We start from the raw sequence: 128,280 nt of genomic DNA on the forward strand, positions 1-128,280 counted from the left end.
TTGCAGGAAGGGCACTGTTTTCAAAATTTTGCTTACTTGTTTAATTTCCATGTTTACATCCTGTCTTCTTTTTGGATTGCCATGGATTACATCATGCCGACCTTGCCCATCTGACCCAACTGAGCCTTGTCCTACAATAGGTCGATCTGGTATCTACAAGAAATTCAGCTGCCCTCCTCATCACTACAATGATCTTGCTAGTCTTATTTTTAACACAAATGATGATGCTATCCGAAATCTATTTAGCAAGAATACTGATGATGAGTTTGAGCACACATCAATGCTCATCTTTTTCATCACATGCTTTTTTCTAAGTATCTTTAGCTATGGAGTTGTTGCTCCAGCCGGTCTTTTTGTGCCAGTTATTGTGACTGGTGCATCTTATGGACGCTTTGTTGGAATGTTGGTTGGCAAACAGTCCAATCTTAACCATGGCCTTTATGCTGTACTTGGCGCTGCCTCCTTTCTTGGTGGATCCATGAGGACAACAGTTTCTCTCTGTGTAATTATGCTAGAACTTACCAATAACTTGTTATTACTCCCCCTAATCATGATGGTGCTGTTGATATCTAAGACTGTAGCAGATACTTTCAATGCAAATATATATGACCTTATAGTGAAAGCCAAAGGTTTGCCTTATTTAGAAACTCATGCTGAACCATATATGAGGCAGCTAACAGTCAGCGATGTAGTCACTGGCCCACTTCAGATGTTTAATGGCATTGAGAAGGTTCGTAACATAGTGTTTGTTCTCAAAACTACAGGACATAATGGGTTTCCTGTTATTGATGAGCCTCCAATTTCAGAAGCTCCAGTGTTATTTGGCATAATCCTTCGTGACCATCTTCTCACGTTGTTGAAGAAGAAAGCTTTCTTGTCCTCACCTATGGCATTAAGTGATGATGTCTGGCATAAGTTTTCATCAGATGATTTTGCAAAAAAGGGTTCAAGCAATGGTCTAAAGATAGAGGATATACAGTTAACCGAGGAAGAGATGGACATGTTCATAGATCTACATCCATTTACTAATGCTTCGCCTTATACTGTTGTGGAAACAATGTCACTGGGAAAGGCCCTTACACTTTTTCGAGAGCTTGGTTTGAGACACCTGCTTGTGGTACCTAAGATCTCCGGTGTAAGTAATTTTCTCATGCCTTGTTGCAATTTTGCTTGGGATAGTTAAAAGATGTATTGTTGGTTAAATAGGGTGCCAAATTTGGTTGGAGAGTATCTGCATTCTGTTTCTTTTTTTCCTGATAAAAACATCTTAGTTCCAGTTCTGTTCTGTTTGTATTCATTATTATTAAGTCATGAATTAAAGTTGGCTGAAATATGTTTTTAGTCTATGTAAATATAATCCTCTAAAATTTTAAGTTTTAAAAATAGTCTCTGACATTATTTACTGATGATGTGGCATGCATCTAGATATATTATATCATTTGTCACCTCATAATAGTAGCTATTTTATGGTTATATGCATGCTACATCATATCATGAAGTAGTATCAAGTACAGTTTAATAATAAATTTGTGATGACTTAAATCAAATTTAATGTTATTTATTGGGACTAAAAGCATATTTATGCCATTAAAGTTTTATGTGTTTTTGATAAGAGAGGAAATTTTGGTGAGGAAGAAAAAAGATTTTTAATAATTTCCTCTTTTATTTTGCTAAAAAATGAAGTTTGATTATATCTGTTAAATATACCCAACTTGCATTCACAGTTTATCCCTGTCAGGTCTTTTTCACCTCCTGTTGGTCATTAACTGGGTCCATTTTTTTTTTAATCTGTAGTAAAAGTTATTATATGGATTGATGTATCTAATTTGCCCCTTATTTATGCCTTTAATCTTCTATTCTTGCTACTTTTAGTTTATCATCACCAATCTATTATTTTTCTCTGCTGTTACACTCATCTAAGTTCTATGCATACTAACTGCAGAGATCACCTGTGGTGGGTATACTGACACGGCACGATTTCATGCCAGAACATATATTGGGTGTGCATCCTTATCTAGTAATAAACAGGTGGAAAAGATTAATACTTTAGCAACCTTGTTTAGGAAAATTTTTTGGGTGTACAAGCAAAAGCTACCAAGTTTGAAGTTCAACAGCAACGCCTACATATTCTTGTCTTTTAGGCCATGAGAGCAAGGGTACCAAGCTTAATTATTCTAGTGTTGCAGAAGGCATAAATTTTTTCGCCCCCAACTTCATCATGGAATCCAGTGCTGGAGTCACATTTACAAAAATCAATGTATGATATGAGCCCTTTTTGAACTGTTCTTTATTGAATAATCATGTGAATGCGTGCCATAGGATATACACGTAAAAATTTGTTCTTTGGAATTAGAAAAAGGCTGCTTAAAAGCGGGCCTTTGATCAAGTGAGTTACCTTTTTTCTTTAATTGCATTACACTTTTACGTCATAATAATTAATCAGTGGTTGATTGTGGGTTCTTCGTTTCTGCCATAGAAAGAATGGAGTTTAATTTCCATATATTCAGATTTTATGTATCTAATGGCTGCTTGTTTGGATTGGTGCTTCATGAGCAAACCAGCCTGACCGAGCTTAGAGAACATTATACTACAATCGTGTTTTCTAATATTGCTGAAAGTTAAATCATCAAGATTTGGTTAAGAAATCTAAAACTCGAATAGTTAATATTTGGTTAAGAAATCTAAAACTCGAATAGTTAATTGTGTGACCATTAGGATATGGTTGAAAGAAATGAAGATGATGATATCGTTGTTACAATTTGGAACTCAGCCATTTAACAATCAAGTTTTGCAATTTACCAATTTTTGTAGCCATTTTTCACTAGTTAATGACCAACCATCCTAAAGTATGAAAACTAGCACAACCACAGGTAATCAGAAGCTATTGTTTCGTTGGATCAGTCATTCACGTAACCAAGGTGGTTCCTTAACAAAATTATATGTTACAAAATCCGCTGTGAACTCTACAAAGAAAAATATTCCAGTGACAAGTCATGGAAAGTTGCTCAAAGCACTTTTTTTCTTGGGGCTGAGATAAACACACTCGAAATTTGTTATTTTTATTCAGTTGTTCTCTGAGACAGCTTAAACTGGTTGCCACTTGCAAAAGTAACCTTCCACTAATCAAACTTTAGAATGACTTATGATGCAGTTCACTGTTGAATAAATAAAGTCACCTAAATGAAGACCCAAATGATATAACTTCATTTCACAATGGCTGAGACACCTTTAGGTAGGACAAAGAAGAAAGAAAAATCTAAAAGAAAACTACTGACTTCACAATATAATCACCAGCTTTACTTATTCTCTCCTTGCACTCTTGAGGTAATCTGCCCTTATTGCCCATAGTTGCTCACACACTGATTTCATGTCAGGTCTATCTGTTCTAATGGGAGCTGCACATTGAAATGCCAAATCAAACATCTTCATGAGTACATCCGCATTCACAGCTTCTTCCATTAAAGGATCCACCAATTCCACCACACTCCCTTCGTTATACTTCCTGAAGGCCTGTAAGAAGATCAGAAAGCATAATTTGAGTGCTACAAAAATGAAAAAAGACAGCAAAGTCTTTAATCTAGTACTAAAATATTTACTAAGTAGAAAAAAAAAAGGTTGGAATTCACTAGATAATATTGCATTGATAATGCTTTTTGGTAAAGGTGCTATAAAGCCTATAAGTATGTCCAAAAAGGAAAGGCACTACTAGCTTCAAGGGGAGAACGCAGTAGCTTAATCAAACTACAAAATTTTGCACCCAATGGGAGCATAGTAGCATCCTCAGTTTCATCATGATATTAATATAAGACCAAAGTAAGTATAAGGTTTTGAGTACTTCTAAAGCTGAAATCAGATCAACTAAGGAGAAGCCACAAAAGATTCCAGGTTTTTTATGGCGCAGCATAAGCCTATGCAACGCTATAGCAAGTTTTTTTTTTTTTTTTCCCTTTGTATTCACCCATTGATGCAAATCCTGTTGGTTTGAAGTCTGCAACCCATTTCAAACATCCCCATCAAGAATAAATGACACAAGAAGTTTTCTTATCAAGACGTCCCTAACTTATAGGATTAGTGTTGGATGCATGCCTTAAATGCTATATCATCTTTTCTAAACATGCTAAAAATGACAATGAATACTTGTTAAAAACATGAAAAAGAAAAATAAAAAAATCCATCTTAATTAAAACAAATTATGAGCTTACCCATCTAAGTGTAACACGCTCTTCAACAGTTTTCCTTAACTCCACCGGACGGCGGCCTGTGACAATTTCTAAAAGCAAAATTCCAAATGAGTAAACATCACTTTTGGGAGTGAGTTGGTATGTTTTCATATACTCAGGATCCAAATAACCAACTGTGCCCTTCACTTTGGTTGAAATGTGTGTTTGATCAGTGTTCACTGGACCCAGCCTTGCAAATCCAAAATCAGCAACTTTAGCTCGCATGTTTTCTGTCAGAAGAATATTGGATGATTTCACATCTCGATGGATAATTTGCTTTTCTGTTTCAAGAGAAGACAAAGGTTAGGCATCAGTTGGCAGATCCTTAAATATTATTAAGACTATAGGGAAACTATGCTGCATAGATATGCTAAATCAAGTTAAAAACTGAATGCTTAACAATGGACTCATTGTCAAGGTAATAATATATCTATAATCTATCCTTACCAAGAACCAAAAAAATATATCTATCAATTAGGAATATATGGACATATTCAGCTGGCAGAGAAGGTTGATTTTATAGAATTATGCTAAAAAGGTAATAATGCTTACTACTTGAGTATGATGCCTTTTCAATAGACTGTTTCAATAAACAAACAGCATATAACACAGTCTAAATTAGTTATCTTAAAATTCAAGACTTCACAACATTTATTTATATTCTAATTATGCAAGATATAGTGTAGAACAATCTTACAGTTGGCTTGTATGCAGAATAAAATGTAGGTGAACAGTACAAGCAGAATACAGTAATCACTGACCTGCATACAGATGCAGATAGGTCAAGCCATGAGCAACATCAATTGCAATCTCAAGGCGCTGATTAAAGTCTAGGATTTTTCCACGCAGACCTGCCAATTATATGGACATGACATTCCACATTGGATTCCATATTCAGAGACAGATATTGGCAAATAACAGGTCATAGTCTTACCATCCAAATGTTCTCTAAGAGTACCATTTGGCACATACTCTGTAATAAGAAGGCGTTCATTTCCTTTGTCAATATAACCGAGTAGCTTCACCAGGTTTCGATGATCAATTTTGGCCAAAAGTTCTACTTCACTGCTGAATTCTGTTCTCAAATTATCAAAATGTTCCTATACAACGTAGGCGCGTCAGCACAGAGAAAATAAGTACTTCTACTGTTTCTAATGATGTAGAATAGTCAAAGTAGTTCAGAATTGAATATTGATACATATTTTTTTTTTCCCTAACAAAACAGAATCCAGAAATTTAGTACTCTAAACTTAGCTGGAGATTTTAAAATTACATATGAAGAGTTGCTTACCCTTTTTGCACGTTTTACAGCCACAATCAGGCCATCCTCTAACTTAGCCTTGTAGACAGTTCCAAAACCTCCTTCTCCAATTTGTAATGTTTCTGAGAAATTTCGGGTAGCTCTTGCAACCTGACTTAGGTTGAGATGTAATGATTGAAGTCTACTGAGTTTTGGAGACATTGAGAATCTTGACGGACTGGGTGGCACCCTGAGTGGACTGGCCGGAATCCTATCAGGAATCTTATCAGTAACGGAGGCTTCGAAGGAGGAGGCTGAATCCACTACAATAGCAAAATTGTTCATTACTTCTTATCAAGTGTAACCGCAAGCATAATCTTGAAAAAAATGCAAGAAATAAAAAGCATATAACAACAATGGAAACTGAAATTTTAAGGTAATCTAGTAAGTAGTAACAGATTACTTATCAAATTGTGTCCATGCCAGAATATCCCTCTCCCAAATTCAAAATATGAATGCACATGTCTAGCATGGAAGTTAACCAGACAAAGTCCAAAAAAAGGTGGTACAACTTTATATAACCATCAACTCACTTGAATTTGGATCCTTGGCCAGAACAGCGTGAGAAGTTGCTTTCCGTCTCTTCCCATAGAAACAAGGACAAAGAACGGCACAACATACCAACAAAGCTCCACCCGCATAAAGCCCAACTTGATGGGTTGACAAAGGCTCAGAATCTCCTTGTGATGTGGATTTATTGCTTACATCCTTCTGCAGAAGTTTCCTCCCTGCCTTTGAAGGTAAATTCACTGCAAACAATAAAAGCCAATACAAAGGTTAAGTGGAAATCTACGAAAAAAAAAAGTGCATTACTATATTTGCAAACCATACTCAAACTAACATCCAATAGAACCATACCAGAAGTTTCATCCAACACACAGTTGACAGTTCCAAAGTAGTCCTTCACATCACAGCCATTTGCAATATACAATTGGAGTGCCTGACAGAAAGCAACCTTGTCTACTACATTCCCTTTTATGTAATACAGTTCCTGACCATGACTAGAATATGAATATGCAACCCAATCAGTGCCACAATCCGTTGACAGTAAGATAACTGCAGAGCCAAAAATTGTTGACAGTTGCAGTAACAGCACCAAGAATAACCCAGCGATAGACATTCTTAACTAAACAGTGGAGTCCAATAGGAAAGCATTTCCTGTGTATAAAACTACCAAACAAAACCACCACAGTCCTGATCAAGCATCATAGTTTAGCGCAAGACACAAATCTTCATTTACAATAACATTGACAAAACTGAAGTTTTTTTTTTTTCATAAAAAAACTCCAACATATCTCCAGCAATCGATCAAGCCTTTTATCCCAATCCACCAAATTGGGCCACCGTGAATTGAATCTCTGCAACAAAAGGCAAGTTCAATTTCTGACAGTGAGAACAAAAGATCAACGTAAAATAGGAGTCTGCCTTGGACGAGTCACAGTTGTTTCATTAATTTCTCCAAAACCTCGAAAACCCAATCGGACAAAAAGGAGCAAGCTGGCTAGGAATCCAACAACATGGAACACACTTCCAATTACCCAATTCCCCCCAAAAGAAGATGAGACAAAAGAACAAAACTTTCCGAATTCAATCAACGGAAAGGTGGTTTCGTGGAACCTGGGGCGTGCAAAAGAAGCAGCTAGGAACTGAGAGAAGGAGAGAAACACTAGAGGCGGCTATGGAAAAATGAAAAAAAAAATATTAAATAAAAATAATAAACAACAGAGGCAAACCCAGTTTTACACTTCACAAAATGTCCCAAATAGGAGCACTAGCAGATAAGAATCAACATTATTCATTAATATCAAGCATAGTCTGCATAGAGATAGAAGGAGAGAGGAGAGAGAGAGAGACAAGAATAGAAGCAACGGTGGACTCTGACGTAAACCAATTGCCGTCTCTACGTAATATATTCGAACGAATATATATATATATATATATATACCCAAAAATTTGGCTCGTGTTATTATAATTGCCATTTATATAATTATAAAAAATTGGTGGAGAAAATGTGAAGATGCCGTGGTTGACCGTCGGGGCATGGAAGTTGGGTGTGGAAAGCAATTGGAATTGCTAGGAAAGTACGTGGAGGGCATTTCTGTCATTTCGAAAGTTCATCATTGAAGTGATATCAGGTTTAAACTTTTTGAGTCTGAACAGGGTTTTCACGTGTGATAGAAATGGTAATTAGTACAGTAAGTTATATAGATGACAATTTATAAGTCTTGTGTTAAAAGACCAGAAGAATAATTTTCTAAACCAAAAACGTACGTAGCTGAATTGGATATGATGGTTGAACTCCAATTGGAATTGTATAAATGAAGAGCGTCGTTTGCTTAAACAATGCAACAAGTTGATGAGAGAGAAAAACCAGAGTCAACAAGAGAGAATGGGTGCTCAACGTTCATAATGGGCTTAGTTTGATGGCTCAATGTTCAGTTTCCTGCTTAATTGAGCCACACAATTAAAACATATATTTATGAAAATTTAACAATTGTTTAATAAATCTTTTATGAACTTCTAACTTCACCTTTTACAAAAGTTACTAATTTCCATCAAATATTTGTAAATTTTCTTCATCTGAAACCATTAAAATAATCTCTAATTATTTGAATGCAAAAGTTTAATTTTAGATAAAAATAAACCGATAGAAAGACTTTATTATGATAACGTTAAATTTTGCAGAAATAAATTCAAATGCTGTCGAAAATTTGAAATTATGTGTGAATTGTTATAGAGAAACTAAAAGAAAACTTAAACTTTGATTTTATCATCATGTAATTATATTTTAACGTAAGACTTTCGCAATCACGTGTTCTTACGGTACAAGTCATAAAATATTTATTATCATTTATTAAATGATATTAATCACTTAAAAATATTAAATTTTAGTTTTACCATATTGAAGTTTCTCATTTAAAATTTTTATTTAAACTATTTAACTCGTGTCTTGGTGTAAACATATTTTTATACACTTTATAAAAAAAAATTAATTTTAATTTTAATGTATTGTCAATGAAAACGTTTTACATTTTCAATCAATAACATTTTATTTAAATATAAATTTATATAATTGTTATAATAAATAAAATTATTGTTAATATGATAATTTATGATTGAGTAACAGTGTAAAAAAATTATATTATTGACAAATATAAATTAAATTTATATCTTTAATGCTTGAGATCTATTTTAAACTTTAGTAAAAACTAGTTTAAAACAACTCAGTGCATGATAAGATGCATTTATTTTCATTAAGCACCAACCATTATTTCTTTGTTTTGCTGTGCAGAAAAAGTATTATAGCTTCTTATTTTTTCCCTACATATAACACCACTTATATATACACATTTTCATCTTGTAATATTCACCGTTGAATTTTTTGTTCTTTTGTTTACATTTTATCTTAAACAGGTGTGTACTTCGATCAGTCACAAAAATAGAGAATGACTGCCATCGATAATTATTACAAATAATAATACGAAATGAATTTAAATTTAAATACATTATGTGAAGTATATTTTTTAATTTTTTTTATTTAAATAAAAAAAAAAAAATTGTACTATAATAAAAATATATATTTTTTTTCAAATCATAAGTATTTTGTACTAAACACGTTTTTGTTTGAGCTGTGTAAGATTATTATGAGTATAATAAAGGTATCTTTTTAAATATTAAATATTTAAAAGATAAAATGTTTTTTAATTTTATACGTAGAATGACAATGAACTAAAAAAAACACTAACTTATAGTTTTATTTTTCTTAATTTATTTATTTTATTAAAAAATCATAAAATGTTATTTGAACTTTTACAAATCTTATTTGAACTTGTGAAATCAATTTATGAGATTTTAAAGTTATTTATGATTCATTTTACTTTTTTTATGAAGTTGTAAAATATTTTAACTCATTTAAATAATTTTTTGATGAAAATTATTACATAAAGATTCATATTAAAAATGTATAGAAAAAATTTATTTAAAATTTTTATTCAAACACATATTATAAGTTAAATTTTAACCATAGTCAAACATGTTTAAATAATGATTAAAACAACACTTTTCGTGAAGAAACTATTTTTAAAACAACTTAAGTGCTCTCAAATGCACTTTAAATCTCAACAAATTTGAGAGCCTTGGTAATTAAACAAATAGGATATAGTTGGTCGAAGGTTAATGGATAAAGATGAAAAAAAATTTTGGGTGCAATAAATTATGTACTCTTATAAAAAAAATTTGCTAAGAATATTATTATTTCATATTTGAAATATATATTCAGAACGTAAACTCACGCAAGAGGTAAGAGAACCATTATACATGAATATTAAACTGTCAAAATAATTTAAATATGACTTATCTTTTATGTAAAAAGCTCAATGTTTATAAATGTAAACATTTATTTTTCAAGATAGAAATAATACTTAAGTGTAATTGTAGACACATTTGAAAAGAAAAAAACTTTAAACTATTTAAATTTAGCGGTGCTTATACAATAACAACTCACACTGTAAATTGTAGTTTGTAATTTTATGTAATAATAAAAAAATAAATCAAAGCCAAGGACGAGATATAACCTTGTTTTTTTTTTAGAGTTAATCTGTATAAGTCATAAAATGCTACCAATTTATTTTATTTTATACAATTATTTGTTTCTTCTTTAAATTAAACTAAATGTTTTAAAAAAAATTCATGTTTTTAAATCTATAGAAATTATTTAAAAAACATATTTAATATTTATTTATTGTTTTTAACTTGAAATTTTAAAATTTATTATTAATTAGTTAAAAATAATTTTAAGTGAAAATTTTAGCATGTTACTAAAATTTTACATGTCAATAATAATAAAAAAAAGAAGAAGCACTTTTTGGTGGTGGATCGTTGGATTCCCTGCTCATTGGGCTTATCAATAGGTACAGAAAAAAGGCCGTTTTCTTATGAGAACATCAGATCCATTTGAGGGTCAGGAGTCGTTTGGCTTGAAAAGAAAGGTATGTGGTTCTGTCAATTATTAAAATATTTATAAAAAAAGTTATATAGAAACAATAAAAATCAATGTTTGACCTGTTATTTTTAAAGGGTGTGTTGACAAATATTGTTAGAGTGTTGATGATAAAAAGATATTAATATTTATAATAAAATAAAAAAATTACAAAAATAAACATTTTTATATTTTTTATTTAATATCTTAAAGAAACTAGTGAATGTTTTTCTTTTTCAATTACGGTATTTAGGTTAAATGAAATAACAAAAGTTACATATTTTGACATTCTAAAAACTATTTATTGAGTACCAAAGAAACCCACATGAACTAACACTTCCTCTTGTTCTCCAATATGACAGAAATGGATGTCCGTACTGGGGTGATAGCAGCGAAAATCAGTGTTTCTGTTCGTTACACAAACACATTATAGCAATTTTCAGAATCGCATTGTCAAAATTCAATTTTATTTCGAATTTTTTATTTATAAAATGTCTTAACCAATAACTATAAACATTTGTTATATTAAGTCAACATAATACACAGTCTTTCATTGATTTATCTTAATATTTTACTCTTCTTTTGATAAATGAATTTTCATTTTAAAATCATAGAAAGTTTTGAAGGGAGACGAAAAAAATAAAATAAAAACACAACTCTCAATATATGAGCTATTAGCTTAATACTAAGAATATTCGATATTGTCTTACCCAATTCATCTTGGTCTGAGTATTTCAACTGTAATCTATTTTGTATCTCTTAAAATAAACAAACAAATAAATTTTACTAAATGATGATAAGTCTATGTTAATATTGAGGTCACGAGTGAAACTTGGGTAGATACATATCCAAAACATTGTCTGTACCCAACACATTATCTTTGAATACAATTAATAATAAAGTGACACGTCACTTAAAATTTAAAGCTAAAATAAAACAATTTTAAGTAAAATTAAAACGCAATGACTGTGATTATGATTCAACGTTTAGCAATAATCTAAGTAGCTACTATTTAGCGTGTTGCACCTTTCATCGTGACGTCCATAATCAACCAATGCCTTAAATTATTGTATCAATCATGGCAGAAAATTCTCTGAGGTACAACAAGAGCATAAGGAGGGAGAACAGCAAATGATAGCTTTTTTTTTTTTCTTAATTTATAATTTAATTCAATTTTTGTTGTTATCGTTTTAATGAGTTGTCAATACTTTACTAGTTATATCACACGTCACTTTTATACTTTTATTACATGTATAATGTGAGTTAATGTATGTTTAAAAATACAATTAAATTCATGTTAACATGAAAAAAAAAATTTGTTGCATATCTGTAGTAATTACTAATTATAACCTGTAACGAAATGTAATTTTTTTACATTTTTATTTAAACGATAAATTTTTATGACGAAAAAAATTGAGGCATCTTGGTCCTAAAGTTGAGTTATGTCTCATGGCATGTGCCTAGCAAGAGACAAGTACATGAGGTTGGAGCTAATTTGATACCTGTTGACCACATTGCATGTTCTTTTTTTATGCTACAAAATTAATAGATTAGGACTTTCACATGTAATAGTATGACAACCTACACGTGTTGTTTGCATGTTGAACTGACGAGCCAACTCTTTTGTTGGAACGGACAGCTGATTCAACGCCTCTCAAGAACTAAGAAAGATGAATTTTAATATAATAATAGTTTTACATATTTTTAATAAAAAATTATTATTTTAGATGTTTAAAATTAACTATTGAGTTTAATATTAATAAATTTAAATAAATAAACTTTTTATTTTCTTATTTTATAATAAAAAAATTATTTTAAAATTACTGGATAAAGTGAAAAAAAATAAAATTCATTATATTACACATCAGATTTTTTTTTCACTTTTCTTTTTGTTTTATCCATCAAATCATAGACTAAAAGGATTTGCCTATGTCCCGTGCATGGACAGTGACCGGTAGGCACATATTCGAATTCCGTTTTCCTTATCAACTTTATTCTTTTGCGCACTCAAAACAAAGGTGCTTATGGATTTTAGGTTCTCAGTAAAAAATTACAATGATGATTGTATTCCATTGTATGGAATCCATACTTTATACAAAAGAGATAATTCCGTGCTAGCAGTAGCAGGAAAACAGCAACGTATAATGGTTTTTTTTCCCATCTATTATTAACATACCGTTAACAAGGATTCAAAGCTTATTTAAAATAGATTATGTTTAAAATATTTTGAATTTTCATTAATTATTTTCAATCTATTTTTATTCTTTTTTCATATGACTTGTTGTTTTTAATTTATTTCAATTTTTTATTTATTAAGTTATGACATAAATTATCATTTTAAAAATATTAAATAAATACTTAATTTAAAACTGTTTTCACACACATCATTGATCTATAAAGTTAACATTTTAATTTTCTATTTTATTAATTAACTTATATATATATATATATATTAATATTACGTGAACTTTCATTTGTAGTTCACATAATTTTTTAATTGCAAATATATACATGAATTTCATTGTTTTATTTTTACCTTTTTTTTAATCCTGAGTTTCTTAAGATCTAAACTTACAGTTTTTTTTTTCTAGTATTTACTTTAATTTACAATCTCACCTTTTTATTATTTAATCAGTTTTTAATATGATGGATGGGCCTGCCAAGCAATTATAAATACTATTTAGTTTTTCTCCTTTTTTTTCATTTTTTCATTAATTCGTCATCAACAGTAATTCACTTTACAAAGTACTATTCATTTTTTTCCACCTTTAACCATCAAATCAACATGTTAAGTTATATTGTATTGGATAAAGAAACAATGGATGAGGTTTACTCTTATTTCATACGTAATTGTTGGCGACAACTATGGTATGGTTTGTGGTACATATTTAGTAAGCTTTGCAGTGGATTTAGACAATAATAAAGGTGAATGGAAGTCTCATTAAACTGAATGGACATCAGTGACAAAATTGTTAGTTTCAGGCGAGTTGCACTTGCACTCATTTACTCTCACTCTTGTACTTTTCTTTTTAATAATTTAATTTTAAAACCAATAATTATTTAATATTTGATTTACAATCATCAAAATGAATACACTATATATTTTTAAAATGTATAAATTAAAATTTATAGATGTTTAATTTTATCAAAATCAAACATAAATAACTTTTGTAATATATAATTATAATTCAATAATTGAATAAAAAATTATATTAAATTATTACCAAGTAAGAATGAATGTAACTTATATTGGTGTATTATATTAACTTATATTAAAAAATATATTTGTTGTGTTTTTAATAGAAGACAACTTTTTTTTTGTTTTTTAGATAATGCTTTTAGGACATTATTTACATTTTGTCATATTTTTTTAATAATAATTCTAACGTAATCTAAAGATTGTATACAATTATAATCTATGTTTTTACTTGTTAAATTCGTTAATGATGCATATATAGGAGTCGCATGGATAGTTTGAAAAGCAATCCATAAGTATAACGAAGGAAACAAATGTGACACAATATTACAAATTAGTGAAATAACATAAATTTTAAAAGTTATAAAACGAATCAGAAACCAAGCCTTAATTTAGTTTCATTTATTCTCTTCCTTTTTAACTAAAGTTTTTAATAAAATAACAAAAGATTATAAAATATATTCCTCTCCCTTTAATCTCTAGTTTAGACTGTGTGTCTCTTGGTTACCTAACTTTTTTTAAATAAATAAAATTAACAACAAAACTAGTTTTACTTAATTTTATAATTAAATGAACTTAATTGTTTCAAAGCACTTAAAAGATTAAAATCAGGCAGCCTAAACTAAATGAATTAAAATCCAATTAAATCATTCTTTATTTATTTTATTTTTTTTCAGTTGTGATATCTTCTTGTCTTCTAAGCATGCCTAAACAAAAGAATCTGCTACACAAGAGTCAATCTGTTACTGACCTAACATACCGGAAAGAAGAATAGTACAATTACTATAAAATGTTAAGGACATTGGTTGGATACATTGCTCAATTATGATTGCTTAATTTGATTAAGGTGCACTCTAATAATGGAGATCACAAACTAAAAAATTCGGGAAGTGCCAAAAATAATATCTGCCGTTCATCCAGGGGTATTTGAGTATTTTCAAATAATTTGACAATTTTTTTTCAAGATAACGTATGATTTTAGTTGCGAAAAGTGCACGCACCAGCATTATTTTTAAGAAGATACCTGGTTAAAGAATTACATAAGTTTATTCTTTTTAAATAAATTTAACTAAAATATATTCATAATGTAATTCTTTCTATTGTCATTGGTTTATCAGTACACATTATTAATTTTTATAATTATATTTTTAAAAATCATATCAGTTATAAACTTTAATTAATTGACAATGATCACATTTTACGTTGATAATACACTAAATTAAATTAATTAAAAATATTGTTAATTTATATTTTTCATAAATTTTAATTAATGTTTTTAAACTTAAATATTATTGGAATCTTATTAGTATTAATTTTTAAAAATAAAAAAATGTTGTTAAAAATATTTGTTCTAAATTTACATTTTATATAATAAATATTTAAGCATTTTGTTTTTTATTTTTAAAAATAACTTTTTTAAATCAAAATACTTGTTTGTTAACATGAATTTTTAATTTTAAAAAATAAAATAAAAAAACAAATAAGCTCTTACTTTTTCATAAATTCTTATTCTTTTCAATTGTTTAAAATTAAGCTTAAAAGCTGATATGAACATTTTTATTATCAATGCTTGTTGATTAACGTTTAAAAAACATTTGCACTTAGAAGCATGCCATGTGTCTGCCATTCTTCCAGTTTCTGTTTTTTTATTTATATAACAATAATAATAATATATTCACGGCGACTCCTTGGACCAGCGAGGGACTAACGTGATCCTAATGGAAAAAAGAAGAAGAAACAAATAACGTTACAATCAAACTTTATAATTCTTAAATTTGTAACTCCAACAGTATTGCTTTTAATAAAATATATTTAGACAAAAATTATTATTTGTACCTATTTTATTAGAGAAGAGTTTAATTTAAATAATTGAAATTTTTAATAAAAATTTCAAATGTTTATATTAAATTGTAAAACTACTAATATATTACAACGGTAGAGTGCCATGTCATTTTCGTGTTCGAATTTGTGATTCTCACTTATTACCATCTATCTTATTTAGAATTCCTTAACGTATTATTTTTAATTTTATCTTTCAATTTTTGTTAAAATTACTTATAAATTTCACAACTTTATATCAATAACTTATATATATTTATGTATCATAAAAATATTTATTATTAAAAAGCATAAATTTTTGATTTTAATAAAATAATTAAAAAAATGATAAACTCACCTGACACGGAAACTGAAGCTAAATTTAACAAAACAAGTGCTCTAATGTTAACTAATATTTGAATTGTGTGGTTAGCTAATAAAAGAATTTTGGGGATGTAAGATGACATAAATATATAAACTAATATGAAAATGGTAGAAATGAAAAAATAGAAGGGCTGGGAATTAGCATGAAACAATCGCAGTTGACAAATGCGAAGGAAATAGGAATGGTGGGGGGTCCCATCCCATCCAATCCGTGGGATGGCATGACTTGTTAGGACCGAAACAAAAATCCGAAAAAGAAAAGAGAAAAACGCCTTTAACCGCTTAAAGGCCGGGACGCTTCCGCAAACACAGTTCTAAATCACTCTCTCTCACTCAATTCAATTTCCAGAGTTCTCCCTCGGAATATTCGTTTTTTTTTTCTTTTCGTTATAATAATTTGTATGGTTGGTCACATGATATCTTCTTATTCTTGAAGTCTCTTTAAAAGCAGAATTAGCGACGGGAAGAAGAAGTAAGAGTAGGGATAGATGGCAGGAAACGATTGGCTGAACAGCTACCTGGAGGCGATACTGGACGTTGGGCCTGGCCTCGACGATGCTAAGTCCTCTTTGCTTCTCAGAGAAAGGGGGAGGTTCAGTCCCACGCGCTACTTCGTTGAGGAGGTTATTGGCTTCGATGAGACCGATCTCTATCGCTCCTGGGTTCGGGTACTCTCTCCTTCTCTTACTCTCTCTCATTCCTCTCTCTCCCTCCATTCCCACTCGTTTCTGTTTCACATGCTAGGCTTCGTCCACCAGAAGTCCTCAAGAGAGGAACACCAGGTTGGAGAACATGTGCTGGCGGATTTGGAACCTCGCTCGCCAGAAGAAGCAGGTTCTGTTTTATTAGTTAGTTAGTTTCACTGATTGATGATGATGATGATGATGATGATGGTGTGTTGGTTGGATTTGAGTAGCTGGAGAGTGAGACGGCGCAGAGACTGAACAAGCGTCGACTGGAGCGTGAGAGAGGACGCAGGGAAGCTACTGCGGATATGTCTGAGGATTTGTCCGAAGGAGAGAAGGGAGATCCGGTGAGTGATGTTTCGGCTCACGGCGATGCCAACAGAGCAAGGTTGCCGAGAATCAGTTCTGCCGATGCCATGGAGACTTGGGCTAACAGTCAGAAAGGGAAGAAGCTCTACATTGTACTCATAAGGTACAGTTTGGCTGGTTCCTTTTTTATGTGAATTAATCCGTAATTGAATCAAGCTCTGCTGATGATTACTGTTGTAAATTGTGCAGAGTGCACTTTGTGTAATCTCTTTAATATCTCTACTGTGCTTGATTTCATTGATTTTAAAATTGAGTATGCGTGCGCAGTATTCATGGCCTAATAAGAGGTGAGAATATGGAGCTAGGGCGTGATTCTGATACGGGTGGTCAGGTATTGCTTTTGTTTGATCTTGTTTCGTATTAAGATTGTCTTTGCTTTTCCTCTCCTGATTGCACGCTGCTGTGCTGGCTCCACTCATGTGGGAAATAAAATCTTTCTGTTTGTCTGTCTCTGTGTGTCTCTCTGCTGAATAGGTTAAGTATGTTGTGGAACTTGCGAGAGCCTTGGGATCAATGCCAGGAGTTTATCGGGTTGATTTGTTGACTAGACAAGTATCAGCGCCGGACGTAGATTGGAGTTATGGGGAGCCAACAGAAATGTTGACTCCGAGAAATGCTGATGATTTTGGAGATGACACGGGAGAGAGTGGTGGTTCTTATATCATTCGTATTCCCTTTGGTCCAAGAGATAAATATATTCCTAAAGAACTTCTCTGGCCTTACATTCCTGAATTTGTTGATGGAGCTCTTAATCATATTATACAGATGTCCAAAGCCCTTGGGGAACATATTGGCAGTGGGCATGCTGTCTGGCCGGTGGCCATCCATGGGCATTATGCAGATGCCGGTGACTCTGCTGCTCTTCTATCTGGTGCTTTAAATGTTCCAATGCTTTTTACTGGCCATTCGCTTGGTCGAGATAAGTTGGAACAACTTTTAAAGCAAGGTCGACTATCAAGGGATGAAATAAATGCGACTTACAAGATTATGCGCAGGATAGAAGGTGAGGAATTAGCCCTTGATGCTTCTGAAATAATAATAACAAGCACTAGACAGGAAATAGAAGCACAGTGGCGCTTGTATGATGGTTTTGATCCAGTATTGGAGCGTAAACTAAGGGCAAGGATCAGGCGTAATGTGAGCTGCTATGGGAGATTCATGCCTCGCATGGCAGTAAGTACTGGATCGCAATTAAACTTTTATGATTCTACTTCTTAATGACCATTCTTGAGGACCATGATTTTGAGTCGTAGATTTCAGGTGGCTAGAGTTAAAATTTCAAGTTTATATACCTATGCATTGAGATATACTGAGTCCATTTTTCTATCTTAGTGACTGATTTGGGCCCTTTTTTAACCTAAGTCTCGAAGCAAAATGTCTTGGTGCTTGCTTAATTTTGCCCAGATAGGCTCATATACCAGCATATTCTCTGCTTTTCTAGTCATTTGATTTCATATTTTAACTTGGGACGAGACATGGAGTTTTGCTTTTTCATTTTCTTTTGTACTTGTATGGCTTATTAGTTTGTCTGGGAAAGGAATACTTTTATTTTGTCGTCATGCAAATAAACCTGGAGCAAAGTATCTTTCTTTCTCGTGAATACATTGGGTTAGAAAGACAATCAGCATGGCTTCTAGCTTGCACAGTACTTCTTGATAACAGCTGTTATTGCGGAGTTCTGTTCCAGATGCAAGATTTCATTTTAGTAATATTTCATTGCAAGTGGTATATCATGTAAAATTAGATGTTATAATATCATCGCACCTTGCAGATAATTCCACCTGGAATGGAGTTCCATCATATTGTTCCACAAGATGGTGATATAGAAGGGGAACCAGAAGGGAATTTGGACCATCCTGCCCCCCAAGATCCACCTATTTGGTCCGAGGTTATAAACATGCTTTCTTCATTTCATTTTAATGTGTCCTGGATAATTAGCCAGTTCAATGCTTTTATTTTATAATTGGTTAGATTGAATGGGTATTGACTTTCCTAATTCTGTTTGTAATTTAATAATACAAAAAGGGAATTTAATGCCAATTTAAACTTTGTGATTACTAGATAATGCGCTTCTTTATCAACCCTCGCAAGCCTATGATACTTGCCCTGGCAAGACCAGATCCTAAGAAGAACATCACAACCTTGGTGAAAGCATTTGGAGAATGTCGTCCTCTTCGAGAGCTTGCCAACCTTGTATGAAACTATGAAAGATTAGTCTACACTTTTTTATTATCATTTGCTAGACTGATAAATTATGTCCCTTCTTTGGCTTTTCAGACATTAATTATGGGTAACCGTGATGGAATTGATGAAATGTCAAGCACAAGTGCTTCTGTTCTTCTTTCGGTACTTAAGCTGATTGACAAGTATGATTTGTATGGGCAAGTGGCATATCCTAAACACCACAAACAATCCGAAGTTCCTGACATATATCGTCTAGCAGCAAAGACAAAGGTAACTTTATCTATTTGATTGGAATTCATGATGATGTGTCAATTTAGACATAAAATAAAACAAGAAAATTGATGTAACTGTCTACTTCTCTTAAACATAGTTGTTAAATTTTGAAGTGCTTTTGAGACTTATTTGTTCAATTTTTGAAATATGAATTGTGAATCGAAGCATATCACCCAATTAGAAACACATTAATGAGAAACTTCAATATGCACAATTCAACATCTAAAACTTTAAGGAAATACTCGAAAGTCTCGAATACAAAGCCTATGTTTCAGAAAAATTACAATTCAAATATTTCATCAAATCATTGATAAATGGATTCCATATGTCCTGTCCCCCTACCAAATTTTTCTTGTAAAACAAATTTCAGTAATTTGTTGATCCTTATCCTTCCTTGTTACTTGATTTCAGATTGATAATCAATTTTTTATTTCCTAGCTTAGTATGAGATAGAAATATACTCAACGAATCGTAATAAACTAGTGTGAAAGAAATGAAGTCTTAATCTCTTGTCCTTTTCAATAAACCAGTCATTCCCAGACAGGATCTTGTCTTTCTTGTACTTCCTTTCACATTATTTATATTTTTTCTATATAGCTAGATAAAGTGTGTGTATGAGCAAGTGATTATGTGAAACCTATACTTCATAGGAATGGAAACTTCTACATAGAGTAAGTGGATGATTATGTGAGGCCCAAAATAGAGGAATAAAAATGAAGCAATGAAATAATCAAAATGGGTGCTTTCAGCAATGCTCCCAGTTCCTTTGCATTCAGGAATTTAAAATCTTTGACTCTTCAATTTCTTCAATGAGATCGGGTGAAAGAAAAGGTGAAAAAAGATAAAAAAAAAAGAAAGAATCCCTTTATCATATGATTTGTATTAGTAATGTGGAAACGCACCAATTCATGTTCATATTGCATGATTCAAAACCTTTAGTGATTCATCACATAATACATATTGCCAGCTTGTCAAATTGTATCAAATCATGCAATTTGAAATTGTGCAAGTCTAACAACTATGCTCTTAAGCAATATCCTTTGAGGGTAGCTGCCTACATGGATCTGCCCTTCTTTCTTCCATCTTTAAGTCATATGAGACAGTCATAGTATCTTGTGTGAATGCATCCTCTTCTATATATTTCTCATGAGTCATGTCATACTAGTCATGTGTGAATGCATTCTTCTATATTTGTGGTGCCTGAATACACTCCACTTATGTGAGCCAATCTATATACTTTCGTCATATCTTGTTTAATTCTCTTTCCCATGCAAACTCTGTTGTCATTTTACATTTCATTCAGATCCAATATTTATGCAGGGAGTTTTCATTAATCCAGCTTTCATTGAACCATTTGGTCTTACCTTAATTGAGGTGATCTTCTCAATCTTGAATTATTTATTATTGGTTAATTTCATTTTGTAAATGCAAACATAAACTTGCATGCTTTTTGAACAGGCAGCTGCTCATGGTTTGCCAATTGTTGCCACTGAAAATGGAGGTCCTGTTGATATTCATAGGGTATGCTTACTGAATATTGGTTATGTATTGATTCATAAAGGTTCCCTTGGAAACTTCCACAATTGAGTGGTTATTAATGCAGGTACTTGACAATGGTCTGCTTGTAGATCCCCATGATCAGCAGTCTATAGCAGATGCCCTTTTGAAGCTTGTTAGCAACAAGCAACTTTGGGCTAAGTGTAGACAGAATGGGTTGAAGAATATTCATTTATTTTCATGGCCTGAGCATTGTAAGACTTATCTGTCTAAAATAGCCACTTGCAAACCTCGGCATCCACAGTGGCAGAGGAGTGAGGATGGAGGTGAAAGTTCAGAATCAGAATCACCAGGTGATTCCTTGAGAGATATACAGGACTTGTCCCTAAATCTGAAGTTTTCATTGGATGGAGAGAAGAGTGGGAGTAGTGGAAATGACAATTCTTTGGATCCTGATGGAAATGCTGCTGATAGAGGGGCAAAACTAGAGAATGCTGTTTTGTCATGGTCAAAGGGCATCTCTAAGGACATACGCAGGGGTGGGACTACAGAAAAATCAGATCAAAATTCAAATGCTGGTAAATTTCCTCCAGTAAGGAGAAGGAAACATCTATTTGTCATTGCTGTGGATTGTGACACCACTTCGGGTCTTCTTGATACCATTAAAGCCATCTTTGAATCTGCCGAAAAGGAGAGGGCTGAAGGCTCTATAGGGTTCATATTGTCAACATCATTAACAATAACTGAGATACAGTCATTTCTAATATCAGGTGGCTTGAGTCCCAATGATTTTGATGCTTATATTTGCAACAGTGGCAGTGATCTCTATTATCCATCCCTCAATTCTGAAGATCGCCCATTTGTGGTTGACTTGTATTACCACTCTCACATTGAATACCGTTGGGGTGGAGAAGGGTTGAGGAAGACTCTAGTGCGTTGGGCAGCTTCAATAACTGCTAAGAAGAGTGAGAATGATGAGCAAATTGTGAGCCCTGCCGAACAGCTTTCTACTGACTACTGTTATGCTTTCAAAGTCCGAAAGCCAGGAATGGTAATTTTTTCATTCTAGTTGTTTATATCTTTGTATTAAAAACCATTTGTATTTATCAAGATTCTGGATGAAGGTTTTTTTGCTGTTTTTATTTTTATTTTTCCTGATTTATTGTGTTATATTGTATTTTATTTCTGCAGGCTCCCCCTGTGAAGGAGCTTCGTAAGTTATTAAGAATCCAAGCTCTGCGTTGCCATCCTATATATTGTCAAAATGGGACAAGACTGAATGTAATTCCAGTACTGGCATCTCGATCCCAAGCCCTCAGGTATTGTTTAATCATCATCATTCGAGGAATTCTATTATGCCAAAAATTAGTATTGTTATCTATATTTGTGTTGCCTTTTCTCTCTTCTTTGGGATGGAGGGGTGCGGAGGTGGACAGTTACTGTATTTCTTTGCAACATTCTGGTATGAAATTGGGCAACGTCTGTGCAAATGCCCTAGGAAGATGCAAGTTTTGAACCATTCTCTTGTACATCTATAGGAAATATTTCTCTCACGTGATTTGCTCTATTGGGCTGTTATGACTATTGACAATGTTATTGCTTATGTTTATTGTGACATCTGATGATTTGATGTGCTTTTCCTTTAGATACCTATATGTTCGATGGGGTTTTGAGCTGTCAAAGATGGTGGTGTTTGTGGGAGAATGTGGTGACACTGATTACGAAGGACTGCTTGGTGGCCTACACAAAAGTGTGATATTGAAGGGAGTTGGAAGCAGTGCAATCAGTCAACTCCATAATAACAGAAACTACCCTCTTTCAGATGTCATGCCAATGGACAGCCCCAACATCGTTGAGGCAACTGAGGGAAGTAGCGGCGCTGATATCCAGGCTTTGATTGAAAAAGTGGGATATCTCAGGGGATGAAAGTTGTCCTAGTTGAATGCCTTTTCCTGTCTTCTTTCAAACCTACTTCTCCACAAATGTTTATAAAGCTTTCTTCTTCCTCTCTTCTCTGTATCTTCTATAATCATTCTCCCAGTCACAATCTCGCCCCCTGAAACATATTTTCCCCTTGTTGCACTTATCTGCTTGCTTGCTGGTTTTGTGTCTACATATTACGTTTTAAATAAAACGTCACTTCTCATGTGTGTGTGTGCACGCCTTGTTTCTTTTTGTCATATTATCCCTTCCTCTCGTGGTCACAGTATCGCTGGAAGCCAAACATCATCCTCTAGAACACACACCTCTACTCTTTCCCTTTCAGTTATGCTACAGTAAGAGCACACCCGAATCTATATAAAAAAAAGCTTAAAAAGTTGAAAATCAAGAGGATTTCAGAACCAAGAATATAGGAGATTCAGGTCAGTAATAATGATCATTGCGCTAGAGCTTTGTGAATAAAAGACCAGATGGTTTTTTCTCGAACAAGGTATTATGCCTTGAATGCCAAGTACATTCTATTTTGTATTCTCGTGGCACTCTTGATTCTTAATATAAGGGGCCTATAATATTTTGTTTGATGCGAGAAAAATAATTTGATGTACTTTTATCTGTTAGCCCCATTCATTTGTAATTCGCTTTTTTGGTGTTTTTTTTTTACGTTTGATGATGCTATGCAATGCAAACAACTAAAAGCAACTTAAATTAGTTTGCGCTATCAGTTTTCGTACAGCAACTTCTAGGAGTGGCTGTAAGATGATGCGCCATGCCAAAAGTCTTTAATCAGATCCCAAATGCATCTTTTTAGGACATGGGCACAGATGACTCCCTAGTTGCAAGTCTCTTGACTTCTAATTTGAGCTATTAATGAAAGGAAACTTTCAACTATTTTCCCAACTCTGTATTAAAAAAAAACATTAATTTTAAGTTAGTATGTTTCATGTTTTATAGTTTTAAATTGTTATGTTCGTAATTGAACAGGAGGATGTTAATGTTTGGTGAAGTATATTGGATCAGCCCAGTTCGTTAATGCAGTCAGTTTTTGGCTAGAAAGGGTTGTTCGATTTAACAGCACCATATTATTATTATTCTTGTTGTTGTTGAAGAGGACAGTTGTAGTTTATTTAACATCTTCACAATTTGTCTTTTGGCTAAAATGCAGGGCAAATATAATGTATGGTCGCGTGCACAATTTTTAAAAGGTCTGAGAGTCAGAGTTGGTCACCTGTTGCCTAATTGTTCTGTTAACCCGCGCATCACTCAATTAATGAGACGGCAGCTGAGCCTCCGCCAACCAACGTCAATCTACTTTTTATAATAAATTCTACATAAAGGATATCATATTTACAGGGATTCCTTATTCATGAATAGCACTTTCTTAATTAACACACTGCAATTATTATTATAAGGTAGGTTGTTAAGTTCTCTTGAGCCATATCAATATCCTTTTTTTTATATATGTAATACAACACAAGATAAACATTTGATTTTTTATTATATTATTATTAAAAATTACTGAATCTAATGTATCGATATTATTAAATGTTATAAATTTTAATAAGTTTTTTATAATGTGTAATATTAAATAAGTTAAAAAAATTAATAAAAGTTTATATATAATAAAATTTTATTAAAATATATTAATATATATTTATATTACGAAATATTATAATTAAAAAGATATTTATTTATTTTTTATCATTTGCAAGGCTTAAAAAGCTGCAACAATATTTAGTTCCTTGAAGCAACTGAAGTGGTGGAATTTTGGGGCACTGAAAAAGACGAACATGTTTAAATTTTTTTCGGTGCATTTTGTTTTCCTCTGTCATCCGTTTTTACTTTTTCTGTATGTGAATGCAATTTTCTCGGGTGTCTCTAAATCAAGAAGTTTCTGCTTCGTCGCGTTTATAGCTGAGTATGGTTCAGCGATGAATGTAACAAAACCGACAAATTTCTTTCCATGACACACATTACTAAATTTCCCTGTGGCGGAATAATTCATATCTGTCTGTATCTGAACTTGCAGACGTATGTGTTTGTACTTACGATAATGCATGTGTTTTCCATGAGCGGTACGACTACGATGCTTGCTTGCTTAATAATTCAATGCTTGGGAAGTTGGCATTTGGTAATTTGTGTCTTGGTTAAGTTTTTTAACTTTTCTTTCTCAATTGAATAATTTTTTTTATAAAATTAATTTTAAAATATTAAACAAAATTGTGATGGCTTAAAATTAATCTTATTTATCATTTTAATTAAAACATAATTTTTTTGCTAAAAAGTGCAAGAAATGATTTTTTATCTTATGTGTTATTTATTTATATCTTTTTTTTCTTCTCATGTCTCTTTCTTTGTCATGTAAAAATAGTACAAGATTTTTATGCTTATACAATCTCTCTTCTTATGCCCTGGGCAATTACCACAATTGACACTGATAATGACTTGGAGACCGTAATTAGTGGGTGGACCAACCATCTTTCTTCTTCTGCCTCTTCTTATAATTGAGAAAGCATATACGGGTTTATCCTTCCAATGAATTTTAAACGGTGATTAAGTGAACTTATCTAACTTGAAAGGAACTAATAAATAATTCATGATAACTTAAATTGTTACTCTATTGTATTACTTAATGAATAATTCATTTATTATTAACTTAGTTTTTTAAAAATACTTCTTAAATATATTATAAAATCTTTTCTGTTCTAATTTATCTGTGTAACCCACGGATAACACCAATGTTATGTTGAAAGGTTTTGTCAAACGGGTCTGTCAAAAACAAACAGAATAATCTCCCTTTAATGCTACGCAAAAAAAAAAAAGAACCAATAATCCCATTCCCTTTATTTAGATTAGAAAATTTTTAAGAAAAAAGGTTGGTATTCCAATCCTAGGAATGATCGCATGCTGAACAAATTTGTTTTTTTTTTTTTTACTGATAATAACAGTTAAAACAAAACTTTTATTAAATAAACTTTTATTGTGTTTGACGTGTCAACAGAACATAATGAAATAAAGTAGAATAAAATGAAACAGGACATTTTTGTTTCGTCTAACATGTTTTTCAGACTATAGGTATTCTTCATATAAACAAACTCTATTTAAACTGAGAACATTCACAATAAAATATAATTAGCTTATTTAACTGATTTTCTTTATGTATACACAAAACTTAAATCAAATTAAACACATACCACTTGCGCAATTAACCACTGGTTGATAGCATATTTGATAACTTTAAAATTGATTCCCATTAAAGTTAATAGAATAATGTCTTCAATTACATATATATCCCTATTCTGCAGTTTAATGTTTGGTTGAGCATGAAACGACGAGTAAAATATATGATGATCGTCGTATAATAACTTTTTTTAAAAAATATTAATACATTAATAACCTTTTAAATTCATACAAAATTTATTAAACATATAATACAATGAAAAGTTTGGCATGTAGAACTTTAAAAGTTGCAAAAAAAGAACAAAGTGGCGGATAACTAGCTTGATACGATCAAAGCCACCACATTAATATCGTTGTTATTTATTGCGTTGGGTTAAAAGAAAAAGAAGAGAAGCCATCAATGGCTTGTGACAGAGAGACTCCCTCGTGACAGTTGTGCCGTTTACCTTTCCCTCCCTCAATTTCCGTTGCTCCTTTTCCACGAAGCTATTTGGGGGAATATTTTAAAATTTTCATACATTATATCAAATAACACATTAAATCTTCTCCGTTAAAAATATACTGATATAATATTAAATTTTATTAAATAATAATTTTAATACATCTAGATGGTTAGGATAAAAATTTGCACCCCTCTGCAGTTAATTGACAATTGAGAGAATCCAGATCCATATTTGGGTGTGTATACTAATTTGTATTCATCGTTTCCTCAACAATTGAGAAATTACTTGCCTTTGGATTTTGGACAATGCCACGGAGATTGAGGAATACGAAGTTTTTTCCTTCTTTCACTATTCAGTTCTAGCAAATTAGAGAAGACATTTCAAAAAATGTGTTTTTAATGCTACCCTTTCTCACTTCAAACACGACCCACAAGCAACAACAGTAGATGCCAAAGCCCAAAAGCTACAAGCATATGTGCACCAAGTTGGTAAAAAAGTTATTAGTTATTATCACTGAATCACACGACATTGCCTACAAAAGAATAATTGATTTACAAGAATGATTTTCTTACATGTTTGATATATAAACATTTACATTAACAATATACTAAATTTAAGTTCACAAACCATTAACAAGTAAATTTCATAATTTATAAAAAGAAAACTTACAAAAACGATATGTGCACATAACTAATAACTAACTATATAGAACAGGTAACGCAAGAAAAGCTTCTCTCTCTCTCTCTCGCTCTCTCTCTTCCTCTTCTTTTGTAAGTTTTATACTCAAAATTAAAGTAAAGTCTAGAAGAAACGATAACCGAAGTCCACACTCAAAGATAGAAGTAGGTAGATATACAAGTGACCTAAATTTGCAATTTTAGATATTGACTTAAGAAATAAATGAATGAAATAGATAGAGTATATAATAATAAATATAAGAAACCCAACCCGATTATTCCAGCTATAAGTATTCATTAAGTGTGAGGCTTAACAAACCCCACAGAATAGTGCCAAACCTTACGGAGAGGGTCCTTAAATGCTGCAGTTGGTGCAGTTGTGCAGCCTCCATTACTGCATCAACAATTAGCCACGCAACCATAAGAGAAAGTCAGAGAGATAAATGCTCTCTATCTAGCTTTTACATTCAAATAATTACATAACATTTCATTACAAGGCTCTTTCTGGAACCGTATCTGGTCACAACGGGCCATGAATTATATTCAGACAAAAGGCGTTGTGAAGCGGAAATGCAAAGAAACCGATGAAACCTTGTGTTTTACAGTGTCTAATACAAACATGTTGCAACACGCCCGCAGCAGAGGAAAACGCTACAATCTCTTGTCGTTTTGGGAGTTACCGGACTACATGAAAGATAATGAATATATTTTACGTTATTACAGAGCCAATTGGCCTCTCAAAGTAGCTTTCTTCAGCCTCTTTCGTTGGCATAATGAAACGTTAAATGTTTGGACGTAAGCTTAGCTTTCGCCTCTTGTTTTCGTAATCATGTTTTATTTATTTTATGTCTCTAACGTTGTTTCTCCCCCCCTTTTTTGGGTTCTGTTTTTCAGGCATTTAATTGGTTTTTTTCTGTTTCTTGGGTTGACCCTTGCGAATTTGATGAAGCCTCGTGTGGTGGATCTCTTGGAACTCTTTACCAGGTTTTTCTATAACCCTTTTGTTTCTTTGTTCTTCTTCAGTTGTGTCATGTGTGTGTGTCAGAGTGTTTATAAATTAATAGAAACTCTGGGAACTAAAAAAATTGAAAAAAATAAATAATTAACAAGAACTGCGGGATTGGTTTAACCTTTTATGTAATTTGTGGTATAGACAGGTAATTTAACTAGAACAGTGTACGGTACTCGGGAAAATTACTTTGTCCAATTTCCAATTCATGGCTTAGAATTTGCTTATACCTTTTTTTTTTTTTTGTGGTTTTGTGTTAGCCATTGTGGATAGGGATTTATATTAGGTGAACTGTTGAGCTAGTTATTGTGGTAGCTTTTACCAAAACTGTCAAGTAAATTTGCATATAATCTTTTTAGGTCTTTTTCTTCAAGTGCGGAAAAGAATGTTTCTCATAATATCAAAGATTTGTTTCAGGTAAGTGAGTTCATGATCACGTTAAAAACATCCTGCCATCAAATTTATATAAGTACCTAACAATATTATATATTTAGTGTTTTTGAGACTGACATTGTAAGAGCTTGCAGGGAACAACGTTACTATTTGATTTAAAACATCAAGTACCTTTGCCAATCCAACTTGAAGCCACAGCACTGGTTATAGCAAGGTGGCCATTCTTTGTTTTCTTGGCTGGCTCTATGTTCTGCCTCTTCTCTAGCAGCATGTGCCACCTCTTTTGTTGTCACTCTCATGATTTAAACCTGTTTCTGTGGCGATTGGACTATGTTGGGATAGCAGTGATGATCATCACCTCATTTTTCCCTCAGATTTACTATGTTTTCCTATGTGAACCCCACTGGCAAATCATCTACCTTGCTGGGATCACAGCCATGGGACTATTCACCATTGCAACAATGCTATCGCCAACACTTTCAACTGGCAAATACCGTGCATTCCGGGCCATGTTGTTCTGTTCAATGGGGCTTTTTGGCATTGTGCCTGCAGTCCATGCATGCTTTGTGAATTGGTCAAATCCTAAACGCAATGTCACACTGGCATATGAAAGTACTATGGCCTTATCTTACTTGACAGGGACTTTATTCTATGTAACTCGGATACCGGAAAGGTGGAAGCCTGGGTGGTTCGACTTGGCTGGCCATAGCCATCAACTATTTCATGTTCTTGTTGTTGTTGGGGCATTGGCACATTACGCAGCCACTCTTCAAATGCTAGATTGGCGTGACTCTTTTGGGTGTGACACGGTTCCATGAAATCAAGTGTCTTTCACAACTTATTGGGGGGGTTTTCTCCTATAAATATATTCTAATAGCGCAAGCTTTTGTGCAGTGGTAAGGATCATTATTATTACATTGTTGGATTTTAAACAAGTGTGAGATAATTAATTACAAGTCCAAAATGGCTATGATTTTAGAAGTCATTCATCTCAATATTAGTTGATTAATATTGTCTTGATTTTGTTCCCCTTTAAAAATTTGTCATTCAGTTTATTGTATCTAGAATTTTCTTTGGTGAGGTTTTCTCTTTTTTCCCTTTTTCAAACGTTTTCTGTATGGCTATTGAGATGAATATCGCTTTTTTGTTTGAAACTATGATGCCTAACATGTCGATGGCCAGTAGTCAAAAGTAGTCAAAAGTGCTGTAAAGTTTGCCCAATATCTATTTATCTAACTGATAAGGAGCTTGAATATCTTTAACTTCAAGTGAGATTTTAAGTTCAAGTTTAACAAATGAAAATAAACAAGTCCTAACTTATCTCTATTTAATTAAAATTCAAAATGACTTTCGAATTCCTAAAATTTCAAACTAAAAAAGTGTTATAAAATTTATAATTAAAAATCGATATAGGAAGACTAAAATATAAATGATATTTTCAATGGCATGTTGTTTCTCCAATCATCCCTTTTTATAGCTGATTGTATAACCAATTGTGGACTTTATGTGGGCTAAGATGGTTGTGATGGGTGTAGATGGATCAGTCTCAATAATTTCACAAATGGTTTGAGAAATCATTCGTGATCCCAACTTGTTGTGATCCTGTGAAATGATTGGGGAAGCACATGTGTGGTACCCTTCAAGCTTAATTATTTTTTAGTGTTGCTCTTTGGTGCGCAATATAACACGACATCTCTAGGCATAGTCATTGTGAAATCATTCGACGACAAGCCTAGTTGTGTTTGACATTTTCACCTTGTAAGTGCAATGATTGATAATGTGAAATCTATTTATGGCGTCTTGGACTTGTTCTTTTGTTGGGAAGCATTGGCCAACAAATAGTGTTCCAGGCGAATACACTACCATTTCACGATCAAGAACATGGCCAAACTCAGAGTCATGTTCTTGTATTTGACTGGGAATGTTTAGAAAATGTAGAGGTAGGTTGTATAATGGTAATGATTGTGATAGTGGAATATTTGAAAGTGAGAGAGAGTCTTCTTCATCATCCTGCTGTTGAGATAGGATTTCATTTTTGTTCTCGCTAAAATGATCAAATACTTCGATTGGGAGACCCACAACAACATGTTCTTCAAGAGGTTGAGAGAGTAGGGTTTGCTCAAATGGTTAAGAGGGTATTTCATTGAGGTTCATGAATGGACCAGTTAAAAGTTGTGTGTAGGATTGAAGGTCAGAATTCATATCATATGTTGAAAAGGATAAATTTATGGTTTCGTAAGTTTGGTAAGGTGAAGGTGAATGTAAAAGTTGTGGTGGTTGGATTACGTTTATAGCACATATAACATATAATTCTATATTTGATTAAAGTTGATTTGAATCGTGGATGTTGAAGAGTGCCTCCACATCTTCATCATCGTTCAACTCAACACATATGTAGTTGCTAACTCCCAGGCCAAGTCTAATTGGGTAGCGAAAATATATGGTTGTCACCCTTTCATTTGAGTCTCGGTTAAGTTTTGTGTGAATGACTTTATTGAGCCATCTTTTGTTCTACAATTGTTGAATGGCACCAAACAGATAAAGTTAACTTACAGTTTCATCTAATCCAAGAAGTCCATTCTTCATCGAATAATTTGAATGACCTCCACAAAATTGACATGAGAGGAAGACAGGATGAAAATTAGGTTACAAGACGTGCTCAATGTATCGAGATATGAAACAACAAACGTGAACTGATAATAACAGGTCATCTAATTCAAGGTCCATTGTGCCACACACAAGAATACATGGAATGATACATTGCTAATTCTATCTATTTTCTATCTGTGCCACAACTATTACAAGATCCAAGGTCGAGCGACCAACAACAAAGGACTACCAACACATTTGAAATGGGTACGACTTCCACACTGTCGTACCACGAGACTGCATCAATTCCTCTGAACATTACGCCAGAAGCAAACATAATTAATACAAGACATTCGTTTGCAACAACATTAAAGGATTTTTTTACAAACTTATTTGAAATTGATTTTACAACTCTATTTTCAGCACAAACTTACATGCAGTCTCTTTACCAACCAGATTTTGCTAATGAACCTGATAATTCATCAAATACATTCCAACAACTAGACCTTCATGATAATTCAAATCCTCTACAAGTTCATCCTGAAATCTCAGAGCAACAACCACAACGATGAAACCCACCACGTCACAGACGTTGCTCTCGTTGTGGAACTGACCACCATTACAGAGATAGTTAATTATTAATATTGTTATAAATTTGTTATCATCTTTATTAATGTACTTTGTCTTCATCAATGTTACCTTAATAATATAAAAACGTTAATTTTAAAATATTTGTCTCAACTATAAATAATTAAATTATAATTTAATATTTTATTTACTTTTTAAAAATAAATTTTTTATTCTCAAATAAAATTTATTCAAAATTATAATAGTATAATTTTAGAGTCTAGGATATTAAAAATTATAATATTAAATAATGACATTTTTAAACAAATAATTTAATTAAAATAAAATTTTTATTCAAAATATCATTTTATCATATTAATATTTAAAAATATTAAGTCAAAATTACATATTTAAATAAATAAATAAACAAAATAATATTTAATATATTTTTTCAATTTTGAAAAATATTTTTAGCATTCTTTAAGTAGAAATTATTTAAACATTAACATTATTATCTAAAATAATATACTTATTATTTAAATATTTTAAATAGTTTTTAAAAATTAACTAAAATAATTTACTTATTATTTAATTATTTTTTAAAAATTTAGTTATTATTATTTTCTAAAAATATAATTTATTATCTTAAATATGTCAAATAAATTTTAATAAACATTTAAAATTAATATTATTACTATTTTTTATTTTTAAATAATATAAAAATAAAAATAAAATTCAAATAATAAAACTTATTTTATTATATATAACTAATAAAATATTTATAAATATTTATTAGAATAATATATTATAAATATTTATTTTAACAAAATAATAATATATAAATATAATTTAAATAATAATATTTATTTATTATAAAAAAAACTAAAAACTAACTCAGAATTCGGTTCCTAAGAAATCGAATTATGAATAGCAAGAAAAATAAGTCTAGTCGTGTAATAAAATTGACAGAGAATCTATCTCAGAAACTTTATTTTTTTGGATAATTTTACGGTAAAACACTCTTCACGATACCTTAAGAAATTTTAAATTATTTTGTTTGATGTGTAATCACCGGTGAAAAGTCAACTTAATAATTTATATTTTAGTGTTGTATGTGGTGTTCCTACACTTTTTTTTTTTTTTTAATGAAATTTAGATATTTGGATACCTTTTCTCTTCATATCTCATTTTACATTCCTTTAATTATATTATCTCTTTTATTATTAATTCTTTATGTATGACTGTGAGGTAACTAAAAATTAACCACTTTAACATTTGATGTAAAAAGCGATATGAGATGACATTTTTTGTTTTCAATGTCGGGCTAATACTTGCTCGAGGGTTGATAGGACAGCCCTACCTTATTAGTTAATAACTTTCCTAAGGTTTATTGGAAAAATAAATTAAAATTATTGTTTACTTATAATTCCAATTTAAATCGAGAATTTGAATTATTTTAAGATTTTTAGGCAATAGAATGTATTTTGAAACGTTGACATTACAAAAAAAATAAAAAATTCAATTTTGAAACGAAAATGAAATTTTCAATATTTTACCTTTAAAAAATATAATTATTGTCAAACCTATATTGGTTCATTTATTGCTCTATTCTTTAATTTTATTTTATTTTTGCTATATTAAGGGGCTAAAAGCTCTATTCTTTAAAAATATTTTTCAAATAAGCACTTTGCCCATATATAATATATGCCTACCGCAAAATAAATAAATAAATAAAATCGTATTATAGATATTCGTTGTTTTGTTAATATTCTTACAATCTAAACCTTTGATAATGTATTCATTTTACTGTGGAATAGCGATTACTTTTATTTTGCTTTTGGAAGACTAACGGCTACTTTTATTTTGATTATTCTTGCTGACATAAAACAGATCAATACCAACCTAACATAATCCAAAAAACGATACCAAACAGTAATCTTTAAATAATATGAAGGTGAATATGTATTTGACTTTATTTTATTTTTTGAACACCATTGTAAATTTAAATTGAAGAACAAAATTTGACCGAAAATATTAGAGCTATTGATGAATAACATGGCCTCTAGCCAGTGGAATAATAAAAAAATGGCAATCTGAACCACCTCTTTTATGTTTTAATTTGGAAATCAAGGCTTAATAATTTTAATTATTTCCCAGATCATAGAGCATTAGAGCTTGTTTAGGAGGTTGGACTTTCTTCCACACCGCACAGTTTGCATCTCAAATTTACATTCTACAAGCTCCCATACCAAAAAGTTTGTGATCCCATAGAGCTTTGAGCTCAAGTGTTTATCACGCTTTTCTATAGCTTTTCTACATATTCACATAGATGTTCTCCATTCTCCCCAAAACTAACTTAATATTTTTTAAATGTATAAAAAAATTAACAAAATAAATGATTACTTTTCCAAAGTAAATGGAATGAAACACACACTTAATCAATGTCCTCCTTAGTAATTAATTTCTAGTATCTCTCTCTACATCTAAGCATTTTCCTTTATCATGGTTTTTTTTTAAAAAATTATTTTTTACTCCTCATTGGTTAAGTGGTGCATTTATTGGAGTTCATCAAGCAAGGTTACACTGGTTAGAACACCTGATATAAATATATGCCTGCTCAAAATTTTATAGTCTCAAGCAAGTAAAATGCAAATTTCTTTTAAACAACCTTGCACTCAAATAAATGTTATGGTGCTGGATGAGCAAGGTTGTGAATACGATGACCTACTTTTCAGGTTGATGCTACATGCTTTCAACTGCATATACTTATTGCTGTAACTTCGTTAGAAGGTTTTAGAATAACTTAGGTCTGCAACTTCTTAGACATGTTCACATGACAAGATATTACTCATTAAATATAAATTATACAGCTACAGCATTTGATGGAAGACAAATGTTCATTTTGCCATGGTGGCCTTTCAATCCTCCGCGGTCTCTCTATTACTCCCACTGTTTTTCTCTATTCTTCTCTTCATTTTCTTAATTCCTCTCAAAGGAAACCAACTCTCCATTTTTCCTCTCTCTCCTTATAGCTTAAAAGACAAAGACAACATCACAAAACAACTCCAACTCCATGGTCAGTTTCTGGCTAATGCTGCATATAAAAGCCTTGTGCATAAAGCAAACAGTAGCATTAAGGTGAGTAAAAATTAATCACGAAGTTTTGGTGCCAAACTTCCTATATATATATATATATTAATTATTAAAAATATATTTATTATGTTAAAGTTATAAAAATAGAATTTTTTTAAAATACTATTTTTAATACTTAAACTTAATCTTGCGCTATTATATATGATTAGTGACACTATCCATTTTTCTAAAAAAAAAATATTTTTCTAAATTTGTTGCATGCAGAAAATGACCAGCTTGAATATGGTGGAAGAAGGTTTGGCACAAGCTCGAGCATCAATCCGTGAAGCAATTCTATCTAGGAACCACAGTGGAAACTTTGTCCCAAAAGGGTCCATTTACAGAAACCCAGACGCTTTTTACAAGTTAAGCTCGAAAAATTCTTAAGTAGTTTCATCTTCTTTGTTCACAATAACGCCTAAACAAGTATTGTTATGAAAAGTCATTTTTCCTAAAATAAATTTGAAATAGGAGCCACATGGAGATGGTGAAGAGATTCAAGGTGTGGGTCTACGAGGAAGGAGAGCAACCATTAGTGCATGACGGCCCGGTAAACAATATATATGCCATTGAAGGTCAATTTATTGATGAAATGGATAATAGTAAGAGAAGCCCCTTCAGGGCAAAGCACCCTGATGACGCACATGCATTTTTCCTCCCCTTTAGCGTGGCTAATGTTGTTCACTATGTTTACAAGCCCATAATGTCCCAAAATGATTACTACCGTGATCGCTTGCAACGGTTGGTGGAAGATTATATTGATGTGGTGGCAGATAAGTATCCCTATTGGAACAGAAGCAATGGTGCAGACCATTTTCTCCTTTCTTGTCACGATTGGTTACCCTTCTTAGAAATATTTTCCTATCACTTCATTTACAAGAATCTAGAAATTAACTTCAACATGAATAATTTTTCATAAATATGCATGCAACTGTAAGTCTATGAATCCAGATATTGAACAAATTCTATATCTACTTGATGACCCTTGTGTCAGAAAAGAACTATAGTATTGCTCTAATTGAACTAAAGCCTATAGAACAAATGCCTTACTTGGGGATTCATATTTCATATGCTGCTTTACATTATGGAGTTTTTTAATATTTGTTCTTACCCTTTTTTGGGTCCTTTGACAGAAAATAAATATTTTATTATCATAACAATTGGTGCTTTTAGTGAATGCAACCTTAAAACAAAATTCTTTTACTTTACTTGATGATTCAGGCACCAGAAATCTCAGACGTGAATCCAGAGCTCTTCAAGAACTTCATTAGAGTCGTATGCAATGCCAACACTTCAGAAGGATTCCAGCCCAAGAGGGACGTGTCAATCCCTGAAGTGAATTTGCCCGTTGGAAAACTAGGCCCATCGAATCTGGCCCAAGGCCGAATGAACCGAACCATATTAGCCTTCTTTTCTGGTGGGGCCCATGGTGACATTAGGAAGTTTCTACTGAAGCATTGGAAGAACAAGGATAGCCAAGTACAAGTTCATGAGTACCTACCAAAGGGCCAAAACTATACTGAATTAATGGGACTAAGCAAATTCTGCTTGTGCCCCAGTGGCTATGAAGCGTCTAGTCCTAGAGTTGTGGAAGCAATCAATGCTGGCTGTGTCCCTGTGATAATTTCTGAGAACTATTCTTTGCCCTTCAGTGATGTGCTGAATTGGAGTCAATTCTCTATAGAAATTCCAGTGGAGAAAATACCAGAGATTAAAACGGTCTTACAAAATATTTCAGAAAGGATGTACATGAAATTGTATATGAATGTGAGGAGAGTTCGAAAACATTTTGTGATGAATAGGCCAGCTAAACCATTTGATGTTATGCACATGATACTTCACTCAGTTTGGCTCAGAAGGCTGAACTTTAGGGTCATAGCTTCACAATGAAGGGCTTTTCCAGCCTTTTTGTTTTTGTCAAGAAGGGCTTCTACTGTATAAAAAGTTCTTCTTGCATTTCCACTTTTTAGCCCCGTTTGGGTACTAGCCCACAAGAGCTTACATAAACCATTTTCGGTTAAGTAACCTGTGTAACTATGTCCTGTAAACAACGTAGATTCAATTGGAATTAATAGTATATAGGTAGACAAAGTAATGATGATTAGCTTAATAATTGTAAGTTAATCATGGCCCCAAAGTTCAATCCGAATGATGGAGATAAAATTCCACTGTTCTGCTTCACATGTTTGGTACTGCCTAGCCATTACTAATTTGAGTATGGTATTAAAACACTTCTGATTTTAGCTAACGCCTTTTATATTATTAATGTATTTACCAAAATTTAGTAACTTTTTGATTCCGAAAGGGATGTAGGAACACGCGGTCACGTGAGCATCTATGTAGGTGGGCCATAGCTGATGACACCATTTAATCGTTACATTGCTTTTTGTGCTAATAAAAAGAAGAGTAGAGCGTTGCTTTGGGATAGGAGTAGACTGTTTATTTGATGTGATGTGGATTCATCAATTATTAACAATTAAATATACTTTATATATGGTGGCAAGGCTGAGCTACCTTAGGGCCGATTTTCAAGTTCTGAAAAAATTAATGAAACTTCGCAAATCACAGCTATATTCTTTAGTCTTTCTAATATTCTTCCTCAATTTTTTCCTTGTTCTTTTCACTCCCTCCAATGAAGATCGTACAATTCATATCCACTCAGATTCTCCTTCCCAACAAGGGAAAATACCTCATATGCTTTTCTCAACATCTGAATATAAGAGCTACAACAATACAGTTCGAACAAGGATTAAGGTATGCAAGCTTAATTTTTGAAAGGGGTGTTCTCTTCATTATTTGATGGCTTTTGTCCTTTCATCTTTTCATGGCATGAAGAATATGACCAGTTTGGAGAGTATTGAAGAAGGTTTAGCTAGAGCACGAGCATTGATCCTGGAAGCACTTCATTCCCAGAATCACACAACTGTTAAGAACAAGACTTTTGTCCCAAAAGGGTCAATTTACTGGAATCCACATTCCTTTCACCAGTTAAGCTTGAATGATTCTGAATTTCTGATTTTTTAATTTCTTTTGGTTTGGTTTCAGTGTATTGTGCACAATAAGTCTCATAATACTTTTAGATGCCAAAACAAATATTCTTTACAAGGATAATCTTGAGATCAGATTCAAGACCATATATCAAAGTTCACAAGTCACTGTTTTTGTAATGTAGTGCTGTGCATTAGTGCATAATGCATAATCATAGGAAGTGATAACAAATTATTAAAATCATTTATATCAAATGCAAATTTCACAATACACCCCATATAGCAATACACCCATATAGTTTAATTTTGATCTCACTTAGTTTCTGAACTTGTGATCGTCTGTCAATTCTAAATAAACGCCCAATTATGACCAAAGCCTAAACAAGAGCTACAATTGCATGAAATAAAGTAAACTCGTTTATTTGTTAAATATTAATACACTAATTCCCCCCCTAATACAGCTTAGCAAAATTTACTTTTTCTAACAAAGTAGTTACTACTGAAAAAAGAAGATCAAATATACCGGGTCAATTCAACATAAATGATCTTATCTTATACAAAATGGAAATATCAGGAGTCACATGGAGATGATGAAGAGATTCAAGGTTTGGGTATATAAGGAAGGATGGCAGCCACTGATACATGATGGACCCGTAAACAATAAATACGCCATCGAAGGCCAATTCATTGATGAAATGGATGCAAGTAACATGAGCCCATTCAAGGCTAGCAATCCTGAAGATGCCCATCTCTTCTTACTTCCCTTCAGTGTAGCTAAAGTCATTCGCTATGTTTACAAGCCTAGAAGGTCCAGATCCGATTATCATCCTCACCGCTTACAACGTTTGGTGGAGGATTATATTAACATTGTTGCAAATAGATATCCTTATTGGAACAGAAGCAAAGGTGCTGATCATTTTCTTGTTTCATGCCATGATTGGGTAAGTCCACACACCCTTGTCTAGTTGTCTCTGTGTTTTACTATGTTCCTTTTGTTTTTGGATTTACATGTGGGAAAACGTTTTTTGTAACGTTAAAGTGAAACATTTTTTGGTACACCCTTTAATTGTGGTGAGTATTTTTGAAATGTGTGTATATAAAAATGTGAAAAATAAGAGATATAGAGACAATTGTATATGATATCACAATGTTACTTTTTTGTAAATTGAAACCCAGAAGACACGTGCTTTCTTGATGATTCAGGGTCCAAAAATTTCATATGCCAATCCTGAACTCTTCAAGTACTTCATCAGGGTGCTTTGCAATGCCAACACTTCTGAAGGATTTCGGCCCAACATGGATGTGTCCATTCCAGAAGTGTATTTACCTGCTGGAAATCTTGGCCCACCTAATATGGGTCAACACCTCTCTAAACGTACAATATTAGCCTTTTTTGCTGGTGGAGCGCATGGAAACATTCGGAAAAAATTATTGAAGCGATGGAAGAACAAGGATAAAGAAGTTCAAGTTCACGAGTACCTTCCAAAGGGTCGAGACTATACAAAGTTGATGGGTCTAAGCAAGTTCTGCTTGTGCCCCAGCGGATACGAAGTGGCAAGTCCTAGAGTGGTGGAAGCAATTTATGCTGGGTGTGTTCCTGTGATAATTTGTGACAATTACTCTTTGCCTTTTAGTGATGTGCTTGATTGGAGTCGATTTTCCATGGAAATTGCCGTTGATAGAATACCAGAAATTAAGACTATTTTACAAAATGTTTCAAAAATTAGGTATAGAGAGTTGTATACGAATGTAGGAAGGGTTCGGAGGCATTTTGTGATAAATAGGCCATCAAAGCCATTTGATTTGATACATATGATACTTCATTCACTTTGGCTCAGAAGGCTAAATTTTTGGTTAATAGCTTCACAATAAAACGATTATTCATATACTCCTTTTCCATTTCGTATTGGAAGATGCTAAAATCATGCTAGAGTTTTTTGATGTTCGGATGAAAATAAAAACTCTGTAAATACAATTTTGAACCTTATACCCAACACTTATTTTATTCTATTTCATATAGTTTTTTCTTTGCAAATTAATTAGAAGAAAAAAAAAAGTGCTAGTGTATGAAACTTGTTTCCGATGTTATCTTACAAGTGACACCATCTTACCACCTATATATCCAATCTAAAAAAATGAAAACTAGGTTGTCGTATTTGAACAAAGATAAGAATTTACTGTACCATAGATTAGCTTCATTGGAAATAGGAGGATTAATTACTGTGTGGGGACCGGATTTGTGTTGGTCTGGAGATATGTAAGAGAGGTACTATAGCCTCCCGAACGGAAATGATTTTTAACAATAAAATAAACAACAAAATCATGTTCTTTTGATTTTAAAATTATATTAAAAAATAGTTATATACGAAAAAAATATAAAAATAGACAATTATATATAATGTAACATATGATATTAACTATTTTTTGAATGAGATATGTAACACAGTGAGAAGCAAAATAGTAATATCTTCTAGTTCAACCATTACTTCTGCTAAAGTCAGCTGTGTAAGTAATATTGTTAAGGAGAACCAGATAAGTTTACAATAAGTAGCAAAGTTTAAAATTACATGTTATCTTGAAATAAGTTTTTATTAATTAGTTTATGTGTTCGATAATTGTATTATGAGTTTTTTAATGTGTATATAAAAGTTAAAATATTGTTTGTTAAAAAATATTATAAACTACCTTAAAAAATCATTCATTTATTACAGGGACCTCTTTGTAATATTTTCAAATGGTTGTACCTCTTGCAAAGCAGATAACATAATGAATCTGAACTATCCATTAATTAAACTGTGATTATATCTGACGGCAAATGATGGTGGTCCACCATCTACGCTGCCCCAATTTATTATTTCATAGCAGATAACCTTTCAATTGGTTAAAGGCCACTGTTTTCAGCAATGCTATTTTACCGATTCAGTCCAATATCCACTGATTGTAACAATTCAATCACGAAAAAAATATACATATTATTTTGAACTTTGGAGAAACTGCTCCGTTTGGCATTAAAATTGAACTCAAATTACCCCGTTAATTAGTTTACTAAAATTGATTAAATTATCTCTTTCACTTGCTTAAAACCAAGAATAATTATAATTTATATATTATGGATTCCATATGATCTGTCTGGTTTAACACATTTTCCGGGCAGTCTCAACTATAAAACTACACCATTGAAGAAGGCTAACGCTGTAAAGTTTAGAGAGGACATGGAATACTCCAAATGCCCTACTTCGGCATTTTTACTTCTCGTGATTTTCTTTGTCATTCCTTTTATCTTCTTTTATCCTTTGAAGGAGCCAAACCATCTTACCCACTTCACTCCTCCTTTCATCCTTTCCACTGTTGAAGACAACCGCACAAACATAACCTCACCCAAACCACCACCGTTGCACCCACTTGAGCTTCTCTCCACTGTCACCCCTGCAAATGAAACCTACAACAACACTGTTCAAAGCACTGTCATTAAGGTATGCAACCTTATAGTTATAGAATGTTTTTTTAAAGTAGTTTTTTTTAATGTTTTCATGTGCATAAAAGAATGTTATAAATAATATCATATATAAATTGCATGACCGTATTGTTGTTGTCTAAGATTCTGAAGGAATGTGAAGATTGATATTCTTATTTATTATTTACTTGGTTTGTCTTCCCTTTATGGTTTTTTCTTATGGAAGGAATGGACAAGTTTGGAGAAAGTGGAAGAAGGATTGGCAAAAGCACGGGCCTCAATTCAGGAAGCAATATTGTCAAGGAATTATAGTTCAGCAAAGAGGGACACTTTTGTGCCCAAAGGATCCATTTACTGGAATCCACGTGCTTTTTACCAGTTAAGCTTGAAATTTTCTTAAGCATCTTCATCTTCCTAATTCCAAGCTCACCACTTCACATTTTACATGCGAATTAATTTCCTTTGATATTTTCCGCACCCAATAGCCATAAATTTCTACGTGCATCTAGCTAGCTAGTCTTATCTTTTGGTTAAAAATTTGACCAATAAGTGTCTTTAAAATATTATTTAAAAATTAATAAATAATATATTTTTATTAAAAGTTATGTTAAAATGTCTAAAGAATACAGAAATAAGTATATAATTACATTTTTATATTTTTTTATTCTTTAACTAGTGTTCTTAATACATTTATTAGCATTTTTTCCACTTAAATTAAGATAAATGTTAATCAGCATTTTTTTAAAAATAAAGTAAAAATGTCTTATAATGCAAATTATCTGGTAAATTTTAATATATCATTTAATAAATAACTTTTTATTTTAATTGTTTAACCAGTGTCTTAAGCATATTAGTTAATGAGATCCTAAAATTAATTAAAAGTTCATTCTTGACATTTTGCATGTGCGCGTATTAATTTTCCTTTGATCTTTTCTTGTACATTATTTTTAGTTTTATTAATTTTTTTAATTTGTATAACACGACAGAATATAAAAAATTATATGTAGTAAATTTTTATTATAAATTATCTTTTAATTATATCAATATATTTAATTGCATTAAATTTTGCAATTTTAAATAAAATTTACTATGTACAATTTTATATTCTATATAATGTTTTACATATTAAGTTAACATTAGTCTTTAAAGTGATTTTAAACATTTAAAAGTAGTAAAATTTAATTAAAAAGTATTTATTATATTAAATTTGCTAAAATATTTTATATTTTCTTAATATAGGTTTAAGAACACACAATAAAATATGTAATAATTTCTTTAAATAATATTTCAAAATTAAATACATTAATATTCTTAAATATTAAATTTTAATTAAAAAATATCATTTGTGAACTTTTTATCGTAAGTTATTAAATATACTTAAAAATTTAAATATTTAACGCCGACATTAAAACCTGTATTGTCATTAAAATGCATTGGGGTGGGTGACAAGAAGCAAACTTACGAAGCTGGATCTGGTAATCTAAATATTTTGTGAATCATTGGAAACAGGAGCCACATGGAGATGGTGAGGAGATTGAAGGTGTGGGTTTACGAGGAAGGAGAGCAACCATTAGTGCATGATGGCCCAGTAAACGACATATACGCCATTGAAGGTCAATTTATGGACGAAATGGACAATGATAAATGGAGTCACTTCAGGGCAAGACATCCTGATGAGGCACACGTTTTTCTACTTCCATTTAGCATTGCCAACGTTGTTCACTACGTTTACAAGCCTATCCTAAAGCAATCTGACTATGAACCTGTTCGCCTTCAGCGGTTAGTGGAAGATTACATTGGTGTTATTGCAGATAAGTATCCTTATTGGAATAGAAGCAAAGGTGCAGACCATCTTTTGCTTTCATGTCATGATTGGGTAAGTTCTTATGCATATATTCCCCCAAAATATTTATGTTGTTCAAAAATATTTAAAAAATGTGAATATAGAGTAAAGAAATAATTTAATAAGTAATTCTAATTAAAATAATTGAATTTCTTGATATAACAATTTTTTAATGATTATATTCGTTTGTACTTTGCTACTTCTATTTCTTTCCCATGTTACTTCCACTTTAATGCTAGTAAAGTAGATTTATTATAATATAACTGTGATTAGCAATTTTATTTTGATAAAGCAAAGTCACTATAAACACATGCTTTATTTGTTGAAACAGGGTCCAAAAGTTTCATATGGCAATCCTGAATTATTTCAGAGTTTTATTAGGGCACTTTGCAATGCGAACATTTCAGAAGGATTTCAACCTAACAGAGATGTATCCATTCCTGAAACGTACTTGCCAAAAGGAAAGTTGGGTCCACCCAGCCTAGGCCAACACCCAAACAATCGCACTATTTTGGCTTTTTTTGCCGGTGGAGTCCACGGTGAAATTCGAAAATTATTGGTAAAACATTGGAAGGGTAAAGATAATGAAGTTCAAGTTCATGAGTATCTCCCAAATGGGCAAAATTACACAAAATTAATGGGACAAAGCAAGTTCTGTTTGTGCCCTAGTGGGCATGAAGTTGCAAGTCCTAGAGTGGTGGAAGCAATTCATGCAGGTTGTGTGCCCGTGATAATCTGTGATAATTACTCTTTGCCATTTAGTGATGTGCTAAATTGGAATCAATTCTCAATAGAGATTTCGACGGAGAAAATTCCAGAAATCAAGGCTATATTACAAACTGTTTCGAAGAATAAGTATTTGAGATTACACATGAATGTGCTGAGAGTTCGTCGGCATTTTATGATTAATCGACCATCAAAATCATTTGATATGATGCATATGATACTTCACTCAATCTGGCTCAGAAGGCTAAACTTCAAATTGCTTGCTTCTGACTAACAAGCTATTCTGCATAGCTTTTTACTCTCCCCATTCTTACGATTAAATCTAAGCTCGTTAGTTAGACTTTTTGTAACTAATAATTATCTTGATAATTTCATATTTAATGTAGTCTCAAATTATGATTTTATTGATACGTTGTCTAATTTAATTAAAATACTAACAATTGTTCCAAATCTCATAGTTGCAGTGTAGTATCAAATTATGAATTAATTGTGTTTGCATAAAAGGAAAAAATGAAATAGAAATGATATACTACTTTTTCATCATTTGAACGTGAATCTTTCTTTTATCTTTTTACTTTATTTTTCATCACATAAAAATAAAAAATACAATAAAGTAATTTTATTTATATATTAAGCTGAATTAGTATATTTTTTATATCATCTATTTATTTTATTTTATTTTATTTTATTTTATTTATATAAATAAGTAAACACAAATTGTTTGTTTACTTTTTATTTTTCTTTATTTTACTTTTCCTTCAAATAAAGTATAATTTCAACACCATAATCGATCGGTTTGATTCTTTGATCCCATCTCAGGCATCATGTGTATTTTCCTTTTCTTCGTGTTTTTTTATCTCTTTTGTTACTGTTACCTTCCAAGAAAGTTTAGGAGTTGATTGGTTTCATGAAGTATATTTTATTTATTATTATAAAAATATAACTTTTTTTTTTTGGTTTTCAAATATTTGCACATAAAATAGTAAAAAAATTATTATTTTCTCTATATTTTTCATAAATCTTAAAAAAAATAAAAATAACATGATATCTTTGTAGTTAAAAGTAAAAAAATATTTTTTTTTTGAAATCAAACACAAATAAAAAAAATATATGAACTTATATTTTTATTCAAATCATAATATAAGTAACTCGTGGAATAAATTTTCAAGCTATACGTAAATAAAAATTTTAAACACCAAGATATTAACTTATAATTAAATTATACAAGTAAATATATACATTATATATAAATAATTAACTTGAAATATGTTATTAATTACATATGAATAAGTATATAATGTATTATTGTATTGGTTAAAATAATAGTAGATATAAAAAAATATGTATTTATATAATATTTCGCTACAAAATTTACACATTCGTTTTTTCTTTTTTTGGTCTATTTTTATTATATTACTTATCGGATTACCTCTTCTTCTTTTTTCAAAAAAATTTCTTTGTATCTTATAAACATCTGTTAAAGTGTACACTTAATTAAAGAGAATTTAGAATAAAAAATAATAAATCATATGATATAAAAAAAATTGAAAAATGTCAAAGGATTTCAATGATATAAAATTTAAACCGGTAATTGACTCAGCTAAATACTGAGTTAATAAGTTATTACTTAAATTAATATTAAATTTACACACAAGCACACAGAGACACACACACACACACACATATATATATATATATATATATATATATATATATATATATATATAATCTAAAACAAGTTTAGTTTTTCAATTAAACTAATTTTTTTATCATTTCGTCCGACAATCAATTTAATAAGATATCTGCCGTTATTAAAATTTTGAATTATTAACATTTAAAATTTTTATTTAACCGATTCAACTCACCGATCAAGTTGAGTCAAGTTTAATAACACTAACATTAAGTATTTAAAATTTTTTTTTTTTTTTGGTATTTACACAATTAAGAAGGTATCAATATTTTTTTTTTCAATTCTATTCATATCTAGACCTATCACTGAATTATACTCCATAGTGTACTTTACTTAACCTAAATAGTCGTTTTTTTTATTTCTGAGTCCTGTAATTAGTCTATATTTACTTTGACTTTAGCCTCAATTTATAAAAAAACTGTGAGATAAAGTCAAGATTAAAGGTAGATTAATCTTTTTTAAATAATTAATAATTATTATTATATTTTTTTAGTAAAAGATATATATTAAAAAAGTTGTGATTTTAAAAACAAGCTCTACTTGTGGCTAATGACCCAGTGGAGATGAAGTGGCAAGTTCTAGGGTGGTAGTAGAAGCAATAACTCGCGTTGTGTGTGTTGATATGATAATTTGAAAAATAATCCTTACTTTTAGTGATGTGCTTAATCAGAGTCGATTTTTTTGTTGTTTTTTTTTTTGTATAAATATTGTAGTTGACAGAATACTATAAATTAATATTATTTTACAAAATATTTCATCAAAGACAAATATAATGAGTTTTATTGAGGATTTGAAATTGAAAGCATATTATGATTAACACATTTTTTTTTTCTAAATTACATATATAAAAAATCTTTCCTCCGAAGCTTTATAGTAAACAGATTACTAAAGCCATTTTAATTTGATCCATATAATATTTCGACCACTCCGGTTTAAAAGGTTTATTTCAAACTAATAACTATAATAAGAAGATTACACGTGAAATCATTGTTCATAGGATGATGCTAATATTATGTTAGAGTTTTTTTCAATTGAATACAAATAAATATTGTATACTCAATTTTGGACTCTATACTCTTCTTTATTTCATTTCATATATTCTCTCTTTTTTTATTTAATTCCTCTGACTACAAATACTAGTACTCGTGTTTGCTTTCAGAGATTAAAAACTATTGTTTTAAATAATGCAAAAAATAAAAAATTCTTTTACATTCTCTTTCCCTCACTACGCTTGTAAAATAAAACGTAAAATATAAATTTTACAGCCTACTTTTTAATTAAAATTAAAATTTCATCTTCATGGTACGTGGTTTTTAATATCGATGTATTGATTTTAATAATGATTTTTACTATAAAATTATTAAAATAAAATTTATTTTTAATTAAAAATAATATCAACAATACATATAACAATCTGCTTAATTATAACTTCATTGATGTTTGCCTAAATCATAATAGCACTCTAACAAAATAAGTTTGGTGTGAGTAACTTTTTCTCGATGTCATGCGATATACCACAGGTGACCAATGAAGCCAACTTATTAAATTCAATCCATAAAATTTATCTTCTTTAGTTATTAAAAATAAAGTTTACAAACTAATATTAACAATTTTTACGTTTTTATTTGACGAATGAAATTGAAAAATAATCATGTATATTTCAATATATACCTCCATCAATATCATATCATAGGCATCGCGATGATGATCAAATTTTCTTCCACCGTCAAAATTAATGTCTGATATCTCAGATAAAGGTATTATTAGCTGTTCATCCATCGTCCTGATATTTTCAGGAGTCAAGTCAACAAAAAAATATTATTGATACTAAATAATATTCTTTAAAAATATTTATTTTTTAATAGTTTTAAACAACTGTTACCATTGTTTTATTGGCACATGTCCACGTATGTCTTCTTCAAGGTGGTCATCGATATCATTAACTACGGTCAGTATCGCCATAGCCGTCACCAGCAGAGTCGTTTTCATTGTCTTGATCAAGGGCGTCGACTGGCCCCAACCAAAAACAGACAGCATAGTGAGAGCTCAATCGTTACAGGTGGTCCCGGTTGACAAGTTGTCACCACGTAATTTCGTACCAATTCTTATATTTTTATATTTATTTTCAGTTTTTATTATTGTCTTTATTTTTTTCCCTTGTTTTTCTCTTCTTCTATTTATTTTACACCTTAAAATAAGATATAAAAAATTCATTTGATATTGATAGCGGACAAAACTCAAGTAACATATATATCGGTATCCTTGGTAGTTGAGCATCTAAATATCACTCACAAATTTGAGCACCGATTTTAGCAAAAAGACGATCCCATTTTAAGTAGGGAAAGTTATTGAACTAAAAAAGTATTTATATTATATTATATTTGTCTCTTTTTAAAATAAATAAATAAAATTAATAGACTCAAACTTTCCATTCGTGATACTGTTTTATTTCATTCCACGATCTCTTAAAATTTGACATACTCGAGGTTTATTTGATTTAATTTTGATTTTTAATTTTTAAAAATTACATTTTAAAACAACTTTATAATTTTTTTAAAAAAATAGATAAAAATATTTTTTTAAAATAATTTAGTTTTTAAAACTATTTTTAGTTAAACTTTTATTTCTTTTAGAAAGAGAAATAAAAGTAAAAAATACCTAAATAATAATTTTATTTTCAATTTTAAAAACTGAAAATAAAAAATTATTTTTAAAACTTACATTAATAAACAAGTTTTTTTATTTTTTTATTTTTAAAAACAAAAAATTATATTTAAAAAGAAAAAATAACGAGTCCTTAAATTTTGTCTTGAGTTATTTTATTTTATATTATTTGTCAGATAGAATTTTATTATTTAAATTATAAAAAATTAATAATATAAATAGTATTACAAGATATTATTATTTTTATCTTTTACTTTTTTCTCTGTACACCTTTTCTAATTACATATTATTAATACGAACAACATTTTCCTTTCACGTATTAGATGTTGTAGTGTAATAAATTTTCCGAAGACATGTTCACCGGTCCCATTGGCGCGCCACCCGCATTGGCCGTTATAGGTTGTGAACAAGCACCGCCACACGATAACTCTCCGGTGCTACCTCGCCGCCACGGCGCTAAAGAGCACCTGTGGTGTAGATTGGTGTAACCCGCTTTCGCAATCTCGCCAACCTCTTTGTTCTGTCCATTGTTGGCGGGTTGTAGCAATGGTCCAAGAAAACCAAACCATGAACATTTAACTGTTCTCAAACGGCTGTAATAAATCAATCACATGAAAAAAAAAAAAAACATGTAAAAGCACACTTTGGCGATTGGTTCTATCATTTTGAGTCTGATAGGTTGATCCGGTTCTCGTTAAAACTTGTATTTTATTCTATTGGATGCCCCCGAAGGGACAAAACAAAACATGACATGTCCCCGTATTGTTGTTACATTGCATCTATTGATTGAACAAGTAAGCCTACGTGTAAATTATCAACTTTTATTTCGGTTGTTGAAGAACAGTGCACTATAATAGGTCAAATTAACCAACTTTCGCTGCTTAAAGAAGCTTGCAAGTTATATTAAAATTTTCGGGTATGTTAAAAATGCATATAAATCTCTTTAATTAGTTTATTTGTCTTTTCTACTTACCCCACCGATGATATGGAATCATAATTTCTCTCACGTGCTCAAAACTAAAAATTAAGAAAGCATTTCTGACCATTTAATTATTTATAATATACGACAACATAACATTGGACAAATTCCCTATGATCTGTCCCAACTCCCAAGAATAACCTTTTCCGGAATGTCTCAATTAATTAATTGATAATTGATAAGAAGGTACTTCTCAATTATTTATCTACACCATTGAAAATACAGGACTAAGGTTGGCAAATTTAGAGGTAATGGAAGGTTTCAGATACCCCATTCCTGCATTTTTATGTCTCGTGATTTTCTTTGTCATTTCCTCCATCTTCCTTTCTCCCTTGAAGGAACAAAACCATGCCATCCAATTCGCTTCTCCTTTCTTCCTTTCCACTATCGAAGAGAACCGCACATACGTAACCTCGCCCTCACCACCACCGCTTCACCCACTTGAGCTTGTCTACAACTTTACCCCTGCAAATAAAAGCTACAATAACACTGTTCAAAGAAGGGCCGTCCAGGTAAGCAAGATTAAAAAGTAGGTCGAATGTTATATTTTCTTTTTCTTCTCTTTCAATTCAAGTATAGAATATATTCTTTTCTCTTACTCTACTTTCGTTATCTTCCCTTTTTGGTTTTCCTTATAGACGAATTTGACTAGTTTAGAGAAAATAGAAAAAGGTCTAGCTCAAGCACGAGCCTCAATTCAGAAAGCTATCCGGTCAAGCAACTATACTTCAGCAAAGGAAGAATTTTTTGTTCCCAAGGGATCTATATACTGGAATCCACGTGCTTTTCACCAGTTAAGCTTGAAAATTTCTGAAGCACCGTCATTTTTAGACTAGTTATCTTAACGAGAAAATAATTATTTCACTCCTTAATTTTGAATTTTTTTTTATACTTCTGTTTTGAATTTAATAAAAACTCTATTTTAATCCTTGAATTGTTGAGATATCTATGAGTAGAAGTCAATAGCAATTAACGATATTAATTATGTGATACATTAAATGCTAAATTGGTATGTTAACTAAAATAGTATTGAAAGTTAAATAATAGAATCATTGAAAGTTTAAATAAAAGAAAAGATGATAATATTAAGTTTATGTAGAGACGTAATTTAAATATATGTGTTAATAAATATTTTTTTAAGAATTATAAAACATCATTTATAATATAATATGGTTAGGATTTAGTGTGTCAGATAAATAGTTTTATTACCTATTGTTAATTAATTAATATTAGTTCATTGTAAAGACTAAAACCATAAATTATTTGTTTGAGTAAGCTGAGGATTAAAATGAAGTTTCATGTAAACTGGAAATTAAAATAAAAATGTTTTACAGAGTTCAAATTTAGAATGGCGATTTACTCCTTCACTGTAATTGTAATTCACTCTTCATGCGCTTACTTTTTCTTTTCCTGCAATATTTTCAGTACCCATAAATGTCATAATGTGCATCATCTTGCTTTTATAAAATATAGTGGAGTTAGTGACAAGAAGAAAACGTACATAGTGGGTTCTGACAAATTATTTTGAAAAACACTGGAACAGGAGCCACATGGAGATGGTGAAGTCATTCAAGGTGTGGGTATACGAAGAAGGAGAGCAACCATTAGTGCACGATGGGCCAGTAAACGACATATACGCTATTGAAGGCCAATTTATAGATGAAATGGATAATGATAATAAGTGGAGTCATTTCAGGGCTAGACATCCTAATGAGGCACACGTTTTTCTCATTCCCTTTAGCATTGCAAACGTTGTTCACTACGTTTACAAGCCTATCCGAAAGCAATCCGATTACGAACCTATCCGCCTGCAGCGGTTAGTGGAAGATTACATTGGTGTTGTCGCTGATAAGTATCCTTATTGGAATAGAAGCCAAGGTGCTGACCATTTTCTCCTTTCATGTCATGATTGGGTAAGTTCTTACGTGCATAGTTTCACTTCTTACCTCTTCCTACTTCCAATATATATATCATATTATTAATTTAAGTTTATAATGTTTATATCAATAATTAAATTTCTATTAGACAGGATTTACACCAATGGATGTTAATTCAATATTAAACTATTTGAATATGTTTCTTTTGCAATGAGATATGATATATATATATATATATATATATATATATATATATAAATGGAATATATTATTTTATACAGCATAATTATTTATCAGCATAATATTATATATATATATATATATTATTAATTCAAATTTTAACTATAAAGCTAATAACTTCAATTTTATGAATTAAAGAGTATACTAATAGAGATTGACATAATGGATAGTCATATTTTTTGAAATATAAATTTTTTTCCCTTTTTATTACTGATTTTATCCCTTAATTAGTATTTTTCTAGTACATTTGCCATACTGTTCGCTAGTGTTAACAAATGAGATTCTTCAATATGGTTAATTAATAGCAGATTCTATTTGAGGAATGCTAGTTGTTGTTTTTTACAGTATTTTGTACAAAAAGAGGGGGAAATATGAAAAGAAAAAGTGTGATTTGGTTGAAAGAGGTAAAAACACATTAATATTATAAAAACTGATATAAAAATGTATGAATAATATTTTTTTAAATTTTAACAAATTAGAATCATGTGTTCGATTGGATGAATCAGGGTCCAAAAGTTTCGTATGGCAATTCTAAACTCTTCAAAAGCTTCGTTAGAGTACTTTGCAATGCTAACACCTCAGAAGGATTCCATCCCAACAGAGATGTGTCCATTCCTGAAGTGTACTTGCCCAAAGGAGAGCTCGGTCCACCAAACCTAGGCCAACATCCAAACAATCGCAACATATTGGCATTTTTCGCCGGTAGTGTTCATGGTGAAATTCGAAAAATATTGCTAAATCATTGGAAGGATAAAGATAACGAAGTCCAAGTTCATGAGCGTCTTCCAAAAGGTCAAAACTACACTAAATTAATGGGTCAAAGCATGTTTTGCTTGTGTCCTAGTGGATTTGAAGTTGCCAGTCCTAGAGTGGTGGAATCAATTCTTGCAGGATGTGTGCCTGTGATAATTTGTGATAATTACTCTCTACCTTTTAGTGATGTGTTTAATTGGAGACAATTCTCAATGGAGATTCCAGTAAAAAAAATACCAGAAATCAAGAAGATATTACAAAGTGTTTCAAGAAACAGGTATTTGAGACTACAGATGAATGTGTTGAGAGTTCGAAGGCATTTTATGATTAATAGACCAGCAAAACCATTCGATCTTATGCATATGATACTTCACTCAATCTGGCTCAGAAGGCTAAATTTTAGGTTGATTGCTTCAGAATAACTAGTTATCTTTATATTTTTTATACCATCTTCATTAATAATTATTTCAACAAAGTTGAGGTATACATCATGTTTGTGGTTCTTGATCATAGCTATTTGTCTTCTATTGTAGACAACAAATGTTAATTATAATTTTTTTATATTTTATTTTATTTAAAATAATATAAATTTATTTTAAAAGTTTTAATTTATTTGTCTTTTTAAAAGCAAGAATTTTTTTTACCATTATCTTATCTTTGGATATTCCTATTGAGTGAAATGTGGGAGAAAAATCATTGAATAAAAAATAATTCAATCAAATATAATAACAAATTTTAATTGCCTTGTTAAAGATATTAGTTACTTAGAAACAAAAAAAAATACTAATTGCAGAATCAATAATTATTTTTTATGAAAAATTATATTGAAAATGACTTGAAATCATAATATGTAAGAGTAAATTAATAACATAATTTAATAAAAAATATTTTTTAAAATTTTCTAACATACTTGTAGAGTAATAGTCAAAATTTATCTTTTATAAAATACAAAATTAGTATTTTTAGAAGGTGGAGATCGAGTTACTTTATTTATTACGATTGTTGAATTTCATCAATTCAAAAATTAGATTGATGGTTTAAATATTACATTGCTGTAAATTTATTTATTTATGATAAAATAAATTAATGTAAATTTAATGACAGCGCATATTGGCAAAATTTAAGTGATAGATTCACATTTTTGTAAGCGAAAATGTTGTATCTACCTCCAAACACCTGTATACTTCAGTTACACCAAATTATCAATAAATTAATCATCAATAATATGAAAAATACTAACTATAAGACATTTTTTAAAATATTTTTAATAACACTTTACATGATTGTTTTATCATTTTAGCGATAGCCTATCACTTTGAACTTATCATAAATTGCTCCGTTTTTCCATTAAAACTTGTACTTTATTCCATCAGATGTGCCCCCAAAAGAGACAAGACAACAAAACATGTCCTTTGTAATTGTTATAACATTGCATCCATTAATTGAACAAGCAAATCTACTAAATAATTAATCAACTTTTATTTCAGTCGTTAATAAACAATACATTATATATAATAGGTCAAAATAAACTACCTAATTTCACTACTTTAAAAAAATTGGAAGGAGCAAGACATTCGAATTTCTAATGATGTTAATAACGCACATAAACCTCGTTAGATGGTTTATTTGTCTTTTCTGGAAAGTACTCCACCGACGGTATGCAATCCAAATTATCTCCATGTCCAAATCTAAAATGAGAAAGCACTTCTGGCCATTAATTTTTTACATTCCGACAAGATGATCACTTTAGACAAATTCCTTATGATCTGTCCCAAGTATCACCTTTAATTTCCAGAACATCCCATTTATTTATTTATTTGGTAAGAAGGCATATATTAGTTATTTATCTATTCGAAATATAAGGCTAAGGCAGGCAAGTTTAGAGGCAATGGAATGCTCCAGATGCCCCATTTCTGCATTTTTATTTCCCGCTATTTTCTCTGTCATTTTCTTCATCTTCTTCTCGCCCTTCAAGGAACAAAATTATGTCACCCTATTCGCTCCTCGTTCTGTACTTTCTACCGTTGAATACAACCACACAAACATAAGCTCACCTTCACCCTCACCCTCACCCTCACCCTCACCATCACCCTCACCACTGCACCCACTTGAGCTTTTCTACAATTTCACCCCTGCAAATGAAAGCTACAATAATACTATTCAAAGTAGTGCCGTTCAGGTATGCAACCTTAAAAAGTAGTTCAAGTGTTATCTTTTTTTTTTTTTAAAAAAAATTCAAGTATAGATGATATTATTTTCTCTTACTGTACTATTGGGTTGTCTTCCCTTTTTGGTTTTCCTTATAGAAGAAATTGAATAGTTTGGAGAAAATAGAAAGAGGTCTAGCTCAAGCGCGAGCCTCCATTCAGAAAGCTATCCGGTCAAGCAACTATACTTCAGCAAAGGAAGGAATTAGTGTCTCCCAAGGATCTGTTTACTGGAATCCACGTGCTTTTCACCAGTTAAGCTTGTTAAATTTTGAAGCACCCTCGTCGTTTAAATTAGTTATTAATTCTCACGAGAAAATTATTATTTTAATTATTAATTTTAAAGTCTTTTTTGATCCCATTTTTAACTTAATAACGGCTTTACTTTAATCCTTAAAAGTGTTAAAACATCTATTAGTAAAAGTCAACAGCAGTTAATCAAATTATTCAGGTAACACATTAAATGCTAACTTGGTATGTTAACTCAACTGAGTTAGTATAATTTAAAGTGAGATAATAGATATGAACGGATAAAGTTTAAAGTGAATGAGAGAAGAAATGATAATGCTAAAATTTTGTGAGATGTGTGAATTTAAACATACTCCTGTAAGACTTAAAGGAAGTAATTTGTAGTGTGACATGTAACTTAACATATTAAGTTTGAATTTTGTATGCCAGATAAGTAATTTCATTAATTATATACTACTAATCTTACTTAACTGCAGAACTAATATGTAATGTGTTTAAACAAGTTAAAAATTAAAGTGAAATTTACCCATTCACCACAACTCTACATATGCTTACCTTTAATGTCATCATGTGCATCGTCTTGGCTTATAAAATATACTGGAGTTAGAGTGGAGAAGTTCTGACAAATTATTTTGTAAAACACTGGAACAGGAGCCACATGGAGATGGTTAAGTCATTCAAGGTGTGGGTATACAAGGAAGGAGAGCAACCATTAGTGCATTATGGGCCAGCAAACAGCATATACGCAATTGAAGGGCAATTTATAGATGAAATGGAAAATGATAATTGGAATCACTTCAGAGCTAGACATCCTGACGAGGCACACGTTTTTCTCATTCCCTTTAGCATAGTTAACGTTGTTCAATACGTTTACAAGCCTCTCCTAAAGCGTTCCGATTACCGCAGGGACCGCCTGTATTGGTTAGTGGAAGATTATATTGGTGTTATTGCAGATAGGTATCCTTATTGGAATAGAAGCCAAGGTGCTGACCATTTTCTCCTTTCATGTCATGATTGGGTAAGTTCTTATGTACATTGTTCACGTAGTTAGTTTTCTTACTTCAGTTCTTTACTTCTCTCTCTCTCTCTCTCTCTCTCTCTCTCTCTCTCTATATATATATATATATAAAATTTAACCTCTATTGATAAAGTTATTTATTAGTACTATGCATTGTATTATTAATGTTAGCTTAAAATTTTTATATTAATAATTTATATTTTATTGGATAAACATTCGGACTAACTTTTTATATATGGTATTTAAAAATAATATATACTAAAATATGAGATTTTGAAAAAAATTATGAAAATATATAGAGGCAATTTTTGACTAGGTGCAGAGATTTAGAAATTAAATAATTTACAATTATAAAGATTTAAGTATCAAACTATTTTTTTTAAAAATATATAAAAAATTATAAAAATAGTTAAAAACTTGAATGACATTTTTTTAATATATATATATATATATATATATATATATATATATAAATTAAAAACTAAAAAAATACTATTGACGATTTTTTACAATTTTTGCATAAAAAATTTTCGTTGGTGGTTTTTGAAAGATTTTCATATTTCTTTAATTTTTCTCAAAATTCCATATTTTTATATTTATTTTCTTTTCGTATAAAAAAAGGCCTAAAACCCATATTAACATAGAATGTAATGTTGTGTGTACTATTTTATGTAATCGCTTTCTAACTCAATTTTTAGTGATTTTAGCCTTTAGTACTTTAATAATACTTTTCTTTCTCTATTTTTTCTATTGGTTTTAGTAAATAAAAGTCTTCAATATGGTTAATAGCATATTTTATTTGAGAAACATTAGTATTTTATTTTTGTACAACATTTTATCAAAATGAGAGAAAGATATACTGAGATATAGAAATATAGAAAGATATCAAAAGATATCAAAATGTGTGATATGTGATTGAAAGAGATAGAAAAAAAAATTATGAAAGGTATTATATATATATATAACTTGAATCACATGCGAATGAATCAGGGTCCACAAGTTTCATTTGGCAATCGTAAACTCTTCAAAAGCTTCATCAGGGCACTCTGCAATGCTAACACCTCAGAAGGATTTCATCCCAATAGAGACGTGTCCATCCCTGAAGTGTATTTACCGAAAGGAAAGCTAGGTCCACCTAGCTTAGGCCAACACCCAAACAACCGCAACATATTGGCTTTTTTTGCTGGCAGAGAACATGGTGCAATTCGAACAATATTGCTAAATCATTGGAAGGATAAAGATAATGAAGTCCAAGTTCATGAACAACTTCGAAAGGGTCAAAACTACACCAAATTAATGGGACAAAGCATGTTCTGCTTGTGTCCTAGTGGATATGAAGTTGCTAGTCCTAGAGTGGTGGAAGCAATTCATGCAGGATGCGTGCCTGTAATCATTTCTGACAATTACTCTCTGCCTTTTAGCGATGTGTTGAATTGGAGACAATTCTCAATTGAGATTCCAGTGAAGAAAATACCAGAAATCAAGACAATATTACAAAGTATTTCCAAAAATAAGTATTTGAGACTGCATATGAATGTGTTGAGAGTTCGAAGGCATTTTTTGATTAATCGACCAGCACAGCCATTCGATCTCTTACATATGATACTTCACTCAATTTGGCTCAGAAGGCTAAACTTTGGATTGATTGCTTCATAAGAACTAGCTATCATTATATTTCTATACAGTCTTTATTATTAATTATTTCGACAAAATTGAGATATATTTCATGTCTGTGGTTTTTTATCCTTGCTAAACTTTAAATTTCCTATTTCCCTAAGATTTAAATCTTCCTCCCAAGTCAGAAAAATTTTAAAAATTCAAAAATAAATTGGAAAAAGAAAAAAGGAAACAAATGATGAAACAGGCAACTTGTGCCTGGAGTGACCCAGTTGGCCTACAATTTTGACCTGCTGCTGAACAGGGGTTGACATGGGCAGTGTAAAAATTGAGCATAAAAAAAAAATAAATTCATATTTTGAAGCTTCTCTTGCACATATTTATTTTTAAGTTGAATGATATATATATAACAATTTACACTGGTTGTCGATAAGTTAATTATTGGTAGCCAATGTTCTTTCGTTATAGTTAATATGTTAACAAACTTTCACTGCTTTAAAAAAACTTGAAAGAAGCAAAATATTCAAATTTTGCCATACGTTAAAAATGCAAATAAACTTCGTTAATCAGTTTATAAATTTAATTTAAATACGGGAAGGATCTTTTCACAAATATAAGTATAAAAGCTCTTGTACTAAATCTGAATTTTTTATTTAATTTAAATTTAATGGTAAATAAAGTAATAAATTATAACATGTTAGATTTAAGTTAAATAAAGAGTTTTTAAACTTATACTGGCATAAGAAGATTTATCTCTTTAAATATATTGATAGTTTAACTTATTTATATTATCATTTAATTATATATTGTCATATCATAATGTATTTTAATTAATTAATAATACGGATATTCTTATCTTATTAATGCATATATGCATAAAAATTAAACGTATAGTTTATTTGTCTTTTCTAGTTACTCCACCGACTGCCATGTACGCAAACCAAATTTGTCTCACGTGCTAAAAATTAAAAATAAGAAAACATTTGTGACCATTTAAATTTTAACATTACGATAAGATAATCACTTTGGACAAATTACTTATGATTTATCCCAAGTATCACCTTTTCCGGCATGTCTGGTTTTTGTTTATTGAGAAGGAAAATCTTTATAATTATTTATCTACACCATTGAAAATATAAGGCGAAAGCTGGCAAAGTTTAGAGGCAATGGAATGCTTCAGATTCCCCGTTTCAGCATTTATATTTCCCGTGATTGTTTTTGTCACTTCCTTCATCTTCTTCTCGTCCTTGAAGGAACAAATTTATCTTATCCAATTCGCTCCTCGTTCAGCCCTTTCCACCGTCGAACACAACCACACAAACGTAACCTCACCCTCACCACCACTGTTGCACCCACTTCAACTTGTCTACAATTTTACCCCTGCAAATGAAACCTACAATAATACTATTAAACACAGTGCCGTTCAGGTATGCAACCTTAAAATGTAGAGCAAGAGTTTTTTTTTTTTTTTTTTTTTTAAAATTCAAGTATAGATGATATTATTTTCTCTTACTGTACTTGGGGTGTCTTCCCTTAATTGGTTTTCCTTATAGAAGAAATTGAGTAGTTTGGAGAAAATAGAACAAGGTCTAGCACAAGCACGAGCCTCAATTCAGAAAGCTATCAGGTCAAGCAACTATACTTCAGCAAAGGAAGGAATTTTTGTCCCCCAAGGATCTATTTACTGGAATCCACGTGCTTTTCACCAGTTAAGCTTGAAAAACTCTGAAGCACCTTCATCTTTTAAACTATTTATCCTAAACAGGAAATACTCGTTTGAATTAATCCTTAATTTTATGTGTGTTTCGATTTCATTCTTAACTTAGTTAAAAATTTATTATAGTCCTTGCAATTGACTTGTTGAGATATTTGATTATTAGTAGAAGTCATTAGCACTTGACAAAACTAATTAGGTGACACGTTAAATATTTACTTGGTATGTTAATTTAATTGAATCATTGTTACAAAGTCAGATAATAAATTAGAAATTAAAGTAAAAAAAAATTAAAATTAGAGGCTAAAATAATAATTTACTCATTTACCACATGCATATTTTTTTTCTTGCTATTTTTTAATTGTTTATTTTTAAAGACACAAAATAAAAATAAAAATATAATAGTTTTTGTTAAAATAAAATAGTACAAAATTTGATATGTTAATAACATTAAATGTTATAAATTTTAATAAAAATATTTATTTATTAATTTTTTATTATGTAGCGTTAGGTAGAAGATAAAAATAATTTTTCATATCCATTAAAGGCATCATGTGCATATCGTCTTGCTTTCATAAAATATTGTGGAATTAGTGAGAAGAAGAAAATGTAGGTACGTAGTGGGTTTTCTGAGATTCTTTTGTAAAACACTGGAAACAGGAGCCACATGGAGATGGAGAAGAGAATGAAGGTGTGGGTATACGAGGAAGGAGAGCAACCACTGGTGCATGATGGCCCAGTAAACAGCATATACTCTATTGAAGGGCAATTCATAGATGAAATGGATAATGATAATAAGAGGAGTTCCTTCAGGGCAAGAGATCCTGATGAGGCACACGTTTTTCTCCTTCCCTTTAGCATAGCTAACGTTGTTCACTACGTTTACAAGCCTATCCTACAACGGTCTGATTACGACCCTGTTCGCCTGCAGCGGTTAGTGGAAGATTATATTGGTGTTGTTGCAGATAAGTATCCTTACTGGAACAGAAGCCAAGGTGCTGACCATGTTCTACTTTCATGTCATGATTGGGTAAGTTCTTATGCATATTTAACGTAATTATATTTTAGTTTTCTTACCTCCTCTTTCCTTGTTAGTTATTCCAAGCTAAGGGAAATATGTAAATAGATAGAGAGAACAAATGAATTGCAAAGGAGTGTTGCATGTGGAATTTTTTATTAACTAAAAATAATATTACCAATTTGATATTTAATAAAAATGTCATTTATTAATTAAAATAATAGTTAGGTTTCTATTTTTAGAAGTTTTTATTAGGTTTCTATTCTTAGGAGTTTTTATTTGACAAAAAATTATACACATTTTTTAAATTTGTTTATAGAATGTAAGATTGACAAATTTAAGAAGTAATATAAATATTAAAGTTTAATATCTAATATGAATGCGTCCCGACAATTTTTATATATATATATATAATCAATAAAATGTATATTAATATAAAGCATTATCTTATCAGTATAAATTTTAAATATTTATATTAATAATTTAATTTTTATTAAGTAAAAATTATATTAATAGAGAATACTATAATACTTAGTATCTCATTTAAACTTAATATAATGTTTTTAATTTTTTTAATGATTTCAGCCCTTAGTGTTTTATTAATATTTTTTTCCCACTAGTGTTGGCAAATAAGATTCTTCAATATGGTTATTAGCACATTTTGTTTGATAAATGCTAGTTCTATTTTATTTACAATATTTTGTAAAAAAAGATAGAGAGATATGAAAAAATATGTGAATTAATTGAAAGAGATAGAAAAATGATTGTAAAAAATACGGTAAAAAAATGTTGCATGAACAATATAATTTTCTAAAATTTATAAAATAAGTCAACAGTGTAGAAAAAATTTGCATTATTATCGTAAAGTGTCATAACATAGAAATCATTGACATCATTAGAGTCATTAACATTTATAATAATTGATTTAAAAATTATACATGACTATAATAAAAAAAAATTATAGTAACGATATATTAAAATTAAACTTTTTTAATAAATTAGAATCGCATGCTTGATTGAATGAATCAGGGTCCAAAAGTTTCACTTCGAAATCCAAAACTCTTCAAAAGCTTCATCAGGGCACTCTGCAATGCTAACACATCAGAAGGATTTCATCCCAATAGAGACGTGTCCATCCCTGAAGTGTATTTACCGAAAGGAAAGCTAGGTCCACCTAGCTTAGGCCAACACCCAAACAACCGCAACATATTGGCTTTTTTTGCTGGCAGAGAACATGGTGCAATTCGAACAATATTGCTAAATCATTGGAAGGATAAAGATAATGAAGTCCAAGTTCATGAACAACTTCGAAAGGGTCAAAACTACACCAAATTAATGGGACAAAGCATGTTCTGCTTGTGTCCTAGTGGATATGAAGTTGCTAGTCCTAGAGTGGTGGAAGCAATTCATGCAGGATGCGTGCCTGTAATCATTTCTGACAATTACTCTCTGCCTTTTAGCGATGTGTTGAATTGGAGACAATTCTCAATTGAGATTCCAGTGAAGAAAATTCCAGAAATCAAGACAATATTACAAAGTGTTCCAAAAAATAAGTATTTGAGACTGCATATGAATGTGTTGAGAGTTCGAAGGCATTTTCTAATTAATCGACCAGCGAAGCCATTTGATCTGATGCATATGATACTTCATTCAATCTGGCTTAGAAGGGTAAACTTTAGGTTGATTGGTTCATAATTGCTAGCTATCTTTTTATTTTTATAATTTTTTTTAATAATTATTTCGGCTAAGTTGAGGTATATTTCATGTTTGTAGTTATTGATCCTAGCTAGTTGACTTCTACTGTAAACAACGGATGTATAGTATAATTTTTGTATATTTGATTTGATTTGATTTCATGATTATTTCTAAAATTTTGATTTATTTGTTACTTTAAAAATCAAGAAAACATTACTGTTCATCAATGGAAATACCATATCTTAGAAAGTACGTCTTTCTTTTAATGATATCTATGCATATTCTAACAATGCCTTTAACTACACTGTTCAAGTAAGCTTAACCCAATATTTGGAGTGATTTTTTTATCTTGTTACCCGCCAAATCGGTAAATTAATACTTATTACGAATAGTAAATCACAATTGACAACTGCTCTTTTTTCTTTCTCCCCACTTGTGACTCACATTTCAACCAAAACTTTCCAATATCAACATTATTTTATGCATTATATCTTTAAATTCTGTCGAATCAAGTATTATATTTGTGATTCATATCCTTAATTAAGTGCTTCTTCCATCCCATTCAAAAAACGTTCCATTAAATCTTGACTAACCATTATGAACCAACCATGAGAAGTGAGTATGTGGCCTACAAATTAAAAGGCTATAGTTGGTCAACTTTTTTCAACAATCTTCTTCATGCTATGTCTCTCTTCCCATCCCTTTCTTTCTACCCATTAACAACATAGCTTAGGTATAGCTGATAGAGAACACGCAGAGAGAACAAGAGAGGGAAAAGAAACAACTGAACCATCGTTTACCAAATCAAGAAACTGACACAATACCTATGGCAGCAACCTTGATAACAAATTCATGGCTTGTATTCTCCGTAACGTTGCTCTTCCTTGTCCTCCTCGCTTTCTTTACATATAACCACAACGACGTAGTTCTCCTTTTGCCTTCCATTAACCTCCTACCACCAAGAAACGATCTCAAAACTCTTGACGTCGCAGAGGAACAAACTCTACCATTGAAGCCATCCTTGTCATCCAGTGCTGTTAATGCTACCATCACTAAACACATAAAAGTGTGTCTTTTTTTTTTCTTTAAATAAAAAGTTCGGTTTATATATTCTTTTCATATCATGATATCAATATATGTTTTAATTTAGCTACCTTTCTTGTTATTACTGGTAAATTATATTTCATTGCTTTTAAATTTGTGATTTGCGTATATGCATAGAAGGAGAAGAGGAATAGGAATAATAGCAGTTTATTAAAAATTGAAGAAGACTTGGCCGAAGCTAGAGTGGCTATTCGCAGAGCGATACGATGGAAGAACTTCACATCAGAGAAGGAAGAGATATTTGTCCCCAGAGGATCCGTTTACAGAAATGCCTATGCTTTTCACCAGTTAAGTAACTATCACTCTTGCACTTCAATGAAATTTTTTTGTTAATCTAACTCTAAAGTCTATAAAAGAAGTAATTTTTTTTTATTAAAAAATATATTTATTGTATCAAAATTATAAAAGTATAATAATTTTTTTTAATAAAATCTTACAGATATTGATTTTTTAAACTCAATGAGAATTGAAGTTAATATTTTTCTTAATCAAACTTGAGACCTAGCCTCTTTCATTTATATGTTTTGGTTAATTCAAGACTTATTTTCTACCATCGTGTTGCTTATTTTTTCCTTTTTTAACTTGTTTTCTATTCCCATGCTTGGTGCCTTGTATATATACACACAAGATTACATAGGGAATGATCAGTTCTATATTCATGGTGTTATTGTGTTCATCCAATATACACCCAAATCGGTTTAATATGATAATGTCTAGTTTATTTATTTACATATTATTGTTTGCGTTACACTAGGAAAGAGAAAGTAGAATTAGCTAGATGGAAGGTTATATATGCACAAACACCAGTTTTGTGATTTTTTTGGTTCTAATTTGAATGACATATCAACACTTAAAATTTACATAGGTTATCGATAAGTTAATTATTTGTACAAAGTTTTTTGTTTAGTTATTAGGTTAACAATAAATGTTTTCTTAACAATATGCAAAATATAGACTTAAATAACGAATGTAAATAAATGTTACATTCGTGTAAATTTATTTATTTATTTATAAATACATTCATGTAAATTTAGTGACAATATATTGGCAAAAGTTAGGTGATATATTCATATTATTCTAAGCAGAAATGTAGTATTTACCTCCAAACACTTGTACTTTATAGTTACACCCGACTATCAACAAATTAATTATTAGTGATATTTATTTGTAAAGAAAATACTCTTAAAAACACTTAAGTGACAGAGAAAACGTTAAGAATAAATAATAAATTTATCGGTCTTCATATGTAACTCAATTATATATTTTTATCTTCTAATATATTATCCAAATTATTCATAACATGATAAAAGTTTTCATCGTTTTCGTACCGAAAATGAAAGACAACTTAATTAAAATAATAATAAGCGACAGAGAAATTTAACCAGTTATAATAAAAAGTGGTTATTTAGAAAGATAAGATTTAATGCTAGAATAGGAGATGAGCAAAAAAAATTATCATAAAACAATCAGTGAGAAATTAAAGCATACTTCCGTATGAGTTAATTAGCTCAATCATGCAGGTTTTATTGATAACTTGAGGCCAATCTTTTTTCCTTCTTTTGGTTTTTCGTGCACGATGGTTCAGGTTTAGCTTCACACTCTCCTTCACAAAAACGTCAGAATTCTGCCCTGAAATTTCGCTCCTTAATTAGTGGCATGAAATCATCTTCATTAGACATCAGATTTTTAGTCCTAATACTTAATTATCTGACAACCTTCACTTAATTTCCCCTTTTGTTTTAATACAAAAGGCATTACCTGTCCCTTGACGTGATTCTCTTTCCTCTAAGTGTGTTTGGCTGAATATTTATAAATGAGTTAAAATAAATTTGATTATATAATAGGATTGATTTTGTTTAAAAATTAGTATAAATTGTTCAATTCAATGCAAAAGCTACATATTACCGCATTAATTTAAAGTGAATTTTAAAGCAAAATCAATTTAAGTTAAAAAATCCAAATATCAATTTATTTTTTTTACAAAGTTCAGTCCCATACAAACATGCCCGTAAGTCATTTTGTCTAGCCTTTACTTATTTTGGGCGTAGTCATAACTCTTGATAGAACATTCTTAAATTGTTCAGAAGTCACATAGAGATGTTGAAGAGATTCAAAGTGTGGACTTACAAAGAAGGAGAACCACCCTTGGTACACGATGGGCCCATGAACTCAATTTATGGCATTGAGGGACACTTAATGGCTGAAATTGATAACCAAGTGAGCCCATTCTCGGCCCGCCATCCAGATGAGGCCCATGTTTTTTTGCTACCCATAAGTGTGACCCAAATCGTGCGGTATCTATACAATCCTCTCACCACCTACTCTCGTGATCAATTGGTGCGGATCACCGTTGATTATACCAACACCATAGCTCGCATGTACCCATACTGGAACAGAAGTAAAGGAGCGGATCATTTTCTAGCTTCTTGTCATGACTGGGTAACAATTTGTTGAGTTTCAATTTCCTTTATATCTCAAATGTTCTATCAAGTACCTATGTGTTTTATTTGTTGCAGGCACCGGATATCTCAAGAGAGGAATTAGGTAAAGAGCTTTTCAAGAACTTAATAAGAGTGTTATGTAATGCTAACAGATCAGAAGGGTTTAAGCCTGAAAGGGACGTATCAATACCTGAAATGAACTTGCAAGGCTACAAGTTGAGCTCACCAATTCCTAGTTTAGACCCGAATCGTCGTTCAATACTTGCTTTCTTTGCTGGAGGGGCCCATGGTAAGATTAGGGAGAAACTTCTAAAACATTGGAAGGACAAAGATGAAGAAATTCAAGTGCATGAGTATCTTCCCAAGGGCCTTGACTATAATGGCTTCATGAGACAAAGCAAGTTTTGCTTGTGTCCAAGTGGCTATGAAGTGGCAAGTCCTAGACTTGTGGAGTCTATCAATGCAGGGTGTGTCCCAGTAATTGTCTCCGATTATTATCAACTTCCCTTCAGTGATGTTCTTGATTGGAGCAAAGTTTCATTGCATATTCCATCAAATAGGATACCTGAAATCAAGACCATGTTGAAAAGTGTTTCACATGCCAAGTACTTGGAATTACAAAAGAGGGTGATCAAAGTTCAAAGACATTTTGTATTGAATCGACCAGCTAAACCGTTTGATGTTTTTCATTTGATTCTTCATTCAATATGGCTTAGAAGGCTCAATATCATGTTACCTTAGTGATATATGATTTGATCACAAGCCAGTATGTGTAAATTTTGATGAAACATGTGCATTGTGCTAAAAGCACTCTTTAGAGTATGTTTAACATGAAATAAACATCAGGCTTCCACTTTTAGTTCCATCAATTTTAAAATTCTTCCTAATTGATGAAATTATTTATTTCGTTTACTTTTGCTGATTTTTACTTTATTGATGTCTCTAGAGCTCTTTTAAAATATATAAAAATGAATATAAAAAATTCAAATTATAAATTACTATTTTTAGTGATTACAGATAGTCATCTTAAAATTTAATGAGAACAAGATGATTATATTATACCAACTGGGAATAGTAAGAATAATAACAATTACAATCAAATGATGTTATCTATTCTTAGTTATTATTGTATTATACATTTAAACCTTTGTTCTTGAATAATAATATTTTTAAAAAATTATTCACATTGTCCTTAAGCTATGTTGTTTTTTCTACATTGAATATTATATTTTTTAATTTTTTTTTAAAATTCTATTTCTTGTTTAAAATTTTAAGTATCAATATACTTTATTGAATTAAATATGCATTTATAGATAAAATTAAATTAAAAGATTATTTTTTTGTTTTTCTAAAGTTGGATTTATTTTTAAAAAGTTAGATATTGAGATATCATATCATATTTTATGATATGTTTTAACTTAAATATTTTACTTACAATTCTTTGTCAATTTAAACAAATTTATTTTTTTAATTTATTTTTATTCCGTATAATAGAATAATAAGTATAGTTGTACTATTTTATTTATTTATATATCTTATTTTGATTTAAAAATAATTTGATAAAAATATGCTTATATTACAATTTTTTTAACACAATCATTTAATTATAGATTGTTATGTCAATAAAAATTATTAATTTTTTTAATAATTAATATAAAAATTATATCTATGATATAATCTAATTAGTTGATAATGTAAAAAATTCTGCACGAATTAGCACATTTAAATATATATATATTTATTTATACATAAAAATTTTGTTAGTAGTATTTTTGAATTTAATACATTTATATTTAGGTCAACCTTCTTTGTAGATATTTATAACAGTGTTATTTAAACAATGAGAAACAAATTTTCACTTTAAAAATAATTAGCAATAGCTTATGTTATATACTTATTTATAAGTATATTAATGTCACCTAGTCTCAGTTGAAGGTATATATGATTTTTAAAAAAATTGTATATACAAAATTATCAAACAAAATAATTTTATTTTATTGTTTTGAATTATTAGAATGGATTAATATTTTATTCTTGACTAAAAAATGTCATTAACATAAAAATATAACAATTACATTGTTTGTGCAAAGCGTAAACCTTTAAGGCAGTATAAAGACTTTGTAAAGAATAAGTGTTTAAATTTGTATGTACTAAAACTTTAATTATTAAAAAGTAGGTAGTTGTTTAATTAAGGTTTTTTAATGTTAAAATTAAATTTTAAATGTGTGACATTATTTATTTGAATTCTGAGAAGATAGATAATTTTTTAATTTAATTAAAAAATTAAATTAAATTAGTTTCTAAGTATATGATTTATACTATAAACCAGTGGATCAATTATTTATTTATATTTATACTTAAAAAAATATTTTACTATTTATATTTATATTATGTCTATAGTTAAAAAAAATAATGCGTGACTTGTTATTTATTTTAGTCTTCCATTTAAAATTTGATAATTATCTCTTGCAAAAATAAATACTTCACCATGTTAATTGTAAAGTGATACGTTATATGCAATCCAATCCTATATTAAAGTTTATTATAAATTTACTTAAATTTTTATAATTAAAAATTTATATTAGATATGAGTTTTATAAAATATATTTATATTTCATTTATTTTCTCATTCAGTTTGACTATTATTTCTTGAAACAAACAGGAAAGTAAGTATTTTGTTCACTTAAATGTGTTTAAATTTTTTTTAATATAATTTATTTATTAATTTTATTTTTTATAGATTTTATTATTTTTCTATCATTACTTGTGTTTGACTTCATTTATACAAAATCTAATTAATGCAAATGAATAAAAAAAATAAAATTCTATCCGCTTTAGCTTCATTTAAGGTTGTATTAATGAAAAATTAAACATATTTTTAAAAAAGATTGGATCTTGATCACATTAAATGATAAGACAAATAATTTATAAAATTTGAAGTTTATGACTTTTTAACAAAAATATTTTAATAAATAAATAAATTAAATTAGATGTACAGGGTTTAAAAGTAAAAGCGAACCTTTTATTTAATAAAACCAAATTCAGCAATTGGAAAAATGAGAAGTGGAAGAAAAAAAACGGTAATAGGAAGCAGAGGAAAATGCAATTGCAAAGGCATTGATTGGATCCATATATGATATTGCATAGCACTATACCATACCCTAAACCCTCCATTAAGCGCACACTCTCCCTTCATGTTCATGTAGCTTTGCGGAGACACAAACATAAACCACAACCTAAGACCTTAAATTGAAGACACTTGAGTTTCTCCTTTTACAAACAATCATCACATAACTGAGGTTGAAGGCATGGCCGAAGATCGCAGCGATGAAGCAGCCACCACCGTACCTCCAGGCTCATCCATTCCCTCCTGCGATAACTCCGTTTGGGCCGATGTGTCTCCCCTCCTTCATGCCGCTTGTCAAGGTTCTCCTTTCTCTTCCCTCTGCTTCTTTTTTCTTAGTTTAAGCCTTTTCATTACAATGCCTCATTCCTTGCTTTGTAATGTAATGTTGCTGACAATTCCCTCTTTAAATAAATAAATAAATAGTAGTGTTAAAAATGCCTATTCATTTTTTATTTTATTTTTCATCTTGCTTAGAAAAGTTGTGTTTTATAAACTAAGATACTGAATAATATAAAAAGGGGGCGGGAGCGCGGAGCTATTGCCATGGTGTGTTTTGCAATTTTACTGTGATTAACTGGAGTTAGTTTTTGAACCAACTTTCCTTGTTGGATTGCTAGATCTTCAAGAGGGAGAGCTCATCCACGGTGATAACTTCAATCTATTTGCTGCCATGTCTGCTTTGGAGGTATTATTTTTCATATCATATAAACTGCATCATATAAGTTTCCTATAAACAATTTGGTTGCTTCGAAATAAAATTAGGAGCTTACCTCACTGCTGCATAAGAAATATGTAGAAGTGTATGTAAGCTAGAGAAGCTGTTCACTGTTTTGCATATGTCTTGTCTTGTGTATAATTGTATGATTTGCTGTTTTATTTGCTATTTTTCAGATAATGGATCCAAAGATGGATTCTGGCATTGCTTGTACATACTACTCTCTTGAGGAAGCCATTGAGAATGGTGTTGCTCCAGTTCCTATTAGTACTGATAAAACTACTGATGTTGGATGTGTGATTGACATCATGGACCATCTACTAGCTTGTGAGGTATTTATGCTGTATTGCATCTGCCTTCCAAATGGCTTACCTTGTACTGTATAAGCATAGCTTTGGGTTTATGGAATTATTCCCAAGGGGGTTCAAAAATTCTTCCTCTCTGTCATAAACATACTGAAACATCAATTTATGCATGTTTGTTATAGACTAAGCTGACAAATGTGCAATCTTGATATGATGCTCTTTAGTCTTTATTTATTTATTTTTGTACAATACTTTATTCCCTATTTTAGTTCCTCTCTCTCTCAGCTCCCTCCTTCCCCAAGAAATGTTGTATATGTTTTAGTCAAATATAACATTAGAATTTGAGTAAACACAATTTTCAGAGATACACAAGCAGTAACATTTGTTTGTGTTCAATATCATTCTCCATGCTACACAAGTCTTAATTATATATTTCCCTTCTCCTTCTCTTAGTTGTCATGTGGAATTGCAGGCAACATGGCACAAGGGTCATTCATTGGCACAAACTGTCTATTCTTGCCTCTATCTCTTACGACCTGAAAGGACATCATCACATGCCTTGTTGCACTCTTACTGTAAAGTCATACGTGCAACCTGCAAAGCAGTTCTTTCAGTTGTCTCAGATGCACGAACACATGAAGTAAAGTATTCCAACAGCTCTTTTTTTTTTTTTATCTCTATTATGTAGAAACATTTTTTGGTATCATTATCTTTCTGAAATTTTTTAATTCTTCTATTGAGTGAATTCAGTAATTGTTTTTCTTCTTTTGTAAGAATGTGATAATTTATTGCCTTGTTGCCATGTATTAAATTACTTTAGGAAGAAAGAGCGGAATACCATTAGGACTTGGGATTCTTTATGTTTATTTATTTATGTATATGGATCTCACTTTATGGATTATACTTTGTGATATTTATTTGTGTCACATGTAGATTATTGATCAACACTGACATGCAGCCTTCCTCTAAGCGGATACATATCAATATGTGGCAATAGATATTTGATTTCCTAACACATGCTCTATCTGTACTTTTTATAAAGTTGTACATTTCTTTGAACATATGGCCATATCTATTTTTAGATTATATTCTTGAAGAGCATTTTTTTCCTACTAAAATATGCTTGTATTTATTTGTGTCAGGAAGAGGATCTATTTACAATGGCATATGGCCTTCCTCTAAGTGGAGATGGAGATGAAAAGTGTTTGTCAATGTTAAATGCTGTTGAAGAAACAATATCTCGCCAATTGCGTGCTTGTAAGGCTTCATCATCTAAAAGAAGAGTTTTAGAAGGTAATTGCTTGTTGAAACTTAAAACATTACATTTTGTTTTGTAAAAATGGATGAGTGATTACACAAGAAAGAATAAGATAAAAAATAAGTATACATGTGAGAATATTAAAGTAACGTCTATAACAAAAAAAGATGATTGAAAATTGTTTAAGGTAGTTTAATCAATAGTCATATGCAAAGGTCACTGGAAGCACTAATGAAAAGAATGGATGACATGACTTTTATTCCAGTAAAACGAGGAAAAAGGAGATCTAGAAAAACTTTAGAGAAAATTATTAAAAGGGATTTGGTGTTAGGCTCCATGAACCTTAGTGGACAAGGCCAATCCAACTCAGTTATGGGCCTTGGATTTGGAAAACATAAAGCAGGAGAAATAAGAAGGGGCAGAATGGGAATTAGAGAGTAATTAGTTATGGAGAGCAAATGGATGTGTAATGTTTTCATATAGTGTGGGGGAAGAGAGAGAATGAATTAGTTGTGCTTTTTATTGTGCGAAACCTTTGTAGGAGCTTTGCTCGAGGTAATGCAAAATTGATTCTGCAGTATTTTTCTTCTTTGTTAATGATACAGTTAATGTCTTTGATTTGGTCCTTGACATTTGGTGATAAATAATGTTTTTGATTTGGTTTTTGATCAAGTTCAATGGCATTATATGATTCATGTAACCGACTTCTCTCCCAGTGAAATAAAACTTAGTTGTTGTTGTAGTAGTAGTGGTGGTGAGGCCTCATATTATAATATTACAATGAGGTTCAAATAGTTTTGTAGAAGGGAGTGAGTATGCCACTTGGTAATAATGTTCTAGAGGGAAAGAATAAGCGTAGTTAATAAACCTTGAAGAGTGTTAATTTTCTTTTGTTTGAAAATGTTCCCAATATCTGTTGTGGCTGGCTTTGTGCCATTCTTAAATTATTTTATATTGTTTATCTGCTTTTTGTGCCATCTACTATATTTGAGATATGTGCACCATTTTAAATATTTGATCATTTTGTAATGTTTCTCTTATAAATTTGTTTTGCTGTATGTATACCGGTCAAGTCAGAAAAAGAAATTAGAAATAAGAAGTTGAGATTTCAACAGCACTGGCAATTATGATTTGCATTTGGGGCTCAAAATGCCTCTTAAGCTTCATAATGTTTCATTCAAACCAACCTTCCTTTTCTCCCAATCACAAAAGGGGTGCAACATATGCTTATGCCTTTAGTTGTGAGCTATTTGGTTGCAGATATAGAGCCACTTCAAAATAATCCTGATCTGGAAGAAGGCTATTGCAAAGCACTGTTATGCCGATTACGTTTTCGTAAGGTTTTATCCTATGTTTATTCTCTTCTAAGTTATGCAAATAATGCAAAATTATACTCATGCATAATTTATGCATTTGACAAAAGTTGTGTCTATTTATAAATAATTTACTTTTTGCTGTATATTTAATCAATCCAAATTATAAGATGATAAAGATTGTAAAGTCATCATTTAGCCTTTTAAATTTACTCGATTAGCATAGTTTTACATTCCATTTGTTTCAACTTCTTTTAATGAGAAAATCACTTTTAACAATTCTTAATGTGTTTGTTTAAGCTTCTGAACAAAATCAGAATCTGAAAGAAATTAGATTTCTGATTATTTTGAGAAGCTATTTAAAGCTGCTTCTGAAAAATAACAAGCTAAAATTGTATCTTTCAGAATAAAAAGTTCTTTTTATATTTGTACCAGACAAAAATAGCTTCTGCTGCACATAAATTTTCTAAAAAATAAATCAGTTTTTGCACAACATCAAAATCACTTCTTTTAAAACCTTAAACAGATAGGCCCTTAGTTTGATAAAGGAAATCGAGTATGTCCTACACCTAATGCTGATATCCACTGTGTGATGCATTTGACTTTAAAACTTGGTACCCATACCTGGAACCTTCTGTATTCCTCACTTCATCATCATTATCATTCTTCTTCGTCTTCCTTACAATTACCCTAATCCCAGTGGCTTTCCTTGACAGTTCTTTTATTAGTTGTTTATTTGGTATATTTATGCTTCTATCTTGTGACAATTAAGCTATCGTTTCAATTTCTATTTGTTGTTGTCAACTAAGCATGCTTTCTTTGACTGAAATTTTTCTACATTGATTTTCTTTCAGCATTTTTACCATCTTTTGATGTCTATAAAACGACCCCTAGGAAGAGGTTTGGAGTTAGCAAGAAAGCACATAACTTCATGCATTTCGGAGATTGATCTCATTCGAAAATCTTCAGAATTTCTTAGAGCAAATGCTCATGGAATGTCTGAGCAAAACATAGATAATACAACTGCATCTGGTTGTCAACCAATTGGGTTTGATGCTAGTTTGAACTGTAGACTATCAGCCCCGACACCACCACGAGCAATCAAAATTCTATGCTGGGAAAAGGTCAGTAATTAGAGGGTTACTTTTGATGCATGGAACTATTAGTCATTATTATAATGTTTCCAGTTTATCTCTTCCAGGCTCTTGAGTATTTTATAAAACTTCTTCGAGATCTAGACATTATATGTGCCTACACATTGGACCCATCACTGGAGGCTGCTTTACTCTTTGTGGTTAAATTCCAGAAATCTCAACCTGATTTGATTTCAAGATCCCATCTTCAGGTGGATTTTCTAATGTTCCTTAATTCTCCTTGATTTGATGAGTGTTCTCCTATCTTGTTATTAGTTACTTTACTGATTTTTTAATACATTCTAGCTATTTAATTAAGTTTTTGTCTTTTAGATTTTTCATTTTTCATTTGCTGTCTCTTCATGTATCAAAATTTTAAAGTTGTTTTCGACCTTATGTCAATCTTAAAATGACTGCCTACTATAGATCCTGTGGATCCAACCCTTCCCTGAACACGAACCATGGTGGGAGCTTTATAGTACTATGTTGTCTTTTTATATATGTGATTTTGAGCTGGTTGATGGGCACATATTTTTATAGCATGATAGTTTGACAATGTTAATGAGTATTGTGATACATATCACCACAGTTTTACCATGTCAAACAAAGTACTCGGGAGTAACATCTTCTAGCTTGCATCTATTGATCAAAATATTAAAGGAACTATTATTCATGGCTAAGCACCAGATTTCTTGTAACACTTGACACTTTCAATTTTGGAGGAATCTGGCATGGGATGCTAGAGACACAAATTAATGCATATTATGTCTTCATGGTTCTGAATAGATTGTTGATGCATATTTTTGTGCTTTTGATCCATTGTGTTGCTATATTCTTGCCTCTAAAAGGAATGCTAGATATGCATGTTAGTAGAATTTTACTTACTACTATTGTTTTGAATCATGCTCTCCAACCTCAACACTTAAAACTTGTTATCAGCTACTGCTGGTCCAGGATGGGAAACTCTATGGACGGGATTCTATGTTTTCTATGATCACCAAAGCTGCTGGATTACCTGAGGTCACAGAGAATCATGACATTCAGAAAAATGAATTTATGGTGCAACTAGAACAGGTAATGCAATTCTAGTCATTTCTCATTTGGTATGTCATATCATTAACAGTCTACATAACCCATTTCACTCTTGTATGTGTTCCCAAAATAGTATAGACATGCATGCTTTAGACTATGATTACCATCTTTTTGAGTTACCTAAAATTAGCAAGGTTTAATTATTGCCTTTTAATTTTGTTTAGGTTTTTTTTTATCCTTTTCTTACTCAAGGACAGTATCATTCAAATATGAAATTTTCCCCCAAAATAAAGAGTTGTACAACTCATGTTTTGTTGAATTAAGCATTTTGTATAACCTGTACAAATATTATGTATGCAGTTGGTGATAAATTTACTCAAAATTCTTTGTACAAATGCTGCATGGCAAAGACGTAAGCTAGGGAAAATGTTGCAAGACTGGCGTGTCACATATGTACAGGTGTGTCCTTTGCATGTTTTCCAGATTATACTACAAACTTCTCCTTTGTCTTTCCTATGCGGTAAAATCTGCTTGAATATTTTTGTTATGCTTTAAATTTTAAAAGTTGCATTTTCCTCTTTCTAGTGAATCATATATAGTCTAAGTAAAATTGTAGTAGACACAGAAATGGGCGAGGAGGAAGAAATATATCTATTAACAAGTCCCACTTTATACATTGCTACATTCAGTTACATATAACGTAGCTTATGCTTTTAAGAATTTAAGTTAGACTTTTGGAAGATTTTCTTGAATGCTTCTTAATTCTTATTCTTCTTTGTTTGAAATTATAATTTTGAGAAAATAGATTTTTTTTTTAAAAAATTGGCATTATCTTATTCTGATTCTGAGTTTTAGTTTAGTTTTTTTTTTTTTTTTTGGGGGGGGGGGGGTAATTTGAATAGCATCAATGTGTCTCCTTTTGATTCTTTCATGTTACTAGTGTTTGTTTTTCCTATTTGACAGCAGGAAAGTAGAAATTTGGTAGAAAATGTAAAGCAATATAGTAGAAATTTGGTGTAGGGGACGAGATCAAATGGTCAAGATATCCCAGCATTTGGTGTAGGATTATGCTTCTGTAGTTAATGTAAATAGATATATTTTATGATTGCTCAGAAATTCATTTAAAGCCAATCTGTTAATCTAGTCTTGCTTTACTCTACAGCTGGAGATGGCTCTCAAAAAGGAGTTTGAAGAATCCTCAAAAATTTCAAACAATAAGGTTTGTTACTTGTCAGTTTACCAATTGTCTAGCTGGAACTGGTGGTCCTTGAAAAATTAGTTTTCACATGCCTTTGAGAAATGAGAAGTAATATTAACCTCAAGTGAAGTGAGTTTTCTGATGAGTGTTGCATCACATGTGCTTTCTGTTGGCACAAATTGGTTGATTGTCTATTAGCTGTTATCAGTGTCGTTGAACTATAATTTGTCAGCCTAATTTATAATATTTCTCTGTTCTAGCAGAAAATATGTTTCAAAATATACCAACACATTCTAGCGTGGGTGGAAGAGCAAACTTATTGGATAGCTTTTCGATTTCTCAATTTGGGATTTGAATTGGAACTCTACTCCATCCATGATTATTGCATGGTATACTGGTATATTTATGCTGTGCTGATCAAGCTTGCGGAGAAGAAACATCTTCGAATGGCAATGAGCAGTGATGCAGGTATGTACTTAATCATTAAGAAGAGTGATTCATTTGTGTGAGAGGGAATGCTCTACTTTATTTTTGCCAACTATTTGATGATTTTCACAACAGTATGATTAAGTAATTTTATTTTATAATAATACATTTAATGTACAATAATAATCAAGTCTTATCCTATTAAATAAGGTTGATTATATAAATCACAAATGCAATTGAGCATGATTAAAATCTAATCTTTTTGAGATATTTATCATTAAATTCTTTTAATAATTTCTTTTTCAAAGTGTTTTTGGATCTTCCCGTCTCTTTTAACTAGATTAAAAGTCATGTGATCTATTCTCTTCCTTGATACTTTCAATGGTCTTTGTAGATATCCAAACCACCTTAATCAATTTTGTCATTTTTTTTTTACAATAAGTGTTACTCCAATATTCTTGTGTATACAAAAATTTCTTTTCTTGTCCTTTATTACTTGACTATCCATTCATTTTGACATTCTTATTTTTTTTTTCATGTTGTTCTATTAAAACCTAACATTTACTATTATATAAGATAGTTAATCATATAATAGCATAATAAAAGTTTTCTTTCAGTCAGATGTATACTTACAATTGCAAATAACTCTTAATATCTTTTTTCACTTTAACTATTTAATTTGTATTTTATGAATGAGATTTTCATTAATTTTTGAATTATTCTATAGAATTGTCCCAGGTACCTATACTCGAAAACCTATGGTATTACTTCATTTTCAATTTTAATTTCTAACTCATGATTATTATTTTGTTTCTTGTTAAAATTACAATGCATATATTTTGTTTTACTTCTATTCAAGCAAAAATCTTTAAATCCAAAATATTCTTCAAAAGCTTTAGTTTGAATTGACCTATTCTTTTGATTCTTAACCAAGATTGGCCTCCGCAACGAGCATAAACTTATAGATAATTTTTTGTTTATTATTAATAAGCACATTTAAGACTAGGTTAAATAAATAAGGATTCAAAATAAAGCTTTAATGTAAAACTATTCATATAGAGAAGTCTTTAAATATGTCTCCAAGAGTTTTTATACTTGTAATTAACATATCATACATGTCTTGTATCATTTGAATATATGTTACATAAGTCTTTTTCCTTTTTAAAACCTTTTACAACGTCTCTTGATATATATGGTCATATGGCTTTTTTCAATTAATAAAAATTATATATAAATATTTTTTCTATTTTGTCATCAACTTTCATAATAGTTTTATTGTAAATCTTTTTGACATAAAATCATATTAATTTTCTGCAATCTCAGTGTCTTCTTTGATCAATCATCTTGTCTCAACTTCATAACGTGACTATTAAGTTTTATCTATATAATGGGACCAAATTACTCTTATACTTGTATCTTTTCAGATATCAAAATTTGATTAAAAATATTTGTCCAGGAAACATTGAAAATAATTCTTTTTCTATTTTTAGTATTTCTTGTGCAAATCTTGAAAAACAAGAAACAAATTAAAAATAAGGTGACAATTTTGTAATTAGAAGTGTGAAAAAAAACATTTTCAAAAACTAAACATGCCCTAAAGTAAACTAACCAATTTCTTGTTTTCTTATATATTTTCAAACCTCAATAGGAATACTTTTAGGGCTGACTGCTTTATTATAACCCGTCCACTTGAAAATTAATTTTACTTTTACAACTTGAATTATAACTTCTTTTTAATCTCTTTGATGTCTTAATTTGTAAATGAATTTTTCCTTTTTCATTGTTGACACATCTAACTTGATCCAAACTTTGAATTTTTTTCCTATTTTTGACAAGCTTATATATATTTCTTTTGTTATTCTTGACCTCAAGATCTTGATAGAACTTCTAAAAAATCTTAATTGTTTCAAAATCACAATCTTGTCTCATTTCTTGCTTTTTGATATTATGCTCAATTTTCTATACTATTGCACACATGCAAAGCTTTACAACACTTTTATTTTTGTTCACTTCTATTTCACCATTAAGATTCCTTATCTTTTGCCTTAAAACCTAGCAACTTTCCCAGCCTTCGTAGACACATCGTCCTGAATGATGTTGGCATTACCTTCTACTTTTCAGTTACTTTCTTCTGGGAACTGTATTTTAAAAGTCAATTGGTTATCATCCTTTAAGTAAGCTATTACTTGATTCTTGGCTCCATAACTTACTGAGTTCTCTCTTTATCAAACTTAAAACAAACATTAATTACCAAAACCCTATGTTGTATAGTTAAACTCTCTCCTGGAATCACTTTGAAATTCTTATAAATTTTTTTATCTAGACTATTTATTAAAAAAAATCGACTTGAGATCCCACTCTTATAAATGACTCCAACTTCTTAAAAGAGGTTTCATAATCCTGAAGTCATATGCTATTAAGAAATTAAGGTTAAATTGTCTTTTCTTATTTAACTCTAAAATTAAAATAATCATGAATTCTTGTAAATTGTCTTGTCTCACAATTAACATGACTATTTAAGTTTTCACTTTTAAAATTCCTTTTAGCTTGTAGAATGCCTTGAACAAATATTTAAAATCCTCCCAAAAAAAATTTTCAAAAGAATTTTTGGGTCAACTTGTGGAGCATTAGCATTAATGATATTAGTAATAGCTTGGGCAAATTAATAACTTTGAAGATGTAATTCTATTTCCAATCTTTTTAATCTCTATTATATTATTTTTTCAAGTATTATCGACAATGATGCATACTCCGTTCTTTTTCCAACCCATTTTATTTCTTTAGGGCACATGATATGATATTTCTACAAATCACAATGTTCACCACTTTCAAAGACTTTTTTGTCAAAGTACTAATATCTCATGAACCAAACTTAATCAAGTACTCCTAAACTAACTTCTTTATCCTCATTCGTCCAACCTAATCAGAAGACTTTTGCATTTAACATTACATTTAGGCATTGATGTAGCAACTTTAGCTCATTTGACACTATACTCAAACCATACAGCACATTACTTCAAGTAACAACTTAGTCCTAATACAATATCGTCATGAGTGATCCATGTATAAGTATTGACAAGTTTTACGATGGATGCTGAAGGCCTAATACAACCCTCATTGTTTACCCAGTTATGGGATCATAGGTGGACTTATAATAGTACATTAGTTATAAGAAAAAAGACAAAGCTTGTGTTGACTCTGTGCCCCTGACATTGATGTGTATCTATGCTTCCTATTGATCAGCTAAGAAAAAGGCAAAGAAAAAAAAGGATGCTTTTAAGGATGCAGAAATGGATTATCAGATTCCAGCAGCTGTCTTGTTTCTTCAGAGCCAAATATATCTAGCTGAAGGGCTAAGCATGGTAATACTGCATATGTTTTCTTAACTTTTTAGCCATGAATGGCTTGAAATTTTCCTCCTAGATCTGTTGGTTCTAGAAGTTAATAGTTTGTAGTTGAAAACTGAGTACCCTATTTTTTCAAATTGAAGTCTTTCTCTTCTAAATTAACATGGTTATATTGACTACATGTATATGACAATTTACTTGTACTGTGTATTTATCATTTTTCTATTTTTCTAGATGTTTGCTGCTTTGAGGAATGAGCACAGAATTGTTCAACTGCAAAGCCCTTTCAATACAGAACACGAGGTAAAGTTTTCTGTTTCACCACATATGACTTTCTAATGTATTAAAAACTTTTAAAACATTGCTGAGGGTGTCTTCAGTGAAACTAAAATGTAGCACTGAATTTTAGTTTTTAAAATTAAGTGCCAAACATATATTGTTCGAAAAGTTTTTTGAAGTCCAAGGGCTAAAATTGCATCCACAAAGGAACTGTTAATATTTAATATAATAAAGGTTATCCTGATGGCAATAATTTCGATTGGCTGATTGTTTTCAGGCGTTTTTTACTTGTCTCATTTTGGCATGTATTAATCAAACTCCACTAAATTAATTCCAATGATAAATCCTTTCAAGTGGGACCCAATCCTCCTTTTGTCTTTTGGAACCAGCAATGAATTATTCCCCTAACATCATTATGGTGTCATGGTCCACATGATTACATTGCTAAGGCTGGAATGAAGCAAATATATCTTATAGATAATTAATTAATTGTTGCCTGAATACACATGCACTTGTCATGTTGATAAGAAAAGATAATTTAGGATATGTTAGTATAGGTTTGCTGGAAATTAAGGACAAACGTTCAATAAATTGTCTGAACTGCATTTAGAGTTCTAATATGGTGGTATCCAGGTACATTTTGCGAATCAAGCATCTAAAAGATCCACAAAGATTTAATAAACTGTATCTTATTGATACTTAACAATAACTTGTATATGTAGCTCAAGATGGATGTGTATGGTTAACCCCAAACAAATCAATAACAATGGGCACTACAGATTACCTAAGTATGCATTCTTTTAATCAAGCTTTTTTGCAACTTAATTCACGAATGGGCTTTTCTCCAGATATTTATTCAGCAATTCGAGCTTTTACAGAAAGCTTGTGTTCCTGATCACATTTCATATGTGACATACAAGGAGTCAACTATCCATGCTAACTTCTCTGTGAGTATTCTTTTGAAAATCATTAGGTGGCGTTGCTTTTAGAGACAGACTTTTACTTGTTTATTTCTTCTTCAGACCCTGGCTATATGTGATTACTTCAAGGAAGCTCAGAGGATTGCAAAAGAGGTGAAAAGTAGTTTTGCCAATGACCCTGACGCCATGGCTGAGCTGCGCAGAGTAGAGCAAGTAGCAGAGCGCAACAGCATTGCCTTGAATGTTTGCCGGGTAGGAGCCCTTGACCCAAAGTTGAAGATTTCTTTTACATTCTGCCACCATCCCTTCTTTGCTACTGCTATTGTCAAGAGATCCTGAATATAGATTCAACCAATTTTGAAACATGTTATAGGGTGTTAGAAGCAAATGGGTTGTGCCATTAGCAGTTGTAACACTAGTATTTATTCAAACAAATTTTGCGGTTCGTATATTAGATTGAAATTGTAATTTTTTTATGAGAAAGAAATAAAAAAAATATTTATAGCTTCCATAGCTGCACCCAAAAACTTTTTTTTTGTCACTTGGGCTACTTTTTTAAGCTGAAATTGCAGTGCTTCCTACTTGCTTCACTCTTGTAATTTGTAAGGGCATACTACTCGAAGCATTATACTTAGATGATGATTTTTTTTTGTTTACCCTCAACATTAGGAAGTTACATTGGGTTCTCAGTAGTTCAGATTGACTCAAGTTAATCCATTTTAACTGTTATAGTTTTTCTCGTTTCAATTATTTTCATTCACAAGACTTGAACTCAAGACATTGCTCAAGAGGAATCAAGCTCCTTTACTGCTTTGGAGTGTTGGTTGAAATAATAGGCATCGGCGTTATGTCTAGAATGTATTTAAATAAGTTTTGAAAAAACTGTTTTTATGATATAGTATTGTTTTAGTTTATGAAAAAAATTAACTTTTTTAATTTTTTAAAAACTTGTTTAATGTTTTAAAAGTATACCTATTATTTTTAGCCTGAAAGAGACAGAATTTGCAATCTGGTGCTTCGGTTCTGTTGGCTGAAATCTAAATATAATGGACTCTTAGTCACATGGGTATGCAGGGGCATAGTCGTAGATTCCTATTTAGTTTACCATTTTGAACGAGTCTTAATAATTGATAGCTAATCACATCTTCTGGTCAGCCACCCAAATTTGAACATGCAAAGGTCTCAAATTAGCATGTCACTAGCAAGATATTTTCACAAAGCATTGAACCACATTTCTAGCGGGGGATTAGGTAGATTTGTCAGTCAACCTAAACATTAAAAAATGATGATGGGTCATCCAAGTTAAATTCTAGAAGAGTATAATACATGTCAGAATTTTAATTCCAGAAAGGTGTCTCATAAATTGAAAAATTAATTTTTTTTTCAGAATTTTGAGAAAAGGGGTTGGGGGGGTTGCAAAACAAAAATTCTCATTAGTAGGTTGTCAAAGAGCAGTTGAGGAATGATGTTTGGTTACAAGTTACAAAGAACACGGCTATCTTAAGATACCTTGATGAATGATGATGTATTCTTTGACCATCACGAAGATACTTCAGACTGTGAATGACAACAAAAAGTGTTTCTTGACAGAAGAAACCATGGCTAAACGCAGCCGTGTCTTTTCTTGGTTGGCAGCAAGGATGCAAACGATGAAAGAAGACCATACATGACATGCAAATTTCAGAAAAGACGAAACTTTTCGCCCTCAGTATCCTCCAAATAACATGGATGAATCCGAAGGTTACCATAAACGTTATTCTACATTTTATTCTATCATAAAGAATACATCGATCTTTCGGCATAACAAGATTTGGAGTAAACAAGACGTATTATATTTTTCTATTCAATCTTATACTCCTTTTTGTGGGTAGCGATAACATGATAAAAATGTATAATTATATTTATAAAATATAATCAACGTTTGGATTGATTGGGACAAACTTAAGGGGTAGATCAAGTAGAATATGATAGGATTTTCAGCAACAGTTTAAAAGTTCGATGTTGTACTATTTTTCAAGAATAAAATAAATATAAGTTCCTTGTAAACTTTAAGCTCAGTTATTTTTCTTTCTTTCAAATGAAGCATCATTGACTCTTAAAATTTCATACAGTTTTTTTAATGCGTGTCTGACATGTAATAAAAAATAAAAAATAATGTTTTTATTAAAAATTATAATATGTAATATTATTAATATATTAAAATTTATAATATTCTATAATATCTAATAAAAATTTATTATACATTAATTCTTATTACGTATCGTTAGCAAAATTGAGTTGTATATACCAAAAACAAATAAAGAATTAACAATTTAACAGGGACAAGGTTTGAAGTTCTTGCTAGTTGGTTCACTTTCCATATTCACGTGGCTAATCGTTGACACATGAACACAAAAGAACTACCGAATACCCTTCTTGCACCCATCACATATTAGCTGCACAACCTACCGACTCTACTGACCTGCAACTCTGAACACAATATTTTGCTGATAATTCAGATTTTAAGAACAAAAGAAAATAACGTTTATAGAAAAAATTTTCTAATAAAATTGGGTGATTACAGTATTTAAATTTAAAAATTTCAGTGTGAATAACTATTTATAAACTTTTTTTCTCATAAAGATAAAATCCATTCATTTAAGTAAGATCTTATTGCACATTTTAAAGTGGATTATTATTCTTTAAATAGATAGGAACTTCGCACCAATTTTTAATGTTATTGTTAATAGGATGGCCCTGGATCATTATTTAAAAAATTGTTGAATGCTACAAAATGGTATTCACAAAAGCCTTACAAATCAAACGTGTTGTCTATTCATAGGTTAAAAAAAACTTCAAATTAGTTTTATAGGTTTTGAATCCTATTTATCAATATGAAAAATGTCATATTACATGGAATTAAAAAACATAAAATAAATCACCCATAAATAATGATCGGTCATATTGCAATTGTTTTTGTATCTTTCTCTTGTAATGTACATTATTAGATAGATCAGTGCCAATTAATTGTCTCTTTTCTTAATTGTGGTTTTAAGGAAGGGAAGTAATATTAAATATCCCATGTGATTGCATGAAGGGGTGCGTAGATATGTGTTATTGTGGATGAACAGAGCATCGTGGTTGGATGTTCTAAAATCAGAAGTCAATGGAGTTGAAAGGAATATCTTAACAAATATAATATTCAAACAGGTAGCAGTAGCAGTGGGGTTACATTGATTCTTCCATAATTGGCAAGTTCAGTAATCATCACTTCACATCCAACCAACGAGTGGGAATTAGGGAGAGAAAGAGAGAGAGAGAGAGAGGAGAAAAAGATAGAAAATAAAAATTATATAATGCATGAAATAAGAGAAAAAATATAAATGTAAAATAAGGTAAGTGTAAAAATATAATAATTTTAAGTAAATTATAAACTATCATACAAAATGTCATTATAATGATGTTTAGATAAACTATTATATGTAATCGTTTATGTAAAATTAAATTATTGATATTAACTGTTATATTCCGCAGAGGGATAGGAGTCTCATTTGATACAATCAAAATTCACAATAATGCATGAAATTGTTTTGAAAGGATGAATTCTCTGTGAATTCAAAAGTTTATCGCCAAAGCCACTTTCGTTAAAAGCAAAAAAAGGTGTGGCTACAGTTTTTTTTTTCTTCTTTTTTTAAAGAATGTGATTTTATAGTCTCATTTAAACAGGGAAAACGAAAAAGTTTGTATTTTAAAAAGCATGCCTCCATAACTTTTCTTTTTTAAGTGTGGATACGCTTTCCTTTTTTATTATTAATAATAAACTTACTTCAACTATTTTTAAAATATTTTATTAGTATTTGTTTAGAATATGAACACGGTCAATGACCTATATTTGCACCTTAATATTTATTCAATTATATTTTTGTAGCTTTTATAATATTCTCACTTTTTTATGAAAAAAAAATAATATTGTATCTTAAAACTAAATTACTTACTTAATTATTGTAACTAAAAACATTTCATTGGTCAAATAGCGAAAAGATATAAAATACTTTTCATTATCATTTTATTATTTAGTAAAAATTAAATATATTTGTTGTTTTGAATGATAAAATGGATTTAATTTTTATTTATTGAATATAAAATTTATTAAAAATATAAAAGATATGAAATATTTATATAAAATTACATTTAATTTTTAAAAATATATATTATTTTTACTTTAATATCTTCGTTCTAAGAATGCTAAAGCTTCATCTGAAGATAGTTTTCGAAAGAAAATAAATGAAAAATATGTAATAATAATTTTTATTTAAAAAAATTTAAATGAAAAGATAAAGTTTTATAAACTCTCTTAAATTTAGTTTTAAATTCGTTTAAATTAAATACTTTTTATTAATTTCCTTCTTTTCGTTTTTTCTCAATTTTTTTAAATTTCTAAAAAAACAAAATAAAAAATATTTTTTCCCGAATTTCAAAATCAGTCAACCCTGCTCAAGCTTAGAATTTCGAGACTTCAACAAACTTGATTTAGTTTTTTATTTATTTATTTAAAGGGCTTTCTAACCTTTTAACTTATTATTATTAATCACGTTATTAATGTCATTTATAGCTAAAACGTGTAGTGATTTACTCTTGTAACTTAATTAGTGAGATTTAATTGTTCCTAAGCAACTTCCATTTCTAATCTAAGATCAAGACAAACCCAGTCACCATAGAGTAATCCCAAAGATATTTACTGTTTCAGAAACTCAAAATTGCCCTCTCTTTTCTCAAACTATCCCTTCCATACCATATAGAATTAGTAAATACAAATATTATTTGTATAATAAATTTCTATGGTTTTTTTCATAAATTGAAAAGAAATAGAAAAAGAAGAGAGAAAAACAGGTTATACAATAAATAATATAGTGAAAAGAAAAAAATATTATTATAAAAAATTAAAAACTCATTAATAAAAGGTAATCACAATACCCACATGTTAACAGTTTTTACTGCCACTTTTTCCTAATTGTTTTGGACCATAACTCACTCAAGGTAACGCTAAATTCAATAATCGGGTAAAATGGATAAAATCATCAGTTTTTTTTAAAAACTCAATGGCTTAGTTATGTTTTTATTTCTTTTAAACATTTAACGTATTTTTTTATTTTTCATAATTTATTATAATTTAATTATAACAATCAAATCTTTCATTACAATCAAGTCTTGGGCTAATATGTTTAATTCGTGGATTTTCTTTCTTAAAGAGTCTTAAACAGAGAAGTTGTTGGAATGACTTGATTTTGGTCAAGGATTTTATCATAGTAATTTGAAGGGGAAAAAAGGACATTGAGAAGTCAAAATCACACAATATTTATTATAAAAATTAAAAGTGTAATTTATTAAGTATAATTTATTAATCAAATTTGTGTAGATTTCTTTGGTTACAGACAGGGGTCAAGCCGAAGCTGCTTACTACAATACAAATTTGTGTAGATTCTCAACTAGAATAGGACTGAAATCTAATTTTGTGTGAAATTATTTATTAAATAATAGAAATTATATTTCCTTATATCAAAAGTGTACTTAATTATTTTTGCTTGAAATAGTATTTGGATTAATTTATTTTGAGCTTCTCTTCTTAAAAAAGAGAAATTAAGTCTAACAAATTCTAAGAAAATGAATTTTAAAAAAAAATGTAGATTTTTAATTAGAAAAACCTTTTCAAAAAAATGTCTCTTTTAGAAAAATAAGTATAGGAAGTTTGGGTTTATTTAATATCAAGAACCAAGGATACAATACTTTAAAAGATTTAACTTCAAGATAACATTTTAGGTTTAAAAAACTATAAAATTAACAAACAATTGTAACTTTAAATTTAAAGCTTTTACTTTTAAATTTACCTTTTATATAATTTTTAATCTAAAAAAAGGAGGCCAAATACTATCTAGAAATATGTTGAATGATATAATTAACAAAGATAAAATTATCAATTTAAAACTTATAATACATCAGTGTTGTTTTTTTAAGGTAAATTAAACGAGTACATATCTTTTATATATGCACGACCAAAATAAAAAAATGAAGCTTGAAATTTAATTAACTCATATTTTATAATTAGAGTTAAGACGTTTATTATAAAACTAAACCAATTTAAAAATTGTCGACACATCCAAAAAATTTAAATGTAGTGTTGATATAGAATAGAAATATTTGAACTTATAAAACTGAAATAGTTTGTAAGTTTGTAGTTTATTTGATTAAAATAAAAGTTTTTACTAAATGATTTTATCTCACTAACCTTTATTTAAAAAAATAATAAATGAAATAATGTTTGAACTTGTAGTTTGTTGTGTTTTTTTTTCTAAATTTATCCTTATTAGTGTAATAAATTATTTGTTTATAACAATATTGCTAATTTATTGTAAAATGCTAGATTATAGTTTTATTTCATTTAATACAACTTAACAACTTTTATTGTAGAATCCTTATTAATTTATTTTAATTAAACAAGCCAACTTAACAACATTTAACTACAAAATGACTTTTTAACTTTGAGCTAAGTTTTAATTAAAAGGAGATGAATAATTTATAGTTTAGATTAATCTTTGAGTCTTATTTTCATAAATTTTTGATATAATTTATCAGAATAATTTTTAAAAAACCATAATTAAATTTATAAAATAAATCTTTATATTAAATAAATGCTTCATTAAATTATATTCCCAAAACATAACCTTAAAGCCATTACCTCTTCAAATACCAAATCTTGGAAACATAAGTCAACAGGAAGGTTGAAGATTGATGCAGTCCTTTTACGATCACCGGTTCCAAGCGATGAGGAAGAATCCAAGTTGCCACTGCCAGAATTTGTACATCAAAGTCCCCACCAACACTATGCTTTCACCACATCAACCGTTTTGTTAATCCGTGCCATCAAAAATGAGTTTAACTGTCCCCATAATGGAAGGTTGGCTGTGACATGTTTGATTATTGGGTGGTTGGTTAGGAGATTTATCAATCCAGCCACTTGCAATTTTCAATTTTGATTGGATTTTCAGTTCCTTTTCAATTAAGAAATTGTTGGGATTTATTTTAGAAACATATATATGTTTGTGGAATTCCATTGCCTCAGATTCAGCCTTAAACAATATCTTATTAAACCATTCCTCAAAGGAAATGATCTCATCATCAATCCTCAAGCAAAGACATGACAGGGTCACAAACTCTACAAGTTTAATTTGACCCATTCGTGGATTCTTAGTGCATAGATAATGCTATTATTCTCTTCTTACCTAAATAAGTTAGAGAGCTGCTTGCAGATTGGGTTGGCTTTATAAAGGATTCACCAAATTAAGTCATGGGTTCTCAGTGGGATGATCAATGTCCATATAGCCTTTACCAGTTCAGGTTAGCAGCTATTGGCAATTCTTTTTTTTTCCCCACATGCATGCATATTTAAAAAAGTTATTTAAATCAATAAAAATTGACAATATATATAATACTTTTTATATATGCATTAATTTTACAATCAAAAGAGACACCTTTTAAGTGTCTACTCTTAACACTGCATAAAACATTTTCTTACTTCTAGCAATATATAATATTGATTTCCTCTTATTACCATTGTCGCCATGCAACATCTTCCTTAATCATTGTCTTAGCTTGCATTCTTTGATCACTGTTTTCATTAGCATCCTCTGGTCATTTTCATTGTCGGTATTCTTTAATTGCCATCATCGCTAGCGCGTTTTTGGCCATGTTACGGCCAACAATTTTCTTTGTCCATCACGAACTAGAGACATATTTTTATAAACTCTGACCCTATCAGAAAACGTAAACAAACAGGTCGATCAAGTTCTTAGTTCTATTGTAAATAGCATTGGTAGTGATCTAAACATGTATTTTTTTTATGATTTAAAGTTAATTATTTTATATATTATGCAACTAATAAAATTGTAATTCGATTTAAACTATAATTTTACACCCCCAATTTTTTTAAAAAAATGAATTAAAATTATTAGTGAAATATTCCAATTCTGAAACAGTAAAATTACTAAAGTAAAACGTTATAGGTATAGTTTTATTATCCTCCAATTAGAAGTCAATCTCAAAGATTAAAAACATATTTGTTGAGAGGTTCCAAAAAGTTGAAAAGTAGCTTCAACTAGATATCGAGTTTTGGGTTATCAAATAGCAATAATTCATATAATTGCTGTTCTTCGATCCCTACTAGAGCTCCCAAAATTTAAGGATCCTTTGGTAAGAATCCAAAGTATTGTTTGGATGTTTAACTAATGATTGTTCAAAATAAGAAGAAAGAAAGATGGGAAAAAAAAAGGTTAAAAATAATAGTGTTATTATACATAAAAAAAAAAAAAGGAAATCAAAATAATAAAATCATCTAAAATATTCTAAAAATAATCAAGACATGATTCCATATTTTCCGTATAAATCAACAATCAATTCTTTTTTTTCTTAATCAGGCATTTGCATATTTATATGAAAACGAACTATTTTACAAAATCAACAAGAAAAAAGTGAATTCAACTATTGATATTTACTAGTTTAGTTATTAAATTAAATACCGGATACATTTTATAAATGTAATATAATATACAATATACTAATTCCTAAAGAATTATGGAGAGTAAAAAAAAGGGGTAAAAGGGTGGAGGCATTGTTGGAAATGGTGAGGTGGCAGAAGAGACCAAGAATAGCGAAAGTAGAGACAAAAGCAGGGGATCAAATCCCAATTTAACCACGGAGCAGTACAACTTCTTACAATACCGTATTTCTGACACATAGATTAAGCGAAAAATGTGCTGATTTTTAATTTCATTTTCTTATGGGTTTGTTTTTCTTTATTCCAACAACAACAGCAACATTTTAATCAAATTAAAATTAGCGTCAGAGACGCCGACGACCAACCAAACGAAGCTCATATTGTTTGTCGACTTTTCTCTCTCTCTCTCTCTCTCTCTCTTCGATTCAGCTTCAGCTTCAGCCAAATCCAGTTCTAGTCGTAGATCGTGCTTTTGCTTTTGTGTCTCTGAAGCAACTCTTCTACTTGGGCTTCTTCTTCTTCTTCTTCTTCTTCTTCACTTTTATTCGATTCGCTTCCTGCAAAATTCTGTGAGCACATCATTTCTCAACAATGCGTTACTTCTTCTTCTTTTTTTTTAATTAATTTTAAGGCCGTGTTTGCTCGTTGTGTCTCAGTTCTTTTTCGCTTTACTGGTTTAATTTAGAAGCACGTTCGATTATTATTGTCAATTTTGAAGTCTGTTTCTGGATGTTATTCTGAACTTGGGGGGTTTGTTAGTGTCGGTGAGGGTTGTTTCCTTAGTTGGATCTGAATACAGGGATATCGAGTTTAATTTAAGAGATATTCATTACTTACACTAATTAATTATTATTCTTTTTTAAGTAAAAAGAAAAAAAGAAAATATAATTAAAAAAAGTAAAAACTGTTTTTGATTTTAGGTTAGTTGGTTAGAACGAAAAGAGTGGGATTTGGAAATAACCGAGATCTTATTTTTTGAGTTGTGGCAGAGTTTTGTGATTGAACGAGGGAGAGAATGTCGGGTGGCACGCAGAAAAGTTTCAGAAAAGCACTTGGAGCCCTTAAGGACACCACAACAGTGTCATTAGCTAAGGTCAACAGTGATTACAAGGTAGAATAATTTGTACATACACTCTGTTGGATGGGATCATGTGTTATGTCTCTGTTACCAATGGATTTAATGTATTGCAGGAATTGGACATTGCTATAGTTAGAGCCACGAATCATGTTGAACGACCAGCTAAGGAAAAACATATAAGAGGTTTGTTATTTCACTCTCTTTGTTTTTGCTGTTTATTTTTTGCTTCCGCTATTTGTTTGTTACATGTTTGTAGATTGTAGGAGGAACAATTGTTGGATAAGTTAGGGTTTTGATTCCAAGTGTTTCTATGCTCTCTGTTGCAGCTATATTTTCGGCTATCTCAGCTACAAGACCTAGGGCTGATGTTGCCTATTGCATCCATGCTCTTGCCAGGCGATTATCAAAGACACATAACTGGGCAGTATGTACATCTTGTCATAGATCTTGTGCAAAATGGGGTTGTGGGTTGATTATCTCTGTGATCTGAAGTTAATATTATCATTTTTTTACATGGACATCAATTTTTTTTCAGTGTGATGCAACTTGTACGATTTAATTATCTGTTGGTCTATATTCTTTTTTGCCAATGTTGATGCAACATTACATTTTAAGTCGTATTCATGCATTGTTATGCGTCCTCACTTCTGGAGATTGTGGCATGATCATCACTCGTGACCTTATGGCCAAATAAAAGTGGGACGAATAGAAATATATGGATAACACTATTAACAGAAGTCCACCAACAATGTTTTTCTTGAGTATTAGTATTATTGAAAAAATGAGATCATTTGATCAGGTTCTGAAGCTACAATATTTATGTGCACTATATTTGCTTGTGTAAATGACCACTGAGCATGTGTGTGTGCATCTATTTACGCTTCATCTGTTTAGTTGATTGACAAGTGGTTTACCTTTAGGTTGCATTGAAAACTTTAATTGTTATTCACCGTGCTCTGAGGGAAGTGGATCCTACATTTCATGAAGAACTCATTAATTATGGAAGAAGTAGAAGTCATATGCTCAACATGGCTCATTTTAAAGATGATTCCAGTCCAAATGGTGTCTCTGTCTTTCATTTTTTATTCTACTATCTTTTTTTGATTATGTCTATTGACTTTGTAGCTGTCATTCATTGTTTTATTGCTCAGCATGGGATTATTCTGCATGGGTACGCACTTATGCTTTGTTTTTGGAGGAAAGGCTGGAATGTTTTCGTGTGCTGAAGTATGATATTGAGGCAGACCGCCCTGTAAGTAATTTCCTTCAATCATTTTTATAAACTTACTGTGTACGAATACAGATTTTTTACTTCCAGTATTAGTAATGGAATTATTTGAATGTTGTTTATTAATTAATATTAGTTGATAATAATAATATGACACACGAAAGTCTCATCTGTCTTTGCTATCTCATCACACACTTACTTTTGACTACAGAAAATTCACCAATTGTGAATTTTGTAACAGAGAACCAAAGATTTGGATACTGCAGAATTGCTTGAGCAGTTGCCAGCTTTACAACAACTTCTCTTTCGAGTTATTGGTTGCCAGGTAAGCTGTTGATCCAAAAAAATCAAAATAGATTGAATTTTGACTCAAATGGTGGGTATGATTGTAGTGAACAAATTTTAAAATGTCAATAGCTTTATGATTGTACAACTTGTTTTAACTTTTTTGTGGTGCAGCCACATGGGGCAGCTGTAAATAACTTTGTCATCCAGTTAGCACTCTCAATGGTAGGTCAATTATTAACCATTCTATATTCTTTAGTAGTGTTTGCTTCACCCCCTTTCTGAACATAATTAATATTCCATAGGTTGCTTCTGAAAGCATTAAAATTTATCAAGCTATTAGTGATGGCACAGTCAACATGGTTGATAAGGTATATATGGTTATGTTCATGGATTTGAAGCTTGATGTTCAACTTTCAATTTATTTATGAGATTATTGTGACAGTTTTTTGAGATGCAACGCCACGATGCTTTGAAAGCTCTTGATATATACAGGAGGGTTGGGCAGCAGGTATCTCTTTGCAAAATTTTCTGTTTCTGTTCTTAACTTTATCTATCCAGACAGTTATGTCGAAAAAAAAATTTTTAATCCAGGCTGAGAGACTGTCAGAGTTCTATGAAATATGCCGTAATCTTGATATTGGGCGTGGAGAGAAGTTTGTTAAAGTTGAGCAGGTCAGTTGGATATTATATCACTTGCTTGTGCCAATGACATATTAGCTTGAATTTTCATTATTTTTTCTGAAGTATATACTAAGTTAATTAGTTGATGATATGAAGCCCCCTTCATCATTTCTGCAAGCTATGGAAGAGTATGTCAAAGATGCTCCCCAGGGACAAATAGTTCGTAAGGATCAGGTATGGATGAACTTCAAGGAACTCTATTTTATGTTATGGATCATAAAGAACTAGTGTATTATTTAATGCACTTCTAGTTGACACGGTAGGCACAAACAGAACCAGGGAAAGACCCTGTTGGCTATCTACTAGTTATAAACAATGATCCATTTGTTACCGAAGATCACATTTTCTTTTAAAAAGAGGTGGTTCAATCATTGTTGCAATTGGGCGGGTAGGTAAATACTGAAAATTCGAAGTTAATACATTATACTTGTTTCCATCATGTTTTTTGAGGAGTTCTATTATTTGGCCCATCAAAACATTTTGGAATCTCTTCCATTACCTTATGAAACATCCTGTGATGATTTTATGTGCTATATTTTTTATACAATACTTTTGTCTTTTCAACATTAACTTTCATATATTTGTGGAGACAGTAATATTAGTATTTTAGCTGGAGATGGTTGTCATCTGCATACTATTTTTCCTTCCATTTGTTTTAGGTATTCACGTGTTGTTGTAATCCTTTAACTTCGGCATGTTTCTTCTGTCCTCACTGAAATGCAATATTCATATCCAGCAAAAAATGTTTTTACCAATGAGTGCTTCCATATTAATTAAAAGCAGGCTGCTGACAACAAAATTACCTCTCCAAAAGAAGTTTTGGCTATCGAATACAAAAAGACAACAGAAGAGCAGGAGGAGCGTTCCCCCTCACCCTCACCACCTCCACCTCCACCTTCTGAACCTGTGAAAGTGGAAGCACCGCCAGTGCAACCACCACCTGATTTGTTGGTAATTGCTCTCTTTATTTTGTGTTTGTGTGTGCATGTACTAGCCTTGTTTTTGGTATAATTTGGATTATTGACTGATTCTACAAGTAATGCTTCTTTTTACCAATAAGAGCGTTGCTTTAGCTGCACTAATTTCTCTTTTGGCTTGCTAATTAGAATTTGGAGGATCCTGCCCCAGCTGCTTCAGAGTTGGAGGAGAAGAATGCCTTAGCTTTAGCCATCGTACCTGTTGGTAATTTGTTTTTCCTTTTCCTCCATTTTTGCCTAATACATTGAATAAAAGCTTGCTGATCTGCACTTGTGAACCTTTAAAAATAATTGACAATAATAATTAGTTTATAGAAGTGGACTAAGCTGGTTTTCTTTTTAAGAAGAGTGATGTTCCATATTATTAGGATTAAATCTCTCTGTTATTGGCTAATCATGTGAATTTTCCTCCCGCATTGTTTTCCATTTTCAGCACTTTGTTGGCAGTTGAGATTAGAATGCTCCATTTGATAGTTCCTATTTAGAATAGATGTAACTGCATGCCTTGGTGTCAACTTATATGATGTCTTGTTAATGATGGTTTCAGCTGATCAACAACCTTCTGCTGTTCCTAATCAAGCAAATGGAACTACAGGATGGGAGTTGGCACTTGTTACTGCTCCTAGTTCAAATGAGAGTGCTACAACAGCTAGCAAGCTGGTATGCATTCTTCTACAATAAATTGAGCATTCTGTTAGCTCATATAATTAGTGAATGTAAATCCATCTCTCAACATTCATATGCATATCTCTGCATAAACACAAACAAAAACTCTTTGCATGCATGCTACTTTGGTTATTCTGATAATGAGTGAGACCTGTTTGGTAATCAGGCTGGAGGTTTGGACAAGCTTACACTAGACAGCCTATATGATGATGCACTAAGGAGAAACAACCAAAATGTCAGCTATAATCCATGGGAGCCAGCACCGATGGGGTCTATGATGCAACCAACAATGCATGATCCATTTTTTGCCTCTAATACAGTGGCTGCTCCGCCTGCTGTTCAGATGGCTGCTATCTCCAACCAGCAACAGGCTTTCATGTTTCAACAACAGCAGCAGCAAATGGTGATGATGGCCCCTCAACAACAATCTGTTAATCCTTTTGGAAATTCTTATGGAGCCACTGTACACCCCTATGGCTCAGGTATGCCTGTTCAATCATACAATCCATATACAGGCCTCATATAGACATTTCCTGTGGAAAACAAAATCCATAATAAGCTCAAGGAAAAACAAAACATGGACACTCACCTTTCAGTTCTGAGATTGGGAAACTTGAAGAGTAGACAGATTTGTACCATACGTTGTGTGTGCCATAGATAGCTAGAGTGAAATTCTTTTTGAATAATTAGCTGAGGGAGGGTTTTGATTATATGATTTTTTATGTACAAGGTAATTGATAATGAGCTTTGATTCAAACAGCTTAGAGTTTCTTTTATCCCCGATTGATAACGGTTAACGCTTTAGCAGAAAATTTGTTCTTGATAAATTGGATTATATTGTTTTCGGTTTCCATTCCCTGTACATGGTGCCCAGTATATATTCATTATGTGAGTGATATACAATTTGTTTTATGAAAATACTTCAATTCTGATAAATTAGTCATTTTGGTGTCAGGAGCAATTTTTCTTCATTGTCATGTGTAAGATGTTGCTATCGATATTTAATTTGTACTCATTTCTTTTCTTCTCGAAGGGTGAATTAAACCCCGGAGAAATTGTGAAGTAGCACTTTTTTTTTTTCTCATTTGTTAGAAATTAAGGTATCTAAAACTTGTTTCATTCGTAAATTTTCATCTCTCTTTTTCTAAGTGGGATTTTATACGAATAAACTGTAGCAAGATTTAGAATTATTTTTATTAATAAGGTCGCACTGTGTTCATTGGACGTTGCTATTCTACCGCGTACTTCATTACTGCATACTATCTAGTAGGTAGCACTTGGGTCCATAGTTCAAAAACTGCTGGCGAATCCAATCCAACGGTGGATTTTACACACATACACACGCTAACATTTTTTTTTTCTCTTTTTCCAAAAACACGAAGACTTTTTGCTCTCTCTCTCCGATGCTTTCTTAAAATTGACCACCCAATGTCGATGACAAGTGATAAGGCGACACTTCGGCTCGGGAAGGATATTTTGTTTTGGATTGGATAATTCTAAACACATTATATCTCATAGGCTAAATACTACATTTGTTTAATACATTTGATTGATTAATTTTAAATAAATTGTTGGTTAATAAATTTAATGTTTAACTACTGAAAAGTGATGTAAATGTGTGTATATAGGTCATGTTTGGCCAAAATTAGTTAATAAGATAATTGGAAAGTTTAATTTTAATTGAAAGTTATTAGTTGAAGGTCGGTAAATTAGCTTTTTGAATTATAAATATTTAATAAAATTAAATTTTGAATTGGTTGATGAATATATAATGACATAAAAGGTATATTTCTATAATTTTTAATATTTTTTATTTGTATTTTTTGGTTTATTATATTTTCTAGTTAATTTTGAACTCCATCATTTTTGTCTAAAAAAAGTATTTTATTAAAAATTACATAATGTAAACAGTGCAATAACTAAAATAAACACTGTAATATTAAATAAAATTATTATTACTAATACTGTTATTATTAGTTTAAACACTACTTTAACTAACTTATTTAAAATATTATAAATTAATGAAATAAGTTAATTTATTAAAAATTTAATTTAATCAAATAAAGAAATCAACTGAAATGAATTATTAAATACAATCATAATTATGTTTATTTAACCTAATTGGTTACATGTTCATTTGTCGTGATACGATCTTTTACATGCGGGAGATGTGTAGACGCACAATAGTTATTTCTTCCCAAAGTCTACATATAGTTTTATTATTATTGGAGATTTTATTTGATTGTATTATGGTATTTTAATTGAAATATTTGTTTCAATTAAAAATAAGAAAAACTTATCATATAAAAAAATTACGAATTAGAAAATAAGTGTGAGCCTTAAATATTTTTTGTAGTATTATAATTTCAATATTTATGAACTACGTTAAATGAAACAATTTTGTAAGGTAATAACAATAATTAACTACGATTCATGTCATTTACAACCTGTTGATAAAATATGCACACACAAAAATGCTGCTAGCCAATAAATATTTTAGGATGAACAAAAAGGGTCATAATAAGGATAGCTTATAGAATAAAAATTGTATTCGATAATCAGTTCAACTAAAAGATGTTTAAAAGGCTTTAAAAAAAAGATGAAAATAACTTATGATTCTAATATCTTTAATTTGTTTTAATAAGCTTTTTTAGTGTAGTTTATTAAAATATTATTTAAATTTATTCTAATAAATTTTATAATCAAATTTATGTTGCAATTTTTTGTGTGATAAAAATTGATTTAATTAAATAGATTACCTACACACCATTTTTTTAAATTTTTTTTCTTCTTTATAGAAAAAACTAATATGAATCCAACGACCCATTAATTTTTTACATTTTTAATAAGGGTAATAAAAATGTATATTGTCATTCCAATTTTAATTTTTTAGAAAAAATACCCTTACTGTTTAAAAAAGTATTTTGGACAAAAATCACTTTAAAAAGAATAATAATAAACATATGAATGTGACAATAGACATATTTAGAGTAATTATTTTTTTTATTTTAGATAAGTAATTGGGGATATGTTCCTTTGAATCTCGTGGTTTATAATCAATCAGTATTTTACTATTTTATTTTGGTATTTTTCTGTGTGGTTATTATTTTAGTTTTATCCATGTTACTTAAAAAATCTCTCTAGAAACAAGCAAAATAAAATAAAGGGGTCCCATTTATTTATTCTGAAATATTGATGCAATGCGACAAAGAGAGAATTATCAATGAAATGGCTTTTCAAGTTTGCTGTACTTTTTTGTCTGGGCAAATATAAGAGCTAAATTCATTTTGTCATCAATAATTCATGAAAAAATAATTCATGAAAAAATAGCTATTCAGTATGGCCATGTAAACCCATATTAAAACTGATTCAAAATAATTAATATAGAAATTTGTTCCTATTAAAATATTTCTCCCTGTTCACTAATGGAAGTTGTAATCTTATATGCAACAGCCTTATTTTATTTTTTACATAAAAAGTAAATATTTAGAGTGTGTTTGAATGAAGTATTTTAAGTGAATAATTTAATTTTTGAAATAATTTTTAATTTTATGAGTTAAAATTTTTTGTTTGAATATTGAATTTTAAAGAATTTAAAATTCTAAGAATTTTTAATAGGTTGAAATCAAATATTTTTAAATCCTAAAAAAAATACCATTAAATTTAATTTTTTTTTTTCATTTATTGTGTGTTTCATTTATATTTTTAATTAATTTTATTTTTAAAAAATGTAAGTGATTTAATTACTTTATCCAAACAAAAAGATTTAAAATAAAGAAAATTCAATTATTCCATTCAAATAAAATATTTTAAAAAAATTAACTGATATAATAAAAATTTTAAATTTTTTTAATTATTTGATCCAATCCAAACACAACCATCTCAGAAAAATTACTAGTTTTAACTATAGTAAAAGATATAAATTAGATTGTTTTACATTTTGTGTATTTTTCAAGCAAAGTCTCCCGAAAACGCTTTTAATGTAAGTGAATGCGATTGCAATAAAATATAAACAATGGTGCGTAGCCCAAAATGAAAAAATAAAAAATGTTGCAATTGACATAAGGGTGAAGGTTACGCATTGGGTCAAACAAACAAGAACAGGGAACAATGAAGAAAGCGTAGTTGTGCGGTGAATACGAGAGACAATTGCCTCATAATGCGTCTACTCTGATTTACAGTTTTCAATTTCCATGTCATAATTAACTATTTAACTTTATTTTTTATGTATCATATTATTACTTTACTCATAATATTCGAAAATTAATTTTTTAATTGGCTACTTTCATCATTATCCGTTGTCTCGTTATCATTTATTTTTTTTTATATGTATAAATATAAATATATATTAAGCGAGATTAATTTAACTAAGCTGAAAACCTTCTTTGATGAATCATGGAAAGCCAAGATTGAAGCCTTCATCTATCTGACACGTTCTCTTCTCCGTAAACCCTTTCAATTCCAATTCAACTTAGCTACGTTCTTCTTCGAATCCCCAAAGCTGATGCAAAAAAAATAGCATAAATACTTTAATTCCAAAGATATATAAAATTGCGATTAAAAAAAGTAGAGAGAGAAAGAGAATGTCTTGGCTCTTCAAGTCCAACGACCCTGACCCAGAATCTTCTCACCTTCACCGCACCGTCATCCACTCCAATTCGCCGCCGGCCACTCCGCCACCCGCCGCCGCCGATCGTCATGGTGTCAAGGACGATTTATCGCTTATTTTCCGCGGCGTCGCCAACTTTCTCGCTCCACCGCCGTCTTCTTCCTCCTCCGCCGGTGATTCCTCGCCTTCGCAAACTCTGAGCGGAATCCGGAACGATCTGGTGGAGATCGGCGGAAGCTTCAAGAGCTCTCTCTCGCTTCTCTCCACGAACAAAGCCGTCACCGGAATCTCCAAGTTCGCTTCTCAGTTGCTGCAATTGGAGCCTGATCAACGACGAAGTAACGATGATGCGGTGCCAGGGACTACGGAAAATGTTGTTCGTTTCGTGAAGGAAATTTCTACAAGGCCTGAGTGTTGGACCGAATTCCCTTTGCCACTCCATAATAATGGTATTTCTAGTGTGCTTCAATATGCAATATATTTATAACTATATTATTTTATCATTTGTAATTGTTCTGATTATGATTCTCACTTTTCGCTATTGAATTCGTATAATATCTGATTGTGATGGAGTTTGCGATTGCTTTGCTAGTTTTTGTGTGTGTGTGTGTGTGTGTGTGTGTGTTTCCTCTTAGTTTAACCATATTTCTATATATGCTGTTTACGGTGGTGCCTCTCTGCGTGTGTCTGTGGCTAATTGGCTAGATCTCATGAGTTTCGATAGTTTCAAATACCTTAACGAGTTAATTTTTTTCTCTATAATTTTAGGGACTTTATAATATTTTTACAAAGAATTGAAGCTTTTTTTCACTCATGCCATCCTATAATTTGGAAAATTCTAACTATTGCTTGCTTACATATTTCGGGGGTTCTGACGGGATTTACCTTAATGCTGTTGCTGGCTTGCTGTTATAGAACAAAATGCAATTTTATTTAGAAAATATTAGAGGTCTGATACCTGAGATGCATGTCATTTTAACTTCCAATATGGTAATTCGTGGGAATGAACCTCTTTAGAATTTTGTTGGGGGAAGGTTCTATTATGAACAAAAGCGGCAATGCTCCTTCAGCAATGCTGATTTCAAAGAGTTGTAGGAAGCTAGTTCACATTCCCAGTCAATATGATGTTCAAAGAGCTTGTGTCCATCCTATGTGCTTGTGTGCTTCTGAGCATATCTCTTGTTTAACTCTCATTCAAGTGTTCTTTGAATAAAAGTGGTTTTGAAACTTGAATTTTTAGATAGCATGAGTCTGAGAAACCAAAACAATACCCATTTTGTTTATTTTTATTCTACTTGAGTACATGTTGAGATTGACAGACATTTTAATATGGAAATTTGATTTGTTGCAGCAGATTTCAGCATGTCCAATTCTCAGAGAGAACATGCATTGGCTATAGAACGTCTGGTGCCTGAATTTGTTGCTCTAAGACTGAACCTTTGCAGTTACATGAATGTGGAAAAGTTTTGGATGATCTATTTTTTGTTAATACTTCCAAGACTAGATCAGCACGACTTTGAGTGCCTATCAACCCCCAAAGTAAGCCATTTTTTGTTCAATATTGTCTTATTTTCAATTGATTCACTTGAATAGCAAGGCCTTGATTCAGTCATTGTACTCTATGAAACATGTCAGCTGTAGTTTTCATGGTAGATATTTGTAACTTTCAAAAACCGCAAATTATTGCATGCTGAACATGCATAGTTATGGTTATTCTATTTCTATATGTTACTTGAAGTGATCCTCTATTTATTTATTTTTTTAGTGTAGCTTGTGATGTATATAATACATGAGGGAATAGCTTTTGAAGTGACCCTTGTTTATTTTATAGCATTCTCTCTAGATGTTTTGGTTGTACTAAAGAGTTTCAGATTGTTTAATCTCTGGCATCCAACAATTATGTGATTGAAGATAAATTTGTGGATATTATCTATTCTACTCCATGTCTGATATATCATGCATATGTTTTTCCCTTTTTGTTAGATTGTTGAAGCAAGAGATGTGCTTCTTCTGAAACTTGAAGAGAGGAAAAATTTGCAAGCTGAAGAATGTGAAAAACCAAGGACTGTGGATACAGCATATGAAGAAGTTAGGGAGGACAGTGGAACAGAAAATGTCTCATTTGAACAAAACCAGATTCTGACAGAGGTTACAAATGCAGCAAAGGGTTTAGAAATTGATGACATGATTAGTTCTGAAAAATGGGAAGATACAGATATTGATGCAACTTCATTGACTTCCGGTACAAAACTTCAACAGGAGGAGGACGTCTCATTCAGTGAGCTAGAGGACGATGGGAGTGATAGCTCTGATAAATTCTCAAGCTATAAGGAGGCACGGGACATCAGGGGTTCATCACCAGAGGGTTCTAGTAGCTGGGTTCAGCTGCATGAAAGTTCTGAGAGAGGCGGCCGGCAGAAGGCTATCCGTGTAAAAGGTAAGGATTCAGAAGATGAATCAAATGATTGGCTCACTGTTGATGATTTTAATTAGATAGGCTTTTCTTGATTCAGCAAGGTGTAAAGGTTCAATATTTCCCCCTTCTCTGTGGTTCTGTATTTAGGGAATACAAAATCGTATAAATTGAAGTATTTCTATTCATATTCACACGTACACATTTCGTGTTTGTACAAGGCTACTGTTGGGCATTGGGTAAATATCATTCATTGTTTGAGTGTACAATGCAAACAAAATCAAGGATTTCTACTATTGTATTTTGAAAGTTTGTGTCAGTTGATCATCAGTAACACTAACACAGAACGTAGATGTCAAAGTGATTAAATAATTTATGGTACGATCAAAATTAAACACTTTTTGGATTTAACTTCGATGAGTGTAATAGTGAAAGTAAATTCATTAACTCATGATTGAATAATACGTTCAAAATTTTATAGTGAAAATTTTACCCAACAAGGGTGATTAAAGTTTGGTTTGACTGCGGTGATTAAGGAGTTTGTGCAGTAGAGAAATGTTATATATATATTTTCGTATTCATTTTTATTTTCAAGTAAAATTGCATGCTGGTTTTACTAATTACTAAAAGAGAACAAATTTAGGTTATTTGGTGAAACAAGAAAACAAATGAATTCAGTAATAAAATATTAAATAATATATCAAACATGATGTTCTATGCATTCGGTATTTTATTTTCTAATTTCCAATTGAATGTCACGTTCATACACAAGCAATAATAGAAAATTCAAACTTGTAAAATACATATATGCACATCGGAAACAAAAAAAGGGGTGTGGCACAGACTTGAACCTGAACGCTTGTGCCTGACACTAACTAAACAACAAATGAGAGTCATTAAATGGGTTGACGTGTATATTACTTAGTAGGATCCCCAATTTCACATAAACTTTACCGAATGATCAAAGAGATTATTGTTAATATTATTTTTTTTGTCGTGATTATTAATATTTCTGAAACAATCAAAATTTCCATGTTAACATTACGCCCATGCTTTAAACATCCCCTCGTGCTAGTTGGGCTACAAGTTCTTCGAAACATAAAAACAGTACGGTAGTGGACAAAGATCCATTAAAAGCTTAGTAACAAGTTGAAGAAACATGGAACGTAAGGGACAGATTGAAATTGTGTCATAAATTTGAAGTTGCTTAATACTTCTGTTTATAATTTTTATATGTTTCACGAAAATACATCATTTTTTTATATAAATAATTTAAGTAACTTTTCTCTAATCATGCATCTCTAAAAAGTTTACTAAATGGGTTGCATAAGTTATTTCACCTTTTTGTATCTCATCAACTAACAATTTTTTTCTGTATTATCATAAACTTCGGGACCGAGTTTAAGGCCTTAGTTATGAGTAACTATAACAGGTAACACGCCTTTAATGCTTTTTATTTTGTGAATTTAATGCATGATTAAGAATGGAACTAATATGAAAAAGGGAAAATGAAATTGACACATTTGGAATATTATAATAGCAATGAATGCAAAGAAAATATGGAGAGAGAAAAAATACAAAATGTTCCTTCTGAATCGTCAATAGGGTAATGTAACTTGCAGAGTCAGTCATCCACCATGCAAAGTTACTTTCTAAAACAGGCACAAGCCTAGACTGGTGACATTTGATAAATGAATGCATCCCAATACATTATATCCCTTTTTGGTTGACCCAATACATTATATTCATTATAACTTAATAAGCATACAATGACAGTCAAAAAGTAGAGCAAAAATAATTCACAGTCAACCTTCATAGCTTATCTCCAGCAGGCAGCCAACAAGGGACCATGGCAGATAAAGACCAGAATAACATAAATGATAACGGCGAACATTATAATAAGTGCAACCCTGCACGAAAAGAGAGGGAGGGTAAATTCATTAAATAATATTTTTAAAATTAAAAATGTAAAAATAAATTGTTTGAACTGAAGCATGTATAGTATATACAAATTTAAATTAAACACTATAAGAGAAATTCGAAATCATACGAGACGAATTCGACGAAAACTGTTACACAATTATCTTCCATGATTTCCATCAAACACTTTATTTTTCTATTATTTTTAATCTGTTAGTTAACCAATAAACTTTAAACAGTTGGATTCGTCACTTTTTCGTACTAAATTCATCCGTACCATTTAGCAATGCTCATATTATAATAATCTTAAAGCTGGTCAAAATGCATGCTCAAGCAGGCTTGATTATGCTTTGACAAAAAAAAAAGCTTGATCATGCAACTCCATAGTGGTAAGAAAGAACAGAAAATTTTAAAGCCTGAGATTTCCATAAATTGACTGGCTTCATGAATAAAGCACATAATAAAATAACCCTTTAATGTGTTGTTTAAACCTTTTGTTCAGTGGGAAAGACATGGAACTAAATGAAAAAAATAAATAATAACTCATTCAAGAAAACCCAGGAAAAAGTCCAATGCTAATATATTTCCTTTCGTTCTCATAATGCATAAACTTAACTCAAACATGAAATCAATTTATAGCATTATCATACTTACGTTAGCCTAACATTACTCCACCAAAGGTTATTTTTATAACGACGGGACTGCCTCTTGAAACGAATTGAATTGCTGTTCATTGCTGAAGTTTTCTCTACCAACAGTTCCAAGCGGCCACCTCTCTCCAACACTTTCTCAATGTTGTCAATCATCACTGTTCTGACCTATCATTATCACATGACAAATGTTTGAAGTATTTAGTATTACATGCTAATATTAATAGGACAAAAACTAGGAAATTATGCAATTCCTTGTTTGAGTTTATCATATATCAAAATCAAAAGAATCATAAGGTAAATTAAAATTATTCAACCAAAAAATTGCTAAAGGATCAGTCTACAAGGCTAATAGAAAACATTTGGAGCAAAAAATTATACATGAACTGCATAAGGGAACCAATTATAGACGAGCAAAGCAAACAAGTTGGGATCAACATGCAGATAAATCTGAAAATGTATATATTGAACTTGCCTGAGTCATTTCCCCTTTGAGACGGTTCAATCTGTCAGCATTTGGGTCATTGGAGTAATAATCCATCTGTTGATTCAACACCCTTGAGAACTCATCGTTCATGGCATAGGCAGGAGCTGAAAGAATTGCACGGCCATATGTCTTCACAAATTTTTTATGAATATCTTCAAGAAATGCAAAAGGGACCATTCCTGCAGCGAGTGAAATAGGAGATTCATTACAGCTCTTTTAGGAATTGCAAGCTCTACTGTACAACAAATCAAGCAGGAATATTTTTACAGCGAAAAGTTTGACTTAAAATTTTGTAATAATTTATTCTTACTTCCCAATAAACATGTCACAGAAGTTATTTCAGTTGTTCAGTCATGTAACAACCAGCAAAATGTTGCCATGCAATATGCATCATCCCATATTACATTCTTTTTCAATTTCACCAACTTGATCCCATATTTCATTGGGTTTAAATGTGATCTAGTTGTCATTGTAAAACATTTTACATTATTGAGCCAGTGTCATATCATTATCGTAACTAGATTGTCAATTGCAATAAAAGCTTTCAACAGTTTTAAAAATAAGTAGCATAATACAGTGTATTGGAAGTCTAAACTCTTAAGTTGTATTCTTTTACGGTTCAAACAAGTTACATGTTCATGATGCAGGGGAGTGAGTACTCCCATTTATAGTGGAGAACCTGGAGGCTCTCCAGCTTCACCAATTATAGAAAACTAGTATCATCCAAGGTAAAATAAAAACAATGAATGTCATTAAACTGACTAACTTGAGCAGTGAGATGCATGGTGTGAAAAATCAGTCCTTAAACATATCAGTTATTAGTCAAAGTACCAACTACATCACCTTTAAATTACCATAGATAAAGCAATCAGTATCATCTCTTTTTAAGTTTTACAAATTAAGTTACCAACAAATCAATGCGAAAAATCTACAATAAAAGTTCTTGTGAATATAAAAAGTAAAGTATACGCTTGTCCTTTCCCAAAATTTCCCAAAAAAAGGAATGGCAGGAGAAGGGAGCGAGCATTAGCAGAAGTGGCCCCGTAAGAGTGAATCATGGTGCCCAACAGTTTTCCATTTTATGCTCTTGCATATCACATTCTTGATTGGACATTTTTAAGGCTCATATACACTTCCATAACAAAACTGTAATTTTGGGATTGCCATATACAGAATTTCAAGAAACGAAAAAAGCTCACTCCACAAACAAGAATACCCAAGATTGTCTAATAAGTGTATTCAATTTCCTTTCCTTTCCTTTCCCACCAAAAGGAAATTTCATCACAAAGTCAAATTTTGAATCAACTAAGTGAACTAACCACCTATGTCAAACAAAAGACACGATTGAAATGAGTGCAGGGCCAGGGAGACATTCCAGGCACTCTGACAACATTTATAATTCAACAATTAAATGAAATCATCAAATTAAGGGGCACCAAACATCTATAAAAGCATCAAGTGAATCAATTCATTAGAGCCACCCCACCCCAAAACAAAAAGTAAAAGTATTTGGACCAAATTATTGTATTAGATTCACCAGAAAATAATTAATTTATATTTTCTTAACCAAATGATTGAATAAGAGGAAGCTTACTTCCAAATGCATCATCAGCCATACAAAGAACAGTGAGGCCATCTGTTCTCTTGACATGAAAAACATAGAGATCATGGGAAAAGGAAACATTGCTATCATTGTTATTACTTCCTTCATTGATCTTGTTTAGTATCTGTTTGGCAACCACACTAGCATTACTCTGTGAGGCGCTGAACTCAGCCAGAACCACCTGTCCCCTTGCCACCATTCCATACAATATCCCCATTGATGCTCAAAAGGGTAAATGTTGGAGTGAAAGAAAGATGAAAACTTTGAAGGCTTAATTTGCCAATGGCTGTTGTTTTGGTGGGTTAGAAAAGTGAAACAGATTTGGTTTTGGTTTTGGTTTTGGTGCAACAAAACCAATGCCAAACCGAGGATGAATAGAAACCAAAGTGTCCATTTTGATTTGATTTGGTGTCCAAAAATGGTGGTAAAGGACAGTCTGTAAATTGAAAAGGAAGCTCTGCCCCTACCCTTTCTCGTGTGTGCCATGGCATTTTCGGTGGCACCAAATTTGGCGCTAAACCTGAGATCCTATGTCAAAGGGAAGGTAGTAGTAACTAGTAACAACAATATCATTATATCAGCAATATTTAAAAATGATAGACATAAAAATTATTTATATAAAAAAACTCTTCATTCAATCTAGCTAGTTTTAAGTTTTGGCTTTTAACCAAAAAGCAATCCAGGAGGTAGTGTATATTCAGTTAATGTTTGCAAATATATTAAAAAATAGAAAACAAAAATTGCAATTAACAGTCAGCATGAATTTATGTTCACTCAATTATGAATTCAAACATCCTATAAAATTTTCGACCAGTTGGTACGTTGAATCCAATTCTTACAACTATAATAATAATAATAAATAAATAAAAAAGAGATCACATTACTCATTTAGTTTAAAAATAAAATAATAATAATTTTAAATAGTTAAATATTATTCAAATACATATATATATATATATATATATAAATAAATTTAAATCGTATTTTTTAGAACATAGAATATTTATTAAAAAATAGAAAATTTAATTTTATAACCTTAGAAGAAACACATATAATCAAAGACATAGCTAGCCTTTATAAAGGAACATGAATTGAAGATCTGATGAATGATGCATTGGAGGACTAAGGAGACGCAAGAGGGGACACGTACAGGTTGGATTTTAGGGTAAACAAGTGTATGGGTAGCGATTTGGGGCAGTTGCCAGCAGAGGACGCATTTGAGTACATTGCTCGACTTTCGAAGGGTACCCCTCTGGCCCACGCCAACCCTATTGACCAAGATATATATTAATCATTGGAATGCTATCAATACATTTTTTAATATATTTTTAATTAAAATTTATTAAAAATTATAAACAAATATTAAATTTAAGATAAAAATAAATCTACCTTATTTTTATAGTTTTTTAATAAATTTTAGTCGCATTTTGAGCTGGACTTTGCCTTTACAAGCCCCGATTAGTTTCAATTGTGTCAAAGAATCTTTATAATTCCTCCTTTTTGTTTCGTATCTATTAACACCCTTTATACTATTTCTTCTTGGTCGTATAATATTTATTACTTTATTTTATTTTTCACTTTAAAGTTTTGTCATACATTAATGAATAAATTTGATATTATCAATTTTATTAAAATTATCATTTAATATTCTGTTATACCCATTTATTTATATTTCTAAGTAATTGCTCCTTCATTTAAAATTATCAACTTTTAATTTTTTTTAAACAAATTATTTAAATTTTCTAAAACTTTATAGATAAACTGTTTTTAACTTATGAGATGTTTTATTTAATTTTAATATTAATTTTCCTCTCTAATAATAATTTATCTAAAAATTCACTTAAAATAGACTTAATTTTTGTACCATTCTTTTATAAATTTTATGTAATTTTTTATTTTTTGTCTTTTAGCTCTTTTAAGAAAAAAAATAATACAATAATAATAAAAAAAATTATTATGTAATGTCGACTACATGAATCACACGTTATTAAAATTATTTAAAAATTAATTATTTTAAATATATTATTAAAAAGTACCTTATAATAACTTTCTTTAAAAAAATTTAGATATCTACTAAACTAAAAGTTGTAACATTTAATCTTTTCATCAGTGTCTTTAAAAGCATTTTCTACACGTACTAAATAACTTTAGAAGATTTTTAATTATCTTTTTCATTATAAATATTACTTTAAAATTTTTATATATACTATCATTTTTTGTATGATTAGTTATCTACTTTAATATTCATTCATTTTTATCACTACACTTTTTTCTTTTGTTGTTTTTTTAAACTCTAACAGTAATTGTTGTATAGAATAATTAGTCATATTGTAATATAATAAAATTTCAATTTTAATTTGATAAAAATTTGACTCTTTATGTATTTTTTTATTTTAATTACTTAACTTATATTTTATGAGTAATATTTTTATTAATTTTTTATTTTTTTAATTGATCATAAGTACTTCGAAGCTTGTAACATATTATCATGTTCAATTTTAATTTTCAACATATGATTCTCATCTTATTTTTTTACTAAACTCACAACCTATATATTTTATCTTCTAAGAACTTTTAAATTTTAAAGTTTCCTTCTATGATTCAAGTTTTATGTTAACTTTTATTTTTGAATTTTTAACTACTACTATGTTATTTACAAAAAAACATGTACTTAAAATTAATTTTTTTATCTCATTTATAAGAAAATCTAAGATTAAATTAAACAAATAAAGATTCAAAGTTAAACCTTATTTAAATTTATCCTTATTAGAAACTCTTTAACTTTACTTTTAGAAGTTCTCATACCTTTAGTTAACACATTATACATATTTTGCTTAACTCAAATATATATTACATAAATGTCTTACTTTTTTAAAGATTTTATAACACTTTATTTAATATATAATCATATGCTTTTTTTAAATTAATAAATATATATAATTTTTTTTGCAATAATATATTTTAACTTAACATTTATAAAAGACATATAATTTTTATTATAAATCTTTTTAACACAAAACTAAATTATTTTTTTAATTTTAATTTTATATCATAATCTATGCTTAATCACATTTTTTATATAACTTTATAATATAACTCGTAAGTTTAATTTTTTTATAGTTTATACAAATTTAAATATTATTCTTGTTTTTGTATATAGAAATTAGAGTATTTTTTTTCTCCATTCATCGGACATGTTCTTTAATCTCATTAAAAACTGAGTGTGATACTTAAAATATTATTTTCTCAAACTTTTTTAAATTTTAATAGAAATATTATTAGACCTAATTGTTTAATTTTATTATTGTTCATTTTTTAAAAATTTCATTTATTTCTTTTACTTAAATCTTACACTAATATGCTAAATTTAAATAATTCGTTTACATTTTTATTCACGATATATTTTTATTTATTCACTGTCTATATTTTATAAATAATAATAATTAAAAAATATGCATATTTAGTATTAGATATTTGTAAAAAATAAGTGATTTATTTTAAAAAGTCTTTCTAGAAAACTATATATATATAATTTTTTCATAAATGCACTTCCCCTCAAGGATCACATCGTATACCATGGTTGTCTCAAAGAGGATGAGATACTTTGCCCCAGTCGAATCATATAATTCACAGATATGCCAAATATATATAACCCATATCTCATTCTAGAGATTTGTACAAGACCTGCCCTACTTCAATTGCCCACATGACAGATTTCACATCAGCAAAATTTATTAAATTTATCATCTATAGCCACTTGCACCCAGCCATGTGTCTGCAACCCTACATCTTGTTATAAGAAAATTTTATAACCATGCACCCCCCACCAAAAAAAAATGTACTATATCAAATTGCATGGTCATACTCATTGCTGAACCACTAAATAATCAATTTTACACAGTGCACATATCAGTGCGTTCACCCGGAAAACCATTAGCGTCAGGGAAGAAACCACAGCCATTAGTTTTTGCTGCAAATCTAAACATCTGTTTCAATGTTACTGACCGTATATGGAGAGTCTTTGGTGACACCACTGACGACAAATGCCAATTAATAGCTTCAATGTCTTTTTTATTATTCTGTGGTCGGAGAACACATGTAGAATACAGAACTTTTAACATCTAACTTCATTTTCAGTAAAATTCACTCTCTGCGTCTGCGTAACTTTCTAATCCTTTTGTGGGGAACTACAGGTCTAGTTACCTTCCAATTTATCATACAGCCTATTTTTTAGTAAAAGCTCATTACATAAAAGCTTATAACTGTTTCGGGATCACTTGTGGCGTGTGAGGAAGAAGCGAGTAATTAACATACTCAGTGTTTGTTTTAAAATTACTCCCTTAAAAGCACGTTAACTTGAAAGTTAAATTTACATTTAAATGAATTTAACGTCAATTGAAGCACATCGAAAATCTCCATCAATAAGATTTTGACAAGTTTTTATATTTGAGTTTTCTGAAACGAATTAGAAAAGACATGTTAAAAAGCTATCAGCAATTATATATCCAAAAATTTGGTTTAAATTGAAGCACTTATAAATTGCCCTTACAATTATATTGCAAATACATCACCTGCTTATCAAAACACACTGTAAACTAGTGCTTTTTAAACCCGGGGTTGTTCTGTTCATGTGTATACTATAGTTCATGATATATGTCTCAAGTTGCATATAGTATATACCCTCTTTCTGCGCATGCATGCTCACTGCTGAATAGCACATAAATGAAGTCTGATTTTTGTACACTTTTTTGTCACTTACAAATCTTTACCTCAGTTTTTTTTATTTTTTATCAAATTATTTATTACATCTCTTGTTTTTATTATTTCTTTCTTACATGCTCGTCATTTACCCCATTTTTGGACGTACATTCACAATTTTTGTACAGAAAAATGGTGATAAGAAAGGAAGGGAAAAAGATGAAGTTTGAGACTGAGGATAAGTGAGAGAGATATCACATCAGAGGAAGGAAAGCTCATTCACGGATCTACAAAATTACAAAAACTAAAAGGCATTGGAAGAAGGTGTATCCCATCACGGACAAGCAGAGACCAATATCACACACATCCCTATCAGAGACATACTGCCATCTCTCTCTATCTGAATAATCATTTTCTTTCTCTATCTTTTAACCACCGTGCTCACATGGATGCCAAGCTGTACTGTTTCCTATTTCACTTTCCATCAGTGCACTTGCAATCCTATTTTATTCTGTGAGCACTGTGCGGTACTTATGAGATGGGTCACTTCTCAAATTCTTGCAAGTTTTCTTATTTTTCTACTATTTACCCTTTAAAATCACCCCCTCTTTTATATTTATTTTCCTCGTTTTTAATTCAAAACGATAATTTATTAAATGAGTTATATTCTAATAAATTTTTTTCTCTAAATTTTAATGTACTTTGATGAAATATTATTTTTTTCATTAGATAAATAAAAAGATAAGGTGATTTATCGTTATTATTATTATCACGACGATCGATGGCGTTAATTTTCCCTTGCTAAAATAATGGGTTAGATATACAATGATTGATTAAACACATTCTAGACGATAACAAGCATCTTTTAGAAGGAAAACCTTTTGAAAACACATCATTACGAATTTCGTACTACATATGTTGCCAAATTAACGTGATTAGTAGATTTTTTTTCACTTTTAGCAACAACATATACCGAAAACCTGATTAGTTAATTTCAATTTTTTTATATTTGGTATACAAATATTTTGTACCAAATAACAATGCTATTCTTAAAAGGATTTATTTTTAGGTAATCAAATTCATAATGATTATTTAATAATTAACGAGTTTTGTTGGATTATATAAAGAAACTGGATTATAAAAAAATATTTTATTAATGAATTACAAGTAACTCATACAAGTAAATTTAATATCACATTTAAATCAAAATTTAAGTATTAAATTACAAATAAAATGAGACTTTTTTCACTTTTAAGCATGAATTGCTTCCATTATAAATTTAGGTATATACTGCTTATTTTTAACTTGTAGTTATGATACCTTTAGCTACCATTAAAAAAGACACATTACTTTAATAGCTAAAATATTGAGACACGAGTTATAAATACTATCGGCATAAATACTGTATTTAATCCAAAAAATTAAAAGAGTGTTTGATTAAGAGTTTTAACCTGTAGTTATAATACCGTTAGCTACCATTTAAAAGACAAATTTACTTTAATAGCTAAAATATTGGAACAGGAGTTATTCTGCGGTATAAATACTATATCCAATCCAAAAATTTTAAAAAGTGTTTAATTAAAAGTTTTTTTTTTCTAAAATACTTACGTTAAAAATATTAAATTATTATATTTAGCATGAATATTTTAAAAATCCAAGAAAACTAGTATTTTTATTAATATTTTTTAATTAAATTTTTCAATAAAATATTTCCAGAGTGAGAAATTAAGATTTTTATGAAATAAAAAGTTTTTAAAAATATAAAAATGTAATTATACCTGTCAATGTAGTTAAATCTAAATTTATTTTATATTATCTCAATTTTTTCATTATTTATTCAAAAATGTTATTACTAACTTGCTATTATAATTTAATATTGTTTTTATTTTTGGGACACTTGTATTATAATTATCTTATATGTTTTTTAATTTATAATAAAAATTTTAAATGAGCATAAATTTAATTAATAGTATAAATAAAAGTTATCAATTATCATAAAAAGTAACGAGATATTTTTAAAATAAATATTAATATTTTAAGAATAATAATATTTAAATCAAACACAATGTCAAAATATTTTTAAAAATTATTATTTAACATTTTAAAAAATATTTAAGACATATAAAACATAAAATTTTAAGTCTGAAAAAACATAATTTTCAACAACTAAAAAAATGTATACACCAAACATCTCCTAAAATATTATATTCAGAATTTTTATCATTTATATATTATTTAATTTCCAGTTATATATGTATATTATTTTATTTTGTTTTGTTTACTCAATGTAAAACTTCCACCCCTCCTTCTCTCGCGGATATTCTAAACTTCGATGACATATATTTATATTCGCGCCCTAGTATTTCTTCGTCGACATTATCGCCGAGTTAAAGGAATCATTTGATTTGATAAAATGTTTTTTATTTTCTTATTTTTATGAATAGTTATAAATATTACTTTATTGTTATGCTTTCTTATTTCTAAAAATTAATAAAAGAATAGTGCAATTTTTCAATAGTTTTTAAAACAAATTTTTATAAGCACTAAATAAAATACAATTTTTAATTGATTTTAAAACACAAAATAAATAAAGTGAAAATATTTCTCGAACTTATAAACCCTAAAATTTCCCAATTAACCTCATATATTTGCTATGACATTTCAGATGTAAAGAAGGGAACTACGCACCCAAATATTGTCAAGATCTCCATCTCTTATGACAGATCTTACATCTTTAATTTTTTGTGTGAACTACACATATGCTCAGTTAGAAATAATTTTATTTAAATTGAGTGTATTTACAGTATAATAGATTAGTTTATTCAGTATTTTTTTATGTAAGGTTTTAACTCTAAACAATACAAAAAAAACATATATCTTTTAAATTAATTATTTATTCATTAAAGTTACAACCGTTGTGAAACGAAACTAGACAAATTACAAAAATCATATATTAATAAAAAAAATCAATCGTTGAAATTGTCTTAAAAATTAATCCTTAACAGAATTTTGTATCTTATAATAAATGAAAATTTACAGTAACAATATAATGCATCGATAGTATATTAATTTTTTACAACAACTAAATAATATTTAATTAACAGACAATTTTTTTAATATAACATTAGCATAAACTCATAATATTCATATTCTAACATATTGCAAAAACTATATTAACGGGAAAAATGTAACGATCACTTTCTTTTTGTTATTGTATAATTTCTTCAGTCATGGAAGTGTTTAAAAGCCAAGCTTTATTAATGGTATATTGTTAATTATTAGCGTATTATTAAAGGAGGTTGGGAAGAAAGCCATGGTGTGTTGTGTGCCTTGAGTTATGTTTTTTAATTAGAATCACTATTTACAATAATTTTTATGCCGTATAGTAGGATAAGAAAAGAAATAAAAATGCAAAATAAGATAAATAATTTTTCAACGTGTACGGTGTATCTAAGATAGATAATAAGAATTATATATTCTAAACTTTTTATTAAATTAATTTGTTTAATATATGTTAGAAAACATTAAATATGCCTTATTTAATAATTTAAATTTATCATATAAAGCATGAATTTGATGCTTTTGTACGAATTTAAAATAATAAAATTTTTATTTAAATAAAAACTTATTTTTAACTTCTTATTCAAACACACAGTAAAAAATATTACTAAAAATAACAAAGTATTACATAATTTATTATATTAATAACATTAAATATTATAATTTTTAATAAATATTTATTATTTTTTAATAGCAAATTCTACGGTACTCTAAAAAATGAAGAAGTATTTTATGTTTTTATACACGTGAAACAATTATAACAGTTAATTTTTGTAATAGAGTTTATAGTGTATTTAAAAAAATATATAAATATCTTTTAATATCTTAGTATAATCTAAAAAAAATATTCAATACACAATCAAGTTTAGAAGCACCTTAACTAACACATTTTTTAATATAAGTTTTTAGAATTTTTTATACACGTTAAAAAAATCATAGCATAAATAATAATGTGATGAAAAATTAAAAAATAATATAAAAAGATGCTCCTGAAATAATATTATTCATGTGCTTTTTCTTCGTGATTCAATTGTTCACCTGTTAAAAGTGAAAAAGTTGCTATTTCTTTCTTCAAAGTATATATATTTGTTGGTGCAACCAATGGTAATCGAAAAATTTGTAATTTAATTTGTAAAGGCTAAAAAAAGAACTCGCATATGCAAATTGACCCTTTTTCCACATCTGATTCGTGTAATTGGGGCGAAGTAATGATTGAAATGATATTAGTAAAATAAATGAACGTTGAATATGCATCACAAACTTTCATGAACCTATATTTTACTATCAAATGTGTCTCCAGAAGTCAAAAGTATTTTCCAAAGCAGGGTTTATAGGTGATGGCTCATTTGTGGCTTTAGCATTACTTTTCAATCATCATAGGATGCTTTTCCAAAATTTTTAAAAATAAAATAAAATAATATATATAAGAAGCTTTAGGACAAGTTTGTTTGATCCTATATGTAACGTTACTAGAAAGACTGGAAGGTGACTAAACAAAACATACACAAACACATTCACATATATAATGAAGGCAATGCATGTGTGGCTCGCTAAATTGCCTATTGAAGTTTCACTTTCAATTCAAGACCACTTTATATTTTCTTTTAAAACTCCTAATGGTTTAAGAATTTTTGGATACTTGTGACATTGTCTTACCTGAAGGACAGATTCTAATATCTTCATTTTTTTTTTTTTTGTAAAAGTAATTAAATATTATAGACTGTTAATTTTAATCGAATGATTAAAAATAAATTATAGGATACCGGATATTCAAGTTAGATTTATGAAATGATATATTAGTAATTTCATGTTTTTATTCTTGTTCCATGTTTTCTTTCTCTTCTTATTAGTTCTTTTCATCTTTAGCGGTGAAAAGGCCAGTTTATACAACTCTATGGTATAACTCGTGAAATAAAGTAAGGTTAAAGAGAACAACAACATCGAGTTGTAAATATTCAATTTATATTATTTTGATATATATGGGTCATATATATATATATCAAGTTTATTGAAAATTAGATGTTGAGAGTTTATAACGACAATTACATAACAGAACAACAAGTGTGAAGCGTTTACAATATTAAAAACATGAAATTTCAAATATTAACTATATATAAAGTTAAGTTTAAGATAAAAATAACATCGGGTTGTAGAGATTCAATGTAAAAAGTAAGGATATATTTGATGGGTTAATCACTATGAGCATCGGGTAGATTTAAAATTTATTGTAGAAATTAATGTTTTGAAAGAAAAACATTTTAACATCGGTAAGTTGCAATGGGTTTATTAATATTAATGTAGTTATGTTCTTAGCCTTCCTCAATAAGGAGATGACTGTATTACTACAATAAAATTGGTTATGCAGGTCACAGACATGAAAAAAATAATGAATATTTTATAGTTTTTGCAACGATTTGATAGTTAAAAGATGTTAAATTATAGACAGAGTTTAATAAATATGTCGCAGACATTTGCATCAGTTGTTTGCTTAATTGATGCCAAAAAATAACGACCTTTAATAATTAAGTCATAAACATATTTATATCAGTTGTGTGGGTAAACTGATGTAATAAAATGCGTACCTTTTACAATTTACTATTGCACTGTATTTGCATCAGTTGTATGCAGAACTGATGTTATAAAACATGCACCGTTTACAACTTAACTCATAAACATATCTACATCAAATGTATGGTAATATGATGTTAATGCCTTTTCAATATTGTGGTCTTTGTGAAACCTTCCTATCTTCAGCAAGGTGAAAATTATCGTATTCTCTATGTATATGTTCCTACGGCACATGTGAGTATTCTTGTTTATATTACTATAACTATAAATAATTTCTTATTTCCATCAACAAAACATCCCCTTTTCATCTCTCTTCCGAAATCGGTATAGAAATAAGTGTTTTTCTTACATTCTTTACCTTAATTACTGGGGGGTTTGGGGAAGACCTATGTGAGGCATCTTTTGGGTGTGGGATGCTCATTTAACCTATGTTCTCATCTCGTTTTTTATTTACCTGGGTGCACTGCATTTTCAAAAGTTCCATGGACTCACTAGGTGAGTAAAGTAACAGATTTAGGCAATGTATGTACAACAATTTACAAAAAAAAAAAAGACAGTGTTCATCAATGGTAGAATAGTTTTCACACTTCTACCTTTCTTCTGCAAAGATGGAGTCATTTATGGTGTACCAATGCAATAAAATGTGATATGAACTAAGGTGTCAAAAATGGTAATGCATACAAATTCACGCTTTCATCATTTAACAATGCCTATAGGACAGATCTGATGTCATGTATTACATTCTTTTAAAATTGTACATAAAGATTTTTACATCGGTTATAGAATTAAATTGATGTACAACTTATCCAAGTTTACCTTGGGGATGAGATTGAGGTCTTTTACACTGGTTGGACAACATAACTGATGTAGAAATATTACTATGTAAAAAGATAATTTTTTACGTTAGTTCTGTGAGAGAACCGATGTAAAAATAGTTATGTAAATAAAAATAATCTTTTACATCAGTTCTCTCTAAGAACCAATGTAAAAAGTTGTGATTTTTTTATAAAAAAAAAAACTTTGTGTGTCTTTTTCATTTTTGCTTTTTTTCAACCACATTTCATCTTCTTCTTTGTTTTGTCAGAGGCCTTTCCCTTTTCAGTGAGATTTTTCCAGCCATATCTCAACCTGTTTTTTCTTATACGGATTGAAACTCAGTTTTAATTTATAAGGCAATGCATGCGATTCAGAGAAAATAGCAGAGGAAGCCACATAAGAGAACGAGGAAATACCACATATTGAGTTCCGACGAGGAAAGACCTCATTTTCATCTCTATGCAATTCCATTTTCATAAACACATATTTGTATATTTAAATTTTAAGGATGATAAATTAGACTTAATTACACACAATTTCAAAATTACGCAAAAAATTTAAAAACACTTATGTGTTAGTCTTTGCAGATTGGTTTATACAGAAAATTTTAAAGTTTTACGCATATTTTACGTTATACAAATTAGTTTATACATAATCCAAAATATCACTTTTACATTATTACTCTTCTACATCTGTCTTGCTTATAACTTCTTTTTATATTTGTTAACTTTTTTAACTTTTAATTTTAGCCATCTATTTTTAAACTGCTTCTATCAACGGCTCAAATTCAAATATGAATCACTTATGCAAAAGTAATACTTTTAAAGCAACATTCTTATTACAAAAAAAGGAAAGATATTAGAATCTCCCTACCTGAAGTGTAGCTATTTGCTATTTTGCAATTTTTCCTTTCTTTGATCTTTTTGCTTTTGTCTAGCAAAAAGAAAAGTTTAAAACGTTAATTGTTTGTTCATGTATGTGGTCTTATCTTGTCCTACTACTGTTTTCCAAGTTTTACTATTTTAATGAAATAAAAATTATATATTCTCATCAGTATATTAAATACATTCATATTTTAATTTAATACTTGATAAAATATTTAAAAAGTTAAAATATATAGGAGGAGAACATAGCATTATTCAAAAAGAAAAATATAACTTGTTTTTAGGACAAAATGGCGCTGTCCAAAGCGCGATGGAGAATTACCAAAAATCATTTTTATTTATATTACTTTTCACATCATTGTTTTACAAGTTAAGTGATTCTTTGTTGCTTTTGTCGATTTTATTTACCATATTTCAACCATTCAACCATTCAATTTCAGCGTATGTACAATTTGTTTTTATTATAAATGTGGAGAATGATTTCGGTAATTTTTGTCCATTGTTGTTGAATTAAAGTAGGGATACGCTATTTTTATTTTATTATTTCTATGCTTTTGATGATAAAATCAAAAAGATATTTCAATGTACACTCTTTACCTTTCCTTTGTCAAATAAATAAAATGTAAAAGTGGTGAGAGTAATATTTATATACAGAACATTACTTTTTAAATTATTTGGTTTAATTTACTTCCACTAATAATTATTAGAATTTTAGTTATTTGTTGGGTTGAGTCTGTTAAACCTATATAAATACATGGGATTGATTTTCATTTTCAATTAGTTTAGATATTAATTTTTTTATTTTATTTTTTGGAATTCGATCTAGCTTGAACTAATAAGATCATTATATATATTATATTAGAGAACTATATTATTAATAAAAAAAATAATTATACTAAAATTTTAGTTTTTATTAAACGGTTATAATAATAAATGTAATGATATTTTCTAAAAAAATTATTTAATAATAAATGACACATTTTAATAGTGTATATTAAGATATAACAGTGTGTCAGCTGAAAACCGAGACTTAAAAGGTTAATTAATTAAATTAATATTATTTTATAAAATTAGCTATTAACTATATGATAAATATAAAAAAAAGATAAAGATGTGATTAATTTTTAATTTAAAATTCAGTTACTACGTCTTTTTAAATAATTATAAGATTTCAATTTTATTTTTATTATAAATAATTTTATTAAATAGAATGAAATAATATGAGTTGCTTTGTATTATTATTTTGATAGTAAATTTTAATGTTTTAATTATATTTTCATAAAACATAATGACAAAATTTGTAAAAAGGTAAATATAAAAAAACACAGTAATATTTTTAAAATAAAAAAATATATAAATAAATAAATAAAAATACTCAATTAATAATTAATGTTTAAAAATTGTTATTTATTTTTAAAACAAATTTTATAAGTAATAGAATAAATTTTCAATCACGTAAAATATCTTCCACAAACACCTTTTAAATTTTTTTTTTCCCCACCCCTCTTTATATATATATAGCATTTCTCTGTCTAAAAGGACCAATGTGGACCATTTATGCAATACGATGTTATGCCATCACTGGAGTAGATTATCTAAAATAACTGTTCATTAACTTTTGGCGAGATTTGATCTTAAAAGCTGGTGGGTGTATTCGGTACAGATTAATGCAATATAAAGAAAATAAACATTAAAATTATAATTTTTATTCTTCAAAACTGATTTTAAACAAAAAACAAATTATTAAAAATAATAATATTTATACCTTATATTTAAATTTAATAAATAATCACAAAAAATGTGGATCAACGTTAAGTGGTCTAAAAATAATAATAATTAAAAATATATTTTAAACCAATATGAAGGATACAGTATGGGTTGGCAAAGCTTTGTCCTTTCACATGGTTTCCTTTTCCCTCAAACACTTGCTTTGATTGAAGGCAATAAGTGCATCATCAACAGTGCAAATGCAGTGATCTAAGAAGAAGAAGAAGGCACCCCAGCACGAAGAGGTTGTGTGTTATGGTCTAAAAGCTAAAATTATGGTGCATGTAGAAATTCATGTACACACACACTTGCACTTGTAAGGTGCCAGCTTGCAAAACTTGGCAGCTGCCTTTTGAGTATAGCCCCATCTTCACGTGATCTGTTCCAACCCCCTTTTGTTTGCTTCTCCTCGTTACAATTCCTATATATCACCCTCAGCTATTCATTCTTTACTATACTACTCTTCAACCATAGCCACCATAACCATAACCAAAAGCATGGAGTCCTCAAAGATCTATGCTTACCTCTTCATTTGCATGCTCTTCATCTCCTCTGTTACGCCCATTCTTGGTTGTGGTTATTGTGGAAAACCCACTAAGCACAAGCCTGGTAAAAAACCAAAGACACCTACAACACCAAAGACACCTTCAGTACCACCCAGAACACCTTTATTGCCACCCATTATTGTGAAGCCACCACCAGTGACTTTGCCTCCTATTACTGTGCCTCCCATTGTGAAGCCACCAGTGACTGTGCCTCCCATTGTGAAGCCACCTATTACACTTCCACCAATTCCACTCCCTCCAGTGACAGTTCCTCCAATTCTTAACCCACCAAGTACACCAGGAAAGGGAGGGAATAGTCCATGCCCACCACCCCAATCACCTGCACAGGCTACATGCCCCATTGACACACTCAAGTTAGGTGCTTGTGTGGATCTGCTTGGTGGGTTGGTTCACATTGGTGTTGGAGACCCAGTTGCCAACCAGTGCTGTCCTGTGCTTCAAGGGCTTGTTGAGCTTGAAGCTGCTGTGTGTCTTTGCACCACTCTTAAGCTCAAGCTTCTCAACCTCAACATTTATGTCCCACTTGCTCTTCAGCTCCTTGTGGCTTGTGGCAAGAGTCCTCCTCCTGGCTACACTTGCTCCCTCTAAACCAGTTGAGTTCACATTCAAAAAATGCCTCTACTATTTTTTTGGTTTATTTTGTTAACATGGATGGAAAATTTCTTTCTTTCTACAAATCCTTACCCAGTTTTCTCCTAATGAGACTTGAATCTTCACTTGGAAATTACTTGGAAGTATTTAATATTCAATCGTTAAGTTCTCCTATCATTGGCCATACAAGGTCGCTTCTTTTCTGAAGTAGCTAAAACCATGCATGGTTTTGTACTTGGCTTCTACTGTTAAGCTTGTAACCCAGAAACTTGAGGTTTTTAATGAAATCATGATCATAATAGGATAGGCTTTTTAGAGGATTATAGATTATCTGACTATGTTACAAGCAAGAGAAAGGTCCAAAAGACAATAACTTTCCCATCTATTCCAATTGAAACAGTACTTGAATTAATTAAAACATTTCAAACAGAGTAGCAGCAATATTTACACATAAGTTATATATTATTGTTATATTAATTTCTTCCTAAACAGTTCATTAATGTCAAGTATGTTTACGAGTTAATATCATTTTAAACTGGAAAGTTACTACTTTCTAATTAAACTCTTGTCTCTTCCTTTTTCTTGAAGCTGCTTCCATATGTATATAATTATGAATTTTGTCAGGACACCACGTAGATCACATGGAATTATGGATGCGTGATAATTTGCATTTCCTATTAGTAATATGGTCCTGTTTTCTACCCGTGAACTTTGTCTTTGTCTCATTGGATGTCACGGCCTTTGCTTTGCAGGTGCATGGATTGAGGAATATATGGTCAAAATCGACATGAGAGGATGTCGAGCCATTCTATCTCTCTTCTCTTTTATTGGAATTGTTGTTGTTCGTTTTGCTATTGATTGTAAAACCATTTGTTTTTCATTGAGATTGTAACATGTATGTTTTAATCCTAGGCAATCAGTACCAGCAAAGATGCTTCTCTACGACATTTTGAAATATTTATATGATTTGCGCTTTGTTGAATATCAGCTTCGTGTTTCTATTATTGCATTACATTGTTTCATTTGGGGATCCATTGCTCAATCTCGAATTTCTATGTGGTGAAAAATCTTAAGCATATATATGGGCATTGAAACATATCGTTTTGGTCTCTAAGAAACTACAAAATATTTACCGTAGGGGTTCCCTTTGATGTTCGTTTAATTTTTATGGGTAAGTAATTTTAATTATTCATTTTATCATTTTTTATATATAACTTGTATTTAAAAAGTAAGGTATTATGTAAATTCCAAAAATTTCACACTATAATTATTATACTTGTTCTATAAGGCAGTGATATTCGTTAATCTTGTGTGATTTATTTTTTGTTATTGAATTAGTAAACTATTTTTTAAAATGTTCATTTTATATGACATTTTGAATGTTAATTCCTTTCATTAGTTAGTGCTATCATCTTAAATGACAAAATATCATTGATGTAATGTAAAAGACAAGTGTAATAAATCCGTTGGTAGGTTTTATGGAAGTAGGTTTTAGAAGGGGAAAAATTGTGTTTTTTTTAATAAATTAGAGAGATTTTTTAATTAAAAATAAAAGAAAAATATGATAACAAAAAGGTTAGAGAATAAAAAAATGTTTTTAGCTAATTATTGTTATTTCATGTTAAAGGTTAATAGTACCAATCATTAAGAACTTTTCCTACTGTGAGTTGATTTTACAATTGATTTGATAATAGTAGTGTCGATGAACACATTTATCGATGTTGAAGATAAACGGCAAGTTTTTCAATTCGAACGAAGTCAATGAAATTTCCTTTCACCGTTAATTCAACTTGTATGTATTTTCAAACAATATTTTATAAACATTTGCTTTTAAACGTAAACAGTTAGATAAATCTAAATACAATAAATACTAGTTTACTTATCTTTTAAGACGTTGATTTTTCTATTTTTGTTTATTTTATTTGAATATATGTTATTTTAGGTAACAAAATAAGTCAACCTCGATTAAAAGTTCAAAAAATGAAATAAAACTTGAACTCATATATAATATATAAGGTTTTTATTCAGATTATATATTGTGTGATATATAAGGCTGAAAAAGTTCAAATTACTTATTAGAGACCTATGGTATGACCTGTTAGGTCTAGGACATGTTAAACTTATGAACCACATAAGGTTAAAGATTTTTAAAAGCTAATTTGATCATCGAACTTTTTATTTTGAGCTTTTTAGACCTAATAAAAATGGGCAATTTAGATAAATACAAATTAATAATATTATTATATTATTTTTTACAATTATATTTAAATTTTCTATACATCTTTTTATTTATTTAGTGATTTAAACAAAGGTAATTTGTTGATTTGTTTAACGTGTTTTACTATGGTATACTTTTAAACAGTTTTTTTAAGTTATCTCGTTCTTTTAAAAGGTAAAATTAATATTAAGAAATATCTATATAACGTAATTAGATTAGTTCATGCTTTATCCTACATAATTCAAACCATTTCAACTTAGACGTATATATAATCACCATAACATTGACATAACTTACTTATATTGATATCATTAGTGTAAATAATGTTGAAATGTATTGTTAATTAAACATCAAAATGAAATTAAGTAAATGATAAAATGTTTTTATTAAAACTTTCAAAAATAAAGTAAGCGATTATGCATGAATAGGTTAAAACAATAATTACTTGCATTATATTTTATTTTTTTTTATAGGCAAAACAAATCTTATTAAAAAGAGTTCAAGAGGAACTCAAAACCCATATACACAAAAAATTACTTACTCAGAGAAATAAAAAGCAAAAATATATTTATGCAAAATTAAGACAGATGCAATTTCGTGAGTTCAAATACCAATCAGCTAACATAATAGCTTCTCCCTTACTAACAAGTGAAAACCATTTCCAGGATCTCAGAATAATAGAATCTAAGACTTCCCTCTCATCCAAAACACCATTGGAAAATATAATTCTATTTCTATGCAACCACAAAGACCACACTGTACTTACCCAGATAATTAATAAGCATATTCCTTCTCTTTTACTACAGCCAACACCAACCCAAGAAAGCAAGTGAGTCGATAAATCTGAAGGCAAAACCAGTGAGAATCCAAGCCAACGCGCAGTAAAGTATCAGATTTGAGATGAAATTGAGCACGTTAAAAATAAATGAGTTGGAAGTTCCTCCAAACCATGACAGAAACAACAAGTTATATCATCAATTTGAACACTACGATCAATCAGTAAACCTTTACAAGGAAGTGCATTCAACAACAATTGCCAAGAAAAAACCAGATACTTAAGAGGGACCTTCCCTCTCCATAGCCTTTGCAAGGCATCTGCCGTACACTGATCTACACTATTAGGACCACCAAAAAGTTCAAATAGCTATGAATACGCAGATTGCATTGAATAACAACCTGAAGAATCTGCCCTCCATACCCATTTATCTTCTTGTAGTAACTTAATAGAAACTCCATTCACAAGCTCCAACAAAAGATTAAAGCTCGAGATCTCATGTTGAAAGAGTCCTCTTCGCCAACTAACATTCCAAACCCATCTAGTGCCATCATGAAAATCATTCTCCAATACACGTGATTCAACATTTCTCGCCACTGCAAATAATCGCGGAAATGCTTCACACAATCGCACCCCTCCTACCCACTTATCTCTCCAAAAAAGAGTGTGTAAACCTGCACCCACACTTCTATCAAACTTCTCATCCAGCCATGAATTTCCTTGATGAATAACCTCCAGCAAATCACGCCACCACAAAGAACATCTGTTGTGAACTGATGAACGTTGAAGAGAAGAAGCTAATCTTCCATATCTAGATTCCAACACTCACACCCACAATGAACTAGAACAGTCAACACCTCGCCACAACCATTTACTAATAAGCGCCCAATTATATGATGTAATAACTTATTTCTTAAATTTAAGATGTTTTTCATTTGTTAAGAAACAATATACTTTTAATTTCTATATTTAAAATTATAAAAGTTAATATAGAAAAAATTTGAAAGATAAAAAAATTATTAAACGTAAAGAATGATATAAATGATAAAATAATTAAATAAACATTTAAATTAATAAAATTAAAAATTAAGGTAAAATACATTTTTAAAATACATGTAATAATTATAATGAAAGAACGTTTATACATACGTAGATAGCCGTACGCGTTTCACATGGAGTATTGATGTAGACCCCTAAAAATAACTGTATTCTAATGTAGCATATTAGTAGAAAATATATTATATTAACCTTTAATTGTGAGATTAACGACTACACTTTCTGTAATTTTTTAAACAATTGCAAGGGATTTTAGTCCTGGGATCGAAAAGGGACTTCTATTGACTATAAATAAAATATAATAAGTTGTGAATGTTTGTACTTGTATAATATTTACGTAATAAAAATTATATTATTAATCTAAATATTGTCTTTTTTTTTGGCGAGTATATAAATATTGTCACTGTACACTTACAATAAAATATATTATATTAATTTTTGATAAATTGTTAATACATGATATATTTTGCATAAAAAAAGTTATATCAATCTCATACTTTTAACATAAACACAATATTTATATAAAAAATGTTAAATCAAAATAGTTTCGACACATGCTATTCTAACACCAAATTAATAATGCACAGTATTCTTTACTTTAGTGATTATATACAATGTAAAACACTAATAGATGGTGATGTTATTCTTAGTTAACTGAATTTTTAAGTTTGCTCGTCAATATTTAAATTATTGCATAGATGAGTGTAAAAAATTATACTCTAATAATGTTTCCATTAAAAAAAAGGGTCAAAATTATTGTGCATTTGTACATTAAAACAATAATATAATTGAGTAATATAATATGTGATTACTTGGTTTATTAAGATATATATATATATATATATATATATATCGTAACTTTATTAACTATTTTAAAATAAATGGTTATTCTTAAAAAAAAAATATGGTTAGATTTATCGGTACCAATTTGTGGGAAAAGGGCGAGGAGATATGATGTGAATTTGGGGACCTAATAGATTTTCCGAAAATGCATGAATGGATTAATCTGTGACATTCACAACAATATATGACGTATGATTCCACCCGATGGACAGAGAAAGCGGAAAGAAACCCTGGTTTTGCTTTTCAATGGGCTGTCAAAGTTTCCAACTTTCATTTCAGGGAAAATGTTACCTTTTTAGTATTAAATCGAAAGCAACTTTCATGAAAATGATGGAAATTGATAAGTTAGATTAATTAAATATATTAATTAAATAAATTAAGTTAAATTAAATTTTAAAAAGTTAAATTATAAACTATCAAATAATTTAACCTATTTTTATATCTAACTGCTACATTTAACTGGACCTGAACTCTCTCTAATTTAGATGAAAACATATTGTCCAGTTCAATATTAGCTTAAGTAAAATTCTACTTCCTTAAGTAAAAACTAAAAAAATACAAAAAAATTTAACAGAAAATTTTATAGTTTAAGCAAAATTTGCATCTTACTTTTTTAATATTCTACTACATAAAATATTATTATTATACATGCAAAACATTTAAAATTTTTTCACATAATAAAAAGGAATTCAACCAGAGCATTTAGCAGACAAATTATGTCCTTTACTGTTAGCATACAAATTCTAAAATATTATTTGAAACCAATCTCATTTACAAATTGAAAATCGTGAAAAAGAATATTTTTCTCATCAAATAAGGTGAATATAGAGAAAAGAGAGAAGTGCAAGTATGAGAATGGGAAGAAGAAGAGAAAAGTTTAGTATAGAATGAAAGTAGAGTAGAAGTGGGAAAAGAAGAAGTTGAGAGAGGAAGAGAAAAATTAGATATAAAAAGAGAATAAGGAGAATTAAATATAGATATTGAAGAAAAAATATTATATGTAGAGGAGAAGAGAGAGAGTAAAAGATTGAGAAAAAAAGACTTAAAATTCATTTAAATCATAAAATTTATTTAAATTAATTTTTTAAAAATTCACTTAAGTTAAAAAAATTCGATTAAACAAATTTTGTGTAAATTTTTTTATTATTTTTTTAATTTTTATTTAAGCGAGTAAAATTTTATTTAAACAAAAATTAGACTAGATATTTTATTTTGCACAAACTAGAAAGAATTTAGGTCCTATTTCATTGTACATATCATGTTACTATAATTATTAAGGATCACAAAATTATTCTGATTTTTCACATTTACATATTTTCTTTCTTCTATTTCATTACTTATTGTATATCTCTCTCTTTTTTCACGTTTAATGGTTTTTTTCTATAATCATCGGACACCCAATCATGGCATGCGTAAAAAAAAAGCTTTATTGTTCACAAAATGTGATATACTGTCTTCACGTTGTCCTAAAGGACACCTCAATTTTTCTTTTCCTCTTTAGCAAAAGCACTCTCACTCTGTCTCTCGTGATCTATTATAATCGCATGACATTTCATGGACATATTTAGGCAACTTTATTTCGCGATATTCTTGTCTAAATTCAGTTTAAAGATTTATCTTTTATTTAACTAGTAGAACATAATATAAAAAATAGTTTTAGAAAGTATTTTTTTAAAATAAATTCAAAATTAAATAAAAAAATATTCTTCAATGATAAACCATTTTTAACATAGATGTGTATATAGTTTGAAAATTTTGGAAAAAAATGTTTAAAATTAATTTTACAAACTCTTTTTGCTATTCCCTCCTAATTATAAGATTAAATAATGGATTTACTAGTCCTAAATACTTGTTTTACTTAATATATTTGATAAAATAAGAATTTGAAAACTTAATAATTAGTTTATGTTATATTATTTTGATAAATTAAATATTTATAGGTATAGAAATATAGAGTTGAAAATTGTGATAGTTAATTGAGCGTCAAATAATTTAAAATTTCAAAAAATGTAATTAATTAGAAAAATGTAAGGATAAATCGATAAATTAATATAAACAAAAAAATTAATTAACTTTTTAAAAATTTAATAAAATAACTTTAACTGATATATGAAAAATGGAGAGAGTAATACAGAAGAATTCAATAATATACTAATAGATTATTAACAGTGATTAATTATTGTTCATTAATAATGTTTAAATACAATGTTATTAACTTGGTCAAATTATTTAGAAAGAGTTTCCTCTATCATAAGTGATGATTATGCCAACTTCAAAAGCAACACTTAGCCCCACTTAATTGCAACTTTCACGTTTTAGTATAACTTTCCCGCCTCATAATTTGATGGGATTCTTGCACTTTAGGACAAATCTAATCCCGTATCTAAAGCGATTTGACATTTATTATTGTTTATTTATAGCTAAAGCGAAGATTAATTTTTTTTTAAATGTACGTAAAAGCTTAACTGAGAAATAATTATTTTAAATTAACTTATCATCTTAACTTTAAATCATAATAAATATAGTTGTATGATCTAAACTAAAAATATTAATTTTTAGCTTAAATGGTTTGATAATTCATGTTTATTTAAGGGTTTTAAAAAACACAATTATTACTGATTACTACGCTGTGTAGTCTAAACCAAAACTATAATATTTCTAACTTAAATAGTTACGTAATTCATCTTGATTTAATGGTTTCAAACACACAGTTATTACTAATTACTGTACAACAAATTACTTTTAAAAGCAATATCAATGTTTTAATACATTGGGTAGTACAAGACTTTCTTCAAGCGTCAAATAGAATTCCCATAATAAACATAATTAAGCTAAAGTACATGCACCCAAAAGAAAAAACAATGTTAAATAACCAAAAACTACATGAGTCGGCGACCTAAATATTAACTTCCACTCGTTCTAACTCAATAGAACATTTGTGGACTTTTTTTTTAATGTGAAACCAGGTCAAATCCATTGATTCATTAATATTTATTGGTGTAAGTGGCAAAGAAGTTTAATTTTTTAAAATTAAAAATTTGAATTAGATTTTGCCAATGAAAAAATTATTCATAGAGTTTTGCTCTCCTTATCCACTCATGTTTTGGAGTTTTACGTATGTAAAACAAAGATTGACTTTATTAAAGTCA

The 128,280-nt window shown here is 30.0% G+C and overlaps 14 protein-coding genes across 34 annotated transcripts in view; 12 read left to right on the plus strand and 2 right to left on the minus strand.

Annotated features, from left to right (window-relative positions):
- Positions 1–2,481, plus strand: part of LOC113846041 (putative chloride channel-like protein CLC-g) — a 5,984-nt gene extending 3,503 nt beyond the window's left edge. For all 3 annotated transcript variants that reach the window (XM_027473853.1, XM_027473854.1, XM_027473856.1), the window contains exons 6-7: positions 7–1,135; positions 1,943–2,481. In XM_027473853.1, the coding sequence (XP_027329654.1) occupies positions 7–1,135; positions 1,943–2,050 (1,237 nt within the window). In that variant the 3' untranslated portion in view covers positions 2,051–2,481. The remainder of the gene's footprint in view (positions 1–6; positions 1,136–1,942) is intronic.
- Positions 2,482–2,725: 244 nt separating this feature from the next.
- On the minus strand, positions 2,726–7,431 carry LOC113845864 (calmodulin-binding receptor-like cytoplasmic kinase 3). 2 transcript variants are annotated; one of them, XM_027473521.1, is made up of 7 exons: positions 6,379–7,431; positions 6,054–6,269; positions 5,512–5,783; positions 5,155–5,320; positions 4,982–5,071; positions 4,203–4,501; positions 2,726–3,510 (listed from the first exon to the last, which is right to left on the minus strand). In XM_027473521.1, the coding sequence occupies exons 1-7, from the start codon at positions 6,638–6,640 to the stop codon at positions 3,301–3,303; spliced, it is 1,515 nt and encodes a 504-aa protein (XP_027329322.1). In that variant the 5' UTR covers positions 6,641–7,431; the 3' UTR covers positions 2,726–3,300. The 2 variants fall into 2 exon arrangements, with proteins under 2 accessions (XP_027329322.1, XP_027329321.1); XM_027473520.1 differs by having other exon boundaries at positions 2,908–3,510; positions 6,352–7,334.
- An 8,678-nt stretch (positions 7,432–16,109) lies between these two features.
- On the plus strand, positions 16,110–23,429 carry LOC113848265 (probable sucrose-phosphate synthase). 2 transcript variants are annotated; one of them, XM_027477714.1, is made up of 14 exons: positions 16,110–16,207; positions 16,348–16,564; positions 16,641–16,730; positions 16,813–17,054; positions 17,219–17,282; positions 17,426–18,124; positions 18,723–18,839; positions 19,013–19,144; positions 19,229–19,405; positions 20,729–20,782; positions 20,867–20,929; positions 21,012–21,956; positions 22,097–22,224; positions 22,552–23,429. In XM_027477714.1, the coding sequence occupies exons 2-14, from the start codon at positions 16,385–16,387 to the stop codon at positions 22,829–22,831; spliced, it is 3,171 nt and encodes a 1,056-aa protein (XP_027333515.1). In that variant the 5' UTR covers positions 16,110–16,207; positions 16,348–16,384; the 3' UTR covers positions 22,832–23,429. The 2 variants fall into 2 exon arrangements, with proteins under 2 accessions (XP_027333515.1, XP_027333516.1); XM_027477715.1 differs by having other exon boundaries at positions 16,188–16,564; positions 17,141–17,282.
- Positions 23,430–27,474: 4,045 nt separating this feature from the next.
- On the plus strand, positions 27,475–29,805 carry LOC113846944 (heptahelical transmembrane protein 1). The gene is made up of 4 exons (XM_027475724.1): positions 27,475–27,938; positions 28,038–28,127; positions 28,512–28,569; positions 28,680–29,805. The coding sequence occupies exons 1-4, from the start codon at positions 27,676–27,678 to the stop codon at positions 29,361–29,363; spliced, it is 1,095 nt and encodes a 364-aa protein (XP_027331525.1). The 5' UTR covers positions 27,475–27,675; the 3' UTR covers positions 29,364–29,805.
- A 5,256-nt stretch (positions 29,806–35,061) lies between these two features.
- LOC113848071 (probable glycosyltransferase At3g42180) lies at positions 35,062–36,723 on the plus strand. The gene is made up of 3 exons (XM_027477448.1): positions 35,062–35,198; positions 35,305–35,670; positions 36,054–36,723. Exons 1-3 carry the CDS (start codon positions 35,062–35,064, stop codon positions 36,721–36,723), a joined length of 1,173 nt encoding a protein of 390 aa, XP_027333249.1.
- A 539-nt stretch (positions 36,724–37,262) lies between these two features.
- Positions 37,263–39,702, plus strand: LOC113848063 (xylogalacturonan beta-1,3-xylosyltransferase-like). Of its 2 annotated transcripts, none has more exons than XM_027477440.1 (3): positions 37,263–37,587; positions 37,669–38,761; positions 39,024–39,702. In XM_027477440.1, exons 2-3 carry the CDS (start codon positions 38,402–38,404, stop codon positions 39,690–39,692), a joined length of 1,029 nt encoding a protein of 342 aa, XP_027333241.1. In that variant the 5' UTR covers positions 37,263–37,587; positions 37,669–38,401; the 3' UTR covers positions 39,693–39,702. The 2 variants fall into 2 exon arrangements, with proteins under 2 accessions (XP_027333241.1, XP_027333240.1); XM_027477439.1 differs by having other exon boundaries at positions 37,512–37,787; positions 38,395–38,761; positions 39,024–39,692.
- A 1,317-nt stretch (positions 39,703–41,019) lies between these two features.
- On the plus strand, positions 41,020–44,117 carry LOC113874772 (probable glycosyltransferase At3g42180). Its single transcript, XM_027512985.1, has 4 exons — positions 41,020–41,293; positions 41,501–41,652; positions 42,784–43,150; positions 43,449–44,117. The coding sequence occupies exons 1-4, from the start codon at positions 41,033–41,035 to the stop codon at positions 44,115–44,117; spliced, it is 1,449 nt and encodes a 482-aa protein (XP_027368786.1). The 5' UTR covers positions 41,020–41,032.
- Positions 44,118–49,401: 5,284 nt separating this feature from the next.
- LOC113848062 (xylogalacturonan beta-1,3-xylosyltransferase-like) lies at positions 49,402–61,722 on the plus strand. Of its 8 annotated transcripts, none has more exons than XM_027477436.1 (4): positions 49,402–49,688; positions 58,691–58,845; positions 59,512–59,881; positions 60,899–61,679. In XM_027477436.1, exons 1-4 carry the CDS (start codon positions 49,428–49,430, stop codon positions 61,562–61,564), a joined length of 1,452 nt encoding a protein of 483 aa, XP_027333237.1. In that variant the 5' UTR covers positions 49,402–49,427; the 3' UTR covers positions 61,565–61,679. The 8 variants fall into 8 exon arrangements, with proteins under 8 accessions (XP_027333237.1, XP_027333234.1, XP_027333231.1 ...); XM_027477433.1 differs by lacking the exons at positions 58,691–58,845; positions 59,512–59,881; positions 60,899–61,679 and adding exons at positions 49,815–49,969; positions 50,720–51,089; positions 51,800–52,468; XM_027477430.1 differs by lacking the exon at positions 49,402–49,688 and adding an exon at positions 53,907–54,225.
- Positions 61,723–62,495: 773 nt separating this feature from the next.
- LOC113847803 (probable glycosyltransferase At5g20260) lies at positions 62,496–65,850 on the plus strand. The gene is made up of 4 exons (XM_027477091.1): positions 62,496–62,630; positions 62,786–62,955; positions 64,753–65,107; positions 65,185–65,850. The coding sequence occupies exons 3-4, from the start codon at positions 64,766–64,768 to the stop codon at positions 65,848–65,850; spliced, it is 1,008 nt and encodes a 335-aa protein (XP_027332892.1). The 5' UTR covers positions 62,496–62,630; positions 62,786–62,955; positions 64,753–64,765.
- A 2,317-nt stretch (positions 65,851–68,167) lies between these two features.
- LOC113846570 (N-alpha-acetyltransferase 35, NatC auxiliary subunit) lies at positions 68,168–80,863 on the plus strand. 3 transcript variants are annotated; one of them, XM_027475005.1, is made up of 16 exons: positions 68,168–68,535; positions 68,854–68,921; positions 69,128–69,283; positions 69,729–69,896; positions 70,399–70,549; positions 71,775–71,854; positions 72,682–72,951; positions 73,029–73,172; positions 73,900–74,034; positions 74,353–74,451; positions 75,155–75,211; positions 75,454–75,658; positions 78,860–78,978; positions 79,198–79,266; positions 80,091–80,189; positions 80,265–80,863. In XM_027475005.1, the coding sequence occupies exons 1-16, from the start codon at positions 68,418–68,420 to the stop codon at positions 80,499–80,501; spliced, it is 2,175 nt and encodes a 724-aa protein (XP_027330806.1). In that variant the 5' UTR covers positions 68,168–68,417; the 3' UTR covers positions 80,502–80,863. The 3 variants fall into 3 exon arrangements, with proteins under 3 accessions (XP_027330806.1, XP_027330805.1, XP_027330807.1); XM_027475004.1 differs by having other exon boundaries at positions 68,302–68,535; positions 75,451–75,658; positions 80,265–80,678; XM_027475006.1 differs by having other exon boundaries at positions 68,302–68,535; positions 75,451–75,658; positions 80,121–80,189; positions 80,265–80,678.
- Positions 80,864–83,453: 2,590 nt separating this feature from the next.
- On the plus strand, positions 83,454–100,933 carry LOC113845829. 3 transcript variants are annotated; one of them, XM_027473455.1, is made up of 4 exons: positions 83,454–83,467; positions 98,184–98,665; positions 99,568–99,755; positions 100,200–100,905. In XM_027473455.1, the coding sequence occupies exons 2-4, from the start codon at positions 98,191–98,193 to the stop codon at positions 100,707–100,709; spliced, it is 1,173 nt and encodes a 390-aa protein (XP_027329256.1). In that variant the 5' UTR covers positions 83,454–83,467; positions 98,184–98,190; the 3' UTR covers positions 100,710–100,905. The 3 variants fall into 3 exon arrangements, with proteins under 3 accessions (XP_027329256.1, XP_027329255.1, XP_027329257.1); XM_027473454.1 differs by lacking the exon at positions 83,454–83,467 and having other exon boundaries at positions 97,982–98,665; positions 100,200–100,933; XM_027473456.1 differs by lacking the exon at positions 83,454–83,467 and having other exon boundaries at positions 98,011–98,665; positions 99,571–99,755.
- On the plus strand, positions 88,946–94,576 carry LOC113845828 (putative clathrin assembly protein At5g35200). Of its 4 annotated transcripts, none has more exons than XM_027473451.1 (16): positions 88,946–89,258; positions 89,679–89,800; positions 89,881–89,950; positions 90,094–90,191; positions 90,688–90,829; positions 90,919–91,019; positions 91,237–91,320; positions 91,455–91,505; positions 91,586–91,651; positions 91,726–91,791; positions 91,875–91,955; positions 92,061–92,138; positions 92,748–92,915; positions 93,071–93,146; positions 93,489–93,601; positions 93,774–94,576. In XM_027473451.1, exons 2-16 carry the CDS (start codon positions 89,705–89,707, stop codon positions 94,131–94,133), a joined length of 1,650 nt encoding a protein of 549 aa, XP_027329252.1. In that variant the 5' UTR covers positions 88,946–89,258; positions 89,679–89,704; the 3' UTR covers positions 94,134–94,576. The 4 variants fall into 4 exon arrangements, with proteins under 4 accessions (XP_027329252.1, XP_027329254.1, XP_027329250.1 ...); XM_027473453.1 differs by having other exon boundaries at positions 88,998–89,258; positions 90,688–90,775; XM_027473449.1 differs by having other exon boundaries at positions 89,041–89,258; positions 92,745–92,915; positions 93,774–94,533.
- A 1,502-nt stretch (positions 100,934–102,435) lies between the features above and the next one.
- LOC113848061 (vesicle-associated membrane protein 711-like) lies at positions 102,436–105,697 on the minus strand. The gene is made up of 4 exons (XM_027477428.1): positions 105,281–105,697; positions 103,675–103,865; positions 103,204–103,367; positions 102,436–102,539 (listed from the first exon to the last, which is right to left on the minus strand). Exons 1-4 carry the CDS (start codon positions 105,504–105,506, stop codon positions 102,449–102,451), a joined length of 672 nt encoding a protein of 223 aa, XP_027333229.1. The 5' UTR covers positions 105,507–105,697; the 3' UTR covers positions 102,436–102,448.
- A 13,507-nt stretch (positions 105,698–119,204) lies between these two features.
- Positions 119,205–121,217, plus strand: LOC113846872 (36.4 kDa proline-rich protein). Of its 2 annotated transcripts, XM_027475586.1 has the most exons (3): positions 119,214–119,810; positions 119,871–120,240; positions 120,992–121,122. In XM_027475586.1, the coding sequence occupies exons 1-2, from the start codon at positions 119,580–119,582 to the stop codon at positions 120,234–120,236; spliced, it is 597 nt and encodes a 198-aa protein (XP_027331387.1). In that variant the 5' UTR covers positions 119,214–119,579; the 3' UTR covers positions 120,237–120,240; positions 120,992–121,122. The 2 variants fall into 2 exon arrangements, with proteins under 2 accessions (XP_027331386.1, XP_027331387.1); XM_027475585.1 differs by having other exon boundaries at positions 119,205–120,240; positions 120,992–121,217.
- Positions 121,218–128,280: the final 7,063 nt, after the last annotated feature.

Source organism: Abrus precatorius, unplaced genomic scaffold (genome assembly GCF_003935025.1).
Source record: "Abrus precatorius isolate BTA unplaced genomic scaffold, Abrus_2018 Scaffold8, whole genome shotgun sequence".
Lineage (NCBI taxonomy): Eukaryota > Viridiplantae > Streptophyta > Magnoliopsida > Fabales > Fabaceae > Abrus > Abrus precatorius.

Coding starts and splice junctions, on each gene's coding strand:
- LOC113845829 (XM_027473455.1), top strand. CDS start 98,191: ATGTCTTGGCTCTTCAAGTCCAACGACCCTGACCCAGAATCTTCTCAC. Junction 98,666..99,567: donor TTTGCCACTCCATAATAATG/GTATTTCTAGTG, acceptor GATTTGTTGCAG/CAGATTTCAGCATGTCCAAT. Junction 99,756..100,199: donor AGTGCCTATCAACCCCCAAA/GTAAGCCATTTT, acceptor CCTTTTTGTTAG/ATTGTTGAAGCAAGAGATGT.
- LOC113847803 (XM_027477091.1), top strand. CDS start 64,766: ATGTTGAAGAGATTCAAAGTGTGGACTTACAAAGAAGGAGAACCACCC. Junction 65,108..65,184: donor TAGCTTCTTGTCATGACTGG/GTAACAATTTGT, acceptor TATTTGTTGCAG/GCACCGGATATCTCAAGAGA.
- LOC113845864 (XM_027473520.1), bottom strand. CDS start 6,640: ATGTCTATCGCTGGGTTATTCTTGGTGCTGTTACTGCAACTGTCAACA. Junction 5,321..5,511: donor CTGTAAAACGTGCAAAAAGG/GTAAGCAACTCT, acceptor TACGTTGTATAG/GAACATTTTGATAATTTGAG. Junction 4,502..4,981: donor CTATCTGCATCTGTATGCAG/GTCAGTGATTAC, acceptor CTCTTGAAACAG/AAAAGCAAATTATCCATCGA.
- LOC113848061 (XM_027477428.1), bottom strand. CDS start 105,506: ATGGGGATATTGTATGGAATGGTGGCAAGGGGACAGGTGGTTCTGGCT. Junction 103,368..103,674: donor TCAAAGGGGAAATGACTCAG/GCAAGTTCAATA, acceptor TGATAATGATAG/GTCAGAACAGTGATGATTGA. Junction 102,540..103,203: donor TGGAGTAATGTTAGGCTAAC/GTAAGTATGATA, acceptor CTTTTCGTGCAG/GGTTGCACTTATTATAATGT.
- LOC113846570 (XM_027475004.1), top strand. CDS start 68,418: ATGGCCGAAGATCGCAGCGATGAAGCAGCCACCACCGTACCTCCAGGC. Junction 69,284..69,728: donor ACCATCTACTAGCTTGTGAG/GTATTTATGCTG, acceptor GTGGAATTGCAG/GCAACATGGCACAAGGGTCA. Junction 78,979..79,197: donor TAGCTGAAGGGCTAAGCATG/GTAATACTGCAT, acceptor CTATTTTTCTAG/ATGTTTGCTGCTTTGAGGAA.
- LOC113848265 (XM_027477714.1), top strand. CDS start 16,385: ATGGCAGGAAACGATTGGCTGAACAGCTACCTGGAGGCGATACTGGAC. Junction 19,406..20,728: donor GTCTAGCAGCAAAGACAAAG/GTAACTTTATCT, acceptor ATATTTATGCAG/GGAGTTTTCATTAATCCAGC. Junction 22,225..22,551: donor TCTCGATCCCAAGCCCTCAG/GTATTGTTTAAT, acceptor CTTTTCCTTTAG/ATACCTATATGTTCGATGGG.
- LOC113848063 (XM_027477439.1), top strand. CDS start 37,633: ATGGCTTTTGTCCTTTCATCTTTTCATGGCATGAAGAATATGACCAGT. Junction 37,788..38,394: donor AAGACTTTTGTCCCAAAAGG/GTCAATTTACTG, acceptor TGGAAATATCAG/GAGTCACATGGAGATGATGA. Junction 38,762..39,023: donor TTGTTTCATGCCATGATTGG/GTAAGTCCACAC, acceptor TTGATGATTCAG/GGTCCAAAAATTTCATATGC.
- LOC113874772 (XM_027512985.1), top strand. CDS start 41,033: ATGGAATACTCCAAATGCCCTACTTCGGCATTTTTACTTCTCGTGATT. Junction 41,653..42,783: donor AATCCACGTGCTTTTTACCA/GTTAAGCTTGAA, acceptor CATTGGAAACAG/GAGCCACATGGAGATGGTGA. Junction 43,151..43,448: donor TGCTTTCATGTCATGATTGG/GTAAGTTCTTAT, acceptor TTGTTGAAACAG/GGTCCAAAAGTTTCATATGG.
- LOC113846944 (XM_027475724.1), top strand. CDS start 27,676: ATGAATTATATTCAGACAAAAGGCGTTGTGAAGCGGAAATGCAAAGAA. Junction 27,939..28,037: donor GAAACGTTAAATGTTTGGAC/GTAAGCTTAGCT, acceptor TCTGTTTTTCAG/GCATTTAATTGGTTTTTTTC. Junction 28,570..28,679: donor ATATCAAAGATTTGTTTCAG/GTAAGTGAGTTC, acceptor AAGAGCTTGCAG/GGAACAACGTTACTATTTGA.
- LOC113846872 (XM_027475585.1), top strand. CDS start 119,580: ATGGAGTCCTCAAAGATCTATGCTTACCTCTTCATTTGCATGCTCTTC.
- LOC113848062 (XM_027477430.1), top strand. CDS start 53,935: ATGGAATGCTCCAGATGCCCCATTTCTGCATTTTTATTTCCCGCTATT. Junction 58,846..59,511: donor AATCCACGTGCTTTTCACCA/GTTAAGCTTGAA, acceptor CACTGGAAACAG/GAGCCACATGGAGATGGAGA. Junction 59,882..60,898: donor TACTTTCATGTCATGATTGG/GTAAGTTCTTAT, acceptor TGAATGAATCAG/GGTCCAAAAGTTTCACTTCG.
- LOC113848071 (XM_027477448.1), top strand. CDS start 35,062: ATGACCAGCTTGAATATGGTGGAAGAAGGTTTGGCACAAGCTCGAGCA. Junction 35,199..35,304: donor AACCCAGACGCTTTTTACAA/GTTAAGCTCGAA, acceptor AATTTGAAATAG/GAGCCACATGGAGATGGTGA. Junction 35,671..36,053: donor CTCCTTTCTTGTCACGATTG/GTTACCCTTCTT, acceptor CTTGATGATTCA/GGCACCAGAAATCTCAGACG.
- LOC113845828 (XM_027473449.1), top strand. CDS start 89,705: ATGTCGGGTGGCACGCAGAAAAGTTTCAGAAAAGCACTTGGAGCCCTT. Junction 92,916..93,070: donor AACCACCACCTGATTTGTTG/GTAATTGCTCTC, acceptor CTTGCTAATTAG/AATTTGGAGGATCCTGCCCC. Junction 93,147..93,488: donor TTTAGCCATCGTACCTGTTG/GTAATTTGTTTT, acceptor TGATGGTTTCAG/CTGATCAACAACCTTCTGCT.